This window comes from Orbicella faveolata, unplaced genomic scaffold, assembly GCF_042242905.1.
Source record: "Orbicella faveolata isolate gen_17 unplaced genomic scaffold, um_ofav_v1 contig_46, whole genome shotgun sequence".
In the NCBI taxonomy this organism is placed as follows: Eukaryota; Metazoa; Cnidaria; class Anthozoa; order Scleractinia; family Merulinidae; genus Orbicella; species Orbicella faveolata.
Genome location: NW_028301576.1, coordinates 34,026,224 through 34,142,042, shown reverse-complemented (window position 1 = coordinate 34,142,042; position 115,819 = coordinate 34,026,224). Strand labels below are relative to the sequence as shown.

Sequence of the window (115,819 nt, the reverse complement as noted above, 5' to 3'; positions counted from 1 at the left end):
GAACGGCTAACTGCAGGTGACGAGGGATGATCCTGGTTTTCTTGTTGTCCCGAGCAGCATTTCCAGCTAACTCGAGAATCTCAGCACTCAGATACTCCAGTACGGCAGCCAAGTAGACTGGAGCACCTGCGCCGACACGCTCGCCGTAGTTGCCTTTGCGAAGGAGACGATGGATACGACCAACAGGAAACTGAAGTCCTGCCCGGGATGAACGGCTCTTAGACTTGGTGCCCGGAGCTTTGCCTTTTCCTCGACCTGTCATTTTCACTTTCTGAATGTTCTCTTTGCTTGTTATCTCTGGCAAAGTTGAGTTGAACGATTTTGTTCTAGTCTAGTCAGCCCGAAACTATGACCCGGATTTTTATTTGATTTTTCTTCAAATCAGAGGATCAAAGCGCACCAATCAAAACCGCGCCGTACTCCGAACAAAAGATAATTAGCAGGCAAAATGCGCTGTCGGTAGCGTCGGCCTATGGGTAGTTGTCAGTTAATGAAATAACCAATCGGCGAAAGGCAATTTCGATCCGCATACTAATTAATCCTCCTGGATAATTTGTAATAAATAGCAGTTAAGTTACCGTGGCATGTTCAAAGCTGATCTCATCGGATCATCTAGAATTCCAAACAATTTTTCAGAGAAGCCAGATAAACATGGCACCGAAAGTTCCAGCAGCAAAGAAAGGCGAGAAGCGAGCGGGAAAAACTAAGTCGGCGGCAGTTGATGGTTCGGCCAAGAAAAAGAGGAAGGGAAAGAGAAAGGAGAGCTATGCGATCTACATCTACAAGGTCCTTAAGCAAGTTCATCCCGATACGGGTATTTCTAGCAAGGCCATGGGTATCATGAATTCGTTTGTGAATGATATCTTCGAGCGTATCGCCAATGAGTCTTCCCGCCTGGCGCACTACAACAAGAAGTCGACCATCAGCTCCCGCGAGATCCAGACCGCCATCAGGTTGCTTCTGCCCGGAGAACTTGCAAAGCATGCTGTCAGCGAAGGCACTAAGGCTGTCACCAAGTATACCAGCAGCAAGTAAACATCGACTCCAGCGTTGATTCACAACAAAAACGGCTCCTTTAGGAGCCACCACATGTCATAAAAAGCAATGTCCAACGTGTCAGTTCTTTAGTTATTAATCCCTTCTGCTCCTTTAATCGCCACACTACACAAGGCTTTCTTTTAAGCTTTCAGATTTGAGATAACTATTAGATTTAAGAGAAATATATACATAGAGTTTTTGTGTGTGTGTGTTTTTTTTTTTTTGCAAAATAAAACTGTTTACAGCAATGAATGGCCCAGTTCAAGTTCTTTATGCTTTTCTTTATAAAGGATAGCTCGGAACGCTGCCTGTCAGTTTTTCACGCAAACTTTCCGTGTGCCGTCAACGTTTATCGTGGACTATTATAAGACTCCCCGCGAAAATCAACAAGCCAGTGGCACCTAATGTCATGTTCTCCGCGCGCGCATAATTTAACAGGCAGTTTCCGCGCGCTTAGCTTCCGTTTGTTACGTTGCAATGAACACTCGCACGAAGTATCATGTAATGGTTTTCACACTGAAGAAAGCCTATGCCCGAAGAGTTTGTAACTTTTCACAAGATGCTGAACCTTTGACATTTTTCAACCTTATCGGTTTTCAGTTTTTATTTTCTTTTGATTTTTTAGACCGAAGTTCACGGCTAAGTTCACGTTCTCCGCACGCGCTCGAGTGTTTCACTCCATCTCTGGTCAAGCATCAGAGAAACTTATTAAACAACGCTCAAGATCTCTTTTGTTTGGTTTTTTTTTTTTTGCGAGATCTATCTTACGTCTTATTGACAAGAGCATTTTCTTTGTAGCTTTCGGGCGTTGATCTTCGATTGCCTGTTTTTTTTTTTTTTTTATCCTGTGTGAGTGCGAGTGTGTGTGTTGCACCTAGTTTTACTTTGTTATTCCGTCAAATATATGGAGGGAAATATATGTTTTGTTTTTTTTTTTCAAGTTGGTCATTGCTTTTGTTTATTTGGTGGCTCCTAAAAGAGCCGTTTGGTTTACTGGACGCCGGGCGAAGATATCTCTTCGTTTACTTCTTCTTGGTCACCTTAGCTTTCTTGACTGCGGCCGGCTTTTTAACTTCTTTCTTTGTGCTAGGTTTCTTCGCAGCTACCTTCGGCTTTGTTGGTGACTTTGTGCCTGATGGCTTCTTGACTGCAGGCTTCTTGGACGTATCTTTCTTGGATGACGGACTTTTTGTAGAAGAGTTTTTCGTAGAAGAAGTCTCTTTCTTGGCCGCAGGTTTCTTTGTGGAAGCTTTCGTTGTAGCAGCGGGTTTCTTTGGCTTAGCCAGCGGCTTTTTACTCGGCGCAGCAGACTTTCTGGTCGGCTTTTTCTGCTCTTTTGGTAGCTTAAATGATCCTGAAGCTCCCACTCCCTTGGTGTGGATGAAGGTTCCATTGGCTGTACCCTTCTTCAGAGCTGTCTTGACGTGATGAGATGCTGTATCTCCCACCTTGTAGTTGGCCTTAACGTACTTCTCGATCGCTTGGCGTGAAGAACCGTTGCGATCTTTCAACGTGAGAATAGCAGTCTTAATCATCTCTTCGTATTTCGGATGTTCGGCAGGGGTTTTGGTCATCTTTCGCTTAGCGTTGTCTGACATTCTGCTAGTTTCTGTCGGTCTACTGAACTGTGAATTGTGTGACTCTTTCGAGAAATTCGAGGCACGTTGTTAGCATTGTAAGTTTTTACTTGTAAATGCGGACCGCAGAGAGAACAAGCCCGGCAAAGTTAGTAACGGACGTTGTTATTCTGTGTTTCTTTCATGCAAATACTTGGGAATAAATTGCTTGGTACACAGTTTTATTTGAGTTTTTCATTGAAATACTTTATTAAAACCTTTTTAAAGAGACCGAGGTACAGTCTTTTTTCCAACAACACGATAAAACTCGAAGTGAATCGACCGACATGTAAAGGCAAACGCTGTCTAATGCGAAGAAACGCTAGAAAGAATGATATTGGACTGATGTTTTGTTGACGTTTGGTCAGTTTGTTGGTTGGTTAGTTTCATTGGTTTATTCGTTGATTTGTTAGTTCTATCCTTCGTTTGTTCGTTGGTTTGTTTGTTCGTTCGTTCCTTCGCTCATTGTTCGTTCTTTCCTTCGTTTGTTGGTTCGTTTATTTGTTAGTTCTTTCCATCGTCTGTTTGTTGACTGGTTCGCGTATTCGTTAGTTCTATCCTTCGTTTGTTGGATTTTTCGTTCATTTGTTTGTTCGTTTTCAACACAGCTTTGACGTCAGAAAAAGAAATGTGGAACGTGTTAAGACAGAACCTTGCTAAAAGTTAAGGGTACAATTTATTGGTCATTGACTTTATCTTCAAGTGGTGGCTCCTAAAGGAGCCGTTTTAGTTTTAAGTATGTGAAGCGTAAGCTCACTTAAGCACGCTCGCCTCTGATTCGTCTGGCCAACTGGATATCCTTTGGCATAATGGTGACACGTTTGGCGTGGATAGCGCACAGGTTGGTATCCTCAAACAAGCCCACTAGATAGGCTTCACTGGCCTCTTGGAGAGCTAGGACGGCAGAGCTTTGAAAGCGCAGGTCCGTTTTGAAATCCTGCGCAATCTCTCGCACAAGACGCTGAAAAGGCAGCTTGCGGATGAGTAGTTCTGTAGATTTCTGATAACGGCGAATTTCTCGGAGAGCAACTGTTCCGGGTCTGTAACGATGAGGTTTCTTGACACCACCAGTAGCAGGAGCGCTCTTCCGGGCTGCTTTTGTAGCTAGCTGCTTACGAGGAGCTTTTCCACCAGTCGATTTTCGAGCCGTTTGCTTGGTACGAGCCATGACTGAAAGTAGAGATTTGACGTTTTGAAAGCGATCAAAAAGTTTTGATTTGTTTCACCACCATTGAGTAAAATCGATTTATAACAGAAAGCCCGTGATCCGATTGGCTGATTAATGACGCATGTGATTGGCTGTGAGAAATTTGCTTTTCTGTTGTGAAGAAGATGCGGCTGAACTTTCGATCTTAGGCAGCTTGTTGCTAGAAATTTGAAAATGACTCGAAAGCATGCGGAATATTACGGAATTGTGGGCACTGTGATATAGATATATATATATTTCCTGTTTAGTTTAAGTCTGACTTTGTTAACAAGAAATGAGAATTTCTCGTAACAGTTTTCCTTAACGGGCAAGTAAGTTATCCAAAGTAAGGCATGCCGAGTATAAATATTCATGAGACTGTCGGCAAAGCGTTCGCCTTTGCTTTGTTTTGAAAGTTACGTTTCCCGAGAGGTACAACTGGACAAACTAAAGCGCCAGCAAAGTCGGCAGGGTTCGTTAACTCGCAGTTTCGCTACTGGATTATCTAAAACAAGTCATGTCTGGACGCGGTAAAGGAGGCAAAGGTCTAGGAAAGGGCGGCGCTAAGCGTCATCGTAAAATTTTAAGAGACAACATCCAGGGCATAACCAAGCCTGCTATCCGTCGTCTAGCTCGCCGCGGTGGTGTGAAGCGTATCTCTGGTCTGATCTACGAAGAGACTCGCGGAGTCCTGAAAGTCTTCCTTGAGAACGTCATACGTGATGCTGTGACCTACACCGAGCACGCCAAACGAAAGACAGTGACAGCCATGGACGTGGTCTACGCTCTCAAACGCCAAGGACGTACTCTCTACGGATTTGGTGGTTAGGGAAGTGCCTGACTACAAGCTCCCCCTTAAAAAAACGGCTCCTTTAGGAGCCAACAAGTCTAACGAAAGTCCCGACCAGCAATAAATGCGATTCATTTTTAACAACAGCAACAAACAGTTCTATGTTGAACTTTAATTTGCGTTACCTTAGTGATGTAAAACAGAAGTTAAGAGTTGCAATAACAGCTGACATTTTTTTTGATCAAAGTTCTGTGTATGTAAAGTGTTGGGTTTTAGGTGTCGAGCGTTGATCAAATTAAGCGCTTGCAAACAAGGCCGTCGAGATAAGAGTTAAATTATGGTGTGTGTTTTCAAGACCAATCTGTTAACAATTTTAAGTTGGAATAGTCTTTCAGTAGGCAAATGAGATGACTGAGACAACTATAACTTTTTTTTTTATAAGAACGTTAAGGCTGAGATTAACCAAGATTTTAAGAACATTCTCCCAGAACATTCCTCGGGTTGAGAGTCGGTTAAGAACGTTTTTATTCCGCTACTCTGTCGATTAGATGACAAGCATAAAATAAGGGTGACAAAAAAATGTAAACTAACCCAACTACTTACGGGCACGCTTTGTATAACATTAACAATGGTTTTCCTATTGCATGACACACATCTCGGCTTGTAGTAATCAGCAGTAGTTCTTATTCATAACTGTTGCATTCTTTCTGTAGCACGCGCCAGCGAATATCTAGATTTGCAAACTGCATGATGAATACACCCACATAGTAAATAAGTTTACTGCCGGACATTTGGATTGCTCTTTCGCTTTTGCCGCCTTCCTGGCCGAACCGAGCAGGACCACTAGACAACGTCTCGAACACTCGTAGGTACTTATTAGATCTTGTAATAAAAGCCGTAGAGAATATATATGAAAGTCACACAAGAGATTAACTCGCTAAGACTGTTTTAAGTCACTTTTATCGACTTCCAGCTGATAAATATAATACACTGGACTTTCGGTTTAAAACCAACGCGCGCATGCCTAATTATTGTACGCCTTGTGTTTTTCTCTATGTGTGTACTGCAGGCAACTTTACATTGATTTCATTAGTTTTGTTTTGTAGTTGAAGCGAATGCCTAACAGGAGGTAGTTTTTGGTAACTTTGATGTATTGCTATAAGGCCGCTTATCTTTGTATTGGAACATGACTGTTATCAACATTTGGTGGCTCCTAAAAGAGCCGTTTTGAGTTTGTTATTAAGCTGGGAGCTTAATGTTGTTTCTTCTCCGCCTTCTTGGGTAGAAGCACTGCTTGTATGTTGGGAAGAACTCCACCCTGAGCGATAGTCACACCAGCAAGAAGTTTGTTTAACTCTTCATCGTTTCGAACGGCTAACTGCAGGTGACGAGGGATGATCCTGGTTTTCTTGTTGTCCCGAGCAGCATTTCCAGCTAACTCGAGAATCTCAGCACTCAGATACTCCAGTACGGCAGCCAAGTAGACTGGAGCACCTGCGCCGACACGCTCGCCGTAGTTGCCTTTGCGAAGGAGACGATGGATACGACCAACAGGAAACTGAAGTCCTGCCCGGGATGAACGGCTCTTAGACTTGGTGCCCGGAGCTTTGCCTTTTCCTCGACCTGTCATTTTCACTTTCTGAATGTTCTCTTTGCTTGTTATCTCTGGCAAAGTTGAGTTGAACGATTTTGTTCTAGTCTAGTCAGCCCGAAACTATGACCCGGATTTTTATTTGATTTTTCTTCAAATCAGAGGATCAAAGCGCACCAATCAAAACCGCGCCGTACTCCGAACAAAAGATAATTAGCAGGCAAAATGCGCTGTCGGTAGCGTCGGCCTATGGGTAGTTGTCAGTTAATGAAATAACCAATCGGCGAAAGGCAATTTCGATCCGCATACTAATTAATCCTCCTGGATAATTTGTAATAAATAGCAGTTAAGTTACCGTGGCATGTTCAAAGCTGATCTCATCGGATCATCTAGAATTCCAAACAATTTTTCAGAGAAGCCAGATAAACATGGCACCGAAAGTTCCAGCAGCAAAGAAAGGCGAGAAGCGAGCGGGAAAAACTAAGTCGGCGGCAGTTGATGGTTCGGCCAAGAAAAAGAGGAAGGGAAAGAGAAAGGAGAGCTATGCGATCTACATCTACAAGGTCCTTAAGCAAGTTCATCCCGATACGGGTATTTCTAGCAAGGCCATGGGTATCATGAATTCGTTTGTGAATGATATCTTCGAGCGTATCGCCAATGAGTCTTCCCGCCTGGCGCACTACAACAAGAAGTCGACCATCAGCTCCCGCGAGATCCAGACCGCCATCAGGTTGCTTCTGCCCGGAGAACTTGCAAAGCATGCTGTCAGCGAAGGCACTAAGGCTGTCACCAAGTATACCAGCAGCAAGTAAACATCGACTCCAGCGTTGATTCACAACAAAAACGGCTCCTTTAGGAGCCACCACATGTCATAAAAAGCAATGTCCAACGTGTCAGTTCTTTAGTTATTAATCCCTTCTGCTCCTTTAATCGCCACACTACACAAGGCTTTCTTTTAAGCTTTCAGATTTGAGATAACTATTAGATTTAAGAGAAATATATACATAGAGTTTTTGTGTGTGTGTGTTTTTTTTTTTTTGCAAAATAAAACTGTTTACAGCAATGAATGGCCCAGTTCAAGTTCTTTATGCTTTTCTTTATAAAGGATAGCTCGGAACGCTGCCTGTCAGTTTTTCACGCAAACTTTCCGTGTGCCGTCAACGTTTATCGTGGACTATTATAAGACTCCCCGCGAAAATCAACAAGCCAGTGGCACCTAATGTCATGTTCTCCGCGCGCGCATAATTTAACAGGCAGTTTCCGCGCGCTTAGCTTCCGTTTGTTACGTTGCAATGAACACTCGCACGAAGTATCATGTAATGGTTTTCACACTGAAGAAAGCCTATGCCCGAAGAGTTTGTAACTTTTCACAAGATGCTGAACCTTTGACATTTTTCAACCTTATCGGTTTTCAGTTTTTATTTTCTTTTGATTTTTTAGACCGAAGTTCACGGCTAAGTTCACGTTCTCCGCACGCGCTCGAGTGTTTCACTCCATCTCTGGTCAAGCATCAGAGAAACTTATTAAACAACGCTCAAGATCTCTTTTGTTTGGTTTTTTTTTTTTTGCGAGATCTATCTTACGTCTTATTGACAAGAGCATTTTCTTTGTAGCTTTCGGGCGTTGATCTTCGATTGCCTGTTTTTTTTTTTTTTTTATCCTGTGTGAGTGCGAGTGTGTGTGTTGCACCTAGTTTTACTTTGTTATTCCGTCAAATATATGGAGGGAAATATATGTTTTGTTTTTTTTTTTCAAGTTGGTCATTGCTTTTGTTTATTTGGTGGCTCCTAAAAGAGCCGTTTGGTTTACTGGACGCCGGGCGAAGATATCTCTTCGTTTACTTCTTCTTGGTCACCTTAGCTTTCTTGACTGCGGCCGGCTTTTTAACTTCTTTCTTTGTGCTAGGTTTCTTCGCAGCTACCTTCGGCTTTGTTGGTGACTTTGTGCCTGATGGCTTCTTGACTGCAGGCTTCTTGGACGTATCTTTCTTGGATGACGGACTTTTTGTAGAAGAGTTTTTCGTAGAAGAAGTCTCTTTCTTGGCCGCAGGTTTCTTTGTGGAAGCTTTCGTTGTAGCAGCGGGTTTCTTTGGCTTAGCCAGCGGCTTTTTACTCGGCGCAGCAGACTTTCTGGTCGGCTTTTTCTGCTCTTTTGGTAGCTTAAATGATCCTGAAGCTCCCACTCCCTTGGTGTGGATGAAGGTTCCATTGGCTGTACCCTTCTTCAGAGCTGTCTTGACGTGATGAGATGCTGTATCTCCCACCTTGTAGTTGGCCTTAACGTACTTCTCGATCGCTTGGCGTGAAGAACCGTTGCGATCTTTCAACGTGAGAATAGCAGTCTTAATCATCTCTTCGTATTTCGGATGTTCGGCAGGGGTTTTGGTCATCTTTCGCTTAGCGTTGTCTGACATTCTGCTAGTTTCTGTCGGTCTACTGAACTGTGAATTGTGTGACTCTTTCGAGAAATTCGAGGCACGTTGTTAGCATTGTAAGTTTTTACTTGTAAATGCGGACCGCAGAGAGAACAAGCCCGGCAAAGTTAGTAACGGACGTTGTTATTCTGTGTTTCTTTCATGCAAATACTTGGGAATAAATTGCTTGGTACACAGTTTTATTTGAGTTTTTCATTGAAATACTTTATTAAAACCTTTTTAAAGAGACCGAGGTACAGTCTTTTTTCCAACAACACGATAAAACTCGAAGTGAATCGACCGACATGTAAAGGCAAACGCTGTCTAATGCGAAGAAACGCTAGAAAGAATGATATTGGACTGATGTTTTGTTGACGTTTGGTCAGTTTGTTGGTTGGTTAGTTTCATTGGTTTATTCGTTGATTTGTTAGTTCTATCCTTCGTTTGTTCGTTGGTTTGTTTGTTCGTTCGTTCCTTCGCTCATTGTTCGTTCTTTCCTTCGTTTGTTGGCGAAACTGAAGTGTGTTGCCCAAGAACGTGACAAGAAGAACATGACACAATGTTTTTTCTTTAGCGAGAGCTTGAACTTGCATCGCCTAACCAGAGTTTAGCCCACAGATCATGGGGCTAATTGCGTGACAAAGGTGTGACTGTATCAGGCCTGCAATGCATTATGGGTATCTTAATCGTTCCAGCACAGAATGAACACTCGCGCCCAAAGTGAAATATATTTTAAGTGTAAAAGCAGGTCATAACTTGAACTTTCCGATGCTCCCGTTGCCTTGTGTCTGCAACGTAACTCTTTAAAATACCTGTTCTTCTCCCTGTAAAGAGACCTGCTTTTACACTGGCTCCGTTTTGGCTTCATGCAGAGTCGCTGTCCAAGTTTCATTGTTGAAGTGCTGAGAAGCACTCTTGCACAAGCGAGCTGCCGCACACAATCGTTTCTTCGAAAGGTGCGCTTCAACTTGCGGATCTCCAGACTTAATGATGTCTTTTGATCACCAAAACAGAGCCTATTTTGTAACTCACTTCTTTACAAACCAGGTAGCACCAATTCGGCGATATTCATACCGAGGCCATGTCACATGACCCCTCCAAACTGGTTCTCAGACCTCCGCTCGATTTTATGCAAATAACTATGTTTTTGAGTGCGCAATGCTGAAGTTTTCAGCTTTCTTTTGTAAAACAGGAGAGCAAAAAAATCCCGCATAATCTCAGCCTACAGTCTACGAACGGTCACTCCAAGACGCAGACCATGGAGGCTGCAGACCGTGCAGACTGAGTACTTTTTTTCTAAGACTTGACTCACTTTTTTCGCTTCTTATGAGAAAATAGTTATCTATATGCCCTAATGTTTGTTATTTATCCACAGGAGGCGCAAACTCAACATCTGACCGTTGATTCACGCGTTTAATAGACTTTCTATGGGAAATGCCCTTTACTGGTCCTAAACATACTAAAATCAAGCACTAAAATAAACTTCCATACATTCTGGTCGCAAATTGCGTCAAGTTTTGACGGGTTTGTGGTTTATTTCTTTTCTCTTATTTGTTGTTGTTGTGTTGTTGTTTTTTTTCGATTTTCTTCGTCTTCGTTCTCCTCTTAACTGGTTCATTAAACAAAGCAAGGACGGGACTCTAAGCGACCTTCTCCCACAAATCGCGTTTTCTTCACATAGTACAGAATCGCCATTACACTAGCAGTATTCCCTCTTTCGCTTAGTTGAGCATGACCGTAAGTAAACCTCGACGAGAAAAATGCTCGCATGAAATTTTTCCTCGAGGTTTTCTTATGCGTCACGCACGATGGACTAAGCGAAAGAGGGACCACTCGCAGTTTAAATCGCCATAAAAACAAAACTGCAGATAAATTAACCAGCGCATCAACTCATCACGACAACCGTATTGCGCTGGGAATTTCAAATGCTATTCGGTTTTCTGTGATCTTTCCATGCGCTAGGCGTTTTTGGCGTGATCACAGTCACACTCCAACAGCCACGTTACATTTTGTATAGCAATAGTAGGAAATGCACAAGTTACGTGTGACATTACATTACAAGTGAAGTTTATTTCTACATTTTAAAATAGCTTTACTTAAGCATATTTAGGACTAAAGGAAGCTTCCCTTGCAAAATCTAAAACACATCAACAGTCGCATACCACCGAGTTTGCGTGGGCTGTGGATGAACAGAACCAAAAAATATGCGAGTCAAAACTAAATTCAAAAACAAGAATAAGAAAACAAAAGTACTCAGTCTGCACAGTCTGCGTGGTCTCTACGGTCTGCGATCTGCAGTCTGTATGGTCTGCGTTTTGGGGTGACCGGTCTACGAATGCATATGTTTTGCCAGAAGCCACATCCAGCTCTTCCCCTTGTGGACGCCCTGTGCTGTGCGGGTTTCAGACTCTCTGAGCCCGCGCAGTATCATGGCAGAGGATACCTTAAGGAAAACAATATGGCGGAGGCGGGGGAATCTAAAGAGAACCCGTTTTCTTTTAAAACCTTTGTGAAAACCAAACAAGATACGACAAGTCCAAAAACTAACAAAGCTCAAGGTAAACAGAAGTCTAAAGATTCTGCTGTGAATCTGCGTAACAAGAATAATTTTAAAGAGGAGGCACCTTTTCCGGAAGTCGACAAACAAGGTACGACAATCATATTTCACGACTATTTCTTTCTTCTTTGCTCGTAAACAATACAAATTTTTCAGTAAGTATAACAGTTCTTTCAAACTTTAGGAACATTTCACACGTTAACGCAAAATTAATAACTCAAAGGAAACATACCTGCAGTGATTTTCGCTTTCATTTCATCCTCGACAGTTAACGTTCTTCCGCCATCATAGAAACTCGAGCTTACCTGTCTTTATTTTTTAAAATTAAATAATTATAAGCTTATTTTGAATTGAATAAATCATGTGTCATTCTTTCATATAATGTGTCTACTAAACTGTTGCCTTTTATTAGAACCTAGCTCAACCTCAAATTGGAAAAAACTTATTTTACAATTTCCCTCTACAATATGTAAACTTATGCAACCTTACATACACCTTTTTACTTCAGCCGAGGCCACCTGACAGTTTCCAACCAATCACGACACAATTTCGAAAGAAAACTACCTGACGAATTTGTACGTGATATAGGTATATATCACCAATCATGTTTGAACAGTACGATTGTCAGCTGTTGGATCAAGCAAGTTTGACTGGCTGATAAATACGTCCAAAATTTAATTCACTTCAACAGCACAACAAACAAATGACAGAAGTAACTTTATTTGCAACTAGCACATAGAAAACCACCCATAAACATAATGAATTTAAACACTTAATTTTTTTAAGTGATCATATTGTTGGTTTCAATGACAAAGACAAATAAAGATAAATGATTATGCAGTTCCATATCCATGTTACTCATTCATTACTCCCACACTGAATAATTAGAAACATAATCACTCTGATCATCAAAGCATGATTGATCCATGCTGCTTCCATGGTGCTTACTTCTTTAGTTTCTCAATAGAATGTGTTTCAATGTATAGGGTGCAAAGAAAACTGAAAGCCACTCGCACTAGTCCCCTAAGAATTTCTACTAGTGTGACTGATTTCTTTACAATTAAATTGATCTAATAATGAAATCCCTTGCAATACTGCTGCTATTTGAATTTCCTAAAAAAATCAAGAGGTTGACAAAGGGTGTAAAAAGACCACTGTTAAAAATACCAAAAAGTATTTTTTGATGTGTGAATTTTATTAAAATTTGGTCAAAAACAGTATCACCCCCCCACCCTTCCTTTTCACCACTCTCCACCCATGCTCTGTCCATGGGCTTGACTGCAAAATCTAGTGGTACATAAAGCTATCAGACTCCAGTTTCTTTGCCCACTGAATTATCTTAGACTAACCTTTACATATCCTCACAAGTTTCAACTTAGTTTATACTGTATTATTTTCATTGTGAAGTATAGAATGGATGTGTTTCATTATGAATATCTCCATTGACTCTCAGATGAAGACAATGGCGGTAGGAAGGAACTCAATCCATTTTCATTCAAAAGGTTTGTGTCAGATGACTTGGCATCCAGAAACAAGCGTGTTCTACAGGTATTTCACCATATGGTATTCATCAAGCTCATAATTAACCTACACTATTAAATAAGCACTATCTATCAACCTCTCTGCAACGTGTTATTGACCTCTGTATGACTAACTTATTTCAGCTTTTTGTGGTTGAAATGTCAGTCTGTGCATTTCCTACAATTAACAGACTCTAGTCTTTGCTTGGACAAAATAAAATGTATATGAACAATGACATGTTCAACTTTATGTCTTTTATTTTATACAATTCGATTCATGATTTTGTTTTTAAGATAGTTACAACTTATTCCATTTGCCCTTAAATGTGCTTACTCAATTTCTTGCTTAGGAATTATGCATTTTTAGCAGACAAATTTTTACCATTGTTAAGTAAAGATCATCTTTAGTTATCTTATCTCTTATCTCTCAAGGTAATTTGTAATCATCTTTAATTAGTCATTGATTTAATCTCCAACCATTGTTCAGATTTCACTGGAAATGTGCAAATTTTACATGGCCATTTTCTGTTTATTGTGGGAGGCGTGGTGACCTCATGGTTAGTGCGTTTGTCTCCGGATCAAGTGGTCCGGGTTTGAGCCCAGGTCGGGGACATTGTGTTGTGTTCTTGGGCAAGACACTTTACTCTCATAGTGCCTCTCTCCACCCAGGTGTATAAATGGGTACCGGCGAACTTAATGCTGGGGGTAACCCTGCGATGGACTGGCATCCCATCCAGGGGGAGTAGAAATACTCCTAGTTGCTTCATGCTACAGAAACCGGGATAAGCTCTGGCTTGGTGGGCCACTTGGCTCGTATACAGAATGAAGCTTTACTGCCTGTTTATTACAATGTTGTAATGTGGAACATTCTTTTGTAGATCATTGATGACGAAGTCCATGAGGTGAAGACAGATCAAGAAAATGTACGTTAACTCTTAGTTTTTAACAAGTGAAAACAAAAATGCAACACAATATAGGATATTAATAATAATAATAATAATCAATAATAATAATAATCAATCTTAATTTGTACTCATTCTTGCTAAAGAAAAAATTACAAGTCACAGATATTTGCTTGACTTAAGTACCCTCCCCTCAATTAATTGAAGGGGTACATGGAAAAAGACCCCAAGTGACATCTGATAGACTGCAAGATTCTACTAGCAAATTGCTTTTCGCTTCCTTGTACAGACAAGGAGAATTTGACATGAGATCAAGAGTCACTTAGGGCTTTCTTCCTTGCACCCCTTCAATTGTCGCAGTCTAAACCAAACAGCAACACCTCCCATTGAATTCAATCAGAAAAAATGTATGTATTAACATTTACAATAGCATTTGAACCTACTTCATCACAAAGTATGTCTAAAACTAAAGAATTGAATGTATTTTCTAAAGTTTCAAATTTAATAATTAACAATTTTATTCTTTGAAATCATGGTGAGTAGTGGCAGAATATTAAAATATGAATTAACTAAATTTTCTGCTGTTATTCACTGAGATTGAAAAGAATAATTGTTTTTGTATACTAACATGAAGTGATCCAAAACAGACCAAAAGAAAACCATCAAAGACAAAGTTAATTGATCTCTCAGTTCAAATTGTGTGGAAAACTTGCAAGCGGCCCAAAGCATGGACAAAGCTATTTACAGAATCTTCAAACCTGGCAAATGTATTTTAACCTTTAAGAAAATCCTCGTCACAATCTAGCTAAATTGTCTTTTAACACTGTTCAAATCAGCAATCTTGATCAAAAGTCTGCTTGGAAAAAAAATTCCTGTTCGACCAAAGTTGCCAATTTCACTTCAAATACTTCGCAAAGGATCAACCTGAAATAATAGTGTGTGCAGGACTAAATAAATAAACTATCTTGCCACTTGTTCAAGAAGATATGTTATTTTTCTACCTTCGTATCTTTTGCATATGTTACCAGTTATCTTGCTTTGATCTACAACAAAATAAATGATCATGCTTAATTCAAGTTTTCTTTGTTTTTCACAAGCAATTTGTTATCTTTATAATTCATCTAGGGAGATGAAAGAGAACAAATTGATACCTCAGACCAAAAGATCGTTCAAAAAAGTGATTCAGAAAGCACAGAGACTGATGAAAGTGAGAATGAATCTGAAGACAGTTTTAATTCCTCTGCTCAGTCACCAGTATCAGGAAGTATCAATTACTTTGTAGCACCGCTAGAAAGTTCTGAAACTCAGGCCATGGTAATTGAGGAATTGAATCAGGTAAGGTTGTATAGAAACCCAGTATTCACAGGATCTTTTTTTTGCTAGTCCAAATACAACATTTCTTCAGTGGCGTGACGTCACTACAGTTGCATACCAGGATACCTAGTACACAGGGGGGAGGGGGTGTGGGGGGGGGTTTACTCCCAGGAAAAATGGTTTGGACCCTTACCCTATTTATGACCAAAATCTGCGATTTTCCCTGTCCTATTTATGACATGACAGAAAATTCGAAACCCTATTTATGAACTCATCCTTAAATCAATACCCTGCTTCACACCTGCCTTATAATTAGTTCCTTAGTTCAGATCAATGTTAAATTACTGTAAACATAATTTGTGAAGTGCTTTTTCTGATAGTCTTACCAATAATGATGAATATCTAACTTCCTCTTAAAAACATACCCATGTTAAGACTAGAATGCAAAAACCCTACCCTGTATATGACCAAAATGGCCAAAATTTGATACCACATTTATGACCAAAACGGCTGAAAAACCATACCCTTTGGGGCCGCACATACCCACATAGCCCATATAAGGGAGTACCCCCCCCCCCTCTGGGACCTACTATGACAGAAATCAGCAATCAATCGTCTTAGCTTGGTCATGTTGAAGGTGTTTATTGTTACTAATATTTCTAAATTATCTATATTTTTGAATAAAAAAATTGAGAAAGTTTTAGGTGGATTTAAACTTCCCCTGTTCACGTTTAGTTCCGTGCTGTATTTGAAATCCCACCATCAAGTTCTCTTTTTGCTGATGATCTTCTTTTCATCCTTAATAGAGTTTTGTTTGTATTCTTTTTAGACTACAGTTACTATCCAAAATATAAATAGTGCTTCCCTACACAATCATGAATCAACTTTTGACATTTGTCATGAATAACACTATTTTTGTAAACAGCACAATTACAAATGTCTTTATCATTGAAACAGCTTAAAGAAGAAAATGAAAGGCTTAGAAGAGACCTGCAAGAATCAAACCAAGCAAGAGATGAAGAGAAGAAAAGGTGATAACTAGAACTCCTGCCATTTATTGATTTTAAAGAGGGAGGGAGTGTTAGAATTGACATAACAAGACTGTTTAGCCCATTGACTCCCATGTTGCCGGTAACCGGCCGTGACGAGCCTCAGCCTTTGTTCCACTTCTGACATCATTTCCTCTGACCAAAATGGGCATCATCCATGCTCAACATCTGCAGGATGGAAAGATCTTTCCAATGATACCCAGATCAGAGTGATCGGCTCAATGGAGCCTGAAATATGAACGAAAATGCTCAAAAGGTTGAGTGAAAAACTCAGAGTAAAATTTCCTGCAAGTACATGTGGCTACTCCATGGTAAAAATGGCCTGTCTCGATGATGCTTTCTCAAAAGTTTTTAAACTGGAAGCAAGCCCAGTAAAAGGTCAATCACTGGAGCAAAAAGAAAAGAAAAGGAGAAAAAGGAAAGGTGAAAAGAAATTTAAAAAATCGAAAAGCCTAAAGACATAGGTCACTTTCTCCTCCAAATGGGTTTTAATCATTTGATGGGTTTTAATCATTTGACAAGTACTACTCTACAAAATAAAACCATTATAATAGCAAATTATGGCGGACCCAAACTTGCTCATTTTAGATCAATATTTCAGACTGTACTTTGATTTTCAAACTAGAAAAAAAAAATGCACATTGAAAAACTTGGTTCTGCTCTTGGTAAGGTTCTTCACTTTTCTGGCCCATGATTGTAACCCATTTCCCAGGCTGCGCTTGCCCTTGCAAGCAAATATATGGATTAGTGCTTAGCCCAAAAACACAGGTGCTGTTTCTGTAATATTGGTAGGACATTTTGAATGGAGGTTTAACTGTATTTGAATTACTTGCACCATGTCTTTTTTAACAGGGTTGTAAGTTTGCAAAGGAAGCTGGCAAAGATTGAGAAAAGAGAGGCTGATGAAACAGCAGCCCTGGAAAATATGGTACACATGGTTGAGAAAAATCTGGAACTTACTACGGTAATAACCATTTACACTGCTTGAAACTACTGCTTTGCACTGCTTGACTGTGAGAGAAATGTACAAAGAAATGATCTATTATAATTCAGGTTATTTGTTGTTTTTTCAGCAAAGAGCTCTCAGAGCAGAAGCAACAGTTGCAAAATTAAAGGAAGAAGTAACCATATTAAAGGTAATTTTTATGGCTGACTAAGATCCCTTTTACTCACATTTGAAAATAGAAACAATAAAGAAAGTATTATTATTATAAATTAAGTTACCTAACCTTCTCCCAAATTGTGTCAGCCATCTACAGAGTGAAATAAAATTCACTGAAACAGATTCACTTTTCCTTCAGAAAACCATCAGAAATAACTTGCTCATCCAAAACATGAAGTTCTCACCTGAAAGATTCCTAAAAATATGAAGAAGTACAGAGCATGTTGGTTGTCCTGTTTCTGTCAGTTGATGCTGCTTAATCCAGAAGTGTCTCTGGCAACATGAGTCATTTGGCAGGAGTGAAACTGTTGCTTGCTGAATATTGAAATATCTCTCTCAAATATCCGAATAATTAACTCTCCTGCTTATCTTGGAGTCCTGAGGGGGGAACTTGCACGTAAAAAGGATGGGATTGCTTTTTGGAAATTTTTAAAAGAACCCCTAAGAGGTTCAAAGGTCCTGCTTTGTGGGTGTGGCGAGCACCCCAGCACTCTTGGTTACAGACTGAATCTTCTGTTCTCCAGTACAGGTCATCAAATCTTCTAGATACCAAGGAAAGTGCATGGAGTTCATTTTTATTCTTTACTTTGTTTTTAGTGTTTTTGGGAGAAAATTATTTGGATATTTGATGCATTTTTGTTGTTGAATGGGTGGAATTCTACTTTCAACAATTTTTTTAGGCTCAAGAAAGCAAACTTGCCAATCTCCTGGATTTTTATTTTATTAGGTTGTTGATTTGAATGCTGCTCTTGTAAATAGCAACAAGTTTATAGCTAAAGCTGGTTTTAACCATGTGAATTGCATTGCAGACTGAGTCTGTTCCCATAGCAACATATAATCAACTCCTGGATGCCAATCACTGTACAATGACAGCTGTCAGAGATAAATCCAGAGCTGCCGCAGATCAAATGAATGTCGCAGCAAAGAATGCAGAGCAGGCAGTAAGGTGAATATTAGGAATAGTTTTTGTTCAGTAAACATCCTGGAAAATCACAGGTTTAAGTTGTTCTGTACCTTTAGTTAGCTGGACTAACTTGACATATGTGCATACTCTCACGTGTGCAAGCAAACTACACAAAAACCAACAAATCGCAAATAACAACAGTGCATTTACATGCTGTTGCAACAAATGGAAGGATGCAGTTCTTCTACATTCTAAGAGCTGACGTTTCTTGGAATTCCTTTTGCAATTGTAATAACTCTGTTTTGAACAGTGCTACAAGTGATAATTGAGAGAAAAACTTCCTTTCTGCCTTTAGTATTAGCAACTGTTTTTCTCTTGTTGCTTATGCAAGGAAAATGCAGAGATAAGATTTGTGCTAAACAAGTTACTTCTTCCATTTTAGACTGGCATCTGTAAAATGCCAAATTTACAAATTGAAGAGCAGTTTTAATTCTGGAAAGACAATCACATACCTCCTTGTCATGTATTTAAATAACAATGCCGTACTTATGATTAGCTATGCTGAATCTCTTTTCCATTAACCTTTCTTAATTCTTCTTCTTCTTAATTGCTTTTTAGGCAACTGCTATCTGGTGTAGACACACTAAAGTTTATATCACAGCAACTGGACACCATTGACAGAATAACAGAGGTTCATGTTCATCCAGAAGACAGATAACGACAACTTAACTAGTCAGTCTTTTTACAAACAAGTTGGTCCCAAGCCAAACCTGAGTCGGCGATCACTTCTATGAAACAAGGACAACCAGTGTAAACTACATGTTTCAGAGCAAGCTTCTCTTTTTGCAGGGGTGAAATGATTATAAATGTTCATGGATGAGGGATTTCTTTCATCCTGAATGTGGCCTTAAAATTATGATATGAACATGACAGACAGAACCTGGAAGTGACTGAAAGTTTGACAAGTGACTGTTTTTTTCAAAGTTGGTTTCTGATTGGCTGAGGAGTGCCTTGGATTATTGTTCGACAGACAGTCCTGAGAATCTGTAAGCCATATTTCATGGAACATTGCTATGAAAAATTTACTGTCAGGTGATAGAAATTTCAAGCTCATAGCATAACTTGGAAAAAGATGGCCAGTGAATCCATACCTTCTGAAAAGACCACATCAAATTTTGGCGTAAAACTATTAGTTATTTATTCAGGGCAGGAAAAAACCCAGGTTCAATAGGCTGGGGCAAGTAAATTTTGCTCTTGGGCAAGTGAAAATGGTGATGGTCTGGTGAGCAAGTGAAATTAGCCTCAGTAGTCTTGTTACAGTCCATCAGTGATTACAGACGGTACCTAGCAAATGGTGTAGTTGATAAGGCATGAATAGTGTGCACCTATTGGGCAAGTACTATTTTAGTGTGGGAAACTGAAATTTACTGACCCTCTGGGCAACTGGATTTCGATTTTTATCTCCTGCTCTGCTGTCTCTTAGTTGTATTAAGGTATTTTCATATTTATCTGGCACCAAGTCTGTGTTGGAGAAATTCTAGTTTACTTACTTTCCACTTTATCATAGACTACAAAGGAAAGTGTCCATCATTTTTGCAGTGCAATCCATATAAGCTGAAACATTCATTCTCAGCAAAAAGTTGAAACAAAATTGTTGGCCAGACATAACAGGAAAAAGATTCCTGAAACAGGAAACAGTTCTCTCTGGAACAATATTTTAAAGGAAAATATTGGTGAAGCTAATTCACAAGTAGTTGCAAATTTGAACTGCTTAAACATTAGCTTCTTTTCACAAGAGAAGTTTACCAATGTAATAAAATTCAAATGTATTTTCTCATCCTCAATAAACTGATGGTCATGGGGAAAGAAATGAAATTTGTTTTATTTTTCCAAAAAAACTGTCAAAAATTAATTTTAATAATAATAATTGCCATTTTTACATAGTGAATATAACTGTGTGAAGTTGTTCTGCATTGATTGACTAACATCAATGGACTGTTTTTGTTGTGATGTCATTTGAATTACCAGAATTAATCTCAATAAATTGGCATTATTACAGGACACATTTAAATGATCCATTTCAACACAGTGGCTAGGAGTTGTGACAGGCTAAAAGTCAGCCTGCTGGTCTCTGGATCAAGCAATCCGGGTTCGAGCCCTGCCCGGGGTCATTGTGTTGTGCTCTTGGGAAAGACACCGTACTCTCACAGTGCCTCTCTCCACCCAAGTGTATAAATGGTTACTGGCAAATTGAATAATAGGGGGTAGCCCTGGGATGCATCCCATCCAGGGGGGGGGGTATAAATACTTTGTCACTGTTTTATTTTCTGTGAAATGTGATTTAGTTCCTGCCACTCTCTTACCATCCTGAGTATTCACATCATCAGCAAATAATGTAAGCTAAGGCCCTGATGGTAAATGATTACTTTTGTAAATACAGTTAGTATTAAAGGGCCACAGTCAGCTGGCGCACATGCGCATTAGATTACATTTCATTGCTAATTTGCATATCACAGACATGATCCATACTGTTTTTAACCAAATATGATTAAAAAATAATATCATAGGTGAGCAAAAGCACACTCAAAAACAGATTTTTCAGTAAACGATTGAAAATCAAGCAAAACAATGCGAAGATTGAAGTGGATTTCTAGATGTACTTTGATTTCAGGTTGAGGTGAACTTTTTTCAAAATGAGAAAACTAGTGTCCAGGTCAGTGCAGTCCCAAAGCTGACTGTGTCCCTTTAAACTAAAATCTACTATGTGTTTATTTATGATCTCATAATTTGAACAGTAAATGGTTTATTAAAACACTTGGACTACAGATTTTAGAGTCCATTGTCATAATTTCTGATCGTTTGTTTTCTGGGGATTTGAAATGCTTCTGAATTTTTCTGATGCAGATACAAAGATGTCTCAATGACCTCACATTAAGTATAGGAAATTGTACGAATGTAAGTGCAAGCCATAATGTATCCCACACAATTCCATTGTTTATAAACCAATCAGATACAAGTAGATAACTTATGTGTCTAGTCCAGAATAAAACTGCCACACTAAAGAATAAATTCAATGTTCAATACTAAATTCAATATTTTCCGTGTAAATTCATTGACCTCTTCCATGTATTTTGGGCATTAGTAATTCGGCCAACTTTCATATCATGATCTGGCTACAAAAAGGCTGTCATTCTGCTTTAACAAAATTCCAGTCTGTGATTACTGAAATACATGTGGTTGATAAAAAATGAAAATGTACTTAACAGGAGTCAGAAAATACAAAAGGAATTCTGATGAGAAATCTTGCCTATATTGTTACAATTGCGTGTGTGAAAGGCAAATTCTGATTGTTTAGCATACAATGAAATTAATGATGAACATTGTAGCTTGCACATATGTTGAGCCAAGAAACCTTACACTACCAGTGAACTTGAGGAATTCTCTCAAAGTTGCTGGAGTCCTCGGGTGAGCACAGTTTGAGAGCTTTTCCAAATACCTTATTCCTGCTTGAATTTGGGAGTACTTAATTTCATGATTTTTGGCAAGGCTGTAAATTATTTGAATGTCCATGGGCATTACAAATCAATCATGCAGTGGTCCAATTTCAACCAGTCACAAAGCGGGAATTTCCACAGCCATAGTTATACTTAAGTAAGGCATTTTATTAACCTCGGTGGAATAGTTGCTGTGGCCATTGTCAGACCGATTGGATTAAATTGCAGATCACAGAGTAACCCTAGCTCTAAACAAAACCACTACCCATTTATAATGTTCAGTGGGTGATTTAAGGGAGGAGCCTGGGCTCCACCCCCTCCTCCTTGTTGCCCTTTAGTGGTGAAAGTAGTTAAGGTCTGAAGAACTGAATATTTTTAAGGCCTTTACCTTAATGTAAGGCCCTAAGGGGCAGGGAAATGTTGCGGGGGGGGGGGGGGCACATTATAATTACGTCTGAATCTGCCACTTGTATTCAACAAGTTAGTATACTGACCTATATATTGTGCAATGTCATCCATAAGTGTGCAGTTTCATGCACTGGATGGAAGTCATCTACAAAGTGATGACATTTCTTTCCCTAAAGTTTGGGAGGAGCATTTGCCACTTTGCCAGTGATTGTTCTTTAATATTGCCTAACGTAGAGAAATAATTGGAAATCAATATTTAAAGAAAAAATGTTGACTGTTTATAGTGGTCGATCTCTTAGCTACAACTAGCTAGATTTCAGGTATGCCAGTTAAACTGAAAGAAAGAAATATTGCAAATAAACATAGCAGGCTTAAAAATCCCAACTGGCAGGGGGCAGACCTGCAGACCAGTTGGCTATTTAGAAGTGTGACCAAGGAGTTGAACTGGGGGTCTACTAAGAAACAACTCCAGCTTAGTGGTCAGAGCGGGACTTGAACCCGTGACCTCTGGATTTTGAGTCTGGCACCGTAATCACTTGGCCACCCTGACTCCAATAGTATTACTGCTAATACAATTTGATTCTTTCCTTTTGATATTTATATCACCTCATAGAAATCTCCAGCTTATTACACTTCCCCCCCCCCCCCAAAAAAAAAAACAAAAAAAAACATCAATTCAACTTAATTATAAAGAAATGAAATAAGATAACGATAATAAAAAAGATCAATGGAAATGACAACTGTATCCAAAAGCACCAAAGCAACATACTAGGAACTCTCCCAAGGGGGGTGAGGTGGACTCCGATATGAAGAGGCCAGGGATGCCACACTCAGATTGGCCTCATTTAGGGGTTTAATTCAAATTTTGCAATGAGCATCCACAACCTTTTCATGTGGGAGTTCCCCGGGGATACTTAATTGAATAGATGAACTCAAACTGCAATTGTTATAATCGGTTGACGGTACCAATCGTATTATAACAAAACAAACAACGAAGTAACTGAAACGGGTCCAACTTGTACGTTTATTCTCCTCGCGATGACGGTATGCGAATATTTTCTTACAACACGATCTCGATAATACGACAGAACAAAACAAAAGGCTCAAAATACAAAATCTCGTATTACATGTCAACTGGTAACTCGGGTAACACAACATGTCACGGTCACGCAACTATTAGTCTCTTAACAGCAATACATTTCCCCATCTCTAAAAATTGATTTCAGACTGCGGTGTATATTTTCTTTTGATGGTTTTCAACCAATCCTGATAGATTCAACTGACAATGGAGATGAAATGAAAACAGACAGTATCGTGTGATGCAGACGGAAATTCGCTCTACTTTGGGGTGTCATCTTTTGCACAGATTGCGGACCTGTCCTTGTCTTCCGAGTGGGTTTTGATCGGGAACTGGGACGAATATTATTGTGTAGCAACCAAGATGGCTTCCCAAGTGAAGGATTTCCAGGACGTCTTTCGAAATTCAAACATCAAGGAAAGAAAAAAGGTGTTAGCCAAAGTTCTCAAATTTCCAGAATTTAACGAAGAAGATGATCTAAGGACTGCTACACTAATTGACGTGTATTACGAGATGTTGTCCTATCTGGTAAACAATGGCTTTCCTTGGCGGGAAGTGGCTTCATTCTTTGAAATGTTTCAATGTTTGTTGAGCGAGACACAAGGTAAGCGTTATATAGCTACTGACAGACACAGAAAACAGCACCCGCCATAAAGAGTCTTCCAGAAAATATACAGTACATGTATTGTTACATCAAATTGATTAAGATTGTGATATGATATCCGCTAATGATTTCATCAAGGTGGTAAAGGTTTGAAGTTTTGATTTTGTTTGACCAGAGCATAAAAGCCACAACTGCACACAGCCACTATTCCTCAAATATGAGCAGTAAAATCTAAGCCAGTTCTCATGCAAACACTGGATTTTGCTTTAATCAGGCGCTGCTGCCCTGATTTATTGAAAATAATATGGAGGTGTTTGCTATTTCAGAAAAAAAGAGGGACAGTTCCTTTCAATTGAAGTTCTAAAACTTCTGAGATTTTGAACTTGAAATCTTCATTATCTGCTGACTCATTAGTTTGTTTGCAGTAAAAAAAGACACTGCTTTCCAGAAAAGAAAAAGATCTTAGACTGACTTAACTATCAGACAATAGGCTGAGACTGTTGAAAATGATCAGACAAAGCCAAACCCCATTCCTTTCTGAAAATATTATTACAAATAGTCATGGAATAATGAACGTCACGTCAATTAATATCTCTAATTGTGTTAAAGGCATATTCAGCTAGTCAAGGAGCCTTAAAAACATAAAAAGAAAATATATTTCAAGAATATAGCCACAGGATACTGTCTTGACCCCATCATAGCTTAGTACTTATTTAAATATCTTATGGCTAGCTTCGCAGGCAGGCAAGATGAACCAAGTCTGATTGGCTACCCACGTGGGTAAAATGAAATGAGAGGATCTTTATACCGTGTAGTATCCCGCAAGAAAATAATGTTCTTCATGCAGTATAGTAAATCTTTCACTGACCAAGCTTGTCGAGCAATGTTGTTTGATTTTGGCATCTTTCTTTACTTTTTTTGCGTGTTCATGGACCTTGACTGTGTCTTGGAGCACGAAAGTACAAAAAATAGGCAACATGCATCTCATCTCAGACTTGGTTAATAACCCATTTATGCAACACACACTGAGTTTGAGGTCCAGATTGTAAGCTACATTTTTCTCCTTTGAACTAAAGGAGAAAATCAAACAGGAAAAAAACCAGGATCCATGACCTCAGTACAGACTGAGAAGATGAGGTTAATAAGATATTTAGTATATCTCTACTGTGAGTCAGGCAGTTCTAGTTACATGGTATGGCTTCAGATGACCAATTTGCGTCAATACCATTGAAATGATTCAATTCAAAGTTGTAGCTAAATTGTTAGCATGTTTCAGTACTTATGAGCGTTGAAATTTTAAGTTTTTTTCAAGTTTTAGCCACAAAACTTGATAAAATTACATGTACTGACTTTTTGGAGAGAAAAAACAGCTTTAATTTTTCATTGGTGGCCTTCTAAATTGACTAATCACAGCAAGTGTAGTAACTGAAAGATATATAGTAACTTATTTTACTTTCCAGTAACCTACTGTATATTAATATGTGAACCATTAATGCCATTCAATTCCTGTGTTAAACTTGTTTTTGAAGGCAAACCACTGGTAGATGCCATAGCTGTGTTTAAAGAAAAGCTGGACAGTTGTGCCCAGTATTCCTGCGACAACAACCTGAAGTCTGTAATAGACTATGTTTTCTTGACATATTTTCAACATTACAAGTCATATCAATTTGTTCAGACTCAAGAGAGAGGTGATGACATCACAAAAGTTCACTTGGTTGTCGAACCACCCAGAACTGTGCCAGTAATGAGAGAGGCTATACCCAAGGGTGTTTGGGATGAAGAACAGAGAATAAAACAAATTGATCAAATGGAGCAAGAACGCAAACAGGTATGTTTTAAAACAAGTGGCACTCAATTCTGAGTGGAACAGCTAAATTCAAGAACATAATGGTTCACAGGGGGCCACTTCATAAGATGCCTTTGACGTGAATCACAATAACAGATTATGCAGTTAAAAAGTGATGTTAAATAAACTGAAATATTTTCTGAGACTCACTCAGTACAGTACTGGAAATAAAAGGCGGTCATTGGGCCTTGTCTAACCAAATTTTGAAGTTCTCCAACTAATTTTACATTGTAATCCGATGACTGTTCACCAAATGACTTTGGTAGCTGAAGAGTGAACACGTAATAAAGAGCGGTTGCTTGTTTCTTTTCAACATAAACACGGGATAATTTGTGGCAAAGCAATTTTGTCACACTCACATGACTCCAATGAGGGCCCTGTAAATATGATATGACACCATATGAAAATAAAGCTTAATTGATTAAATGTACAACGACAGATACTGTAACTTAAGAACTGTAACAAAGAGATTTTGGATTTTCAGAACGTAAGGCTTTTTAAAAAGGAGTTGCCTATTGGAAGGAGGGCAGTAAATCAAATCTTTATAATGGTAACTTACTTTGATCTGTAAATCCCATTTTTTAATTGAAGATTAAAATCCCATCCATGAAGTAGAACCATTCATGCTACGCAAACATTCTACACTTAAAAGCCTTCACCTTATGAAATCATTTTGTCAGCAAAACATAGGAAAATGACAAAAAAAAACCCTGTTCTGTTGCACAATTTGAGGCTTACTTGGTCAAAATACTCACTCATGGGCATATCAAAACCAGTGCATATCCATTAAATATATCTACTGTGCACTAACAATGATATTTTTCTGTGCAGGAAAGAGCTGCTCAGTATCAGGGTGAAATGCAACTTGCTGTCCAACAACTTGAGGAGCAATTTTTGGAACTTGACTTGCCACCTGAAAATTTAACAACTGAGCAGTTAGCCAGCATTGTTACCAATGTTACTGCTAAGAAGGTCGCCGTAACTGGAACAACTATCAATCAAAAAATAGATGAAATGCATGATTCATTAGAGTTCAAGTACAAGCGTGCTAACGTCAGTCATGAAAATGATAAAGGAGGTGGAAAGTCTGCGTCAAGCCGTCGCTCCAAGGGAAATTCTGGAAAGAAGTGACTTCAAAACATGGAAGGGCTCAAATTTGGCTGTTTCCCGTGAAGTGGACAATTATTTGTCTCTGACTACTATTTTGAGTACTTTTCTTCTTTTGTGCTTGTACATTCTTACATTGTGTATATATTATAGTTATTTAAACTTTCTTCACCAAAGGGGTTTGCAGTTATCCATCTATTAACATTTATTTATGTGTGCGAGACAAAGTGTGACGCTGTAAACACCCCTTGATACAAATAAAGTGAAGCTGATAGAACTTTATAAATCTTCTCTCTTGTGCAAATATGCATCCCAGGTAACTTTTCAAGTTCTCACAAAGTACTTTTAAGTGTTTCCAGCAAATTCATAATTCTCACATTATCCTTCAGCAAGCCAAACCAATAGCGCTCAAGAATTTGGCCAGGAAAGAAACTAAACTGTGTAAGTGCTTGTTATGAAACAGAATGTTACCGTAACTCTACCTAACTCTTTCATTAGTTACTACTGCAGGAATATCTACATAACAAGTCTCTACACTTGATAAAGAAATATTGTTTTTAGTCTTTATGCAATGGATATTAATTATCTGAATACTGGTCTTTGCTTGGTCTGGGTCATTCTCCTGTTTTGTGACTCATGTCTGTATTTTAATAGGCCCTTTGCACGATCTGGTCACATGGTACAGAATTAATTACACTGGGACGCAAGTTACACAGTGGGACTTTCATAACAAAGGAAAGTTGGGCTGGACTGGTATGAGTTCCTTTGTTTTGGAAGTCCCACTGGGTAACTTGCGTCCCAGCGTAATTAATTCCATACCATGTGACCGGATTGTGCAAAGGGTCTATGCCCATCCATTCCAAAAATGAGGTCCAAAAAAAGAAGACCGATGTAACTGTAAAGATTTTTGATGTAGCTTGCATGTGGATTGTGCAATCAAGACAAAATAAAAACTGTTTTGAGAGTTATTTATTTAAATTTTGCACTTTTTTTAACACCAAAGGTATACGTTATAGCTAAAAAGCAAAGATTCTTTGCACGCCATTTGGATTTCTTGAGACAGTGCCTCAGAGGTTGCTTTAAGCTTACTCTTTAAAACTGACTGACAGAAATCGTTAATGTGCTATAATTATTGCGAGGCACTTCAGATGTAACAAAAAGTATGTGGCACTTTTCACTTTATTTTCAATACAAAAGACTTGTGCTGCAGCTGTACAGGATATAAATAGAACTACACTACATTATTAAATACGCTGTCATTCCTGGATGATGGCAGTCTCTTGAACTCTAGCTTTAAAGTTAAATAATCATTTCCCTTGATGTAACTCCAGAATATTATTATCTTTGTCAAAACTCTTGCCATCCCTAACAACATGTGACAACCCTTGGGGTGAAGTGACAACCTTCTGATAAGCTTTAAACTTTCAGTTAAATTTTATATTAAGTTGTAAAAATCCTATAATTCATTAGAATCTCAGCTGAAGAACATCTAAACTTGGGCATCTAATGGCCCGACCACATCATCCCCTGCCAAAAACTTTACTACACAGAGAAATAGTTTTCTTGAAGTTCACTGAATTTATATTAGGATAATTGTCTGGAAGTGAATATGCACGGTCATCAAAAACAGACTACATTAAAGAGCACCATTGCACTATCCAGCTCGACATATCCTAAATATTAAATAATTTGGTGTTGAATATAGAACTGTGCTGCATCAGGAATTGAAAGCTCTCATCATGAATTCCACTTTGTCAACGAATCTAATATTGTTTTCTTTTTTGTGCTCAGGAGAACATTGTAATACAGTTACAAATTGCTTGATTGTTATCCAACAATTTCCAACTCAAACGACTGAGCACTTGCTGCATCACTGCTGCATTCATCCTGTATATTCACTGTAACCAATGTCTTGATGGTTTCTATTGCTGCCGGCAGCTCTTCAGGTGAAAAATATCTGCTAAGTACAGGAGCTTTCTTTCCCATGCAGTAGTCTGCTTCGTACAGAAGTTTAAGAACAGTCCAAATATAGCCATCTGCAGGCTGATTAAGGAGAACTACTTGTCGTATTTCATCGATAAGCTTCCCCTGTGGATCTGAATTGTAAATGAAATCACAAACATAAGATTAGCCAAAATAGTTTAACTCAACTTCTTGTTTTTCTAAAGGTTGATGTTTTAGGGATTCCTGAATTTCTCTTATATTTTGAATTTCAAGTTGTCTTTTAGTCAGCTAATGCATGTCCTTCCACTAAAATTAATTTACACCAATTAGCAACACGTGCAGGCATAAATTATTACAACATAATTTATTAACTTTATATTCACTCCTCGACAGGAAAAATTTTGAGATCAACACTGGGCTTGAGAGCTTGTTTCTGGACATTAACTGAAGTCTATCAAGTGCCCAGGCATATTCATTGATCAGTTCACATTAAACAATGTTAGAAAACAGCCCTAAGAAAATACTTGTGCTGAGAATACGTGTTTCTGTAACTCAATGGAAACACAGAACTAGCACAAGCTGTTGACGTAATGATGGCGTGTGCAAAGAGAATTTACATTTTGATGATCAAAGTAAACAAGTTGTTTTTCTTTTTCGTCGCAATGTTTTCTAAAAGAGATAGAAAACATGTTCTCTGTGTTTCTATCGAGTTATAGAAACACTCGTGAAAGTTTGGGAGAACTCAAAAAAGCTGCTGCACTCGATACATGGCAACCTATTGATGTGTGTAGATCTAGCATACACAACACTATGGACATTTTTCTTCCAAGACATCTGTGTGTTACATAGTTGCTAATAAAAATTGTAAATGTATAAAAATATTTATTAAACAATGTATAATAGTCATACCAGAATCAACAGTCGGATATCTTCTTCCAAACAGTTTTGATTCTCTTCCTAGGATTCCATGCATAACTAAGCTGTCTAAAACTAGCGTTGCAGAGTTTTCTCTTTCATAAGAACCGTGTATAATCCATTCTACTATTGTTCTTGGCTTCCCATTAGTTTTGTGATGATGCTTTACCATGTCAGAAAATAGAGCTTGATCCAAATATGATCCTGTTAATGTGGCATCTTTAACCTGCAATGTAAAATGATTGATCTTTATGTTTTGTTTCAGATTTCATACTAACTTACCAAACAGAAAATGTCATATAAGATGAGCTGATGTAAATAATGAGGAGATTGGGAGAAATTGAAAGTAATTAGAGCCACAGGAGATGGTTTGTGTAGTGAGCACTTTTCAATTCTCCCAAACTCACTCTTGCTTAAATCAGCCAAGGCTCGATTTCCGCAGCTTTCTCGAGTCCGGTCTACGTTCCTCCTGAGAATGGCTGGAAGCGTGAGCGGCAAAGCATGTCTGTGACATAAACTCATAATTTAATTCTAGCAGCACTTCAGGTGGTCGGAAATGTCATCTGATGACAATCATAAGCAGGCCCACTTGATGCCTACGGCTCGTAAAATTTGTGGCGTTTTTGCCACTTCTTTTAATTTTAGCCCTCCAACCTATTTAGTTTCACATTATTGTTGCGGAAGGGCATTGCATGTTGTGTTCTATAGAAGAGTTTCTTTTTTTAAAAAAAGTAGAGCAGAGCTGTTTGACTATGGTGTAGCAAATGTCATGTCAAAGGTGTGCATGGTGTTGACACCACGTGTACGTTTTGCTAGTTAGTTCGGTTTGATTTAGCTCATTTTGTCTGGCTTCGTCAAAGACTGGTGTTGCTTCCCTTCAAGAAGACTACCGTACACATCAATTTTGACTGAGTTTTTTGTTTCTTGAGATCGATGTTTGCGTTTATCCCTCTCTTTGTTGACTTTGTTCGTTATCTGACATTCTGGCACCACATGATTCAAATATAGATTTCTAACGCATAAGTCTTTTGACTATTTTGCATGTTTTATATTGCACCATGGTTTAGATCAGGCAAGATTTCATCGGTTGACGGTATTTGGTTAAAATGTCCTACTAATGTGATCGTACTTCATATCGCACAACTTCTTTGCTACTGCGAGAAAGCTAATTTATGCAGCCTGCTTGATTCAGGCAGCCAGATTTCTTATTGGTTGAAATTAATAATGCCAAGTCCACGAGTCCAGCCGTGAGTTCGGGGGAGGAGCGCGGGCTCCTTTTCCGAACAGCGGCTCGTAATTGAGCCTAAAATCAGCCTTGTGAACTTCTAAGTGCTTTCCATTACATGAAAAATTCCAGTTTGAATTTCCAGAAATTTCCAGTGACAAATAAAACAGCATTTTCTATTCCATTTAACTTTCCTGCCAGAATTTACAGAATTTTCAGTTAAATGGTCCGCTTTTTTGGAAAATATTCAACAATTCTAGTTTCTCTAGAAACCTCCCCAGGAATTTCTGCACCAATTATCCCCAAGTCAAAATTTTAGGGATTTTTTGTTGAACAGAAAGTGCCCATGTAAACACAACACAACCATATAAATTATATCCTTTCGTAAAATGGTCCACGTGACATCATATAAAATTTTTGACACTGAATCATCATAGTAAATAGAGCAGAATGGTGAATGACACTCGTTCACATTTTTGGCCTCAACAATCATAGTTGTTTACCACTGGCAGCGGAACTAACCAATAGCAACATTTCAGTCATGTAACTCATGCATTGCCATCTTTTGTCGCTCCTTTGATGTTTGCTGGGCTCCATAATCATTCCCATCTATGACTTCATGTAATCGGAGCAGCTGTTTTCTGATCAAATTCTGTAAAAGAGGCTGCTGATAGCCTGCTGTTTTGTTAACACTCCTATCGCATAAGCCTGATTGTCATTGCCTGTCATTTCACTGAGTGACAGCTAATGTCCCTTATCACCCTTGCTTATCTCGCCAGCACTTTTGTTTTCAATCCATCTTGATAGCACACGATCCTCAGGGCCGGGAAACAATTTTCCACACATAAGTATTCAAGGATTCATAACGAAAATTTTTTTTACACAAACTGAATGGACAATTATTAAACCTAAAACTGTACATTTTTCATCAACAACTGAATTGTCGCAAAACAACTTCACTACTTAGTTTCTAACGTCTTTGACTGTTAGTTCATATTTCTTTCAGTTTCTTGCCGACTATCGCAAAGAGCCTTTTAGCTTGACGATAAAAATAAGCTTGTGCCTCAAGTCTTAAATTAAAATACGCTTACTTCCTGTTGTTAACTTTGATTTCTACTACTGTACATCTCTAGAACTTATTTAAAGACCCTGTCAAAAAATACCTACTTTTACCATAATACTTTGTCTCTTCTTGTCCATCCAGTGCTTAATTTCTTTGTCCAAGTCAATTTTCTCCAACACATACAAATCTAGCAAGACTGCCGCTGTTGCTGTATCTGTCATGGCGTTAGGCCTCTGTCTTCTTTCTACATTACCTGTGTGTTGATTTTGCCACAACAAACAAAATGCTTGGGATAAACTCAGTTCCCTCTCCGCGATGGAATGTTTATCGAACCTGTCAGAAGCGAGTAATTCGCCAATTTTGGCTGAAACGACCCATTCGGAAGCCATTACGAAAATTTCAAAATATTTAGCCGAATATTTTGCCAATGGTGTGTCGAGAGTGGGTAGCCTGTGCATCATGGAGACTGTAGGGGAGGTACTCAGGGATAAGAATGTAGCGTGAGAGGGATGGTGGTAAAATGACAACAATATCAAAACAGAACTCACTTAGCGACAACTTCCACGATGGCAAACCACCAGGTTCCGAGGTTTTCGACATGGACCAGCGAAACTTACATCGATCCTATAAATATGCCGGCAAACAGGTATTATACACCGCATTTTATGGCATACCGAGATAATCAACGATACGGCGAAGGCAGAGAAAAATGGTTTCAAGATTACCGTCGCTCGCACATCGCTGAAAAAACCCTGGTCAAGAATTTAAACACCCTTGGCTCTCCCTACAGACCAACAAGCTTTTCTGATAAACCAGATCGTGTGTTAGGCACTCGTTGCTTGCGAAGAGAAGCTGTTTTGAATAAGCCACGGCATCACCTCACTAACAGAATTCCAGATCGTGAGAGAGACCGTGCTCAAATTGACGACATTACATTTGAACACCGACAGCAATACAGAGACCAAAGTGGGACTTTGTTTGACCAAAAACTCGATTATTTTCACTACCCGACTACAGCGGAGCAGCAGTTTTTGCCTAAAGTAAGTCCTCCAGAGGGGACGATCGGTGATTATCCAAACTGTACGAAAGCTTCCTTGGAATACACTTACGATAAGGAGAGAGGCCCTAAAGACTACGAACTTTGGCATAAAGTGTAGAGCGACATTGAAGACGATATCTGCAAACATGGCGACGGATTGATGAGACTCCTAATATAAACAGATATCGTTGGTAAAAGAGAAAATATCAATCTTCGTTTATGGAAGTGGAAGGTTTTTACCAAATATATATCTTTTGGTCGATTCCAGAGAATAATAATAAGCTAAGGTTTCTGTAAGTGTCAGTTCAATTCGTTCCGATATATATAGCTTTACTTTTATAAGTTTACCAATACAGCAAAGCTTAGTGGATTGTTAACTTAAAACTTAAGGTTTAACTTTAAAAAAAGGAGGAGCCAACCTAGTATGCAGGCGTTTCGTGTTAATCTTGAGTTAAGCCATCTTGATTGTTTGGCGTCCTCTGTCCTTAGTGACCGGTTGTCAAGTTGAATAACTTAGTGATTAGTCACTGTCAACAGTGTATGTTAGAAGTGTAATTAAGAGATCAACGGATTAAAAACATTTCAAGCTCATTGCAGGACTAGATAACAAACATGTATGTCTTCTATATGGTTTTATTATTTTCACGGAAATCTGGGGAGAAATAGTGCATCTCATTTTACATAACAGATGTCAGACAAAATTGAGTTTTCCCCATGTTGAGATAAAAATAATTACATTTACCGGTAGTAACTTGTAAATGAGTTTTTGAGTTTCCTGTTTAATTTTTTTCAACTTAGTTTTTATCTGGGGTAAAAAGATTCCTTTCTTGGAAAATTACTAGGAGAAAAAAGTGAACTTGACACAAAGCTTTCAAAAGTTGTCTGAATTCCTCTCCCAAATATGTGGAGGTTCATTTTGATTACTGGACTGAATTACAGCCTTGTAAATAAAATTTTTACCATACAGCCATAATCATGTAATGCTATTGAAAACAATAACGTTGACCCAAGGATGTGAGCCAGTTGGAAGCCATCCAGCCTATTACACTTAAGCCCTGGCCAAATGGACTCGGAAGTAGTTGCAAGTAGCCCCAAGTTGATCTTATGTTGAAACTTGCATTGGGTGGCCAAATGGACTCGCAAGTAGCCCCAAGTCGATCTTATGTGGGAACTTGCATTGGGTGGCCAATCAGACTCACAAGTAGTTGTAAGTAGCCCCAAGTTGATCTTATGTGTAAACTTGGGTGGGTGCCCAAACAGACTCGCAAGTAGCCCCAAGTTGATCTTAAGTTAAACTTGGGTTAGGTGCCCAAGCAGACTCACAAGTAGCCCCAAGTTGATGTTATGTGGAAACTTGGGTTGGGTGCCCAAATGGACTTGCAAGTAGCCTGAAGTTGATCTTACGTGGAAACTTGCATTGGGTGGCCAAATGGACACGCAAGTAGTCACAAGTAGCCCCAAGTTCATCTTATGTGGAAACTTGCATTGGGTGCCCAAATGGACTCGCAAGTAGTCCCAAGTAGCTATAAGTTGATCTTACATGGAAACTTACATTGGGGGGCCAAACGAAGTCACAAGTTTCCTTGCAAGTACACACAAAAACATTTCAAGGCAGACATATCCTGTATTTCATTGATTGATCATAGCTGGTGAATGGACGCCATTCAACTTGCATTGACTTGGGTTGGGTGGCCAAACAGTGACAAACTTGCATTGAATTGCATGCAAATTTGATCTCAACCAAAGTGAGCACAAGTCATCGCAAGTACATGTAAAGGCAGGCCAAACAGAGTCGCAAGTAGATCCAAGTTTTCAACTTGTGTCTATTTGCAAGTCTATTTGGTGAGGGCTCAATGCTCCATTGTCATATAAGCTTGCATAATTCACTGAACATGTGCAATTTAGACAAATATTCTCTGAAAAATTTTCACAAGGTGTAACAAAATCCAGGTCAGGAGAGGTGGCAATCTGATGTACTTGTTTTGTTGACTCAAGTTAGTTCTGGACGGACTGCGGAAATGTTAGGCTCTCTGTGAGGGTGTACAGGCTTTGCTGTGGTTGATCCCTATGTCCTGACCTGAAGCCAGATATTTTCTTTTTTAGCCCTTCCACTCAGTACTATATGAAGTAACCTTACATTATTGTTTTTGACCTGCTATATGTAACCACATCTTGACTTGTACAGTGACCACCTATCTGGATTTCATCAGTGATAAAATCATTTAAACAAAGCAAAACTAAAATGGATTATTCTCCACCCAAGTCCTTGGTGTTTTTCTTGGATTTGCATTGTTTTAACATTTTTAATAAAAAAAATGAACATGTCTATTAATATGTTGTCAGTCTAAAATCCCTAACAAGCAAATGCATGACTATTAGTTAATTTTGAAAAATTCAAATTGACTTAAAATTTAGATTTGTTCAAATTAACCAGTAATTTGGGCAGTTTCAGGTAGTTGACTTCTGGTAAATCCAATTTATGCACTTGTCAGTGTTTTTTCGTCGTCTAACATTTTGACCTATGTGAGCCGTGCATGCATGGAGAAGTGTGGAAAATTAGCAAACCTTTGTCTTACACTACAGTGCAAGTAAAGAATGACAACGGTGGAAATGGCAGTGGGAAAGGCCATTAAAATCCCAAGTTTTTCATCATATAGTCTTCACTTACACACACAGAGAAGAGTCGAATTAGCTAAAAGTGTCATAACCTGGTATTTCAAGGCCTGTGTTGGACATGGCGAGCATGTGCAAGGGTTATCCACTCTAGTGTTGTAATGAGTAACAAGGTCTTTGAATAAATTAAAATGATGAGAACAAACTTTGGGTTAGCAAAATCTGTATTTTCATTATGATAGCAAAACATTCCTCTCCGAATTTTTTTGATCCATGACTCTGGTGAAGCATAATCTTTTGCGTAACAAATAAATAATAATAATTGCAAAAGTAATTTCCATGGTTTGTTTGCCCAGTAGTATTTTCTCTCTTATCGTGTTTGCTGATTTCTCCATATTATGTTCTTTACTTCAGCTGGGTTTGATCTGAAAAAAATAATTTAAAAAATGTATGTAAGACTGAGCTTTTTCATGTAAACAATTCATCTTTTTTAATAATTTTCATTAGTTGAAACGCTTATGTTTACCCTGAGATAAAGGATTTTATAACTTTTAAACAGTGTTAATCAAGGTAAAGAAATCACATTTTCAGCATGCATACAAGCTCTACAGATGTGCCAGGAAAGCACGAACAACTACGTGGCAAGGTATTACTAAAACATTGAAGACTATACTTAAAAGATCTCTTTACCTTTTTCTGGAAAGTGCCGTCTTTCTCTGTGTTTTTGAGGAGTACTTTTGAAGTCCAACCGGCTAGCATGGTGTTGATTTGAGTCGCCTTTAAACACAGCACTTGCAAACGCGCTTGGATCATGTTTCCTGTTTGCTCGTAACCAGTCTTGCTTGGAATTGAGTTCCACGGTGCACCAGGATTCCACGTTCATGGTAATTCTTGAATTGCCAGCGAAGTTTCAGGAACTTTTATGGAAGTCGTTCCGAAGCTTGACTTCTCAACTCTGCTTTGTTTGATTTGTTTACAATGAATGAGTCGTTTCTATGGAAATGACGCTAGTTCCAGTTCACTGACCTGTGTTGGAATGCTCCTTCAAATTAAAGGCCTGGATGCAAAGCAGCAGGCCTGGTTTTGCTACACGAGGAGCGAGGGAAAATGGCTGAATTTGAGTGAAAGTTGTCAATAATATTATCCCGGTTATTGTTGCAAATATGCATGATTTGTCCTAAAATACTCAAAGGAGAAGGCTTCTTCAGCTAAACGAGATGTATGCGATTTATAAGCAGAATCATCCGCCCACAGGGGTTGAACACTGTGTGTATTGCCAGTTCTTCTCTGCAGTGGAACACAATCTGGTTGTCGCAGGCACATCACAACTTCGTATTTACAGGTTTTATACACAAGACGAGGTGAGCAGTTAAACAAGTCCTTCACAGCCGATTTATGCTCAGTACAATAAGAAATGTTTAACGCCAAGCGTTATTATTATTATTATTATTATTATTATTATTATTATTATTATTATTAGAGTCCTTCAGGCTTTCAGCTGTTTATGAAAGGAATATAATTTATTACATTTCTTTACAGCAAAATGCGGTAGGATCAACATCCACAGACAAGACAGCAGGTTTGTGCTTTTTATTTTTCCTTATCATTCATTAGCGATGCAACTTGAGATAAACATAGGCACGCAAGACGTGCAAGAGTTATGTTTTTGTGAACTATAAGTCTCGGAGATAGGAGCGTTCATGGAACTGTTTACAGTAATGATTTGGTTGATTTGACAAGTCTTTTTGGTTGCGATGTACAGCAAGAAAGAAACTGGGAGTTTATGATGTACATACGATGTTACATCGGTAATGGTAAGATAACTAAACAGTAAGCCCTAAAATGTTTGACTGAACAAACTACAGTAATCTGACACGTGTCCAGATTAATGTAGACACCATGTTATTTTCTAACAGGCAATTTTATTCGTTCTTTGATACAACCCACACCGTGATTGGTCTGACACGCGCACATGCATAACTCCCTCACTCACCGATCACGTAGCCCTTCCCCCGGGGGGGGGGGGACTTCCTTATATGGGCTATATAGGTCTGTGCGGCCCCGAAGGGTATGGTTTTTCAGCCGTTTTGGTCATAAATAGGGTATCGATTTTAGCTCATTTTGGTCATTTTGGTCATAAATAGGGTACGGTTTTTGCACTCTAGCCTTGATATGGGTATGCTTTAAGAAGAAGCCACTTTTTCATCATTATCAAAAAGAAAATCAACAAAAGCCCTTCACAGATTTATATGTTTACGGTAATTTAACATTGGTTTGAACTAGGGAGCTAATTATAACGCAGGTCTGAAACAGGGTTTTGATTTGAGGGTCAGGTCGTAAATAGGGTTTCGAATTTTTGGTCAGGTCATAAATAGGGTAAGGAATATCGCAGATTTTGGTCATAAATAGGGTAAGGGTTTTGGGAAGCGGGCCGCACACCCCCAACCAATTTTTCTGGGAGTACCCCCTCGGGAGCCCTTCCAGCCCCCAAGAGGAATTTTTGCTCAAAAATACTCAAGTTAAGAGAACTTTTCGCATTTTATACGAGTCGTAAGTTTACCCTTTTTACACAACACAACGTAACAACACTACTTCACCGAAAATTGAAAGAGAGAAAAAACGTCTCTGATTTAATTAAATTGCACTTTAACTTGGTGCCACACAGTCTTCAAAGAACATTTGAACAGTTTTCATACTTTTTACCTTTAAAAATATCGGACTGAAAAGAATGTCATAAAATGCCCATCAAATAAAAATATTAAACTGCTATTGCAGAGACGTAAAAACACCCTAGAAATGAAAGCTTCTTTTTTGTTTAATATCCTGGGAACAATAGCCGATAACTTGTAAGCTCTAATTGAATTTACTCCCACATGAAAAACAAAAGTGTCGAGTTACCATTTGTAACTAAAAATAGCAAACATCTCGTGGGAACAAATGGTGACGATTCGTCAGCTCTAATTGAATTTACTACCTTGTGAAAAACAAGAGTGTCAAATTACCCATTGTAACTAAAAAATTAAACTATCTCGTTATATTTGCATGCAATAAGAACAAAACAATCGTTATCTGCACTTACTATCGTAAACGTTAGAACTGCTTCAAACCTAAATAGTCTCGTCTCCTCTAAAACATGTCTTAAGAACTAGAACCGACGATTCGTGACCTCTAATTGAATTAACTCCTTGTGAAAAACAAAAGTATCAAGTTACCCTTTGTAATTAAAAATAAAAATATCTCGTGCCATTTGCCTACTACCCATGAACTGCTTCAAGACTCAAGACTCATCTCTTTCATAACTAGCCACCATTGCACTGAAAATTATGCACTCTAAAACAACCCAATGTACGTATGTAACTGTCACACTCCCCTCCAAACCGGACTAAAAATCACAAACCGGCAACATACACGTCACTCTTTATTTTTCAATTACCAAAGTCCATGTGTTTATACAGACCTTGTGTTTCTCACGTACCATTTACCTTTACAACAAGAAATTTGATTGGCTGTTCATAGTAGATCCAATCTGATTGGTGTGACATACATACATCTCTCACTCACTCACTCACTCACTCACTCACTCACTCACTCACTTACTCACTCACCCATTGACCCGTCCATAACATACCCGACGCGCCGACTAAGAGGTATTTTTTTTACAAAAAAATAACTCAAAAATTAATTAATACTTAACATAAATTGCTTCTGGTGATATTTTATTAAACAATCAATGCCTGGCCACAAGTCAAACAGTGAGTTTTGTTTCCCTAAGATCCTCAATGGTCAAGGAGAAAAAGAACTCACTGTTTCCATGGTGACAACTATTAAGTACTTTGCTATATATGTCCCAGCTGAGAAATGCACTATGTTGTAGTTATTGTTCACCACTTAATTTTCTGGATCATGTGTACTTAAGACATTCGCAGTTGAATATCGATCGACACCCTCGCTCAACACTCGATCCACATCTTGACTGACACTCAGTTGACACTTGGTTGAGACTCAATCAACATCTGATCAACAGTTGGTCGAGAGTCTGCTGAGTGTTGACCGACTCATATGTATCAATTGAGTGTCAATCAAGTGTTGATCAAGCATCGATTGAGTGTTAGTTGAGGGTCGATCTTGGGTATGGATTGAGGTTATTGATTGATACTTGACCGTGGAACCCTTTAGTACACCTGACCCAATTTTCCTTTGGCTAAAAATGATATGAATTTAATAATTGAAAAAGTTTTATACTGCTCAATATTTTGGTACTTTAGACTCTCAAACTTGAAAGTGTTAAGTGTAAAATATGGATTGGGTAAACAAGCTATGAAATGATATGAGTTACTGTAAAAATGTTCACAATTTTGACACCCATATTTACAGTTTTCATTTAAAAAAGTCTTGGTCATGCTTGGGTTTGTTATCATAACGTTACATTTGGATCAGATTATAAAGTTTTTGGTGTAATAAATAATTGTACATTCTGGTAATCATCTAGGGCATTCTCATGTTTTTTGTTTGAAATACTCTAGCAATAAAATATAGCAATTACATTTAGCTGTAGGCAAATGAGCTCCCATTCAAACTTGTTACGTGCTGGATGTTCTAGTGTAGATGTAACATAAAATACTTGTAGAGTGCCTTAACATCAGACTTTGTGTCTTCATTGCAATTTAGACAACACCATGAAGAGAAGGAAGCTGGAGCTACTGAGCCAGTACTCCTTGTTTGGTAACATAGAGTGTCTTCAGGCCGTGAGATTAGCTGGAAACTCAAGGGACTCACTTTTGTTGAGCTTTAAGGATGCTAAGGTGCACTATAGATACAGTTGTCTTATTGTAATGAGAAACTAGCCCTCTATGGACATTTTGTTATGACAGGTATTTTACCAAGATTGTTAGACATGTTGTTGAGCTGTTACTTTCAAATCTTACAATAAGAAGGATGGCTACTTCATAGATTGAGTCTCGCTCTGAGATCTTCCATTTCACTGTGAAAGAGAAAGTCAGTCAAGAAGTGATATATCAGCTCACTCTGATATCAGGGGTAGATGTCAAGTAGCCTGCTAAATTTAGTAGTGTGGCTATTCCTAAATTTGCCACATTAATTTCAGGGATAGATTTGTCTTTTAACTGTAAATAATTGCAAAAATAATTTTGACAACCTTAAAACCATTCTGGTTAAAAGTTTAAAAAGTGAAAAAGGTTTTGACGACATTGTGACATTCGCAAATCAAAAACTAACACTTAAAGCTTAATGTCATCAAAAACTTTTTAACTTTTTAAATTTTTAACCTGATGGTTTTAAGGTTGCCAAAAAAATTTTTGCAATCATATATAGTTAAATTACATAGCAGAAATGTCTTTACCAGAGTTAGTATACTGTGAAACCTCTCCATATAGCCTGGACATTTCACTGGGTCCCCAGCAAAATCTTCTGACAATTTCTGTTTAATTGAGAAGAACCTCTGCTATAAGAAGAGTTCTGTAATATTGACAGCCAATTCTAGAACTCAGCCACAGACAGCAAAATTAAAGTCTAATCTCATTACCTCGTTATTACAAGCACTTATAGTACATGCCCAACCTCCTGGAACACGTTTTTGTGTTTGATTTGGATCCATGTTAACTTCTCATCATGATTCAAAAAACAGTTTACATCTTTACACAATTCATGTTTGGGTACTTTTGCTGTAAAATAAGCTTTTCATGTATTTAGACACTGGAGCCCTTTGAAATGATATCAATTTTGTGACCTTCATAGAAAAGCTTTCTTACAGACACCTTGGTCTGTTCCTATAACAAGTATGTTAACGTAATACATTTCAGTTTGCTGTCATTGATTATGATCCTGGCACACATGACCTGAAAACTAGAAGTTTACATTTCTTTGAAGATGACAAGTTTATAAAGGTTAGTCAATTGTTAAGATTACTGTGAACCTTGGAATCCTGATGCAAAATTGTCATTAGAATTAGCTCCTAAATGTTTATGTAAGAAAATCTCGGCAGACTTTGGGCAAACTAATTTTACAAAAGTTTTTTCGAACTGAAAGTGAAGGTTTCAAGTAACTGTTTTTTTGTTTTGAAGCCTTCAATATCTGGATCATGAATTTAATGTATATAAAAAACTAAAAGAATGTTAAATGAATGCATCTGGAAATAAGAGAGCAGAGCAATATACGATGTCATGAGTTTTTGGTCTTTTCTATTCATTTGCAAAGACCAGTTAATGTCGTTGTTCCTAGCGAAAGTAAGTTGACCGTGGCGACTTGCGATTGAACCAGAGCTATTACTCAAATACAAACAACTCGTGATGGCGTTAATGGGGGAACACTGCCTTGCGTTTGGTTAGCCCATGCGACTTCCGGCGATAGCGTGACAAAACAACCTCACTTATCTCCCCAGCACTACGAGCTGAATGACAGACAGCACGTGTTGGATCGGACAAGAGTATCGGTTAGCAAGCGATGTTCAAAGGCGATGAAAAAACAACAAGCTTGGGGGAAGTCGCTGCGCACACTTAACCGCCACTGATGCATGCAAGGCAATGCATCCCCCCAAGCCATGGAAGCCGGTGAGAAGCTAGTTCGGCGAGAAATGTTCAACAATGTTAGCCATCCTGGGAGCTACTGACTCTAATGTAGATTGAGGAGTTCTTATATAAAGCTGGTAACAGTCTGAGGACCAGCGACCCATGACTTTAATAAGCCAGTCTGGCAAGCCGGCAGCAGCGGCAACCGACGCAGCACCTATGCGGAAGCTATGGCCCTTGAGACTCTGGTAAGGAAGACCTGCGACCCTCGAACTGTCCCGTAGAAGGTGCGAAACCGCTCCCCGAGTAAGCAAATTACCTGACTGGAAGTAAAATAAGGGACCCTGTTGTGGCCGTGCTAAGAGAAAGTACTCTCGCATAGCCGAGACCGCGCAAAGGGTGGACGAAGTGCGAGCGATGGTGAGAGATTGCCCTCGCCTGTAAACATCTGTTTTTGAAGATTTTAGCTGCACCGTCATGCGCTGCGGGCATGCCAGGGTTGGATGAAAGGCTATACAATCAGTAGAAAGATCAAAAAGCGGTCTAAATTTGCGAACACTGTTGTAGGTAAATTCACTGCATCGCAGGAAGGCGAAAAAGGCTAAATTGAAGGCGGCCCAGATCATGGAGAAATCCCGGAGGCTAAGCCATGATTGCAGAACAGGACGGATTGCCGAGAGAACCTGAGGGGTAACCGGTTGACGGCGAATACGCTGTTCGCCTTGGTACCGGAGAATACCGCGTAAAACCTTGTGGAGAAGAAGCTTGCCCTTCAGAGGGTCACTGTACCCAGCAGTGATATGGAGGTTGCGAACAGCTGCTAAATAGAGTTTAATTGTGCTATGACGCACCGTTCTAGCGAGATAGGAGGCAAAATAAATAAGAGTACCCTCGGAGGCGGGTAGGACATCCCCGTCTGGACCTAGGAGACGGTTCATCAGGCAGAATTGTAAAAAGCGTTTTTCCCCGCAGCTGTAGGCTCGATTTGTGTTCTTGGAAAGACCCCAAGAAGCGTAGGTGAGCACTTCCTCTCTCAAAGGGTCATTAGTGAAGGCGGGATGGTACAAGGAATCTGGTCGGCGTCGGGTGCGAGGGCCCAGAAGCGCTGCATCTGAAAGCGGGAGAGGGCATCAGCAATCTCGTTTCAAACCCCAGGGACATGACGGGCCCGTACAAGAAAATTATGTTCCATGGATAGGAGAACAAGCTTTCTGACCAGTTCCATGATAAGGGGAGCTTTTGAATGCCCCGAATTTATGATAGATACCACTGATTCATTATCACACCAAAACTGCAGACGTTTTCCCTTGAAAAGTGGATGCCATATAGCGCAGGCAACAACGATGGGGAAGAGTTCTTGCCACTCAATGCTTATACCCCGCTCTCGGTTCAAAAGCATAAGGGGAGGCCAGTGCCCTTGGAACCACTTTCCCTGAAAATAACCGCCGAACCCCACGGAGCCCGCTGCGTCAGTGTAGAGCTCTAGGTCTGAAGTAGGGGTAGTGGTGGACTCAAGAAAAAGGGAGCGCCCGTTCCATTTGGAGAGGAAAACTTTCCACATATCGAGGTCCCTAAAGAACTCCCTGTTAAGCCTGATGTGATGAAAACGACTAGGGACACCCTTAGTTAAATTAATGGCGCGTTGAAGGAAAGTCCTGCCGGGGACTACCACTTTACATGCAAACTGGAGAGTACCAATGAGTGATTGTAACTCAACCAGGCGCACGGAGCGGCGTTTCTTAAAGGATGTCAGCAAGTCATAAGTCCTGGAAAGTTTGTCCTGGGGTAAGCGGGCCTCCATGCGAATGCTATCTAAAACGATCCCCATAAATTCTATTTCTTGGGAGGGGCCTATGGTCTTGGACGCTACTACCGGGGCCCTAAGTGACATGAATACCCGTAAAAGAGTGCTGAAGCTAGTAAGACAAGCTAATCTAGAACTTTCAGCGATGAAGAAGTCGTCCAGGATGTGAATGACCCGCTGGAGACCATAGTTATGTTTTAGGATCCACTCGAGCCCATCGGAAAGCTGATTAAAAATGAATGGGGCACTGCGAAGCCCGAAGGGTAAGTACATGTCCACATAGTATTGAGATTTCCACAAAATACCCAGTAAGTTCCAGTCTTCGGGGTGGATTGGTATAAGGCGAAAGGCTGATTTAAGATCAGTCTTAGCCATAAAGGCTCCCTTTCCCAGGGACTGGAGGATATGAATTGCATCGTCTACCCGAACATAGCTCAGGGAATAGGGATCCTTGGCAATGTGGTCATTTATACTATTTCCCTGTGGGTAGGAGAGGTGATAAATAGTTCGCCAGTCATTTGAGTGTTTTTTAGGAATAACTCCCACTGGATGACACTGGAAATTTGCTAAGGGAGGGGCAGGATAGGGGCCGGCTACCCGTCCTAAGTTTACTTCCTTTTGCAGGTTGGCAGAAACTACATCAGGGTGCTGCGTCGCAGAGATAAGGTTGGGGGAAATCCGGGCTGAACGCGGCCCACAATAACCAATACGAGCGCCTTCTTTAAGCGTACTTAGCAAATTAAAGACAAAATTACGATCTGGGTGATCAGTTAATTCTAAATCTAAGCGATAAATGTCAATAGGTGAGGATACTAATGGCTTCTGATGACGCCTTTGCTGCTCCACTTTACTTCTTGCTTCGCTCACTGGGTCTGGGGACTCCCGCGTTCCGGGCTTGGCCACTGGATTGTTGCTGAGGGCAGTCTTGGACGGTGTGGCCGTTTGAGTAGCAGCGGCGGCACACGTGCGGGTAGCTGCAGTTTCGGCGCCGGCACCCAGAGGACTTGTTGAAGTCAAAGCACACCGTCTGGGAACGACGCTGTTTTCTGTAGGGGTCAGCGGAAGGACAGACATCTTCAGCGTGATAGGGACTCGAGCAGATACCGCAATGGGGCTTAGCTAGGCCCGAGAAGGTCACCGTCCATAACTCCAGGTCTACTTTGTCCCACTGAAGGGACAAATTGGAAGAGGCACGGCGACGAAATTGCTGGTCGTAGGAAAGCCAAGCAAGACCCTTGAATTTAGTTACCGCGCGACTAATTATCTGCTGGTACTTAATCAGCTCAAGGGCCCGTCTTGGATAGGCAGTTACAATGACCAACATGTACACCATGTAGGCCTCCAGCCACTTCTGAAAAGAGTCTATAACGGGTTTTCTTTTCCTAATCATGGTGACCGGGGAACCCAGGGGACCTGAGGACGAGTCGTCTAAGCGGAGCTGAATTTCAGGGGCCTGGGACTGATACAAGTTGTCAGGTAAGAGTAAGGCAAGATCAACGTACTCACCCCGGAGTATTTTGTCCTCCATATTACGGTCCACTGGCCTCGACAGACCCAAAGGAGACGCCATACCCGAAGCTGCGAGAGTTTGGCTGGAGGGCGTTGGGCTGAAGGCGCTGTTTGTACGAACGGCGTCCAGAGCGCTGTGTACGGACCGGGATACAATGTCCTCAATGGCAGAACGCTGCGCTGGACTGAGGGCGTCTCTTTGATCAGCAGAGTGATCAGTATGGAAGAGATCTTCCTCTGTATCTGACTGCAGCATGTCCTCAATAGAAGACAGCGAGGCGCGGTCGGAGAGGGCGCTGTCCTCCGGAATGCTGAGACGCCGGCCTTGAGTGGCGTCGATTTCACTGGCTGTAGTGGACGGCTGTTGTGTGGATGTTTTGTTCGCCGTATGACGAGTGCGTTGAGGCCGACCAGGTCTTCGTTTAGATTGACTGCCCTTTCCCGTCGATGCTCGCTTGAGCCGGGCGAGGAGTTGCACTTTGGAGCCTGTTATGGGCAAATTCAGCGATTGAAGACGGAGTTTGAGGACCTCGCTGGATAGCTTCGATAGGTCCTCACTTCTGGTAGCGACCCGAGCAGTATTCGACGAGCGGCGAGAGCGAGCCATGGAAGGTTTACAAAAATTAAACGATAGATTTACAATAAGTAATAGCTACGTTGCTTAGACGAACTCAGAATGGACTCCGAACAGTTTTCCGAGCTTTTATACGGAGACGTTCGTCTGCTTGTAAGCCAGTAGAAAAGGCTGTACTACCGAACAGCTTACCCTAACACGTGTAACATCTTAAACATGAATAGTGCTTTAATGCTTTGCACCAATGCTATGGTACGTTATAACGTTCAGAAGATAACAAAGCTACAATGTTTTAGGTTTAGCTATAATAACGCTTACAGTTTGTTGACCTTTGGAATATAACTGCTCAATAGCTCTATAGAAAGTGATGCCGCCATGAACGGCTCATTCAGAACGTACGTCACGCTCCATTAACTATATTTTACTGGCGTGACAGTAAAATCTCATATATATAATTCTCCACTGAATTAAATATCTAAATAGCAAAAAGTGCCCAGAAATGATTTTCGATGTTGTGAATGCGTCACATTTATTTTTAGTTAGTAAGTTAATTAATTAATGAATTAATTGTCAGATTTAGAATGACAGTGCTCTCTGATATTCATATTCTCTGTATATTTTCTACCACAGAGCTGTAATCAAGAGTATTTTCGACCTCCTCTGGTTCGAGTGGATCCTGATCGACGTTGTTCAGTCATGCTGATCTATGGAACACATCTTGTGGTTCTACCTTTCAGACAGGAAGGAGTGTTAGATGAACACGAACAAGAAGGAGCTTTTACAGGAAGGTATAGTGTACATATGCTGCCAGGTGTTTAGCCAGATGGGTGTCCAGACGTCATGTGAATGGCCACTTTTTAAAGAAAATTGTTTTATTTTTTATATGCTGCCTTACAAATTGTTCATTTGAGCAGGCCTTATAATGCATTTTGGACGTCCCCTTTTGAATCCTGGCTAAAAGCCTGTATGGTGCCCAGGTGGGTACTCAGGTGTACTCAGAAAATCGCAAAAGGAAAAAAATCGCAGGCGCAAAAAATCGCAGGCAAAATCGCCAGACCTGAACAAGGTCAATGTTCAGAACGTAACCCCCCAAAAGTCCTTTTATTAATCTGTAAAATAAATTAAAAGACAAAACATTGAGAATGTTCCAGACAGGATTTACATCCATCTTTCTTTATTCCTCGTGTATCGGTCTAGGCAGACTCCAGTCATTCATAAACCACTAGAACTCTCCTTTTCATTTGTATGTAGTTCACATCTGTCTGGGATTGTCCATCAGTGAAACTGATACAATTGTTTGCGACTAAAATGAGAGAGCCCCTAATAAAGTCTTTACCAAAACATTTCACCAAGAAAGTTCTTTGCAAAATTTCTAACTTTAAAAGTCCTGCAATTCTTGTCTGTAGGTATCCATCTACATTTGTTCGAATGTATTCCCTCATCTCCTTTACCACTCGCACATATTCCAGTTTCCTGTCATACATCAGCCCTTTGGCTTTTGATTGGTTTTCACTCAGTGCTATCATCACTTTCACTCACATGAAAAATTCCTGTAATGAGAGTGGAAATTGATGTGACAATTTTTTCCTTGTAGCGGTGATCGTTCTCCTCTGTTACCAAGTTACACCATCAATTTAAAAGACATTCATGACAAGCTGTGTAATATAATAGATGTTCAGTTTCTGCATGGTTACTATGAACCAACCCTGCTGTTACTCTATGAACCATTACAGACTTGGCCAGGGTGAGTCATTCTTATTAATTTTTATTATTTATTTACTAAAATTAGTCCTTATTAAATACATGTATGTGTGCATCAGTGTTAAGTTAGCATTTTGTTAGTGTACTAATGACAAGGAAAGCCCTTCAATAATCTTTTTTCCTGTCATATTGTACCAACACCCTTCTTAAGTCTCCAGTATTGCCCTTAGTTTTAGTCCCGTGAGTAGAATTGTGCTCCTTTGTGATGCGGATCCTTTCCAACAAGGCAACATCTTTCTTAAGATGTGGGTCCCAAGCTGTGCTTGTATATTCCAATTAGGCTGCACCAGAGCTGTATAATTTTATGTGGTTTCTCTCACAAGTTTCAGACAGCTCTAAATGTTGTGTTTTATCATACCAAGGGATTTACTTGTTTTGGCTGCTATCAAAGAAACATGGTCTGTTCACCTAAGATTGTTGTTGAAAGTAAGTCCAAAATAAAGGTGTGCTCCTGTAGCATTGTAGGCAGAAACTGCTTGTCAGTACTTTGCAATTCAACACTATTTTTGTTGTTGACAGACGTCTTGCCATGCGTCACGACACATGTGCCTTGGTAGCTGTTTCGTTAAACTTGTCTCAACGAACTCATCCAGTTGTGTGGTCCTTGAATAATCTGCCATTTGACTGTAGTCAAGTTCTTGCTGTTCCAAAGCCAATTGGTAAGTTGCAATCATGTGACATTTCAGAATATTTGGTGTTTTTTTTTTGGTAACAGCATCAGTTACCTGGGTGAAGTTGATTATAAAAAGGGAAGTTATTCACCACCTGTGCAACCCATGTAAATCTTCTTCCTTCCATTGAAAAAAAAACCTAAGGGAGATCAGTGAGTGGTAGTATCATTAATTGCCTCCAGAATAACTGACTTTTTCTTGTGTGATGCAATAGACACATAGAGAGAAACATTAAAGAATCAATGCATTGCACAAAATAAACAGTTTTTTCTTACATGCAAGTGTTAAGTGGAGGACAGGTTCAGTAAAATGTTCACAAAAGTGAAGTGAGAAACACAAATGCTTATGCTTACCTTTTTTGTGTACTCATTTACTAAGAATGGATTGGAGAGATTAAAAAGAGCAGATTAAATAGGGCCATTTAATAAATACATGTACTTTATTGAAATAGCTTGTCCAGTCCATATTGGGAATATTGGTTGCATTCTTTTTTTTTTTGAAAGTTTAAAATCCTGCAGAAAAAGGGTGTGACTCATATTTCACCAAATAAAGGGAAAAATTTCTCCAATATGGACCTCATGCTAGTTCAGTAACATATATTTATTATAAATAAATAAAATCATTTGATTTATCAGCTTCTAGAGTAGCTTCTTTTTCAAAAGAAACAGATTGAAATAATTTGTCCAGAATCTTTTATAAGAAAACATTTAAAACCATGTAAACTGTCTGGTACATCAGTAAGTAAAAGTTCCAAATGTTCATGTGTTGGGGGAAGGCCCAGTAATTGGCAGGTAGTTTATTCACAGTTTCATAAAGATTTGAAGCTGAAATAACTAGCAGGGACATCTAGATAGCATTTCCATCCAACTTTCTTTAAGTGATCTGTGTTTAATTGATTCCACAGGTGGAGTGTTGATTTGTGCTACAAACTCATTACTGTACTTGAATCAAAGCGTTCCTCCTTATGGTGTGTCATTAAACAGCATCGCTGATCACAGTACAGAGTTCCCTTTAAGTAAGAATCAGTTACTTAACACTTCAGATCATATTGTAGCCTACTGTGAAGTTCCACAAATTGTTGCTCTTGTTACTTTTGGCTTTTGTAGAATTGCTCTATCGCTGCTTTTGGAGGTTTGCAACTTTCAGTAGCTAATTAAAATGATTGCCACATGTTTGTCATTCTCATGAAGTAAAAATGTTTTCTAGTGTATAGAGGTGAAAAAAATAAATATTGTTGAAATTAATTTACATTGCAGTAATCTATTGCATATGAAATAAGGTTAATCTGTAACAAGTATTACATCACTTTAATTTGGGTGGTATCTTTTTCAGTTATTTGCATTGAGAAAATACCACTTTCATTTGGATGACAGTTGCTTTTTGAGTTTGGGAATTGTTAGTAACCATAATTTTGTTTTTACTTCAGAAGCGTTGCTAGTTTTTTTGGGGGAATTTTTTTGGTTTATGGGGGTGGTTTATCACATATGCTGATTTCATTCTGTGGGAAGAAGTCAGGTGTGCTGTTCCTGACACTAAAATGTGGCATTCCAGAAAGTATCCAGAGCCCACGCCAGGGCATATATCTACAAGCAGGAGGGAAATGATATAAAGCAAGTTCTGTTCTTGTATTTGCATGGCCTGCTCTACCCTGTGAAATACCATTGATACTATGCAGTTAAAGATGTGTAAATTTATTGTGCAAATTCTGTTGCACAGGACCCCAGGAGGGTGTGGTTATAACCTTGGATGGTGCTAAAGCTACTTTTATATCATCTGACAAACTTGTCTTCTCACTCAAAGGTGGAGAAATGTAAGTTCATCCAGTATGACTGTGTTGTAACTTGTTATTTTCAATCCTTAAACAATGAAAGAAAGAAAAACAGGTTTATAATTTTTATCTGCCTTTCTTCTTTCAATAATTGCTTAACATTGTAGTACTGGAGATATTAGTTTCTAAAAACACTCTTTTGCTGGATTGGCAGGCTAGTTACATATTGTCCAATTTCCTTTCTTTGATCTTCTTGGAAATTGGATTTTCAAGTAATGTTTCTACATCTTCCTAAACATAAGAAACATGAAAATTGTCTGCTATTATGTGGAGGGCCTCCAGCCATTACAACACACTAATTAATAATTAGACTATGAGCTGGAGATTTCTATGAGGTGATAGTTGATGAGGCCACCAACTATCACCTCATAGAAATCGAGAGCGAATAATCTAATTGTTTTAGTACAATTCTTACTAAAATTTATTTCAAATAACTGTTTCCAATTATTTCTTGACGTATTATTAAACTCTGTGCCTGAAAAAGATAACTCGGATTGAATTGTGATTTAAAATTGAAGTTGTGTGCGTGCATGCATCAGTTTTTTCAATAATTTCAACTTTTTCAAATGTCAAGAAACTGTAAATGTCCTTCATTTTGACTTCTCAGGAATTTAATTATCCATTTGCTTCAAAAGTGTCCTCCAAAACTTTGGAAAAACAAAAAAAGCATCACCATTTCCTAGATGACCTCCAGCCACTGCACACTAATGGCTGATAGTGTTCAATGGCTCAGCCAATCTGATTACAGCATTCGCATTAGTATACCAGTAAAATTCTACTAATGGCTGATAGTGTACAATAGCCCAGCCAATCAGATTGTAACATTTGTATCAGAATAATAGTAGAATTCTACTAATCATTGGGAGAACCAATCAGCTATCAGATTTCCAGAAGAACACACTGATAGTGTACTAATATGTATGGATATTATATTTATTGCTCCCAAGTGTATTGTTGAGTTATATAAGCATGAGGCATATTGTTTGCAACCTTTTAAACGTTTCATAATACTGTCTGTATTCAATGTAATGATTGTGTTTTATTTCTCAGTTATGTTGTTACACTGGTAGCTGACGGTGTGCGAAATGTCAGGAATTTTAATTTTGACAAAGCAGCTGCAAGTGTTCTTACTTCATGTGTATGTATCATTTCCTTTATCTATGCATAATAATTGCTATAAGTTTAAAAAAGTAACTTGTGCATGTCTTGAAGTCAAACCACATCCATCCTGTTACTGGAGCAGGGAAAATTAGGATATAGAGGGCACTTTAAACCTATTTAAGGTTGAGAGCTTTCTATTGGCTATTTTGTAGCAATTGACATACTACCTTAACAGAGAACATCCATCCATTCAGTAGATATGTTCTATTTGGAAAAGGTTTCATTTTGAAAATTTTCAATAGCACTATTGCTAAGCGTGATGAAACAGAACTTCTCACACACTGAATGCCATTTGTCTGCCACAGAAGGCAACAGTACTTTATTAGCAAACAACAAACCTGAAAACAGCATCTCCAACGACTAATGGTGCGACATATGCAACATCAAAGCCTAAGCCTGTAGGCAAAAAAAAAAGAATGTTGACAATACGTAGAATGTATCAGACGAGTGTAGAATGGCAAAGGGCAGGGTGGGCAGGAAAAACTGTTGCTCATACGGCAAGAAACAGAAAACTGAGTCACGAGACCTAGCGTGACATGTGATATCCTAACTCAGGCCCAGTCCCCGCTTCAGTGTGTGAGAACCTCATTTCTTGCCTCTTTCGCTAGCTTAGCCGGCAAGAAATCCATATGTTTTCAGGAGTAACTGCAGTTGCCGATTTTTGTGTCTCTTGGTAACCAGACAGCCATCAATAAAAGAAGTCAATTTTCTTGCAGGTTTGTGAGTGTGGTGATGGGTATTTGTTTCTGGGATCTCGACTTGGTAACTCATTACTTGTAAAGTACACTGAAAAAGCTGAGGAACTGGGTAAGTTCACACGTCAGTAATGTTCTTGTGAGTAATAAGTATGTAGCTATACAAAGCAAGAATAGAGTGCAAGTCTATAATCATGTGTTGGAGATCAACCTTCAGTGAAATCTCATAACCCTGACAAGCTAAAGCCTTCTAAGATACAGTTTTTACTTTAGTTCTTAAAAAACATGTTATCCCCTCTAGTCCCTGGCTGACATACTGGCATATTTTTCAGCATGGGAGTTGTTGTGATGGCGTAGTGAAGAATGTTTTTGTTTTCAGCTTGAGGATATCCTTGAGATGTGTGCCCCTATTTACCCAAAAACATAAATAACAACTAAAGCATTTTTGGTGAAACCTGCTGAAAATACTGGGGGAAGCCAAGGGGTTTCCTGTGATGGGGTAGATCTAACATCTTACTGGCAGGATTAGTAATATGCAGTTAGTGGTAGGACGTGTTAAGTGAGCAGGTTCTTTTCCATCCCTTGAACCTGGACAGATATTAACATTATAAGTAAACATAAAGCAGGCAAAGACATTCTAGGTATAAATACGAAAAATAATGAGTTTTCTGACATGCCTACGGAGTGTACTAAAATGTACAATATTATTATTAATAATTATTTATTATTAGGAATAACAACGTTTTGTTGTATTTGCATATCCTTTCTTTAGGCACAGAGCCTGATCTGTTCTCGCCAGGAGTAAGTTCTACATGTAGATCCTCTTTTAACTTGTTAGATAAGAGTCCCTTGGTAATGGTCGTTCAGGTCATTGGAAATTGTCTTCCTCTCTATGTTTGTGTTTGGTGTACATGTATGTCAAATCTCAAAGTAACACATGTTGAATATGCTGTGAAAAATACAAATTAGATTAATATTACCATTAGTGGTTGAACTGTCATGGTATCTACTACTGTCAGTTTTTGTCCACCATGAAGTCTGTTCTGTTGAGATGTTCACTAGAATTGCACTGGATAGTTCATCTTGAAATTGGCAATATTATTGGCATATATTTGGTTCATAATTCCAGTATTTTGTTACTTTTCTACAAAATTGTTATCCTGTGTTTCATATTATTCAAAAACTCACTTAATATATTTCTAGTTACTTGAAGTAAAGAATTAACAGATTTAAGGAACTACAATAGTTATTACTGGAACCAGAGGAAATGAATGCATGTGAATAAACATGTAATTGTCTGTTTTAGCTGGATCCACCTCAAGCCAAGAGGAGAAGGCTGGATACAGACTATACATATGCGTTAGGTCAGCAAATCAATTCTCTTCATTTATTACTTACCTTTGTCTTACGTATGTTGCTAAGATCTTGTCACTACATCAAGGTAACTTTGTAGATGATTTTCTTAATTCCTGCAGGAGGGGTGTGAATAGGGGTATGCAAATCCGCCAATCTGTGCCTTTTTTTCACCAAATCCGTAGATCTGCCAATATTTTTGTTCAAATCCGATACCACAACCACATCCAGAAACAGAAGTGTAAAAGTTTGAAGGTAAATTGGTAAATTAAAAACGTGAGTGCCATTGTTAATTGTGCACAAATAGTAAAGAAGGCAACATGCTTGATGACTATAACACAGTACAATTCCAATAACAGTCTCACACCTGAGTTTAAATGAGCTTTGGTCGAAAAAAGAAATAATTTGGATGAACTCATCGACATACTGACCAAGGCTGAAGAAAGATCATTCTATGATCCAAATTTGGTTAAGGGCCCAAGATCGGAACATCAAGACAGGCACAATCCGGAATCTGCGCCAAAATTCACAGCTGATCTATGATTCACTGTATTTTCAAAATCTACGAATCCACTCGATTTACCACAAAAATCCACAAACCATGCTCTTTTTAAGGCCAAATTGGTCGATCTGAAAACCTATTCACCCCCCTCCTGTAGCTTTGCTTTTTGACAGTGCATTTGTATCAGCTGTACTGTTGCACAAGGAGTGATGTTGAAGTCCTTCGTGACTTTTACTGTGCTACTCCTTTATTCTTAAACCTCAGCAGTAAAGGCCATTGATTACTGCACCACATAAATGACTGTTTAAACAGAGGCAATACCATGAACTTCACTCTTGTCATCGTTTCTAATTCCCCATCTGGAAAATAGGGCCTATAAATTTACTAAGCAATTGTGACTAATTTTCCAAGCAGTTATTCCTTTATGAGCTTGAATACTATACCATTCAGGAAAACATTTTTAAGGTGGTTGAATACTTCTCATTAACAAATCCAAAAGGGTAGATTCACTTTCATTTGTGTCCAAATTAGAAATGTGTTGTTCAGTATTGAGCCTGACATGACATTTTTTCACCCAATGAACATGCTAGAAATTCCACTGACAGTTATTTATAATTTGCAATATCACCTGAGAGTTTTACTTGAAGGCCTGATTAAGATTTGTCTTACAATTATGTTGGACAGATGATCTGGACGAGTTAGAAGTGTACGGTAAAGAAGAACAGTCTGGGGTCAAGTTAACCTCATACACATTTGAAGTGAGTTCTTGTTGCTGATTAGCTATACTAAGGGAGGGTTGTAGGGACAACCAAAACAACACGAAAACTTGTCTGCTGGATGAGTTTAGTTTACTCTACCAGAAAAAAAAATTCTTAAATTTTCTCATGAGTTCCCTGCATTCTGACCACTTGTCATCCATTTGGAACTTTTAGAAAACAGATAAAGATTTGTGGCTTTCTTTCATGATAAAATCATCATTTTGGTCCACCATCTTGGATGATGTGGTATTCTCCATGAATGAAATAATTTTAGGCTCAAGTTTCATTTTGTTAACCGCTGATGCTGACTGTACAGCATCTGCATCCTTAACAGCATGTGGCGTGATCGCAGCTGTTTTGATCAGGATATGGCATTTAGTAATTTAGACTTTGGAAAAACAAGCCAAATACGAACAAAAGCATTCCTTTCAGCTGTCATGGCAGTCGAAGAGGCCCTAGTTTTCATTTGTACCTGCATTTTCTGTGTCCGAAACTTTCCATTTACATGCTGTTCTGTCACCATTCTTCCCTATTGAATGGCCAAGTAAAATTTTGCCCGGCTGACGACTTGGAGAAAAAAAACAAAAAGGATCCCTGTATAGAAGTGTTGTTCAGTTTGGCTTGCTGTAAATGATACAAACCTCAAAAGTTTAATAGCTTTTAAAATAACATCTCTTATATATCTGTTTTGTTAGGTATGTGATAGCTTGCTTAACATAGGGCCTTCCACATGTGTTGATATGGGAGAACCTGCATTTCTCTCGGTGAGTGTAACAATAAACTATGTACTGCAGTTTAAGACATCGTCTTGCAAGCTCAAGAGATTTCTTTGTTGTATACCAGCTATTTTTGCATTGATATTATCAGCCATGTTAGCTTCACAGAACACTGATAATACTAACAACTTGTGTTTATTTTTTTCCTTGTAATTTTTTTGTTCTTCAACTGATGTTTACTTCAATGCCATCCATCGCCATCGACAGGAAGAGGTTTGTGCTCTGTGTTATGTAGTCCTATTTCTGTATGTTAAGAGAACTCTCTTGGTTCTGGTGGATTACAAAGACAAATTCATTTTCTAAATTTTAGTTGTATAGTATATTTACTTCTTCTATTACACAACCTTTTCCAATCTTGAGTTCAATGCTTATCTAACACATGACAGAAGAAAACCTTTTACAGTGTTGTACATGATAGAGGACTTTCAATGATTTTGATTGATGTTTTATGCTTGAGACTGTTTCCATTTCCATATTTTGATAGTTTGCTGGTGGTAAGGAGCTGGATTTGGAGCTTGTTTCATGTTCTGGGTATGGAAAGAATGGTGCATTATCAGTTCTTCAGGTATGGCATATTTTTATTGTTTGTTGCGAATTTCATTCTCAGTTTGACATCAGAATTGTAGTCAATTTTATAAAATCTGGCAGCCATGTACTCTTTTTCTTTTAAACTTATTTTTGTTCATTTAATTTCTAGCTGAATGCGTACAAATAAAGTTGTTGTTGTTGTTGCTTCCAATGATAAGATAAAAAGAGAACTGTTTTCAGGTTTCTTTTCAATGGATTGTTTAAGATGCAAATAGGTGGATCATTTCTTCACTTTACACTCTCTGTGCAGTTTATATGTGATATCATTTCTTCAGCAGTACAAATGTGTTGTGGCTACCTTTATTTTGATGTAATATATATCAAACACGCAAGGCAGTGTTTCCTCGGGATATCCAAACACCGAGAAGAGAGTTGAAAATATCACGTACAGCAGAGTATTTTTGATGAAATTCGACGTGTTTAGATGTTTGATGAAACACTGTCTAGAGTGTTTGATATAATTCTCAATCGAAACAAAACTAAGGAGTAAATGGAGAACTAAATTCATCAAAATCTATACTTATTAAGACCAGTTATCCAAACCTCCTTCACAGTCATGATTTTCTTTATTTTAACTTGATGAATTATTAATGAGTTTGGGAACAGTTATTCCAGAACTCCAATAACAGTTTATTCCATGTGTTGATGTTATAGAGAAGTGTTAGGCCTCAGGTTGTGACAACCTTTGAGCTGCCAGGATGTGTGGACATGTGGACAGTGTTGTCGGGTGATCAGGTAATTGATCTTGTATCCATGGATTATGACAATAATACAATACAATTCACTGCAATACAATACAATACAAAATTTATAATGTAAGAAAACATAAAAGGAAATGTTAGATGTTATCCATATTGAGGATGTTCAAGCACGTATTTAGACAAGTACAACTGTACGTGCATTTTTTACTGACCTCCATAGAAACTGTTGGAGGGTAGATGTCTAAAAATAGTATATTTTGAAGTTAACTTTTTACATTTACTCAAATTCAATATGGATTTAAGGCAGTTTTGGGCAGAAACTATTGGAAACTATTATTAAAATGTTGCACTACAAAAGAGACAAGGTAGCCATGAAAAGGGCTGTATTATTTCAGAGTAGGTACTGTGTAAAATGTTCATGATAGAAGAACACTGTGTATAGGCAAGTTTATGAGTAGTTTTGTACATTGTAGTTAAGACTGAATGAAGGAAATGAAAGTCATAGAGTCAAGAAGCAAGATACTGGCTTTATTAAAACTGTTTACTGTACATTTATTCAGGGTGACAACAGTTATCACTCCTTCCTGTTACTGAGCAGAGAGGATTCTAGCATGGTGAGTGTATCAACAAACACATTTTCTTTGAAAACCTTTTAATTAATAAAATTACAGTAAATGCAATGACCTTTTAGAGACAGATGTCTTGCTGTACCATTGACAGTCCAGGAATGTTTCCGTTCACACTTGGAATCTTCCTGTTGAATTTTTTTTCGTTAATCAAACTTTAAGAATTTCAAAGTTTAGGTATAACTTGTTGATATACTGTTAGCTAAAAATGTTTTTATGCCTCAATGCGAGCTCCGTTCCCAAGCTTTTGATATTTCACTGGTCAGATCAAATGAAAGTGCTCAGAAACTTATTATAAATATAAAGTACTACATTATCTAAGTAAGCTAAATAGCTCCTCAGTAAATATTAGTATTTCATCTTCATATTTTGTTCTAGTAGTTAGTATGTTAAAGAAAATATTTATTGTTGTTGATTTTTTTTTTTGTATATTTATACCATTTGTGCTGTGTTTAGGTGTTGAAGACGGAGCAGGAGATTATGGAGCTTGATCATTCAGGCTTTACATCTCAGTACCCTACTGTGTTTGCTGGAAACCTCGGCAATGGAAAATATATCTTACAGGTTATTGTCACATAGACCTGCAAAACTCTAAAAAAAAAACTGCCTTTAAAAACCCTACTTTTTTCATGTTTAAAATTCGTATCCTGCCAGGTTTAATGTACTTTAAAAAAATTGGGAGATTTCACCAAAGGAAATTCAAGAAAATCACAAATAAGGCCATAAAAACGGTAAAAAACGCATTTGTTTAGGCATTTATAATTCAAGATCAAAAACCAAGATTTTAACAAAGATGATAGTAAATCAATATATCATCATTGCTTGTTACATGTTTGAGAGGACTGGGTGTTAAAACGAATGAAAAAACAGCTTTCAAAAAGTAACACTAGCCCGCGGAATGCGATAAATCATTACTTTATTGAGACACCTTAAATGAGGGACTCTAAGTTCACTAAAAAACTGGCACAGAGTGCATTATAAGGAGAAATATTGGTAGCTGGTTTTAATTTCTCTTGCAGGTTACTCCTCAAGGTGTCAGGTTATTGGAGGGAGGTGAGAATTTGTTTTTTACTTCTATGTTTATGCCAAGGAATCATGGCCATGAGATCGTTGGGAAATGTGTTATCACTTAGTTAAAGATTTTTTCAGTGTTGTAAGTCTAATTGACATAAGCAATATTCAAGACAGTGTTCATCATATTTGCAAAGACCTCAGACGTCATCAAAGCAAGCATCAAATTTTTATTCCTCTTCTGGTTGTTTGGGATGATCATGAGTAACTCACTTGTGTTTCATTCCATGATGTTTGATATAGAGCAGTTTTCAACTGAGTATCATAAAACCAAGACCAATGCAATCACTCTAGCCAGTCACAAAGGACACATTCAATAAAATGAACCCATCAAAACTGAAAATAAATACATGAAACTGATGTGAAGTGCAGGAAAGTGTGTGCAATCAAGTCATTGGTTTTGGTTTCACTTCTAATTGGATGAAAAAGTGGCTAACTTGCAATATCGTGGAATCTATTACTTTAAGTTTACTGTTTGACCTTACGTTACGTTTCAGTAACACAGTTACATCACATTCCATTGGATGCTGGCCTGTCATCTATTGTATGGTGTTCACTGTCTGATCCTTATGCAGTGATGATGACGGCAGATGGCTCCATTATTTTACTTGAGTTTACATTAGAAGGTATTGAGCCAAAGGTGAAGATATCCAGACCACAGATCAACCAAGTAAGTTTTCTGTTTTGTGGGTTTCTGGCTTGTTTTGGCCAACACAGTATTGTTTAAGGTAATTCCTTAGTATTGCATTCCACATCCCTAATCCGCATGACTTTTGCGTCATTAGTACATGCACATGAGCACGTGTGCATACAAAACATAAGAGATTTCCCTCAAACGAGCACGGTGACCCGTGATTTTTTTTTCAGGTATTTGCTAAGAACAGTCTAATAAAGAAGATATTTGAAGAAGAAAAAAAGTGTGATAGTAGACCATGAATTTTTTTGGGAAAATAGTTCCGTACTGGGTGTATTTTGGCCAAGGCAAAGACTTCAAGCTAACCACGGAACGGTCTGAAAAAGTGCAATATTCCCACAACCAGGCAATCAAAACCGGCTTAAATGAAGCAATACTGCTTATGTGAATAATAGAAGCTTTACTTTCAAGATAAAATTTTGTGTCTTCCAAGCAACCAAGACTTAATTCTGTATGAAGGTGATTCAAATTTTTAATGCGCAACCAGTAAAAATAGCCCATTTAAAGAGCCTGCTGATGTGTAAACAAGCACGGTGACCCCATGTTTTTATTGCATTTTTTTAATGTTCATATCATGGATGTTAATTATGCCAAGTTTCAAAAAAGGTTTGATAGTAGAGCAATTGCAAGGGAATTACCTTAAGTTGAATTTAGGTTGACAAAAATCCAAGGCTAGTTAATAGTAGACTGGTTCAGATACATTTTAAAAGGAGCCTTTGTCAGAAATTATTTCAATGATAATTATTAGTTATGGTGGTTTATAGCAAGGGTATCCCTTTATTTGAGTACTTAATTCAGATGCTCCTGTACGCACAAAGTTATTGAATACCATGTTTCTTTTTGCTTGCTTGCTTTCTTTTCAAATCTCTTAAGTGTTGAAGTTAAATGGCTTAATTTCACAAACACAGTGACTTCACATACTGATACAATTTACATAATACTGTGGTTTGATACCAAAGTATTACACATTTTAATATAAGGAAGTAGATAAACTCTGTACAAGTTCACTTCTCAGGTTTTTGGAACATCAGCCAAGAACAAAGTCTTGTTAAGAGTTCTGTCACCCAGGGGATCTAAACCAATACCCTTTATGTGTTCTTGTTTTTTGTTAGGGTGCTAAGGTCTGTGCATGTTGTGCATACAGAGATGTCAGTGGTGTATTTTCAACAGAGAAGGTTGAACAGTCTAATAATGAAGCACAACTACAGGTTACTACTCCTACTACTCCAAAAATGTGAGTCTACATGGAATGAAGCTTGTGATTGATAAATTGATAAATAAATACTAAACATTTTTGGTGTTTCTATCAAGTTCAGCAAACAAGAGTGGAAGTATGGAAGGACATGAGATTCTTTGTGAGCAGGAGCTACAGACAAGTGTTTTCACAGTTTTGTTTAGAGTCCTCTCACACTTTGTAAGGGTTTCATTAGAAACTCAGAGAAAATATTTCCATTTCTTTTAGAAAACACTGGCTGTGAAATGACGAAAAATTTCTACTAGTAATTTTTATTATTTTTTACTATCGAATTGTATCTTTTCTTTGCTTCGTGCCATCATTACATCAACAGCTCGTGTTGGTTCTGTTGAGTTACAACTTTTAGTTCACGCTATCTTACAGGGTTCTCTTGAATCTCACTGAGATCAAATAATTTTTCTTTACCTTGTGTTGTACTCCTCCATTCCTTTCTAGCGTTAATTCTCAAAGGGATTTATCCTCGAGTTGATTTCCAGCCCAACATATTACTGTAGAGTTAATTAGCTACTTTCCCGGCTCTTTAGTATAATTTTTGTTTACACACTTTGATTCGAAAGAGATCCAGGACAGCTTATCTGTTGTTAAAATGTTTGACCTCCAAACTTGGCTCCTTAATTACTCTTCCTCACTTACTCCTTTGTTTCTCATGTGAACATGCTCCATTTATTGTATATGTTACTGCTGGAGGCATGTAATAATTGTATGTCTCTTTTAGCACGGACGTTGTTGATGAGGATGAATTGCTGTATGGGGAATCATCTTTACCATTCACTTCAGTTGAGGAAAATCAACAACAACAAAAACTCAATGAAAGGTGAGTTGCCTCGAGGCTCATGTTAGATATGTTAGATAGGAAAGATATCTAACAATTCGCCATGAGTAAGTGTTTGTTGTGAACTTTAGGTAACCCTTCAGTGAGGGAAGTAGTTCCTGTCAAGGATTCTCCTGTCAATACTTGTAGTCTTTTGTATTGCCAAACTAAAAGTTTTTAAAGGTTCTCTTTACCTGATGTAGATTTAGATAGCATTACTTGTTGTTTGGTCCGCCTTACACAATTATCTAATATTAAAGACAGGCTAAATTAATCTCCATGCATTTTTGTCAAGAAGACATGCTGAATTAAAAAGTGTCATCTTTTCATTTAGTGTTCCTGTTGCGGAATCCAATGCTGAAGTGGTGACGCCCACGTGGTGGTGTGTGGCTTGTCGTGAGAATGGTGTCATGGAGATTTACACCTTGCCTGACTTCAAGTTAGTTTTCCTGGTTAAAAATTTCAACATGGCTCCGAGAGTGCTTGTGGACAGTGGGTCAGCATCTGCTGCAAGGTATCAATCACCTCTGCTTAAAACGGTTTTCATTTGAGTGTCAAAAAGTAATCAATTTTGCATCGACTACCACTACTCCCACCACTTTTTCATTCAATCAGATGTGAAAACAAAACACATGGTAACTTGGTCAAGTTTTCACGTGCTTTGCATCAGCTATATGTAATTACCTTAAGTTTCAATTGGTTCACTGGATTGTCATTGTTCCTTGTGATTGGTTAGAGGTGATTACTTTGGTTGCGGTTTTACAACACTCAATTGAAAACTGCTCTAATAGAGATCTATATAATTTAGTTATGGAGCTTCAATCATGGACAAAAGCAGTTGAGACACTCCCCAAAAAAGACCTGTTTCCTTGAACGGGTGTGTTTTTCAATCTCCAATTTCACATTTCGACCCCCTCTCCCCTTTTCAATGTTGTAACCACGTGACAGTGTCCACGGAGCATATCTCAACATTGAAAAGGAGGAGGGGGGGGTTTGGCTATTGACCAAAAAGATGTTTTTGAAATTCCAGAAGGACGCCGATAGAAAGCGTTTGTTTTGCTCAAAATTAATGTGACAACACTTTTGACCATGATTGTTGGTATAGTGACCTTATCTTGTCAAAAGTCTCAAAATAGAGGTTGGTTTAGGTAAGAGCTTAAGGGGGGGGGGGGGTGTTGTTGTGTTGTACCCTTGAGCCAGACATGTCTTTCTTACACACCAGATTATTACTGGGCATAACCTGCATTGAACTAGTTCATTATCCGGGGGGAGTGGTAATTCTAGTCAGTTAATTCACGGCAAACTATGAGCTAAGCCTGAGATACCTGGCTTGACCATTTTTGCATAATAGATACTTGTAAGCTTTGTTACTCTGCATCAGAGTATGGTTTAATTTTGTACAATCACTATTCAGTGTTTTTTTTAAATTTTGCTTTTCTTGATTATTCTCCACCGTGTGACCACAAGACAATCACATTTTAAATTGTTAGGAAATCTACATATTGTGTTGTTCCAGAAGATATCGTTACCCTTCAATCAGAACCTGCACCTCTCCTGAAATTCCAGTTTGGCCTCATACTTTCCATTAACTTTTTTGGCATCTGAGACCCTACACTCCCTTCAGAACTTGCTGTAATGTTTCGTAGGGAACAGTTTTGTAGAAACTGCATTATATTTTTATTTACGAACAGTAATCTGAGCAAATGACCTCATAATTTCGACAAAATTGCTTCATTTGTTTATAAGACAGCATCTTTCAGTCATTTTAAGATTATTCCAGATCTGATTGGTTTGTACAATTCTAACTTTGGCATGTGATAGCACACCACAGAACTCCTTTCACTGCATGAGTTAAAAGTTTGAATTGCTCATTTGCAGCAGTATGATGTCAGGTGGTGTTGGTCAGGAGGACTCTGTGCCAGTCAAGGAAGTGTTATTAACAGGACTGGGACACAAGAACAGCAGACCAACGTTGATTGCATTTGTGGAACAAGATCTTCTGATTTATGAAGCATTCACCTTCACTGAAGCATCTGTCGAGGGTCATCTTAATCTCCGATTTAGAAAGGTATGTCTCAGCACCTCGCTAAATCCTTTATCTTATGTTGTCCACATCATGCTTCTAAAATGTTATGCATTGTGGCAATGCAACAATAAAATAGCTATTACTACAGCAGTACAGTTACCAGGCATTAACTCTCCCATATGTCATTAGCTTGGGTTAGTTATTATATCTTGACCAGCAATAGAGTCCCTTCTGATCAACTGTGACCAATTTTTTTTTTTCACAAATAATGTCTGTGGGTTCTTACAGCAAATATTCTCATTCTTACCCACAGGCATGTGCAGTATTTATACTGTGCTCATTGTGACATTTTTGACAGGGCTTTAAACTTACCAGTCACAATGTTTAGGTTTTATTCAAGTTCAGGATAATAGTGATGCCTTTCAAACATAATAATTAGATTTTAGTTCAGGGCAAGCATTATCTAATATTTAGCATACACAAGTCTTGATGTGTTTAATATGTAAGAACACCTCACCAGGCTTGGTTGTTCCATTACAAAGCAAAGTAAGGAAGTTACATTAGCATGAAATGAATGGAAAAAGGGTATTTCTGTACGTTTGTTTTGGTAAATTAATTTTCTCTCTCTTTCACTATAATGCAATTGTGATTATACAATTTAGGATGGAATGTGATTCCTGGTCTTGTTTTGTTTTAGTTGCAGCACAATTTGCTTCTTCGTGAAAAGAAATCAAAGCAACAGAAAGTAAAGCAGGCTGATGCCAGTCAAGGTACAAACAACAAACTTACTACAAAACTCAAACCTGAACATAACAGACTAAGTATTGTCCTTATGTGTTCTACTGTTAGGAATGAAACCCAAAGTTGCCAGTCTACGTGTGTTCAGTGATGTCTCTTCTTATTCTGGGGTAAGTTATAAATATTGAAGGCTTTCATGCAAAAAGCATTTTGGCCAATTTTTATTTTTTGCAGGATGGAGCTCATTTTTGGCAGACTGACTTGTTTTGACATGAAAAGCATCTTTGCGTAATTGTTTTTGTTGATTTGTGCTTCGTTTTCGAGAAATAACGTATGTAAAAAAACTCAGTTTTCCAAGGGTATCTTTTAGAGATCTTTTGTTGAACAAAAAACAAAAGAAAACTTTTGTTTTGCTAAACGATGAAGTCACCGAAGCATGGCTTTTGCTGCTAGTTGTTCGAACCAATACAAGTTTTCTTATTCATATAATTACGCTGTTTTCTTACTGTTCCTTCATTAGCGCGGGAGAATAAGGTGCTGATTCAAGTTTGTTTTGTCATGACACTGGTTTGATACAAGGGTGGTCGATATTTTTTTTCTGGTCTATTTCTCTTCTTCTTTCAAAAATAAAAACATCTATTTAAAAAAACCATGCTGTCGAAGCTGCTAAAAGTAACTGTTTAAGTTCACGTTGCATCAAAATCCACCTTCAAGTTTTTTTTGCACACGTTATTTCTCGAAAACGAAGCGCAAATCAACAAAAACTATAATTATGCAATGATGCTTTTCACGTCAAAACAAGTCAGTCTGCCAAAAACTAGCTTGATCCTGCAAAACATGAAAATCGGCCCAAAATGCTATATACGCCCTTTTTGCACAAAAGCCTTCAATTTCTGTGCTTCAGAATTACAGCATTTTTACTGAATTGGATGGAACTCTATTTTGAAACATATTTTTCTAAGAAAACCTTTGATGGAAGAAAGAAGAAAATATCACACTTTTGTTGAAAGAACTTGTCTATAATATTAAAATTCTCTATTTGTAAGAACAATTATTCATAATTATATACAAAGGCCATCAATGTTCAAAAATTTTGACTACCACTTCACAACCGAAAAACTAGAAAATCTATCTTAATAACATTTTCAGAACTTAAAGCTTACAGCCTTGTTCAAGGAAATGGAGGTTCCATTCCAAAGAAACTGAACAAGTTAAAATCCCCAAAGTACGGTTGCTATCCAAAAATTTCCAATGAACTTTTGGGTTACGAGTATTTGAGCCACTATCTCCATAAAGATCATCAGTAAGGTGTAAATCCTGCAAGCCACATAGTTCATTTGTTGCATTTGCAAGACTTGCATGGCTGCTTTTCATGTGGCCTTGATAGCCAGGTTGTTGTTGTCTTTCTGTTTGAAAAAAGAAAGGAGTTACACGTAATTGACCAGATGTAATTTTCTTCAAGCTCCCTGTGCTAAGGGTATGCAAGTAACTAATTGAAGGTTTTCTTCACTGACTAATAACATGATCATAAATGTTGTTCTTTCAGGTGTTTGTGTGTGGTTCATACCCTCACTGGTTGTTTGTTACAAGCAGAGGTGCTCTGCGAGCTCATCCAATGAATATTGATGGTGCTGTTACTTGCTTTGCTCCATTTCACAATGTCAACTGTCCTAAAGGGTTTCTTTATTTTAACAAGAAGGTATTAATAATACTCTCTTTGTTTGTTCATTACTTTCTTTTGTTGTGAACTAAACTGCCATGTTAACTTTTATGTAAGTCTGCTAGGATATAAAAATGTTATCTATTCAAAATGAACTTTAAACTTTTTGGAAATGCTGAAATAGTCTCCTGTTTTCTGCATCCAACATGAAGTACATGTTAGAAAATAGCTAGAGTGTCTCCAAAGACAAATATCCTTGCAGATGTTTGAAGCCATGTGGAGGTACTCATAATTATTTTCACACAAAACTTCTTCATTTGAGAGATGTTGATCAAGCTTTCTTAAACTCATTAATAATTCATCAAGTTTAAACAAAGGAAATCATGACCGTGACAGTGTTTGGATATCTGATCTTAATTAACATAGATTTTTGTGATTTTATTTCTCCGTTTTCTCCTTAGTTTTAGTTTTGATTGAGAAGACATATCAAACACTCAAGACAGTGTTTGACCACATTTCCAAACACCTCGAAATTCATCAAAAATACTTCGCTGCCCCATTTAGATCAATTTAGTACGTAAATTTAGCAAAAAAAAAAAAAACATGAATGGGCTGAACTGTGTCCTGTGACATGTTTAGACCATTGTAGTTTAATGAAACATTTGGTGGATTCACAAATGTGTGTATCTTATTAGTAACCCAGTTGTGCTGTAAAATACAAAATGTAAACAGGTGAAATTGTCAGTGATACTAGTCAAATAACTCTCCAGGAAGAAGCTATCAATCAGTTAAAGACCTGAAGATACTTAAGACTTAGGAACAAATTCTTTCTTTGTTAGCTATTTTGAAAATTAGGAAGTGATATGCATGCATTTTGTCCTTTTCAGGGAGAGTTAAGAATTTCAGTTCTGCCAACACATCTAAGTTATGACGCTCCTTGGCCAGTACGAAAGGTTCCACTAAGATGTACACCTCATTTTGTAGCCTACAACAGAGAAAGCAAGGTAATGGCTTTGATATGGGATAGTGTAATTGAATGCCCAGGTGTAGTAGTTCCTTTTTGCCGTTGTTCCATAGTTTCTGCTGTTCCACTGTTCCATTGTGTGACTGTTCCACTGTACGTGTTGGTATTTTAATATAGAATAAATATTTGTTGTTTTTTTTTTCACCAGACATATGCAGTTGTGACAAGTTTATCAGAACAAACTAAGAAAGTGGTGAAGTTGAATACTGAAGATCATGAGCCAGAGGACATTGAGCGAGGTATGCTGTACATAAATGAATCTCTGCCAATGTTGGGAGGTAGTTTGATCAAAAATGGTTGCACAGAGAGTATATCTGTCATTTTTCCTTGAGTGAAGATAATATTGAGAACCATTTTTTTCATTTGCATATTCAAGTTGGCTTGTAGATTTCCATTAAATTCTCTGTCCCTTTTATGTCCTGGGGCCCATTTCTCGTAAGTCCCAGAAACTTTTCAGGCCTGTAAGGCCATTTTTAATTTCTCTGTTTGTAAAAACTGAGAGGTGTATATACCTGAAACTTCTTGTATGAAAAGAACCTCTGTTGATATCAAGAATATGTGACTAAAATGGCACTGTAATCATAAGGTTTGGGATTTCATTACAGCTTTCCGGGTGCAAAAACTTTTCGGGACCTTTGAGATATGGGCCCCTGGACTTTTCTCTAAGTGTACATGTAGTCTCACTCGTCATGTGATAGCAGCTGTTTTCATTCTTGGTTTAGCTTTCCAGACAAGAAAATATATTGTACACTCCAGTTCCCAAGAAATGACTGAGGAAAAGAAAGATTGTTAATAACTGATGCTCTCTTTTTTTACCACAGATGCAAGATTTGTTTATCCAATCATTGACCGGTTCAGCCTACAGCTTATCTCACCAGTTAGTTGGGAAATCATACCAAGTACACGGTTAGTTTATGACTGTTATCGTCTATAGTAGTAGTACATATTGTGCGTATGGGGAGACGCTCATTTGTTACAGTTCACAATCTCCCTAATCAATATTCATTTGTGTGAGTGTCACATCAGTTTGTTGAAGGAAACAACATTGAATACAAGAGGGAACTTAACAACATGATCATCTTTATAACAATGCACCAAGACTGACTAATCAAGTTGCAAAGATCAGACCACACACTCCTGACAAACACTTTCTCCTTGACTCTCAAGGTAACTTCCACCCAGATTGTCAAAATACCAGTCATCACCCAGAGAATCTCATAGCACTATCTATTGGTGCTTCTGGATTCAAATCATTTGCTATGTTACATTGATGATCTTGTTACTGACTGAAGTCGTTGTCAAATATAACAATACAATTACGCCAACAAAATGTCAAATGTTCGTGTGTATAGACATCAGACAAGGAAAAACGAAACAGAATTTGTGTTGTTTCAGGATTGAAATGGAGGATTGGGAACATGTCACCACCTGTAAGAACCTGATGCTATCAAGTCAGGAGACACACACAGGTCACAAGGGTTTCATCTGTGTTGGGACAACACATGTGTATGGTGAAGACATCACATGCAGAGGGCGAGTAAGTACTAGGGAGTTTAAGCAAATGACTACGGCTGGTGCTACTACGGCTGCCGTGACTGAAAAGGTTTGGGGAGAGTACATCTTGGTGGTCTGCCAAATTTTAAGTTTAGCGAGTAAAGCAAAATACAAAGATGAAAGAAACATTGGCTAAGGAGTTTGAAATCTCTTTTATTTGGTTTCTCACAGCCAAATGGCTTCGCTCAAAGGACGATGGCCATTATTTGGTTGGACAAACAGATTATTTCTGCTGAAAGTGAATGCCATACACTTTGTACCATAACAATTTGATGGATGAAATATATAATTTCAGAGACAAATATGTCAAAGAATATTGAGTGAAGAACACAAATATATCAATACTCAAAAAAGCAAAATAGCATCGTATAGTTATCCAGATATAAAACATCTTCACTAAACCCTCAAAGCAAACTTAACCAAAGAAAAACAACCTCGTGCTCAACACAAATATTTCACTAGACTCGCTTCGCCATTCCAACACCTTTGCCAAAACTTATCGTAAATTCAGGATACGGATTTACAAGCTTATGAAAGGCAACCTTGACCCAATCTTTGACTTAAATTGAGTTTAAAGGATATAGTATTCGATAGAATTCTTAAAATGCCGCGATGTCCGTTGAAAAGGGCCAGAGAAGCAAAATAAACCCGACGTAGTAACCGCTACTGCAAAACATCCCGACTCATGTAGTCAGATTTCACGCTACAGCTGGATGCAACCGACATACATGGGCAGTGTCTCATTTTGGGGAAAATTTACTTCCGGCAGCTATATCAGCGCCAACCGTAGCGATTTGCTTAAACTCCCTACTATTGCAAGGGGACACCTTGTGTTCTTATGTTTTAAGAGGTTGAAAGGTTTGTCACTGAACATTTAATAAAATTCTGAAGAGGACCTAAGCAACTTACTTCACCCTGTGCATGCTTAGTTCTGTAATGTTTGTTTGCTTTGAATTTGCTTTGTGTATAAAACACAACACAATAGAATTAAACAAGTTATTGTTTCTATTCAATAGATTTTGATCTTTGATATCATTGAAGTTGTTCCTGAGCCAGGCCAACCACTGACCAAGAACAAGTTTAAGGTAAATCATTGCAATCTCCAACACAGAACAAACTAACTCAGCAAATTGTTATATATACATGTATTACTAATTTGCTTTAGTTTCAGATTTATTTGCACACAGAATACAAAAGCAGTTGTTCAAGTTGTCAATACACAGCCTGTTGTCTACTGTAATTAAATTTTGTTTAGGGATAACCTGAAACACAGTAGTAGTGATGAAGGAAGGAAATGTAGTGTTATGTTTAGTAATGACTGCATGCTCCATGTTTTACCGTAATAGACATTCAGTGTTGTTGGTGACTGTCCTTGTGTTACAACTGTCTCATTTAGATGCTGTATGGTAAGGAACAAAAAGGTCCTGTTAGCGCTCTTACTCAAGTCAATGGTTACCTTGTGAGTGCCATAGGACAGAAGGTGCGTTGTAACTGCTGACACATCAGTCCATGTTGCTTTTAACTTGTACCTCACACATATCCATGCAACAAAACAGTAGTTTGTTGTTCCTTGTGTTGCTGCAAGGTGTGTATGTGTGCATGAACTATATCAGTCAATCTTCCAATCTAGATGGATTATTTACAAGATTTGTTAATCATTCACCACTTCATAGAACTCAATTAATTTTTGTTATAGTAGTTACTTTCTGATGAACTGAGTATGCTCCGGCATTATGACAATTAACAGTGAGGTGTTATGTTGTAAACATTTGGATTTTAACTTTGATAACAATTGTAGCTGCATTGCCCTTAGTTTGATTTCCTTTCAGATCCTTTCTGAATTTTAAGGGTTTTTATTCCCTGATTTTATTCTCCCCTGATTTTATTTGAGTAGTGTTAATATGCAGAAACGATAATAGTATTAACTATATCTTTAATCTTAAATTACTTGTTATTATTTCTATTTAATTAATCTAGTTATATGCATAAGCAATAAATGGCCCGCTTAGATTAGCACTTGCTATCCGCAGGCCAAATAACATGTAATTTTACGATGAAAGAAAATAAAGTTTATGGTGGTGGTTGTTCTTGTTGTTGCTGAGATTTACCGTTGGTCCTGGAGGACAGTGAATTTTGAACACTTTTTTTTTGCAAAAATTAAATGATGTTTGTTTTGTTTGTGTTATTACTGATAGATTTACATCTGGAACTTCAAAGATAACAATGACTTGGTGGGAATGGCATTTATTGACACGCAAATGTACATTCACACTTTGACTTCCATCAAGAATCTAATTATTGCAGCTGATTTGTCCAAGAGTATTACTCTGCTGAGATTACAAGTAATGTCTTCTATATTATTCACATGGGTGGGAATAAACTACTGTATGTGAAAGTCACAACTGCGGGATCTTACGCTTGTATTATAACTAGCATGCCGCATGGCTGATAGAGGCCCCTAGCGCCTGTGTGGGATCTTATGCTTGTACAGTTGGACCCTAGTAATTCGAACTCAGTTATTTCAAATTCCCTATTATTTCAAACTTGAGACCATTTCTCTTGGATTTGCCCTTTAGTCATTTACTATCAGCTTTTTTGAACTCCCGCTATTTCAAACTTTTTTTTGATTCCCCTGAAAGTTCGAAATAGCAGGGTTCAACTGTATTTAGTCACTTGTAATACGTGGTCAGTCCATGAGGCAAAGTCATTGCCTCACTGTACTTTATTATTTCCAAGTTCCAATATTTCACAAATGTGGCAACGAGCAGATTTCAACCTTGTTATGGTATGAAATGGAGGGGTTTATTTTTCAGTCACAAATTCAAGTATCTTGTCAGGTAAATAGAAATATCACAGTGTAGTTCTAATGTGTTCCTTACTCATGTCTGCCGTAACATTTAGGAGGAAACAAAGACTTTGGCATTTGTAAGCAAGGTTAGTGTTATTGTTTTGCTTCTAAATGTTATTTCAGTAAAATCATATTTGATGAGTGGTTTGAATCCAAAAGTGTCAGCAGTCTATCTAGTAAGCTGATTCAGGTGAGCGTGCCTCTTTGTTGTGGCTGCTTTACTGTGACTCAGAAAATTACTCTAGATGTCTTAACAAAATAATTAACAATAAATTATTATAATTATTTTTTTGTTGGAAGCTTTAAGTTTGTTTCTTGTTTGTTATGGTTAACTTGGTTCATCTGGTTAATGTTTTTACTTTGTTTAGGATCCCAAACCACTTGAGGTGTACGGAGCTGATTTTGTTATTGATGGTCCTCAGTTGGGATTTCTTGGTATGGCATAGCTTTCTTTCTCCTTGTTAACATTAACAAGTTTCATCCAGGATTTTTTTTTCTTTTTCTATCTCTCACATTCACTTAATGTTTACAAGTCTTCCAATTTTAGTGTGTTGTTGGGTAACACACTTTCTTCAACTAGCAAGCCTAGAGTACAAGCAAACAATTTTTTTCTTAGGTTTGATCTGTGATGAACTTGCACCTTACCAATAAGGGTAACAATTCTCCTGGTTGCTTCATGCTACACTAGCTATTTAGGTTGCTTTCCATTTCATCTAAAATTTTGGAATGTTCAAACCTGAGTTGATGGTATGGAAATTTCCAGGAAGCGTTTTCAGAAAATCTGCAAATGGTGGAATTTCCAAAATGTGAACCATTCAACGGAAATTCAAGAAATTCTAGGAGGAGAATGAAATGAAATTGAAATTCCTGGTAAGAAGTGTTTGAAAATTTGGGAATATCTCTTGTGGTTGTCCTCTTTTCCTGAAATTCTGGGAAATGCTGTACCATTTAACATTGGAAATTTCAAACCAAGTTCCTAAGTTTAAACCAAAATTTTTGGTCAAATGGAAGGCACCCTTAGTGTCAGCTTCTTGAGCCACTAAACTCTGAGATCCCTGAGGTTCAACGTCGAGGAATGGAACAGTTTTAAAGATATTTTTTTCTGCTGAAAATTCTCGGTTTTTTTATTATTATTATTTTAATTCTGTTAAGTACTCTTTATTATCATTACACTTAAACAGTAAGTGCCCTCTGTAAGTGCCCTGTGCCCTTTGTAAATGTGAATGCCTGTCTTTAATATCTTAGTGTACACATCTCAGTTGTTGTTGTGTTGTTATTTCAGTATCAGATGTTGACCAGAACTTGCTACTATTCACTTATCAACCAGAAGGTGATCACTCAATACCACTGTCTTGGTATCTTTTTCAAACGCTCCTAAATTCATGACTGTATTCTGTATTCTAAGGACCAGCCATGAGTTTTCTTTGCCATGAAAGTCAAATTTTAGTGCATTCTCCTGCAAAAAGTTGTTGATAGATTTTTGCTTTGGACTCCTTTAGGGAAGTTGCAGCTGAAAGCTGTAAAACTTCTTAACTTTTTTGCCAGAAAGCTCATTTTTGTTTTAATTGAAATTATCCATCCTGGCTATGGCTTATCTGTTTTTTGACTGGTATTTAGTTAGTTCCACATATTTGTGATTAAATTCTATACTGACTGACTTCTACAGCTCTTGAAAGTTTTGGTGGGCAGCGGCTACTTCAGCGAGCAGATATCAATGTAGGAACCAACATTACATCATTCTTCAGGATTCGTGCAAGAACAACTGGAAAAGTAGGCGGCAAAGACTTAAGACAACTGACTTGTTTTGGTGAGTGAAGGAGAAGCTTGTGCTCTTTGTCTGCAAGCTATAAGACAGCTTTATGTGTAGCTCATGGACAGTTCAATACTGGATTGACAGGGGAAAGTTTAAAATGGAGTGCCTATTGAGAATGACAGAAAGGGCCTGTTGAACTCTTTCAGGCATGTGTGGCAGTTAATTTCGATTTCTGGATCAACCGTCCAATTTTCGTATTTAGCTTTGGTAAGACAGACAGATAGCAACAACAAAGAGCAAAGCCAAAGAACAATAATTTACTGTGACGTTGTTTTACTCAGAGCTCTAGTTGGTCAGCTATGTTGTTTGCATTTGTTGTGATTTGACCAAAGTGATTTCTGTAGTATCAGGATTGTTCAAACCTCCAAGGGAAACGAAAATTGGTTTGTAAACTTGGATAGTTCAAAACATGAGGGGTAAAATTACAGTGTTTAACTGAGGGGAAGGGAAGCAACTTTGGGTTGGATTTACTGGAGGTTTGAAAAATCAAGGGTTTGAGAAATCAGCATTCCACTGTACTTTGATTATGTTTCTATGACGTTTGTTGAAAAGTGTCTCTAAGCTCACGAAAGACAGTAAATGACACATAGTCAATGTTTCAGGCACACTAGATGGAGGGCTTGGACTCCTGTTGCCTATGACAGAAAAAACCTACAGGCGACTACACATGTTACAAACCAAGCTTGTGGAGTGCATTCCACATATAGCAGGCCTTAATCCAAAGGCTTTCAGGTTGGATAATTTGTGATGAATGTTGTTCATCTCAGACTTTGTCATGAATCAATTCTATTACATACTTCATGTCCCAAAATTATTCTTGCTTAAAGCCTGGTAACACTTTTACTGTAGTTTTCTCTTTCATGAAGTGTTGATATCATACAACCTTGTTACAGCCTTGTCTACTTATTACTTTAATACAGGAAAGCTAACAAAAATCTAGGATGTGAACAGTTACTCTTGAAGTGTTTTTCATCATAGCATCACTCTCTTTCCCTTACTTTAATTTGTGTGATTGTTCATTTGTTTGTTTGTTGCTGTTGTTGTTGTTTTTTTTCTATTTGTTTCCTTGTTGAACATGGTATTCACGTTAATAACTTTGATATTGAATGTTCTGGTTAGAGAGGGGTAGGTTGCGGTAAACTTTTACCTTAGGTTCTAAAAGTACGATATTTTTGGCTGTTAATTGATGGATCTCAAGTAGTGTATTTAAAGACTGTTAATTTAATCTAATTTAATTTAATTTAATTTAAGATCAAAACTGAAGTCCATTCTGGTGAAATTAACTAGTTTTCCTTTTCATTGCTTTGCAGACTTGTTTGTGGAAAGAAACGCAGCCTTAACAATCCTCATAGGAACATACTTGATGGAGAATTACTCAACAAGTTTGTTCAACTTGGTACAATGGAACGACTTGAGGTTACTAAGAAAATTGGCACCACACCTGCTCAGGTATGATGGCTAAAACTACTTAGTAGTAAGCACAGCAACTGAGGTAGTGCAATGCTGTGAAAAAACCAACCAAGCCTCAACAAAAATATTATTATACTTCCCCTAAAATAACTTCCATCCTAAAATACCTCCATCGTAAACTAAATGTAATTTACAGGGCATATAATTTTCCCTTCTTCTATTTCTTCCTAATCTAATTGTTTCAAATTGTTGTATTTGGAGAGAAGTAGAGGAGTTATAAATTATTTTAAATATAAACTAAAAATAAAAACTACAGCAAACCACTCAAACTGAAAACAACTAACACCAAATATTTTTTAAAACATGTGGGAGGCACGGTGCCCTAAAAGGATTTACTTTTACCAAATTACCAGGCTGTGTTGTCACTTCGTCCCACAGACTCACCACACAACATTAATCCGTTTTGTAAAGAATTTCCAGAGTTATGTTTAAATTTTTAAATTTAAAATGATGTTCACCAGACAAACTACCTTTTTTCTATTAGTATGCTTTCCTCACATTTCATATATGATTGAAGTTGAAGTGTATGATCTGAAACTCAAATGTATGAGGTGCTTCTCATGTTGTGTTGCTATGGTCTAATTCCTTTTGCTGTTTCTAGATTCTTGATGACCTGATGGATGTCGAAAGAGCGTGCACGCACTTCTGAGTTCAGTCTTCGTGAAAGCAGCAGCTAAAAGACTATGAAACAAACAGGCAGCCAAAGGAAACATTTTGGTTATTTATCGAAAATGTACAGTGATGATAACATTGTTTTAGTACTTGTTTGGTGTTTATGACTTGTAGTCACATAGACAAAATTTAATGTTTTTTTGTTTCACAGTCAGAATATCCAAATCATGAAATAAAGTTATATGAGCGTTATTAGTGTTTTCATGCTTTTCTCTCTTTTAGACTTATTAGCAGTTTCCAACATTATAGTCACTAGATGAACAGTATCACTAGAAGTTGGAAGTTGCCAAACAGCATACTGTAGCATTCAGAATGTAATAAACTTCTGGAAATAACTTGGACAACCAGCAATGACCTCCCTCCTGCTGAAAAAGGTCTGAAACTAAAATTCAACAACTTTGGAATTAGTTTCACTCCACAGATTATAGGGGTTTTTTTATGGTTGTGTCGCCTTAGAGTACGGATATTAATCCCTCAAAATTTGTTTTGATTTTAAGGTTTGTTTTCCCTGAAGTTGAGCTTTAGAGCAATTTACAGTATACATAAAACATAAAAGATGTCTTTCCTAAAGATACCTTGTCCATTCAATCAAGTTTTGAAATAAAAATCTTGAGATAGTAAAAAGAATTTTGTGTTGATGTCATGGCTTCTTGAACGATTACACAGCAGCTGCCACATTGCACTTTTGAGTTGTGTTCAAACTCACGATGTCAATCAAACCACTCATATAACAGACAGCAAAGGGCCAGAATATTAATAATATGGAGATGCCCATATTAGAGATGAATTCTGGTTTCTCTGACAAGTGAATTGTCTGTACTAGGGAGGAATGTCTGTAATGTGAAGTTTTTTTGTACCTGTGTGATCACGAAACTTCTTCAGTGTGATTCAAGACTTGGAGACGTAAGAAAAACATTATTTTGTAGGGTCCCTGATTTACTGTTAGTCAGAAACACCACACATCTTTGTAAGGCTAAATCATCAAAGTGGGTTTCTTTTAAAAGGGGGAGTTGAATATCACAATGAATTGAGTACACTAAGCAAAATAATGCTGACTGAACACTACAGTGAAAATTTCAATAGTAAGCTGTGGGCATATTTTTCTTTTCAAAAGGTGGTTCCTTGGGGTTGTTTTTATTTTATGTTGTAGGTAGTAGTCTGCATGCAGACATCTCTTCTTTCCATTACTTCACATTACTTCACAAGGGGTATGGCCCACTACTGTTTGGTTATAGGTTACCAGTACTACCCAGCAGTTTGTTAGGCTGCCTCAAAAGCTGAATACAAATTGGGTTGGCTACGTAGTACTTATCAATCAGCATCTAGCATGAATGCCAGACACTGAGCAATTCTAGCCACAGAAAGAAAATCAAATGAATTTGAAAATCAGACAACGAGGAACACAAAGGGAATGTTGGACTCAGCGGGATTTGCATGATAATGACAAGGTTAACAACACTGATCAACTGAGCTATTGGGTCAGCTGGGAGTGCCTCATGACATTTAAGTCAGAGAACAGCAACTCTTCTGATATCCTGGAGGATCACAAAGATAAAAAGTTGTAAATAGTAATAATTCAGTACCAAATTAAGCTCAAGTTTTTATAGCAGACGTTTCAGGCCTAGCCCTTCCTCAGTGCTAAGTTTTGAATGGGACACATCATTGAATAATGGACAGTTGTACGCGTGACTGTAACGGATTGCTAAAAGCTTGCGAGTGTCAAACTGTTTAAAAAAATAAAATCCGTGGTTAGTCCATGCGGCCTAAGGGTGACAAGATGAAAAATTTGACACATTTCATCACAATGTCTGGCATTAGTATTGGGCACTTAGTAGTTGTTAGTGCTTAGCACTGAGAAAGGGCTAGGTCTGAAACGTCTGCTAAAAATTTGAGTTTAATTTGGCACTGAATTATTACTATTTACAACTTTTGAACCATTTACTGTGCCACACAGCAACTGATCCTTTCGGATCACAAAGATAGCCACTCAGACCTCCACTGAGGAAGGGAAAGTAGCACAAGTGGCAACCCTCTAGGAGGAGAGGATGTCTACAAAACAGATAACCTATCACAATACCCTGACCAAGAGAACAGGATTCACCTAGGTTGACATCCAGATGTTAGTCCAAGGTAAAGCTCTCTGGGAAAGTGCTGGTAGTGGCTAATCCTCCTCATCAATTGCAGTACCTTAGGAAGTACACTTTTTACAAGTTTGGCTTGAAAGGGACAGTCTAGCGAAACCTTCAGGGAAAAAAGTTCTATTTTAACACAAAAGTTCAAGTTCTGTGTGATTTGCAGCTAGTACCAGTAACTTTATTTACAAAATATGCTTCAGATTTTGAAAGGTGTTACATGTCAGGCTTTTCTTATGCATTCTCCCCAACTTGATTGTTTTAAATTATTGCAAGGATCACAAATCCCCCCTTCCCTACTGAGCATCCCTTGGCACTGCTACTGTAAATGGCTATTCCAGGCAAAGTTTAGCATAAACCAACAGAAGCATCAGCCATAACTGGGAACAGTTTGTAAACCACAGCTGTGTTGCTCTTAGGGCCGATTGACATTAATCCAGAATGAACCGTTGATCAAGGTTTTAATTTTTCCAGGATAAAAGTGTTTTTGACTGCTATTGTTTTGTGAAGTTTGAAACATACTGAGAAGTTATAAAACGGATTTACTTAGTTTCTCACCAATCCATGAAGCCTGATCATATTTTGTACAACCCAGAGAAATAACCAACTAACAACTGATTACATCTTATTTTCATTGTATATTTATTTTTCTTTTTACAATGTTATAATTACAAAGCTCAGAGAGTAATAAGTGTTTGAGTAAAAAATACAGTCAGAAATGATATTGATGTTGTAAACTGTGTAGAAATTTGGAGTCTAAGTACCTTTACTTGCAGCTAAAGTGTAAAGTTGTATGTTTTTACACGACAAAAAAATCCTTCTGTAGAACTTTTTATACATTAGCGCAGAAAGAAAATTAAATTAATGTCAAAAACTGAACTGTAAAGAATTAACTTCCCTTTTAAAGGCAAATTAAAACAACCTTAGGCAAAGAAGACAAATTATGCTAATTTTAAGGCTGTTTCAGCTACAAAATTATTGTCCCCCCTGCCATTCCCCCCTCCAAAAAAAGAATTCTTAAAATCCATCTGTCAGCTTTCATTACTGCAAGAAAAAAGAAATAACATTTGATTAGTTTACTACATAAGAGTTTCCTGTTTAATGTTTACCACAGTGGTGTAGAGAAGGAAGGAAACTGTAACGGCTGGGTCGCACTAGAGCAAATTCAAATATTTCCAATTTTTCGTGAGGAAGAAAATTGGCAAAAATTTTGCAAGCTCCAAATTTTGGCAGTGGTCACATTAGACCAACATTTTGGAACCAAAACGTTACTAATTGAAATATACATCACAAGATCTATGTTTCTCAATTTTGTATTTCATTAGATTTCATGCAAGAGTTTAACTCTTCGCAGATTTTTCTCCACACTGCATGTTCTCGACTCTCCACTCTACAACAACTCATGATTTTTGGCCCATAATTGGATGAGCAGATTTTGCTTGGCTTGCATGCGTTTGTGTTGTTGCTTGCACTACTTACGATCGAAGAAGATTGTCTCGCTGAAGTCCTCTCTTCAAATTGCTGCCAGTAACCACATCCATGGTACCAGTCATAAGAATTTGAATTAAAACACCGCTCATGTTCCTCGTTTGCATTGAAATAACTGTAAAAAAATCCTCAGATGGACCAGATAAGCAATGATTTTGTCATGCCATCACACCTGCCAAACTGGACTAGCCATCAAAGTTGTTTTCTCACCGTAATTTTATCCAGACATGTTTTAAAAATATGACAGTTAAATGGTTAAAAAGACAAAATTGTTTGCTTTGTCAAAATTTGGAAGCCTCCGAGGCAGCACTTCGGCTTCTTCAAAGATTGGAGAAATTTTGGCAATTAGCCAAAATTTGGCAAGTTTTTGAAACTGGGGGTCACACTTATTTTACACTACTTGTCGACAGATTTATTACTTATACAGACAAAATTGGCTCTAGTGCAACCTGGGCCTAAGTAGCTCTCACAACTTGTGGTCTTGAGTAATCAATTTTGAAATGGCTTCCAGTGACGCTGTTTGAACGGTAATATTTTTTAAAAAAGACAATCTTGAAGAAAAGCAGACAGACAGAAAGACAAAACATGAAGGGAAACAAATGTAATTTGTATAATTTCTACAATTTAAGCTAGTGGAAGCTTAAATATGCTGTCTGTAAATTGTTGAAGTTCTGTAGCTCGTACAAAACTTAAAAAAGGCAACATTAGACTTGAAATACTGCATAAAATGATTTATAAGCGCTGATTTTGAATGTACAACTTTGTCAGACATGACTGCTGTAGATCACATGGCTTACATTGCACCAAACACATGTATACATAACTTTGCCTGTTTCTATGGTTCTCTTAAGGTTGTAACCCATTTTTACAGTTCCACAACATTTTCTGTGTTGTAGATTCTGTGTTGCAGATTTGTTGTGTGCTAACTGTATGTGACAAAGGTGTCCCATCTAACTCATTGTGAAAAGTGTCTCCATAATTTACCTTTATGCCTTTGCCTTGTTTTGTACAGGTAAGTATAGCTTGAATTCTGCCGGAAGTTCATCTTCTGAGTAAAGTCGGTCGGAAAAGTAAACTCGTCTGATTCTGCAGTTTGCGTGGATCTGTAGTTCAAATAAATTCTAATCAATAAGTGAGAACAACCCAATAAATACCTACATGTTCAAGGCAGCATTAGCTATTTATACCCAGGTATCACTTTAAAATCGATTTGATAACACTAATCTCAAAGTACTAGAATCACAGAGAAAGAAAGCTTTTTTACCACAGAAAAAGAACCCTAGCTAACTTTTATAAACTTGAATTAGTGTTACAAGTAAACTGACTGTGAAACAAAAGCCGCCGGGAGGGTTTGTCGAGGGGTTAAACTTTTTGCCATCATTTACTCTAATTTCTGATCATCAGATTGTGCAAAAAGCTTCCAAAACAGGTGAATAAAAACATTTTCTCATAAACAATTTTGTGTTATAGTAGACAGATAATCTTTCCCATTTTCCTCCTGAGTATTGTTGTAAGTGTGTTAATTGAATGTTACTGCTTGCAAAATATAACCTTCACAAAAAGGCATTAGGGAAGCTAAATTTTTCTGAGCCTTTAACAAAGCTTAAAAATGATTGTCGATATCACCAACACAGCATTCATTGTGTAAAGTCACCTTGTGAGTGTAAACTAACTTGATTATTGTAAAGAGCTTGTGGTACAGGCAAATAAACCATGGTGTATATTACAGTTTTTTGTCAATAAATATACTAAAAAGTTTTCATGGTAAACTCATATACAGTCAGCAGATCTCACAGGAAACTTTATTGTTCTTTGAAGGGTTGCAAAACCCTTAAATTTAATAAGACCCCTGAGCGTTACAACACAAACACAAAGAATTATAGCTCTAATCTTACCTGAACTCGAAGTGTTTCGATGTAGTTTGTACCATATGCTCGTCTCGTGAAATCTGATAGATTAAACTGTGAGGAAAAAAACAGTTCATGTTCATACCACACATTATAAAAACAGTATGTCGCATTAGCAACAAAATTTCGATTTCGTTTCTCTTTATAAAGAACAAAAACTTCAAAGGAAAGAATATTTACCAAATAAATCAAAGCCGATGTAAGCTTTTAAGCTCGTACAACAAACAACCAAACTTCAATCAAAATCTATTTGATATAATGTCCTCTTAATTTGTAACACGCTAGCAACAGAGGTTTTCCTAAGGAAAATTCAATTATAGTTTACCTGAATTTGATTCCACCCGTCGTCAAGTCTCATTGGCATCGTACAAATGAAAGGTTTTACTCGTGTGGTCGACTGATAGTTGGAAGCGCGAAATCGCCTCTTTACATTCTTGTCGTCCAGGACCTGGAAGTGTCAACAAATGAGGACGTTGTGAGGAAGTAACGCAAACTTCGAATATTTTCTAAAACTACTGAATTTCTAACGATCTTAGCTCAAATATCTCAAGAAGCCATTCGTATCTTGTTTACCTGAACTTCGAAGGTGAAGTATTTTTTCAGATTTTTGATGATCATCACAAGAAATGGTAGCTTGATTCCAAGTGTCTTCTTGGGATCTGCTGGACATGTAATGTAAGTTGTACTGCAAGGGAGAAAAATACCAGAGGTGAATTAGAGAGAAATTCAGGTAGTATGTCAACGAAAACCACAGAAAAATGTAACACCTGGACAGACAAAAAATACAGTTTTCGTCTTTTTCTACAAGCTACACATTCAGGGTCGATCGAGAGGAGTTATTGTTAGTAACCCATTCTGTTTTTACCTGACGTTGGTTCCAACAACCTCCAATACAAGCGACTGAATATCGTTATCGGTTATTCTCTTGATATGTCCATTTCTAACCTGAAACAGAAAGAAGTTCAACAGTTTAACAGAAAATCTCGATCAAAAACAAACACACATGGAGGAACCACGTTGAATCGACTGCATATCACGTAAGCTCACTTTCTTATCCCAGATCTGTAACGGCTTGCTGCCAATACTGTACAATATGGAGAGAAATCCCGATTGAAACGTGTTCTTAAACATGTTTATCTGTGTTGAAATCTTTTTTTTCCTCAAATATATCTACAGAAATCACGAACCACCCCCTTCCTTTCACAACCGCAACCAGTGTGTTGTAGTACAAGTGAACAGTGGCTTAGTGTCGCTAGGCGCGAGTTTTCTGTTTGTTCATGCGCGGCAGAAGAGTTGCTATGGAAACTTGCCCTACAACAACCTCGTTTCCAACTTGCCTGGTTCTTAGGCCTCGAAATGTCGCCGCGGTCAATCGTTTCGGGATCACCTGGTGCGAGCGAAAAACTTGGATAGACCGCTAGCAAAATCCCAGAGAATGCCGCGATTTCCGACAGAGAAAAAAACAGACAGTTTTGTTTGGAAAAAGAAAGACTCTACATTCCAGATCCGAATGCAGACCAATGCAAAAGGAATTACAGACTCTGTGAAAACTTCTCATAAATCTAGGTCTAGGTAAAGTTTCACATAAGTTTTTAATTTATTTAAATATTTTAAGTGTGAAAAAATACTCCTAGCTTGGAGATTGCTTTCATTTCAGAACCGAGGTCCATTTCCGTGCCCAGAGCCTACAAGTCGAGCCGCAAAGCCGAGCGTGGAGCGAGAAAATATGTGGTCACGTGAGGGCTTTGCGAACGTAGCTGTATTGCAAATTAGAAAAATTCGGTACCTGCATTGACTATCTAACGGACGCAAAAAAAAAAAATAATAATAACAATAAAAAAACAGCAACGAATCAGGGATGGCGGAGTGTATTTTGAATTGGGAGGTGGGGGGGGGGGGGGGGGGGAGGCTTCCAAGCGAGCACCAGAGGCCATAACTTGAAGAGAGTCTGGCGATATTTGTAAAATTATTATTTTATGTATTTTTTGCTTGAAAATGGGGGGAACCCCAGCCCCATATCCCCGGCTCCGCCGTTCCCGAAAATACGCCCCTTAACCATTCTCCTCCCCATTGTACCTGAAGAAGGCTGGTTTGGCCAGCCGAAATATAGTACACCTTCAAACAATCATTCTACGTTGTGTGGGTTTTTGCTTTTGTATTCTTCATTTTATATGTAAAAGCCGATTAGATCACTATTGATCCAACGCATACCAGCAGGATCATCGTTCCGGTTGCTTGCTTAAACATTTTATCCTCCCCAGAGGCCGCGCTCCTTTTGGTCAACACCAAGAATCGCGACCTTTGGGAAGGTCCAGTACCGGAAGTCCGCGATTCACGAGCTTCCCGTCACTCTGCGCATGCTCAGAGTCAAGTCTGACAAATCTGATTGGCTGAGAATACGAAACGATTACTCTGTGCATGCTCAGAAAATTGGACCTTATCAGAGGTTTTGATTCTTGGTGCTGACCAAAAGGAGCGCGGCCTCTGGGGACGAGAATGCCCTTTAACCTGTCTCAATAGGAGCCCATGGGCTCAAACACTTTTATCTCTTCAGAAACACGGAAGCAGCTGGACCGAATTGACGGGAAATAAAACACTCAACTATTAATGAACTTGAAGTTAACGTGAAGTTAACCCGGCTGTAGCGAGTTTGTGAAGCTGAGGTTAGGAGTGTTCTCTCTTCGTCAGAGAAAGGACTTACACTCGAAACGTCAGTTTTCAACAAATATAACGGTCTAACCTTTTTATTAAAGTGCAATTACGACGTTAATCTATTCGAAGCGAACTTTCCCATGTTTTATCGCGAATTACCTTTTAATGGGAAATTTTATCCCTTGACGAATTCCATGAAAAATTTGGATTGAAAGTCAACTACCTGCACTACTTTCAAATTATCGCTGCCTTGCCAAGTTCGCTGAAGCAAGCTACACTGCAAACCCCAATCTCCAGTGAAGTAATATTCCGACCACTCCAGTCTATGCTGTACGACAGACCTCCATCCAAAGACGTAGACTGGATGTTCTCTTGCTTCTCGTAAAACAAACCAAACTCCAAATGCGATGGAGAATTGAATATTGTTCACTAAATTGATTTTGCAAGTTCCCCCCTCAATATAGCAAGGATTGTAAATAATAAGTATTGTAACCAGTGTGTGTGAGAATTCAAGGAGAGTCTAGGAAACAGTTGAAAGTGGTTAAGTTCCTCACTGACGGCACTCTCGCCTTAGCCTGGATGTAAAGTTCGCAGCTTTAAGCCATGCATGGGAGGGAGAAATTCAGAGTAACACAGATCCAAGCCAGTGGAATCGCATCCCCAGTGAGGACAATGGAGCTGACGACCTGTCGCGAGGGTTCCACGTTCATGGAATCCAAGACAGATGAATGGATGGCACGGAATTCCCATGGTCGACTCAGCTAGCTTCGCCACCTCCGGATGCAGACTTCGAACTTCGTCAGATACGGGTATCGACCCCAGTCGCAGTACAGAAAGCCGCATGATGTTATTGATTCATCCTCGTTCTCCGGCTGGAGAAAACCAATCCAAACGACGGCACGAGTACGAAGGCCAGCACCGAAAATACAACTGAGAGACACGGCGAATACGGAAAGGAAGGACTGTGAACTCCTGAAGAGCTTCAGCACGTGGAGGGTTGCTGGATTAAGCACTGCGCAGAACACCCTATACATAGTCGCCTGGAGAGAGGTAACTTCAAGTCTTTCAGCCCGTTTAAAGAATTGGAGGAATTGGAGGCAGAATCGACAAGGCCGTAGTGACATACGAAGCAAAGCACCCCAATGACCCCGATAACGAACCATGCGCACAAATATGGTCACAGTGGAGTGGCAACCATAACCAGAAAATTTAGGAGAAAATACAGGATCATCATAGCCAAGAAAAGTAAGTCTGTCAAGTCCAAATGTGAGGTCTACAGGGGACGTTGCACAAACAAGACGCATGCAGCTGATGGCAGATCTCCCTGTGCCTAGCACTGCAAACACTGCAGTTTACCTTTGAAATTGTACACTTCTGTTTCCGGATGTGGTCCTGGTTTCGGATTTGAACGAAAATATTGGCGGATCGACAGATTTGGCGAAAAGAAGGCACAGATCGGCGGATTTGCCTACCCCTATTCACCCCCCTCCTGATTGAAGAATTGTTGCTCATGGCCTCAGATCATCCTCCACTGGCGTTAGACATTTTACGCACAAATAAATGAATACTTATCCTTGCTAGTTCTAACGAAATTTCGGGAGCTGCATTTTAATTTCTGCGATACCCGTAAAAAAAATGTATAAGTATAAATTTTCGTGAGTATCAGTTTTCGCCTTTTTTCCCAAAAGGCGAAAATCACGAAATTTTGTACGTCCCAAAGCTAGTAACAATAAGGTAAACAGCTCATTTAGTAAAGATTTAAACATTTCCTTTTTAACTTGGAAAATGTTTATATTTTCACGTTGTAGTGGTTGGACGATGAACAGACAAGAGAATTGAGTAGCATTAGAACGACGCATTTCGCTGTTATTTATACCGTATTGTAAAGAAATACTTCAAAAATGAATACGAACATGTCGAAATGATTTGAAGAAAATAGTTGATAAATAGAAAAAAAGGCATAACACAAGACTGGGGTTCAGAAGTTATTACAACAAGAGGTAGCACATCCGAGCGAGAACCCTGCCGAACAGCGCTTAAACTTTGTTGAGAGGACGAGACGCGGTGCTGTCCTAGTGGTAATACCGTAAACTTCCCGGCGATAGTAACGACCCCCTGAAAGCATGTAACATAAAAAAATCATTGCCTCTAGAAAATCCCTAAAGTGGCGAGCCCAGCCCCACGACAACTCCAGCTTTCCGTCAAAAAATAACGAGACCAAGGTTTAAAACAACGTTATTTTAATTTCTCCAATCAATAGTCAAGTGAACAGGGAAATGAGCCTTTCTTCGCATTGAAATTTAAAACTCCTCGTGTCATTTTCAACAGGTACGTAGGTAATAACGAAAACGTTTCAGCTAAAAAAAAAAAAAATGAAAAATCGGCTGATTCTCTTATGTGGTAGTCCGGTCAAAGCAGGAGTGCGCCTGAGAGTGTGTGAGTGCAAAGAGCTTAAGGAGGAGGAATAGAGATTCCTTGTTTCAATGGAAAAAGGAAGGGGAATAAAGGGCACAGAAAAGAACTCTGGGAGAAACTTGCACAACTTGTGCCTACAACAGACAACACGATGAAGACATGTAGAAGCCACCCCATGTTAGTAACATGAAACTGGAACAATGACAAATTTTACCTTGTTTCGAGAAATATGTTTTGTTCTGAATTGCCACCTCACATTTCGTTAAAAAAGCTCACATAAAATATCACAAAAGGATTCAATGGGTTGCAGATAAGTAAGCACAAAGCGAGTAATGATTATAACGTTTCTTTCTGTAAACTGTTTACCGTTTTGTTTTCTTTTGTCCACGTATCATTCAAAGAAAAAGATTTTTCATTCCTATATTCAAGACATGGCCAGTAAACACGCCTGATAGTTTCTTTCAAAGCTTTCAGCGTCTTCACTTCCCTTGAAATCTGGGCTCAGAACCTTTCTTTCCGAATGAAGGCATTCCCGCTCGCACATCCTTTTAGTAATATATGGCCACGCACTGAGTATAATATCTCATACTTCGTTCGGTAAGTCATTGTCACCACCATCTAATGTGGCCATCCTGGCCAAAACAAGGCAAGCGCTCTAGAAAAGGTCGAAAGACTAGGAAAACTACAAAGGATCGAGGGGTGGGTGGGGGGGGGGGGGATCAAGATTACATTCGCAAGCGTCGAAGATGTGGGAAATGGACAGATGTCATTCATGTCAGAAGATCGCAATAGGACTCAAAGACCTCATACAGTCTCATGATACTAACGTAGTCAAGCGATAATGGATACGTTCGACAGAACCTGACAGGGTACAGAGCCGTTGCTATACATTACTTGAAACCTGACACAGCTATAACTGGAAGCACAAAAGGTTCATTTCTGCCCAATTTGCGGCTTTTTCGCTGGTCAATTTATAAGGTCACGTAAGAATTGAAATCCCGTATCCCGCTCTGGTCCCCTTGTGAATCCTGCATCCCAAGCCCATAGAAACACTAAATCCCGCATCCCGCCGAACCTACTGGGGACCCTCAGGACAAAGGGATCAGATAGAATCCTGTGAGAGGTACCCAGATCTCCTTCAGTCTTTATGTGTCACGTGACTGCTGTGCATGTGCTTCGCGATGTTGTGATTTTCCAGTCAGCTGTGTTCGCACTTTGGAGTCAAAAAAGAGCTGGAGATGAAAGGAACCTTGTGAGTAGTTGAATTTTATGTCTAAGCTTTGTATTAGCTTAAATGCTTGATAACTTACAGCAGGTAGGATAAACGACGAGTTTTCTTCGCTCGCGGTACTTTTAATTGCAAGTCTGAGATGTCTTCGTCAGTTGTCTTATGCTAGAAAGCATTCCCGGACGTCAAGTTGCATGTAAAGCGCTGTGAAGTTTACTTGTTTTAGGTATATATGGAACTTTGTCCAGTCTGTTTTGTGCTTCGAGCGTGTGTCAGTGTTGTGTCTCCCGTCAGCAAATTCGGGACAAGATAAGGAGATAATTTTACTGTGTTCTCCGCTTTATTAGCTAGCGATATTCTTCGTAGTTATGGTTAAATATGTAACACAAACATGTATAGTATTACTATATGTGTTTTTAAATGGCCTTTGGCGGATTGAGTGGTGTCGAACGCCCTAAACTGATTCTCAAACGTCAAAAACTACATGAACAGGTTTGAAATAGACTGAAGACTTTTAGGTTCTCTTAGTGTTCTATTGTTCTTGAGGACAAATAAACCAATCAGAATCGACTTACTGAGCATCTTTTTAGAGGACTTTAGGGGTCCTTGGAAAAATGGTTTTCTTAAAATTGTGCGCTCATAAAGTGCAGGTTATCATGGTGTGCTGCGGGCCAAATCTACAAACTTCAAAGGCCTTGTTTTCATTCATAACAGGGAGAAATTACTGCTTTGGGATTTAAAATAGAAAAGAAAAATACAAATTAATGTTTAGGTGGCCTCAGAATGGAAAATCAAGGAGTACAGAGTCCTCAAACCTTTCTGGTGAAGAATTTTTCCTTCCTTCATCTGCCGCAAAAACATGACGATTGGTGCGCTTTCAAGTGAGTTTTGAGAACAGATCACGGACTTAAAGCAGCTTCCTGGACTTTAGAAAACAAAAATGGTAATGTACATTATTTTTTTCAAAGTTGAATTCAACTTTTGGAATGACTGGTAACACCATGGCTGATAAAATGACTACAAAAGTGGTTGGGAGAAACTCGGAGCTGTCGCTTTAGCAGGAAGAATTAATTTGAACACGCAGTCGTGCAGCGAAGCAGGTCTGTGAAATTTTGAACATTTTTTTGCTTTTAAGTAGGTTTCTTTGCCTCAGCTTGAATGAAAATTTATTGTTATTGAGCTTCCTTTCGTATTTCTTTCATTTGGTGCCCTCTTTTGGGGAATTTTAGGTTTTAAAAGCGAACAGTATTTTTGCACGCTGGATTTCGGCATATTTAATTTACTAGCCTGCAAACAGGCTCCTGGTGAGCCCAAATGAAGCGAGGGAGCCTGTAGACATTCTATTGATGCCGCCGTTCTATGATACCAGCTCCTGGTATCATGATATGAGTGGTTAAATCACTGATTGTTGACATCTTTGTGATGAATATTTGACAGATCTTTGTAAAATTATATGACTCCAACGGCTCGTTACAATAGTGCATTTGCCGTTCCCTTTTAAGTTTCGGTCTCTCGACCTGTCGTTATTTCACAAGTGATACTGAAGAGTACTTTATGCTCTGTTGCGAGGAGGAATTTTAAGTAGAAGCTAGTGGAGTGGAGCCATTTGGCTGTGCTATAGCAATTTTTTAGAGGTCAAAGGCATGGTTTCCGGACTTTCCGTTGTTTATCTGCTTGTCGCTTCGCAGATTTTGACACCTCTTTCATGTGCTTATAATTTCATTACGCTCATTTCAGTATTGCAAAATATGTTTTAAGTTCTCTAAGTATTGGCTCTGGAGGGACAAAGTTAGTTTGAAATATTCCGTGAACATGTTGCTTACTTGCACTCTGTACCGAAAACGTAGCTTCTTGACAGGTCTAATTACCTCATTGACTGATTTGTTACAGGGTTATCACCAAGGGCGGATAGGCACATGCAAAACAAAGTCTACAGGCTCCCCTGTCCCTGCCCCGATCGCTTTGCTCTCCGAATTCTTCTGTTTTGCGCTCGGCGACATTTTTTCCTGTCCTCACCGGGAGCCTGTTTGCAGGCTATTAATTTACGGCCACCTCCGTGGTTTGTTTGATTAGTTTATTCGCTTTGTTCAAATATATTTTTTGGAGTCTTATTCAGCTACTACAGAACTGCCGAGAAAAGAACTAAGTGGACACTAATTTAACACAGTTGAAATACGATTGATCTCAAAATATGTAGCTTGTTTTTATCATCTTTTTGACTTACAACTTTAGTCTTTCTTTTGCAGTGCTGTAATATTTTGTTGTGCGCCAAAGAACTTATTTGATTTCTTGATTTCAAATTGGTTTTTCATGTGTCTTTCGCATTTATTTTCCATTGCTTTCTCAAATGCTAGCTGTTATAGTACAAGAATAGAAATTCTGTTGTATTTGGTGTCAATTTGTCCTCTGAAGTCAATAATAACTCATTTTCGCACATTCAGTTTTCTCAGCTTCTGTTGGGCATTTTGTTGCATGGCAAAGAAATAATATACTTTCTTGTTTTCTCATCAGTTTTAAACATCAAGTTGAGTCATTTTGTTGATATTTTTTAATATTTTGGCCCTTCATTTATTCAACTTAAAATAAACAAGGTCTTGAAACCTAATCTGTGTGTGGTTACTGCGCGTATGGTTTATTTTTAGTGCTTGTGCTTGTTCTGAAATGTGAAAAAATTGCCGGGAATTTAGGGGTGGGTTGCGTGCAATTTCATTTGGGTGTCAATGGGTTAATTGACTCACTCAGGGGGGGCTGGCAGCTACCTTTGATCTCGCCGCTTTTCTGGTTTCTATGATCGCCCCAGTAAAGAAATCTGTCAATCATTTGAGAACTGTAACGAGCATGCGCATAACGCGAAAATAACACGAGGAAACCGAAACATGTTTCGCCGCCATTTTTGTTCAGGGTTTGCCTTCGATTCGATAACTTTTTATTCGCTGTTAGCAATTTTTAACGACAGCTCTGAGACAATCAGGACTAAGGGGGAATCCAGGACCAGCTTTGTGCTATTTTCCTGGCGAGCGTGGTTGCATTCTTGGTTGCCTGGAGAGGTTTCTCCGTCTCAGGAAGAAAACGAAGCTGAAGTTTTTATTTTGCTGTGGAAATTTCAAGGTTCATTACTTCCCATCATCACACCGACCAATTATTCTTCCCAAATTTCTATGGAAAATACCGATGTCGAACTGTTTCATGTCTGCCGTTATATATCGCGAAGACTCCGAAAGTAAGTCTAAAATATTTCTCAACTGTTCAGAGTTGAGCTTACATTGACTACAGTAAACAAGCTTTTCTGTCTAAAGTTTTTTTCGTCTTAACTTACTTTCTTATGAAAGACTGCATTTACTTTATGATTTTCCTGTAATGTGTTGAGTCTGAAGACTTTCTTTCGAGTAATTTAATTAAATCATGAAACTTGAAGGCAGTTGCAGATCAGTCAACAACATTGAAAATAGCTACCAGTTTGCGTGTCTCGATAATGCAGTGATAAAATTATAAAGGTTTTGAAACCTCCATCCCTTACTGTTCAGTACTAATGTGAACTCGCCAATTTGAAATCATTTTTCTGCTTCTGCATATGGGAATGTCCAAAATGGACGGTTTGCTAGGCACAGACTCAATGTGAACCTTTATTAAGTTGAGGTATTTCATTTACAAGTTATTTACCCGTGAAAATAAAGAAAGCAGCTTCTGCTCACATGCTTTGGCATAATTTGTACTGGTGATAAGCATCAGTTTTATTTGTGTCGTGGGAGAAAGCTCTGTAATACTTCTGGATATCAAAATAGGGTTGCCATATACTCATCTGCTGAGGGAGATAATTTATGAAATAGACCCAGGGAAGGAAAATGAGGCCATGTTACCCGTAGTTGAGTGCTAGTAATGAGGTAAGCAGGTAAAATGGTCATTCATCCAGATTACTAACTTTAACTTGGGTACACCTGAGTCAAAAGAACCTCCACAACATTTGAAATAGGCCAATTTTGAGAGGCTTTAAGGCTTTCGAGAATAACGAGAAAAGACATCAAGCACAGGGATCTGTAACAGTCATTTAGCCTCCAAGTCTATTAGCCCCTAAACATTTAAACTCCAACCAGAAGTCAATAAGCCCCCAACCAGAAATAAAAAAAACTATATATTTTTTTCTTTAAGCATGAGTAACGGGCTAATCGACTTGTGGTTGGGGGCTAACTGGCTAGGGGCTAATCAAATGACCGGTAACCAAAGGACTTGTTTTATTCTTCTAAGGCAAAAAGATGAGTAAGGATGTTAATATATCAACTCATGATTTGGCCCAAAGTGTTGATTATCAGTGGCTTGTTCCTGTAGTGGAAGGATAGCTAAATAAGACAATAAGGCAGACTAATATAAAGTCAGATGAATGAAGTCTTTAATAGTACTTGTATCAAATGACAATTCTTAGTGCAAGAGAGGAGCATGAACCCTTTGAAAACTAATTGAGAGGTGGCATAAAAAATTAGTGCAGAAAGAGCAACAAAATGAGGTGGTAAAGTCAAACTTCCTGCACACTCTCCATCTCAACGACTTGATTGGACCCATTATTTAAGCCGTTAAGTCTAGAATATCAAAACAAAAGCCTAAGGATTATGAAGAAACAAAAACAATCAACGACACATGTACAACTATTGTGTTGTAACGGCAAAGAGATGGTGATTAATTCTCAATTCTGCCGAGGGACCTATCCAGTATTCGCTTTCATGAATAATGCCAGATGCTTTACCTGAAACTGAAAGAGACCTCTTGTAGTAACGTAACAGAAAAACGCCGTACCCACTGCACTCACTATGAAACCTACTTTAACCCTGTCAGTTTAATAAGTGCAAACAAAAAAAGGGTCACGAAGCTGTTAAGAAAAAGCAACCCTTACCATCAGGGAGTCCGGAAATATAGAAATACTTCAGTTTATCCCGTTGATAGGACACCCAAAAATGCTTGAATAAAATATTCATGCCTGCAATCTGGCTCACACTGTGGAGTTCCCGCTCGCGAGGGCTCACAGGTTTACGTTGGAATATTTATCATCGATGCCTCGATCAAATGTCCAAGATTTAGATGCAGGGCAACTGGAGCTTTTTCGTAGATGTTTGAACGTGAAATATGCACGACGGTTACCAAACTTTACAAACGCATCGCGCACACGGAAGTCCGCCATGTTTGTTTTCCACAAACCAGTACTTAGTCTTGCTCGGCCAAATTTCTTAACTGGGGCGATCATAGAAACTCGGTTCCAGGCCTCGCTGCTTGCCCCCCCTGGACTCACTGTATAATATGTTCTATTTGCAAACATTTCGCTCTTGGTGCAATTCCTTTCTGTAACGCAAGTCTTAATTACAGGAATTGCACCGGCCCGATTGGTCGACTTCCAGCAGTGAAAAAGGAAAAAGCCAAACGCGATAATCTTTCTTCCTTCAGTCCGAAGCCTTTGATCTTCACTAATGAAGTTATTTTGCCCACAGCTCCCGTTCTGAACGTGCTTTTGAGCCGGTACTTTTCCTGCCTTTAACGCTTTCAATAATTAAATACAGGAATTGCACTGGAAAGAATACTCGACTTTGGTGTTGATTACATGACGTAATGATGAGATACCGCTGTTTAGAAGCCTTGCACATTCATTCAAAATAACAAGAGCAGGAAATACAGAGGTAAGAGTAAGACTGGAATGTCCTTAACTTAATTTCGTTATTAATTTAAAGTGTATATGACACGAAAAATAATTTCTGCTTATTTGAAAGGCCTTTCAAAATACAGAAGAACGGCGTTTCTCTTTTTGAAATATCTTTTTTCGTTTTAGAGATATTGACATTTTTCTATTATGCAAATTACATCAGTGATGACGTCATAAGGTTTGCAACTAAAAAGTGGAAAACACAGAATAAACAATATCTCTGGAAATATTGAAGCAGTGTTCTTGAAACCTGGCACCACAAATGTGTATCACAGGAGAAACAAAATGACACCCTTAGTGCTGTTGCCATGACAACACTTGCCACTGGTGCTGTTGTAATAAAATTGAAATTCCCAGTTTTTGTCTAAAACCAAGAACCATCTACTCCACCCAATCTAATGATGGGAGTTACGACAATATGGGAACTATGTCTGTTCTAAGTAGGACCCTTTGTCTCACCTTATAGGTTACAAATGGGAATATTTGTTTTTTTAATGGAAAGAGACTGGGGCCAAAAGAGAAACATGACAAAGATTACCCTGCGAAGCAAAACTAGAAACAGAAACTATCTAACAACTTACGATATGATGAAAGGATGGTGTAAGTGAGAGAAATCACAACTTAAGCGTACTATACACAAGCGCTTCTTCATGTGTGATTGAAAAGTGAACGAGCTACCGAAGCGTTATGGTCTTACGTAATCTCTGTGGAAAATTCTGGAATTGCAGAACGGACTTAAAGTGCACCTAACCCCCAAAAGTTTTTTCCACTAAAATGAATCCACTTGTTCTTCGGAGCATTTGGGCGAAAAAAAATTTGAATTTGGTTGAATCCTCGATTTTCTATGCCCTTTCAAAGTCGTGGCTGAAGTGTTACACGACTGCATACCAGGAGTCTGGGGCGGCAATTGCTGATGACGTCTACCCAGGAACCAAACACAATGGTGCCTTAGTCAGCTCTCTGTATTTGCTCGAGAAAGTGGAAAACAAAACTAATCGTTCCGATATATTTTGGGACTAAAACGTCCCAGTTTTGTTCCAGAATCATTTCTTTTTCGTCACTGGAGTCAGAGTTAGGTTTCGATTCGGAAGACACCGAAATAAACTTCAATTGAGCACGTTCGGCAACTGTGAACTCACTCCTTAGAGCTTTGAGAACAATTTGCAATATTTCAAGCGACAATGGGAAGACGTCTTTGCAGACGAGCTGCTTGTCTATTAGGAATGGAAAGCTAGATACGAAGTAGAGGAGAAAGCAAATGAAAAGCAGGAATGAAAACTCAAGGACTGCTTTGGATGGTAATTTTGTCACCTAAACACAAGACTCCCACGCCTGTTTATAGCCCGTTTGCATTTGTCCTTCCCGAGAATGTATTTTGTCAAGGTATGGTTGTGTTTTACTTTCGGGAATGCTTCATGTTTATAAGAGCGACAGAAGTGTTGCAGTTTTCGAGACTTGAACACCTCCAAAACACTGGCTTCGATTGATTGAAAATCGTAGAATTGTTTGGACGTGTATTTTTGAAGCTGTGGGAAGCAAGGTGGAATTGGGAAGGAAACATTTCATACAATTACCGATTTCACATGTTTTAAGTCGTAACTCCAAATAACCAGTGTAAATTTTTTCAAAGTTTGCAGTGAAATTCGTCAGATAAGTGAAAAGGATGTGTTCCCTAAGCGGTCTGCAGACATGAATGTTATGCGGTCATATTTTCGACACTATTCAGACTATTACATAGAATGTTTGTCGCACTGCTGATTTCCAAACCTTTGAAAACTTCTGTGAGTGTAACAATTTTGTTATCATGTAATTCTAATGGATTAATCTTCGACTTTTATCTAAATCAAAAGAGAAATAAGTGTTGGTTAGCGGCATACAGTTGCAACCTATTTACATATCAGTATATTTGGTTGTAACGCTTCTTGATCGATCACACAACTTTGCCGGCTATGTTATAAATACTGCAGGATTAGAAGATATAGGTTGTCGGTTGTATTTCGACAAATTGCTGGTTGGCTTTAAGCAGAAAATTTTGAAAATAGCGTGTGAAAGTCTGCAGAACAAATTCCACTGAGAGTTCTTCAATGGTTCTCACAGACTCAGTTCGCTCGTTCTGGTTCAACAAAATCAACCATTGTTTATGTCTTTACTGTTCCATTGACCGATCATCACAAGTAAATTGTGCAGAAGTTTGAACCTAAAAACCGGATTCTGGAGGGGGAGGGGGGTGGTGGGCAAAAGGTACACACAGAAGAAAGGGTATTGGCACAACGCAAATACTACACTGATTTATTACCTGTAACATCATGCCATTCTGGCTGCAAAGTAGAACTGATTCAATAACATGCCAACATTTAAAATATTTCACTGTATGATTATCTGGAACTAATAATTTTTTCAGTGACATCATGTAAATGCAGCTGTGCATGTGGTATTGTAGGATCTAGCCCTAGAGTAAATTGAAATTAATGACTTGTAATTATAAAAAAATATCAATATATTAGCGGAGCCCCATACTCATATAGGAAAGAAAAGGAAACCCATGAGTTGATTTTCTCATGGTTATCATGGCTAGCGGTATTGCTCGTGGGCACGTACGCACGACGGCGACGACAACGACGACAGAGCAACATGGCAGCCATACTCCAAATAATAGGTTGACTGAGACATGCAGCCTTGGTTTACAGTGCACTTCTTTGATATTGGACATCTATGTTATGATCAATTGACACCTGTCAAAGCAAGGTATCTGCTGACCAGTATCATGTGACCACATCGCGGGCTCAAGTTTATAGCTCATCAAGGTCGTGTGTTTTTTTTAAGCTGACCGCTGACCAAGTGCTGGTTTTGGTTTGGATTGCGGGCTCATGTCAGGTTAACTTGTTGAAAACAGGTCAGGATTGTTCGGAAGCCAGTTAACGTTAACCCAGGATTAACCAGATTATAACTTTTTCTTCTGTACAAATATTTTTTGCTGCTTTGTTTCGTGTATATGGTGATTATTAAAACTCAAAACAGAAGGCCAAACAATATACAGAAAACCTCACCGCAAAGTTACTAAACTCAAATCAAAATTAATTCTACCTTTTCCTGGGTTAGCTTAGTCGGGCTCTGAACAAGCCGGCCCAGATGCTATGCTTTTAGGCTGGCCTAAATCTATATATTATATGATAAATTCAAACTTTTAAGGAGCTCTGTCACGGATGGCACATCTTGAAAAGTTGAATCTAGGATTTTCAAGTTTGTCAATTACAAGTCTTCTCAATCTGCCTCATTCAAAGCCATAATTCGAAGTTCCTTAGCGAATACCAAAGATGACTTTAGTAATGTTAACTATAAGCCCCTTTAAAAATTAGAGGAATAGATCAAGAGAAAACTTTGATTGTAAATTATAATGATTTGTTATTTGACTTTGTTATTTCAGTACATTAAAACCCGGGGTAGTCAATCAATAATATCGATAATCGATAACATTCGATTAATGTTTTTGAAATTTGATAAAAATCGATAAAAGATTTCATTGTTAGCAATCAATAATTATTGATTTTTGAATTAGGGCTATCGATTTTATCAATAAATATCAAATTTATCAAAACTTAATTATCGTACCATTTTTTGAAAAGGAAACACCAAAAGATATTTGAGAGCTCATAGAAATACTTACAACAACTTGCCTGTTCGTTAATTGATCTTATTCTACATCTTTTCCACAAACTTTTAATAATACTCAGCATGTGTTGTATTTGAAATCCGCTTTAGATCCCTGGTTGATTATTCCACTTTTTTTTTTTATTTGCTGATGTAACACAATTGCATGCTCGTTGTTCTTTTACCCAGTCTTTAAAAGGGAAAGATTTTCGTGATTTTTTCCTTAAAGATATGAACAAAGCGTGATGAGCCCTAAGAACGTCTGCGTGGGAGGCCAATCGCATGAGGAACTCAAAGACGTGTCTGTGTAGGAGGCTAGTCATGCATATACTTTTGGATCATTCCTTATATTGATCACTTCTTATTCCCCATATTTCTCAGCTTAAAACGTGGTTTCAAAACCGCCGGAACAAAGGAAAAAGAGAAAATTTAGGTGATAACCTTGAAGCCAAGAAGCTGTAAAAGGAAAAATAATTTACTTTTGTAATCAAACAATAAAATCAGGAAGAAAATCATAATGCAGTCTCTTTGGTCTCTTGTACAGTACTTGTGAACAAATCATTTCATTGCTGCCTTTGAAATCTACATTTAAAGAGTCACAATCGAACGCTCCCTCAACGGAAACAGGATAATTTTTATCGATTCTATAACGATCAATGAATACGATAAAATTGATAAAATTAACACTTCGTTGGTGTGCAAGTATCGATTTTTATCGATTGACTGATAAAGTCGATATCGTTTAAAATCAATTTGTCAATAGATATCAATTTATCAAATGATTTTTCGATATCAATTTTTATCAATTTACTACCCTGGGATTAAAACTGGCCTATTAATATTATTGCATATTTCCCGTAATTAAATTGCTATATTAAATTGCCTCACAATAAATGCTTTTGCTTTCAGTAAACTATTAAATTCAAATAAATTCTCCTAGTTTTAAAGAGTACATTTTAATTTTGACCTCACACAACATTGGCCAAATTTATGCATATATTATGCTACCATGTGTATTATCTCTGATGGGAAGGACATACTTTCCCTTCTTATACATGCACCACTGGATTGGCAATTCTCTTACATGTATACAATAGTAGTTATTGTGGATCTTGTTGACTAAATGACATCACATTAATTTTATTTACAGTGAAACACATCATAAGGGTCATTAAATTCATGCTATTGTATCTTACATGCATTACAAACATCTTGTTATGTTGTATGAATACTGATAATTTGTTTGATTGAAGGTTTCAGATGGAGTGTATTGGAAAATGAATGAGGACAAAAATGGCAGTTCTCTTATACTCTTCCATTCCCTTTCCTGGAGCAAACTGCACAGTACCATTCTTCAGGAGTGGTAGCTATCTTGGCACAAGTCCTATCAAGGTAAAAAAATCTGCCTGACATCTGACATCTGTCTGACATCTCCAGGCAGTGTGCAGACTTTCCACTGTAGGTTTAGAAAGCCCAGTGAAAATAAGTTACAATTGTAACTTTAAATAATTGATTGGTCAATTATATTATGGGACTGATTTATTTATTTATTTATTTAACTTTATTTATACACGGACAAAACATCAGGACTTAAAGTAAATACTAAAATGATGTTCTCAAAGTGAAGGCCACTCGTTCTGGAAATGCATGTGACTGGATGATATTTAACAAATGTCGCAATGCTGTAAACAGTGAAATCAAACAAGCCAAGGAAAAATTCTTCAAAAATGTGTTGCGTGAAAACGAAGGTAATTCAGGGTTTTCATTTGTTGATTGCGAATGATGCCAAATGGCCATGACAGCATCTTGCATCTGGTGAATGTCATGAGTGTTATTTCGGATTGCTCTGCCATAGTACACTTGAAGCTTGTTTATTGTACTTAATGTGAGCCATCCAGTACCACCAATTGACTTGCCATCATCAAGACGTGTCTGACCTAGCCTCTTCTTCAGTGAGCGAAGACGGGAGCCCATGCGTTTTTGCACATGACCAACACATTCCAGCTTGGTGACTGCCTTATCCCCAAATACTTCTTCCTCAACAATAAGTTTGTGAGCCTCACTGTCTCCATCCCCCAGAAATTCAGTATGTTGCAATGAATAATCTTCCACTGAATGCTGGTAAATGGCTAGTAAACCAGTGGCATCCATTGATCCTGAAATACCCAGGTGATTAGCTTCACAGCGATGCTGATGTCCTTCCCACCAATCTCGGAATTCCTCAGTACCTTCTTTACCCCTCCACACGGTACATTCTTTGCAGGTTTTGGACATAATTTTTACATCCAGGACTTGCCAGTAACTGTAGAAAGAGCTGTTACTACTCTGAAAGCAGATGAGTAGCCTCGTTTTCTCCAAATCCCATCCCCTGAAACTGCAATGTCAAAAATGCCATCATCTGCTGGATCATAGTAGTCCTTCACTTGGTCTACAGCATTTCTCGTACTCTTTTTGCAAACTGCGTGTGCAGCACTCTTCACAGCGGCAACATGGTTTCTGTACGAGTTTTCATTCATTGGAGAGGGCACATTCATTACACCAGTAAACTTGACAAGTGCTTGATGGCCAATGCCAATGTTTCTAGTTGCTAAAACTATCCTGCGATTCACTTCAAATGCTTGGCTCCCTCCAATTTTTGAAGAGGTATAAAATCTCTCAGAGAATTAACACTTGTGGCTTCGGCATTTCAACAGCAGCAGGGAAGCAAAGCCCATTTTGGCACTGTCATCTTCCTCCAATTCGACACGGCCATATTTGCAAGCCAGGCAGCAAAGTAACTGAAATGCTGAGTACAGGACGGACAAATTGACTAAACGAAAGCCCTCTGGTGCTTTGCAATCTTCATCACTTGAGGAACCATCTGATTCTTCTGACTTTTCATCTAGTTTTCTTTCAGAAGCCGGTATAGACCTCATTTTGGTCGGATCTGTATTGGAGCACCACGTGGTTTCTTGGGCCGATTCTTGTTCAACGGAACCCTCTTTTTCCACAGTTTTTTTCACCACAGTATACCTGTTACCTCCAAACTTTCTTTTCTTTTTTCTTCCACTCCTAGATTTCGGTTTTGGAGGCATTTTTTCAAAGTGTTTCACAAGGAAAACTGGCAAATGAAAGCCATTCTGTTTTGAAGCGCTCTTTTCTTCATGTAATTGTAATGCAATGTCTGCTAACTATTCACCAGGCCCCCCAATTAATTCAAATCGCTCCAGCTCAAATTTCTCCGGGTTTGGGTGTAAAAGGCGAGTTTTTATTGGGAAAACAACGTGTAAACAACACTGGTTACCATAGCAATGGAACGCACAACTTCAGAAAGAGCTAAATAAATGTATTGATGTGGCGAGAAAAGTGTAAAAACACTTTTTTTTAATAACAACAATGACTAAAGATACCTTTAAGACAATTTTAAAAAAAGTAACATTTTTGACGATTTTTGGCCGATCGAGCCTCCTTAAATAACTACCGCCCTATTTCTATAATTCCTGTTGTGGCTAAGGTCTTTGAGAGAATCGTATACAATCAATTTTACAAATATTTAACTGAATATAATCTAATTTCCTGTAATTAGTCAGGGTTTCGTTCACTTCACTCCACTGCCGCTGCCTTACTCGAAGCCACTGATAATTGGGCTTTTAATATCGATAAAGGTAATGTTAATGCAGTAATTTTTGTAGATCTCTAGAAAGCTTTTGACTCCGTCAATCACTCTATATTGCTATCTAAATTAAAAGCCCATGGTGTCGGAAGCAACTCGTCTAAGTGGTTTAAATCCTACTTGGATAATTCTATGCAGAAATGCTTTGTAAATGGTGGCCTCTCGAATAGCCAACCTTTAACTTGCGGTATTCCTCAAGGTACAGTCTTTGGACCTCTCCTCTTTATACTCTATGTAAATGATCTACCGAACTGTCTTTTTAACTCACATCCCAGATTGTATGTGGATGATACTCATTTGACCTTTGCCAGTAATGATGTTGCACATCTAGAGGAAAATATGAATGATGATCCAACTAAAATTACTGAATGGTTAATGGCAAATAAACTCACTCTTAATAAGTCAAAGACTGAGTTTATGTTGATTGGTTCAAGGCAAAGGCTAAATACTTTTAATAGACTTCCGTCTTTTACTATCGACAGTAATTCTAGTAAACAAGTAGAATTTACGAATTCTCTTGCAGTATATATAGATGAAAACTTACTTGGAATGTACACATCAAACATATTTCCATACAATGATTCCATTTCAATTTTCCTGGCAAGGTCCACAATGTTCTCAGCACAGTTGGAGTATGGTCATGTAGGTCGTTCGTTCCCACATGGAGAATAATCTGTTGAGGGCTCTTGTCAGCAGTAGGCATTAGGTAATGCTTCATATTGTTGGTGGTTGCGCTAGGGAAAGATTTAACAACCACATAATGGCCGACTTTCCTACCCAGCATCCGTCCCTGTATTTGTTTTATTGTAGAATCGCCCACCAAGACAGTTGTGACTGATCAGAGATGGCTGACAGGTCAAAGGAAAAGAAATGGTTTAACACTTTAGGAACACTTGACTTATTGATCATGTTCCATACTTCAGGTGTGAAAATTGTTTGATGTCATTCAGGTGAGAAGCTAATGTCTCTCCTGGTGGATGGTCCTCATCAAGCACCGTGTCTTCCATTGAGAACCTTTTACCAGTGGTGGTATATTGCTTTATTTTAGCTTCGTCAATACCAAACCAGTGAAGCATTTCATCATGGTTATGATCTACATTGGATTGCAATAACAAAATTAGTTAAAAGTAACCTCATGTTTATACAAACTTTTTGATTCTTTTAGAGCCTTTTTGTCTAAATGAAGCAATGGAAAACACTTCTGGTGTACATCCTATGATAGTAAGCGTTAAACAATCCTTGCTCTGAGTGTGAACCTGAAGTATTTTGTTGCAGATTTCCTTAAGATGGGAAATTGCTGTTTTGTTAAGTCTGCAAGCTAAAGCAGACCTGTTTTACAGCTAAACCTGTCTGTAAAACTGTTAAGAATTGTGGTATTTTTACAAAAGTTGCTCCAAGAATTGAAATTTGTTGCTACAAAATGTCATCATCAGTTATCAAATTGGATATGTTTAGCAATTTTCTAGCCAAAAAATATAAAATTTGTCACAGCATCTGAGGAACCAATACCCATCATCCTTCTTCCATACCTTGAGAAGAACTTGAATTCCTCTCTTACGACTATGCCAAGAAAGGTGTTAAAAAAACACACACACAAGGAATTGAAGAGTAATAAGTGACTGTTGCTCATATTTTCAAAGCATAACTTAAGTTCTGAAAGTGATTCATTCCAAATTTAGGCCATACACTGTAATTTATCAATCTTCCTTGTCATTCCTTTGACACAGTACATTATTGCATTGGTGGTCGCTTCAGAGTTTGGACATATTGTGTTTGGGGGTGGCTACAGTTATCATAGTAAGTTATTTCTACTGTACTTGGGTCAATAACTTGCTTTCAGTTCTCAGTTTGTTGAGTTTCTGCTTTCCTGAACTCAGCTGGGTGATTCAAGAATAGCTGTTGTAAAAAAACAACATTACAAGATAAATGGCTATCAAATTGAAGACTATAGAAGTTTTGAAACATGACAAAACTGTCTTGGAAACTGCCCGCTCCATTGGGAAGATCATCTCTTGGTTAGACTTGCCTAAGCTGTGTAGTCAAGCAGGCTGCTTATATCTAGGCCCAGCATTCATCCAAGGTTGTGAACTCTGTCATCCATACCTAACTAAATACTTACTAAAAATAACCTACATTCCTTGAACGTAAAATGAAGAAATTGTGAACTTGGTCACCTGCTCCCCTGTGTGGGGTTGTCGTCCTCGACAAGCGTCATACATTATTTTAGTACTTACTAACTTATGGGTTTTGCTACAAAATCAAAGTAAAAATGTGAACATTAAAATTAACTTATTGTAAGGCTGCTATAGAGTTCATTCTTGCTGTTGGACGTGGCTCCCTGTTTGGGTCTCCTTGCTTGCCTGCAGTTAATCTTGTGGATCTGCATGGTGTAGGTTCTGGTTCCTTATCTGCAAACTCTGTTTCCTGAACACCACTTTCATCAGGGTTGTATGCAGGAATGTTTCAAACATTGTCTTCGGGAACATCATCTCCAGGAATCTCAGGTATATTTTCTGCATTGTGCTCAGGGTGGCGTTTGAGTAATAAAAAAGTGAACAACTTGCTTTCCAAGTCCATCTCCTCCATGTCCCTGCTGTGACGTTAGGGTATCCTGATAACTTTGATAGGCCTGTAGATTTCAAGTTCACTGGGGTAACTCTGCATTGCCATAGGGTAGATGGCATACTGTGTTCCACCTGTCGGCAAATGGAACATCAAGGTGCTTGTTTCTTTTCAATTCATGCCGACAAGAAGCTTTCACATTGTTTGGTACTTGCCAATCCTCTGCTGTTACTATCTTGTCAATGTCTGAAAACACACCAATGGCCAAAAGCTGGCATCCAATGTAGGTGACTCCCTCTCTCAGGAAGCAGTGCTTGGAAGGCTTCAGATTCAGACTGTTCTTTGATGCATGTCAGGACTCTATCCAGTTTCTCTGGGTTTTCATCTGAAGTCTTGGAGATCACAATGATGGACAGACACACCTACAATATCACTGTAGTAAACTATGAACCAATTTACTTACTGTTAAAATTCCAAATTTGCCTCAAAAACTCTTTTGAGCCAGCCACAGCATGGATATCATAAGGAAAGGAGTTCCGGCGCTTTGTTGTGGTATAAAGCCATGACTGTACTCAGTATATAGCAGTGTGGACGTTATGTACAGAAAGATTAAAACCATACAGAAATATTTAAACCATGTCCTCGATGGACTTTGTCTATTTGTCTATCAACTTTATTGGTCACAAAATTACAATATAATTAAAAGAAGAAAAGGATCAATAGGAATTGCGCGAATGGGAAAATAAAGTTACCCATGCGAGGCGCAACCCTAAAAGCTAGTAAGAATGGTGATAGAAAATCTTAAATTTGTTAAAAATTACAATAAAATCTAATAATTACTTATAGTTAAAAATTATAGTTAAATCAATTAATTACAATAGTTAAACACAAGATGTGGATAATATTAGTCACAGAAAATTAAGAGCAGTGGCAAGGGCAGTTACGGAAGAGGAACCAGGAGCAGGGCATGTCAATATCATAGGTAGTGTCCAGTAAAGTAAAATAAGTGGCGTGCAAAAAATATTTCAATAAACTTGGGCTAGAAAATTTGTCTTGAGGGGCGAGATTACAGATAGTGTTCCAGGGTTTTACAATTCTGTTGAAAAAAGAAGCTTGAAAAGTTGCGGTTTTACGGTAAGCAGGTTTAAGTACAAGGGTGGGGTTCTTAGAGCGGGACCGGCCATGTGTGGACTTCTGTTAATTGAAGAGCACATCCATAACCTGTTGAAGAAGGCCTTGAAATAGCACTGAAGGAGTTGCACTTGGTCTGCCCATCTTTTTGACATAAGTGGTTCTAATATGTCAAAAACAAGAAAAATTTAAAACAATACAGACCATAGAAAAAAAGATAGTGAGGCCATGCCCTTGTAAAGAACACAATAAATTCTAAACAAAAACTTGGCCCAGTTACAAAAAATGAAACTACCTCAGTCTCGCAAAGTGGGGCTGGGGGACAGGGGACCATCTTTTTTTGTTCATACTTGCCTTTTTGCATTGTAACACCTTTTCCTGTTTAATCTTGGCAAACTTTTTTGGCCAGCTTTTCATCTTCTTTTATGCATTTTGTCAATCTCTTCAGTGGCATTTCTGTGGATCTTGCTTGCAGTGCCACTTCAACCTTTCTTTATAAAATCGTCTAGCTCTTCAAGGTGTGAATCATCTACATTTACGTAAAAGTGATGAAGATCCATGTGAATGGTTCTTGCAAAGTTCCTAGTTGTATACTTTTTGCAGTCTTCTATTTTGTCTCAGGCCAAGTTATCTTTGCTCCAATTGCTTCAATGTAAACAGGCATTTTTAGTGCAGAGTGCACTATTGGGATGGTTATGGGAGCTGCCTGCCGCTAAGGAACTAAGGCGCTATGGCGCTATGGCACTATGGCCTATGGCGCTAAGGTGTAAACTTTAATGTTTGTTTAATTAATTGATTTCAATTAATTAATTAGTCTAGAGGCAAGGAAGTAGTGGGGGTAGGGTGGGAAAGGTACATGTGTACTCTACGTAAAACACATTCCCTCGCCGTCACTTAGCTTTGAACATCGCGAAGCTATATATTTGTTTCAGGTAACCTCTTGCTCTCCTTGTGGTACCATTCTCCTTAGAACAAAACTAATTTGCCCTAAACGCATGCTTACATTAGGTAGCGTTCGTGGCTTCTATATTAGGTGAAGGATACATTGCATACAGAATCACGCACAAATGTTGAGTGGTTTCCCTTATGATAGAGCTCAACATGTAAGACGCATGCGTTCGAGCATCATTAGTGTTAAACACTATCTTTCCACGCGGTATTTTATATATCATGTTATGTGACCAAGGACGGCAGTTATTTTTCAGGTAGCGCCAATTGTCCCTTTTTATTGCAAAAGTGAAACGTTACTGTGGCTGCGTAGCTTTAAGAATTACACACAGGTCCGTTCAACAAATATCATCTGTTTTCAATCTACAATAGTGTGTTTGTCAGGGTTCAAATGTATTGCTTCTCCTTAGCGGCTTGTTTATTTCTTGCCTTAATTGTGTCTGTAAGAGAGACCAAAAAGTTCCCAAGTTAGTGGCTTTAATACTCCGCAAATTGTAAATTTGTAACAAAAGAAACCAGGAAAATGCTCAAATATTGCTGCAGACACCGTGGCACCTAATGAAAGCGCAAATTAATTTAATCAGCCTTTGAGGAAATCATTCATATCGGCCAGGTAGCGCTGTTTATCTTCAATACTTTTCGTTGAAATGCTTCTCAGCCATCAATATCGTTGTGTGTTAATTTTGAATTGTTTTATTGTTAACAACAAAGGTGGCAACAGAAAAAGAAAGTGGTATTTCGTGACTATCTGATAATTAAATTAGTTCTTGTTCATGGGTAAAAATTTGCATTTTTAGTAAAACATCGTTTTTGTTCCGTTTCTTCATCACTACATCAGATATTTAACTTTCTTTCATTTATCTCCAAAAAACAAGGACATCTTCCGTATGTTTTGGAGAAAACAAGGGTTTCATATTACATGCCTTTGCGAGGAAAACAAAAGTATCAAGTTACAAAGTTGGTGTGAAGAGCTAAATTGTCACGTTTGCTGCTTCAGTGTATTATTGAATTTAAAATGAACGAAAATCAACATAAAACACCAGTAGTAATTAATTTGTGCGTAATTTTTGGACCTTGAATGAAAATACAACCTTGAAACATACACACTGCAAAGGGGAAAAGCCGTAGCAGACTACCAAGGTAGACACAAACCGGAAGTGAGCCGAGCAGGGGTGAGTACTTATGGGACTACTGTACCAGAGCTATCAATTGCGCTCTGCACTATCTGAGATTGTCTCACTAGTTCAAAATTTGTTCCAGAAAAAAATTGCCAATTTCTTTTTGTTTCACACAAAAATTGCAAAATTTTGTAAATCTGATGTGGGATTCTTTTGTTTTCAAATCCTTGGGTGATAAGAATTTTCTGAGGCATTGTTTTTGTTGGTTGTGTGATACAGGAGGCTGAGACTTGTCCTGCATTTTCAAGACAATTTCAAACTATAATAAATTTGTCTTCAACCTGGTCTTCAGTTAGTAGTAGCTGGTTGTTATATTTATTGACATAGCTTTCAGAAACCACGATGTGTTTGAAATTCATTTTGTGTTAAAGAAGACATGTTTCAGATGAAACATTCATTGTCAGTGTACAAGAATACCTTAGAAAATGAGCAATAAATAGTAAACATCGTGTGATGAAAATAAGAATAATTAAGGATTATGGTGCGAAACAAAAAAGTGAAAATATAACAATAAAATAGCACGAACTAATTAGTATGAATGGAATAAATTAATATACTTAACTTGGGAATTTAAAGAAGGCTGCTCCCAAAAGGGTGTGCATGGCTTTCTTCGCTTTTAATTGGAAGCTAGTGGAAGCTGAGTCAAGAATTTCAAAACACTCTTCCGGGAGTGATAATTATCTGGACCCCTTATGTGGTTAAGCAATAGAGCACTTTTTCCGTGTTTACATAGCCTCATCTAAACACGTGGAGGGTAGGGAGAATTCAAGACAGTTATGCAAACCCGAGATGTAGTTGAGGGTTTGCATAACTTTTGAGAATTCTTCCAGCCCCCCAGTGTTTAGATGAGGCTATGTAAACATGGAAATAGTGCTCTATTGCTTTTATAAAATAATTCTCAAAAATACGTGCAAATCTAAAACATCACAACTATGTTTACATACTCTCATCTAAAAACAGCTACCGACCAATGAGAGCGTGCATAGTAGCTCAGTTATTCTATAATTAATTATAAGGGAATGCTTGTCTGAGTGAAGATGTTGTGGATGTAGGTGGCAAAGTGTCTGTTGGTTTCCCCAACATAACAGTGCTACAGCCTGTGCACGAAAACCTATAGATGAATCAAGATCCTTATTTCATCCATATAGATTTATTTCAGTGTTATTTAAGTGGAATCACTCACACTTGATCCCTCAGTGTTGGTTGCTTTTCTTTTCAGTTGTCCTGTTACTCTTTGAAGGATTAATTCTCTCAGCCTTTTGGATTTTTTTGGATTTTCCACTGTGACATAATGCTGCCCAAGCATCTTTTGAAGTGTCTTGTTATAGTCCAAAGAATCCCAATGAAAATTTCCACTTCCTTTTAAATGGGACGATTTGGTCTTCCAACATGTGGAGCTTGGGAGGAAATATCTCCTTTGCAAAATTGCTGCAGTAGTGTGCAGTGAATTTCTTGTTGACATTTTCTGAAACAACATGAAAGAATATGATATTTTTATAGACCATGCATAGTGATTTAAATTAAAGCTCATGTTAATGAGTGTTTTGTCCTCAGCAGTGCCATGTAAGTATGAATTACATATCTAAAGCAGTTGCCTCAGGTCCTTCAATTGGAGAACATGAATTAAATTTGAGTGGCACTGTCCAAACAATGTAAACAGCTGTGTTTATTTCTCTTGTAAGCCTTGCCTCTGCAACAATCTCTGGGCACTCTTGCTCTATGACCTAGAATGTTGCAGATCTTTTTGATGTTTTGGGTCTGTCTTAAAAAAAAGTAACAATGCAAATTCACCATAACTACTTAAACAAATTACTCAGTACTAAAATCATTTTTTTTAAAAGGCTTTTTCCTGTAGGCAGGTATTGACATGCTTTCCAACAAAGCTGTTGCTGTGGTATGCCTGGTGTTTGACATTAGGCTGGAACAGGTCTTGCTCTTCTCTCTTGTAAAATGTTTCTGAATCTGCTTTCCAAGAGAATCCTACTTTCAAAGAAAATAAGGAAAGAATTGTTTAACATGGGATTCACCAACTACAAGGCAGCAGGTTCCAGTGCCATAACATATCAAAACCACTGGCACTCTTCTAAAAGGATTCTTAAAATTTGAGAGAGAGACCAAGGCTGATATGAGGGCCTGGGAAATACAGCATGATCCAGTTTTCACTTTAGTTTTGAATATGATATAACTACATTAATTTGAAGGGCCATTTGAGAATAAATTCATTCCATTTCATACCAGGTCTTTTGGGATGTAAAGGTGGGGTTCATGAATGAAAATAAAGTAGTCTTGAGCTTTTTCCAGTAGCCCTGGTCTGGAAGTTTCCAGGTGCCTCCTGGAGATGTTTGAGGGTTCATTGCTGCATTTGACCTCTCTTGTCATGTGGTAGGTGAATTTATAGTGCTAGATATCAAAATTGCTTTCCAAACTAGGTTTTTAATTCAAATTAATAGGGAAAATAAATACTAAATTATACTACTTGCATAAGAGATACTCACCATTTGGCACAGAAATTCAGAATCTCTAAAGTGGAACACATCGTACATTGTGCCCCCAAAAGGACAATAATATAGGTAATATATCTAAAAAACGTGTAGGATGAACAAAAGTGGAAGAAATTGTTATCCATGGTTGATGCGTGACACACACAAACGTTCAAAAGAAAATAAAAATAAAAACTGATGATGTAGAAATATGTCAAAGTGTCATCTTGTGAAAAATCACAATCGTTTTGGGCATAGCCCTTCTTCAGTGTGAAACGGTTAAAGGTTTGGTTCGCACAACCGTTCATTTGAAATTAACATATGGAAACTAAATGCACAGAAATGAGATGTGCACGCACGCAGTTTATGTGAAGTGGACAACATTTAGGCCTTCTAGTTGCATAGTGCTGAGCCCAAAAATGATTTCCATTTGTAATAATTGCTTCTGTCTGAAAACAGCACCAGAGCACTTCCTTAGACCTTTTACAGTTGTCTGATAGACTGTGCCCAGGAGAGTTAAGCACTCTGTGTCTGGGAAACCACCAGTGTTCTTTTGGATGTTCTGAAGATGTTCGCTGAATCATTCACGTAGAGTATGACTGGTCTCCTAATGTATAGGTGGGGGCATTGATGATACGAGATGTAGTACACGTTCTCTGATTTGCAGGTAAACTGTTCACTGATGGTGGTTGAACTCTTGGGTCCACATACACGAACGTTGGATGTTGTGCACAGGCAGGTGCGGCAGCAGGGATGTCGACATGCGAAAGTTCCCTGGTACCTCCATCTGGGACCTGTAAGAGGTCTGTATCAGGATATCTCTCAGACTGCAAATGCGTCGAGGTGCAACTACAGGTGGAGCTGGGAAGACTGCTGCAGTCCCAGGGTCTCTTGTCTGGATGATAAAGTTGTAAAACAAACTTTGCTTGATGCACGAAACTAAAGAGGCGGTATGTCAAGACCAGAGGAATCCTTTCTTTGTTTTCACACACATTTCAAAAGCACTTCTTGGTGGGTAACAGGACACCCTTACCTAAGCATTCTGCAATAAATCCAAGGGATAGCCATGGCTTTCGAAAAAGGCGGACATTTCTTGGCATTTTTGCAGGAAGTAGTCATCCTCAGAGCAGAGACGGCAGAGGCACAAGAACTGCGAATACGGAATACTGTTTTTACAGTGCTTAGGATGAGAGGAGGTGTAGTATAGGTAGTTTTGGGTGTTGGTGTTGTTGCAGTGAACTGAGGTACTGATTTGCTGCCTGAGATGCTGAGTGTGATGTCCAGGAAAGTTATCTGAGTTAAATAAATGGTATGGGTAAACTGCAAAGCAGGATGAAAAGTGGATACACGTGTTATAAAGTTCTCCAGTTCTTCTTGACGGCACAAGGCTGCTCCTACGATGTCATCAGTGTACTGCTTGTAGGGTTAAGGAATGAACTCTGTATAGGTGGACAAAATGCACTCTTCCTTGTATCCTATGAAGAGGCATACGTAGTTAGGGCCCATTCTACTACCCATGGCTACCCCACCAACTTGCCAGTAATACTTTTTTGTGAAGGAGAATGCATTTAACATGAGTACCAGCTCAGCTAAATGGGTTAGTGTTGAAGTTGGGGGCTCAGGTAGCGGGTGCTTGTCGAGGAAATAAGCTAACGCCTGTAAACTGCTGTCATTTTTAACTTGTGAATTGCGCATGTGCAACACAAGTTATCGTAGTTATGGGGAAATGTGTCGCTCACTCGATGGGCTTGAAACATTATGCAAATGAGGTACGCTTGCGGCTTACTTTTAAATTGCTGTCCATCTTTAATTAAAATAAGCTGTTTTAAAGGTCTAAATTAAAAGATATAAGTTAAAGAAGACTCGGCCACCGAAAATGAGAACATCCAGAATGGTAAAATCGATGAGCAGCACAAGTTCTTACTGGATGCAGACTTCGTATGGATTTTACAGAAATGGAAGTCATTGAAGTACGGTTATGGTATGGTAAATGCACATATAGCAAGCGAAATGATATAAACACTGAGCATTTATTTATTGTATTGCTAAAAACATTGAAAAAAGAGGGAAACAAAATTAAAATCTACATGTACCTGGAGTCGATCGTGGTTACTTTCCAATGCAGACTTGTCGACTACCGGCCGTGCTAAGTGAGCATAATAATGAGATGGAGAAAATAAAGATTACAATTGATTAAACTGCTGATAACTCAGTGGGCTCGAGTCTGTACGAGGATTGTCTGTCCCCTGTTGTGTGAAGGTTAATTTGTCCTTCACCGAACAACTGTCAGTGAGTATATTTGGTATTCGTGGATTTTTCTGACGCTCGATGGTGCCTTTTTAAAGCTCAGAGGTCAGATGTGTTCATGCATCGACAAATACATTGTATTCATAAATGGCGGCCGCATGGAACGACCTGGTTTCGAATGCATGAAAACGAGGCTTGGTAGGCCATAGAATCCTTGTAGAGCACTTAGACCTGTATTATAAATCACCTTTGCTATCAAAATTTCTCACAAAATTCGTTGAAATCGTCAATATTTTGGAATATAACTGGATAAAAAGGTTCTTCAAGTCTCCAAATGGGATATCGTTGGGTTGAAGTACAATTTCCGTTGTGGAGAGGCTGAGAGATGCCGACAAACTGCTGTTTGCCTGAGAAAAGTGACATTTTCTTATCAAATTTACTCTAAAAACCTACTAAGGTAAAGTAATTTTCAAGTTCAGAGAAAAGGAACTGTCCCAAGCAAGAACTTCTGTTAACTGTAGGATCTATCACAGTAGCAGAAGTAAACCTGCCAATCAGAAAGTTTAATTTACTCAAGCAAATTAAGCAAGCAGGTATTTTAACAATGGGAAAATTATACAGGAGAAATCATGTTTGCTTTAGGTGGTGTAACCAAAGCTATTGCCATGTATTCCAATACATTTGGAATTTGAATTTAAAAAATATGAGGAAGTCAAAGTACCTGGCTGTATGCCAAAATTGCAGGGCTGTTATTATGAATCTAGATTTAAAGCAAAATTAAAAGCAAAAAAAAAAACAAACTCAGCCATCTACTTCAAAACCTTGTGACAACCCTGCAACATAATTCTGATCAGTTTTTAGTTAGGAACTGCAACTCTTTTCAACCTATTAAGCTCCAGTGGTTACCATGATCACAAATTCTCCTTCCTAGGTTTTCCTACACTTGCTATTGTCGTGTGGTTGAGAGAGATTCTTTGCAAAACCCGAATCTAACTTTGCTGATCTTTATTCTCAAGACTTGGGTTTGTTTCAGTATTTATATTTCCACCAGGAAAATTTCATTGCTGATCTCTAGATTGGAGCTTATTTAGTACAACTGATAAATGATGCAAAATAAGTATTGACAATATGTATTCAGTAAACTAGATGCAAGTACAAACAATGTACATACAATTGAATCTCAAGCATATGTTTAGATGTATACTGTATGTTGTAAGTTAAAAGGCATTTCTGGTCAATATGATTTTAAACTAGTTTGATTTGTATTCCCCTTGTTTTATAGTCATTATCTTAAAACAGGAGCAAGGGAAATAGAAGTAGAAGTGGTAGATTAGCACTTTGCAAACTCAGTTGCTGCAGTTTTAATAAAATGGTTAAAGTAAAATGTGTGAAGCTTTAGCTTCCGAGTTTCCCCAGGAGGCAGCATCAAAGGGAATTCTCTCTACTGAAATGCCCTTCTTTGTATAAACAATGAAGTCACACCACGATGCTGAACTAACACCCATCTGGCCTTGCACTTGAGTGAAGTAGGCATGATCCTTTTCAGTTTACAATGTCCATTGACATCCTCAAAAGAAATTAAGGTCTTGGCAGGCATCTAGTGGGGTTACTTGAAATTTTGTTTCTGGACATTTTACTTTGGCAAGTCCAAAATGATAGTGGCATCCAAAATCGACAACTTTGCCATCTGGTGAGCCCCCCAAAAATGGCATGTCCAGACAAACAACAAACCCGTTCTTGAGAACCTTAACAGGTGTCATTTTAACCTTAACAGGTGTCACCCCGGACCTTTGGGTTACTTAGTTGTGGACAAGGTTTCCAAGAGAGTGGATGACAAAAAACATCAAACTCCCATCTCTCAAGGATATTAACCATTAGGTCATCACACAGCAAATGAACATTTTTTAATAATGTCAAACCAACAATCATTACAACGAATGTCTGACGCCGCAACAAGAAGAGCAGGCGTTTTGTTGATAGTCTCACTTACATGCTTGAACCCATCCCACTTCTTTTTTGATCAGTTTCTTTTACGTCTGACCTACTTTGTGATCCTTGTGCATGTAATCTTGCTTATCGAAACGATTCAAAAACTTGTTCATACTCGAGAATGATCAATCAAAAAAACAAGGCTTAATCGCCACAACTCTGACTGTAGAGCGACGGAGGACTCTGTCCATTCAGCATCACGTACTTCCAATGTCGATCTAACCAATCTTGCAAGGGTCAGGTCATCAAGTACGTTTCCAGAGGCAAGGCGTACCTGGCCATGATCTTGCAGACGTGTTCGTACATCCATAGACCGATCCAATGGCAACTGGGTCAATTGTGAAGATGTGTGTTGACAATGTAACCCACGGGTCCTTGCTTGTCCAGTTTGTCGGGTAATCAATCGCAAGGAAGGGCGCTGGAAAAGTATGGTCTAATACTGTGTTGATTTCGAGCCAGTTGATCCAATTGCACGTCAATCAAACTCACTTTCTCCATCTTCAGAGTTGATACACGTCATACTGTACTGTCTTGTTACTGTTGATCTCTAAGAAATGTTCGAATTCACCAAAGACAATGGCCACATTCTCAAATACAAACAGGGTGCAGCCTTTTCCATTCCCCCAATCCTCTGCTTTCACTATGTTTCCTTGGCTCTTAATCAGACATCCTGTGGCTTGTAAAAATTGTCTGTAACCTCTAGCATCTTTGCTACCATTGTTCCCCAGCAGTCCTAAAGACTTGTAGGGATAGGTTTCTCCCCTCACCACCTGTTTGATGCTAGTCAGATTAAACTGCTGGAAGGTGTAAGGATACTCGCCGATGGCACCGTTGAAGGCCGTAGAGATCGCCAGTCCCACCACTACCATTTTGGGTAGTCTGTTCTGGAAAGGGTTACTGATCTCACAGCGTAGCGTGTTCTGTGTGATATTGAAAGTTCGTATCTCACTTCTCACCATCGGGTTGGTCACAATGTTCTTTCTGTTCATCTCAGTCATCAATTCCCTGCACACAGAGGGATCGAGTCTCACTTGACAGATACAGTTTGATTTGATGTCTTCAGCATTCAACCGAAAGGCCTTGGCACCCTTGTATCTCATAGACCACAGAACCGGTGGGTTAAAGTACATCTGGATACCGATCTGTACACTGGGTATCAACAGTTTGCTGAGATTAAACACTTTTCTGTGTGGCACAAAGCAAAAGATGCTCTGATTTGACGGACATAAGCTTGTTGATCTGGCGTCGGGTCTCTGAATTTGGCATGGGCCAGATTCACTTAATTGGCGTTGTCCAGTATGTCGGTGCCCGGTACATTGACCATATTGAACCACCCTTGGGGTTTCAGAATGGTCTCCGTCATCTCTGGTGTAATTCACCAAGGTCTCCAAGTAAGCTTTGTAGTGATAGGTATCCGTCTGAGGACTGATGAGGGTTCTGTTCAGTCCGACGCTGATCTGTTTGAAGAGGGAGTGAATTATGTTGTTGACCAAAAACATGTTTTTGCCGCCACCATATTAGCAGCATTGGATTTCTTCAGTCTCCATTCCACTTCGAAGTAACTGTGAGAGAGATCCACGTAATCTTCATGAGGATCGATCTGAAAATCTATCAGGTTGATCCCCATTGTGAAGGGATTGATGGTTGTCTGGTGGATATGTGAAAAATGCTGCACTTCGTGAAGAAAGCACCAAATTTTGCACAGAGGTTGTTTATGGTGATCTAAAGAGATTTTGATATGGAGCCATTGACAGAAATTAGGTCTAGGCCATTTAAGAGGTCATTATGCATGAAAGCAAGGCTAGACTTACAAGAGAGCCATTCTGGCCTATTACATTAATTCAAAATGTTCCAAATTACATTGGTATTGCTTATATTTGTCATCATGATATCATCACCTAACAATTCAACACAGGAAACTATAAGTTTTTATTTTTTACACACGACAAGGCAATTTTCATCATGACCTTGGCCTTCCACAACTGTACTGTCTTCTGCTTTACATGTAACACCTGTCAATGATTATAAGGCAACGAAACTAGTTAGGAGGTTTTCTTTGGTGTGAGCAGTTAAAACACTTTCAGAGAAAATACAAGTTTTTGTAAGAAAGTATCAGTATTTTATAGCAGATCACGTGACCTTGAAGAGGGGCCATCTGCAGCTAATATAGTGTCTTCTCTCGCTACTATATTAAATACCCCACACCTCAGCAATATTGTTCCCAAATAAATTTATAAAAGGTGCGTGGTAGATTTGGCCTAGGGATTGAGGGGAGGGGTGTATGAATGACTTGTGATAGTAACTGCAGGCTGCAACAGTCACGGCCATCTTGGATTTTTTCAGTACAATGAATGTGGTGTTTGCTCAGAACTGACAAAGAGCTAGGTAACAACGTGACATTGATGAAAATTAGAAAATTGTCACAGAGCAGCAATTTGGTGATAGAATCACTTTTCAGGTCTCAAATGTAATATTAGAATATTTTAATTTTCTTTGTTGGAGAAGTGATTTCAAAAGCTCGTGCTTCAGGTTTCATCAGGTTTCCAAACGCTCAAACACAAGAAAACCACTCAGCCTGTGGCCTCGTGGTTTCAAATGTTTTTCGCTGTGATTTGTCAATTTAGTGGGGTGCACTCTCCTGTACGGCCCACTAAAATTTAAAGTTGGTTTTGTTGCCTAACTGTTTTGTGATTTATCTCCAAGTGTTAACTTTTATAGGAAGTAACAGTTTTTAAACTTTGTTTTACTCTAAATTGTGTATGAAAGTGTGTTAATGACTTAAAAAACGATGTCAAATTGACCCTTTTTGCTTTCAAGGTGCGTCAAATTTGAAGCTGTTCAGTGTGAATAGAAATCGTTCCTGAATCTGTCCCACACAGTAGAGATATAACAAATATCTTAAATTTTTCACCTCAGTACCTCTAGAGATAGTTGTACCAGTGATGCTGATTGGACAAGATCAGTCAGGAAAGACTATTCGATGATGACAATGACGAAAGCGAAGACAAGAATGATGAGGACATAGAAAAAGACCCTCATTTTACCGTCGGGCTGACCTTGAGTTGGGAGAACAACAACCATTGTCTTTGCCTTGTCCTGACCAATCACCTAACTGTCAACTGATAAAAGCCAAATAGCCTCAGACAGATTTGCATCTCTAAACTTGTGATGGTTGATTTCAACTCTGGTGAATATGATCTGAATGTGCTGAAAGATGTCCTGATTCCCTACCTGGTCAACCACTCTTGCATCGATCTGGTCATGGAGCGCAACCACACCTACCTGGCTCTCAAAACTACCTCCCTCAAGTTCGTGGACATCTCCAACTTGGTGGCTGCAGGGACCAGCCATGCCACAGTTTTCTTAAAGCCTGCCAGTGTTTGAACCCGAAAAGACGGTGAGGCTTGGGATGGACGAAGTCACACTAGATGTTTTAGTGTGTGCAACGGTTATGAACATTTGTTACGAGAGAGCTTGTAAAACCTTTACGTGTTTCTATTAAACTAATTTTTATCTTTTGAGAATTAATTTGTTCAACAACCCCCAGGCACTTTCAACAGGAGGAAAACAACAAGGTATAAGAAGCTGCTTTCAATTTTCATATACATATCTTTGGTCTTTGCATTTGTAGTTAGAG

At 38.4% G+C, this 115,819-nt stretch overlaps 11 protein-coding genes, 1 long non-coding RNA gene and 1 pseudogene across 12 annotated transcripts; 5 read left to right on the top strand and 8 right to left on the bottom strand.

The window, feature by feature from the left end:
* Positions 1–1,857: 1,857 nt before the first annotated feature.
* LOC149099952 (uncharacterized) lies at positions 1,858–2,636 on the bottom strand. Its single transcript, XM_089276949.1, has one exon. It carries the CDS (start codon positions 2,634–2,636, stop codon positions 2,061–2,063), a length of 576 nt encoding a protein of 191 aa, XP_089133075.1. The 3' UTR covers positions 1,858–2,060.
* A 5,219-nt stretch (positions 2,637–7,855) lies between these two features.
* On the bottom strand, positions 7,856–11,481 carry LOC149099951 (uncharacterized). Its single transcript, XM_089276948.1, has 2 exons — positions 11,424–11,481; positions 7,856–9,295 (listed from the first exon to the last, which is right to left on the bottom strand). Exon 2 carries the CDS (start codon positions 8,632–8,634, stop codon positions 8,059–8,061), a length of 576 nt encoding a protein of 191 aa, XP_089133074.1. The 5' UTR covers positions 8,635–9,295; positions 11,424–11,481; the 3' UTR covers positions 7,856–8,058.
* On the top strand, positions 10,900–20,869 carry LOC110043050 (uncharacterized). The gene is made up of 9 exons (XM_089276946.1): positions 10,900–11,282; positions 12,645–12,739; positions 13,590–13,634; positions 14,739–14,948; positions 15,885–15,958; positions 16,829–16,940; positions 17,050–17,112; positions 17,948–18,084; positions 18,661–20,869. Exons 1-9 carry the CDS (start codon positions 10,970–10,972, stop codon positions 18,758–18,760), a joined length of 1,149 nt encoding a protein of 382 aa, XP_089133072.1. The 5' UTR covers positions 10,900–10,969; the 3' UTR covers positions 18,761–20,869.
* Positions 20,870–23,343: 2,474 nt separating this feature from the next.
* Positions 23,344–27,551, top strand: LOC149099950 (uncharacterized protein C8orf74-like). Its single transcript, XM_089276984.1, has 3 exons — positions 23,344–23,626; positions 25,156–25,454; positions 26,304–27,551. The coding sequence occupies exons 1-3, from the start codon at positions 23,386–23,388 to the stop codon at positions 26,601–26,603; spliced, it is 840 nt and encodes a 279-aa protein (XP_089133110.1). The 5' UTR covers positions 23,344–23,385; the 3' UTR covers positions 26,604–27,551.
* A 189-nt stretch (positions 27,552–27,740) lies between these two features.
* LOC149099949 (uncharacterized) lies at positions 27,741–32,192 on the bottom strand. The gene is made up of 3 exons (XM_089276983.1): positions 31,831–32,192; positions 29,433–29,664; positions 27,741–28,675 (listed from the first exon to the last, which is right to left on the bottom strand). The coding sequence occupies exons 1-3, from the start codon at positions 32,185–32,187 to the stop codon at positions 28,407–28,409; spliced, it is 858 nt and encodes a 285-aa protein (XP_089133109.1). The 5' UTR covers positions 32,188–32,192; the 3' UTR covers positions 27,741–28,406.
* Positions 32,193–32,292: 100 nt separating this feature from the next.
* On the top strand, positions 32,293–33,738 carry LOC110043001 (ciliary microtubule inner protein 2C-like). Its single transcript, XM_020748396.2, has one exon. The coding sequence runs from the start codon at positions 32,293–32,295 to the stop codon at positions 32,881–32,883; it is 591 nt and encodes a 196-aa protein (XP_020604055.2). The 3' UTR covers positions 32,884–33,738.
* A 1,846-nt stretch (positions 33,739–35,584) lies between these two features.
* On the bottom strand, positions 35,585–36,374 carry LOC149099948 (protein SPATA45 homolog). Its single transcript, XM_089276985.1, has 2 exons — positions 36,069–36,374; positions 35,585–35,803 (listed from the first exon to the last, which is right to left on the bottom strand). Exons 1-2 carry the CDS (start codon positions 36,259–36,261, stop codon positions 35,784–35,786), a joined length of 213 nt encoding a protein of 70 aa, XP_089133111.1. The 5' UTR covers positions 36,262–36,374; the 3' UTR covers positions 35,585–35,783.
* Positions 36,375–36,459: 85 nt separating this feature from the next.
* Positions 36,460–75,472, top strand: LOC110042923 (cleavage and polyadenylation specificity factor subunit 1-like). Its single transcript, XM_089276987.1, has 42 exons — positions 36,460–36,739; positions 36,918–36,957; positions 40,047–40,180; positions 41,198–41,281; positions 46,420–46,577; positions 47,384–47,533; positions 48,070–48,209; positions 49,126–49,236; positions 49,938–50,031; positions 51,100–51,187; positions 51,927–52,017; positions 52,678–52,706; positions 53,212–53,269; positions 54,445–54,518; positions 55,214–55,288; positions 55,779–55,859; positions 56,537–56,617; positions 57,144–57,197; positions 57,666–57,773; positions 58,229–58,262; positions 58,778–58,950; positions 60,087–60,208; positions 60,945–61,043; positions 61,375–61,554; positions 62,919–63,108; positions 63,764–63,836; positions 63,916–63,974; positions 65,351–65,503; positions 66,352–66,468; positions 66,637–66,727; positions 67,310–67,394; positions 67,884–68,025; positions 69,059–69,127; positions 69,439–69,522; positions 70,238–70,384; positions 70,944–70,976; positions 71,259–71,325; positions 72,173–72,220; positions 72,557–72,697; positions 73,306–73,435; positions 74,014–74,152; positions 74,775–75,472. Exons 1-42 carry the CDS (start codon positions 36,596–36,598, stop codon positions 74,820–74,822), a joined length of 4,218 nt encoding a protein of 1,405 aa, XP_089133113.1. The 5' UTR covers positions 36,460–36,595; the 3' UTR covers positions 74,823–75,472.
* On the bottom strand, positions 43,047–46,245 carry LOC149099947 (uncharacterized). Its single transcript, XM_089277965.1, has 2 exons — positions 45,213–46,245; positions 43,047–44,752 (listed from the first exon to the last, which is right to left on the bottom strand). The coding sequence occupies exons 1-2, from the start codon at positions 45,820–45,822 to the stop codon at positions 43,047–43,049; spliced, it is 2,316 nt and encodes a 771-aa protein (XP_089134091.1). The 5' UTR covers positions 45,823–46,245.
* Positions 75,473–77,595: 2,123 nt separating the features above from the next.
* LOC110043009 (cilia- and flagella-associated protein 20) lies at positions 77,596–81,647 on the bottom strand. Its single transcript, XM_020748408.2, has 7 exons — positions 81,420–81,647; positions 81,238–81,317; positions 80,946–81,057; positions 80,698–80,820; positions 80,361–80,426; positions 79,450–79,568; positions 77,596–78,021 (listed from the first exon to the last, which is right to left on the bottom strand). Exons 1-6 carry the CDS (start codon positions 81,501–81,503, stop codon positions 79,452–79,454), a joined length of 582 nt encoding a protein of 193 aa, XP_020604067.1. The 5' UTR covers positions 81,504–81,647; the 3' UTR covers positions 77,596–78,021; positions 79,450–79,451.
* A 4,938-nt stretch (positions 81,648–86,585) lies between these two features.
* LOC149099946 (uncharacterized) lies at positions 86,586–94,866 on the top strand. Its single transcript, XR_016203681.1, has 2 exons — positions 86,586–86,691; positions 92,208–94,866. It is a non-coding gene; the product is annotated as an uncharacterized LOC149099946 (long non-coding RNA).
* A 2,731-nt stretch (positions 94,867–97,597) lies between these two features.
* LOC149099945 (uncharacterized) lies at positions 97,598–99,094 on the bottom strand (annotated as a pseudogene).
* Positions 99,095–112,682: 13,588 nt separating this feature from the next.
* On the bottom strand, positions 112,683–115,533 carry LOC110042931 (uncharacterized protein F54H12.2-like). The gene is made up of 2 exons (XM_020748320.2): positions 115,465–115,533; positions 112,683–113,639 (listed from the first exon to the last, which is right to left on the bottom strand). Exons 1-2 carry the CDS (start codon positions 115,531–115,533, stop codon positions 112,683–112,685), a joined length of 1,026 nt encoding a protein of 341 aa, XP_020603979.2.
* Between the last annotated feature and the right edge of the window lie 286 nt (positions 115,534–115,819).

Coding starts and splice junctions, on each gene's coding strand:
- LOC110043009 (XM_020748408.2), bottom strand. CDS start 81,503: ATGTTTAAGAACACGTTTCAATCGGGATTTCTCTCCATATTGTACAGT. Junction 81,318..81,419: donor TACAGATCTGGGATAAGAAA/GTGAGCTTACGT, acceptor TTTCTGTTTCAG/GTTAGAAATGGACATATCAA. Junction 79,569..80,360: donor TCGAAACACTTCGAGTTCAG/GTAAGATTAGAG, acceptor TTTGAACTACAG/ATCCACGCAAACTGCAGAAT.
- LOC149099952 (XM_089276949.1), bottom strand. CDS start 2,636: ATGTCAGACAACGCTAAGCGAAAGATGACCAAAACCCCTGCCGAACAT.
- LOC110042931 (XM_020748320.2), bottom strand. CDS start 115,533: ATGGCTGGTCCCTGCAGCCACCAAGTTGGAGATGTCCACGAACTTGAG. Junction 113,640..115,464: donor GAGGTAGTTTTGAGAGCCAG/GTAGGTGTGGTT, acceptor CTCTTCAAACAG/ATCAGCGTCGGACTGAACAG.
- LOC149099951 (XM_089276948.1), bottom strand. CDS start 8,634: ATGTCAGACAACGCTAAGCGAAAGATGACCAAAACCCCTGCCGAACAT.
- LOC149099948 (XM_089276985.1), bottom strand. CDS start 36,261: ATGAACGTGGAATCCTGGTGCACCGTGGAACTCAATTCCAAGCAAGAC. Junction 35,804..36,068: donor ACGGCACTTTCCAGAAAAAG/GTAAAGAGATCT, acceptor TATTTTTTTCAG/ATCAAACCCAGCTGAAGTAA.
- LOC149099947 (XM_089277965.1), bottom strand. CDS start 45,822: ATGGCTCGCTCTCGCCGCTCGTCGAATACTGCTCGGGTCGCTACCAGA. Junction 44,753..45,212: donor GGAGGACAAAATACTCCGGG/GTGAGTACGTTG, acceptor TGACCCCTACAG/AAAACAGCGTCGTTCCCAGA.
- LOC110043050 (XM_089276946.1), top strand. CDS start 10,970: ATGCATATGTTTTGCCAGAAGCCACATCCAGCTCTTCCCCTTGTGGAC. Junction 16,941..17,049: donor AAAATCTGGAACTTACTACG/GTAATAACCATT, acceptor TTGTTTTTTCAG/CAAAGAGCTCTCAGAGCAGA. Junction 18,085..18,660: donor AATGCAGAGCAGGCAGTAAG/GTGAATATTAGG, acceptor ATTGCTTTTTAG/GCAACTGCTATCTGGTGTAG.
- LOC110043001 (XM_020748396.2), top strand. CDS start 32,293: ATGGCAAACCACCAGGTTCCGAGGTTTTCGACATGGACCAGCGAAACT.
- LOC110042923 (XM_089276987.1), top strand. CDS start 36,596: ATGTATGCGATTTATAAGCAGAATCATCCGCCCACAGGGGTTGAACAC. Junction 50,032..51,099: donor TCACTCAAAGGTGGAGAAAT/GTAAGTTCATCC, acceptor TTTATTTCTCAG/TTATGTTGTTACACTGGTAG. Junction 61,044..61,374: donor CAACAAAAACTCAATGAAAG/GTGAGTTGCCTC, acceptor CTTTTCATTTAG/TGTTCCTGTTGCGGAATCCA.
- LOC149099950 (XM_089276984.1), top strand. CDS start 23,386: ATGGCTTCCCAAGTGAAGGATTTCCAGGACGTCTTTCGAAATTCAAAC. Junction 23,627..25,155: donor TTTGTTGAGCGAGACACAAG/GTAAGCGTTATA, acceptor TTGTTTTTGAAG/GCAAACCACTGGTAGATGCC. Junction 25,455..26,303: donor TGGAGCAAGAACGCAAACAG/GTATGTTTTAAA, acceptor TTTTCTGTGCAG/GAAAGAGCTGCTCAGTATCA.
- LOC149099949 (XM_089276983.1), bottom strand. CDS start 32,187: ATGATGCACAGGCTACCCACTCTCGACACACCATTGGCAAAATATTCG. Junction 29,665..31,830: donor GACAAAGTATTATGGTAAAA/GTAGGTATTTTT, acceptor TTTACATTGCAG/GTTAAAGATGCCACATTAAC. Junction 28,676..29,432: donor ATATCCGACTGTTGATTCTG/GTATGACTATTA, acceptor TTTACAATTCAG/ATCCACAGGGGAAGCTTATC.